Below are 139,039 nucleotides of genomic sequence, written 5' to 3'. Positions count from 1 at the left end.
GTGGAAATGGCAAGTAGATTGCATAGCAAGGAAAACACTATCTCTTATTCCGTCCTGGGAGAGATCAAAATGAAAATAAGACAGTACTGATTACTGAAAAAAATTTTCAACGAGGGTGGACAGATTATGTAAAACCTTTCATTTGGAAAAGCAAATTAACTTTGGTGGGGGTGAACACAATGGTAGGTATTCGTTTCTTTACATAACCACATGACAAGACTTAGTTTGTGTTAAATCTCTCATCTTTTCAAACTTTATTTTACACTTATTTCAAGTGGATTTTTCTCTAAAAACTTTCCTGCTCAAATGTGCAATTTATCTAAACAATGTATGCGTGTAGATGGAGAGAGGGAGAGTCAATCCTAATCTTACAGCGTGTGTGTTTTCCTGCCTTATCTACGTATGAAATTGTGCCACTTCTGACCATATAAAGGTCCTATACTGAAAGAAAAGACCACCTGGGAGAAAAGCACCTTATCCCCACAATTGTCTGACTATTGTGCAACAAGACAGATTGTATCAGTGGAAAAAAGAAAGTCATATCCCTGATAATACAGCATCAGAAACATGTACAGATCATGTCTCACTTCCTTTGTTGTTACTCATCTGCTTTCATTTTAAAACATGCCAGCATAGTGATGCTAATCTAAATCAGCTGCAGAAGCACTTTGATAGAAAGTTCAGAGAGGTATTGTTAATGCTCACAATACATCCTGATAGAGGACAGCAAAACAGGAAGCCCTTGTGTGCAGATCCTTCCTCACTATAATGGCAGGGTGGAAGGTGCCGTCTGTAATTTCATGCCATTATACTGAAAAGCGCTGGCTCCTCTAAACTTGATGCAGCAGCTGCTCCTGAAGGCTCAGCTTTGTCCTGAGCTGGCAGCTGCCTCTGCCACCACTGATGGGAACAGTTTTGTTTTCAGAGGGAGTTGAAAGTGAACTCAGAGGTCATCTGGTCCTTCCTCCAGCTGTTAGGCTGGATGGGCACTCTTGACAGATGTTCTCCCTGGCAGGCAGAGATCCTCGCTCAGAGAGACCAAAGCTACACTGCCTTCCCTAAATTAGGAGACCTCTTGTCTCTTAGTGCACGCAGTGGCAGTTTGATGCCCAGTTGTTTCTCAACTATTCAAGCAATACAATTTTGTGAAAATAGAAGATTTTACTTGAGGAATCCATTGTGAAGATGGTGGCTTGATCTTTTAGTAAGTTTGTGTCCTTTTCCTCTATTCTCCAGATTGCGCACACACTTCTCTGCTTAGCCCTTGGTAAGTCAAGCAACATGAACAAGATTCCTTGGCCATAGGACTGCAAAGCATTTGAGACTATTAAATAAGGCAGCCTGTACCTCTTCAGATCTACTGCAGGCTTCTTGTAAGGACTTATACACTGTGTTACACACAGTTAAGTTGAAACAATAATAGGATGACTGCCTACAAGTGAAAGAGTTTCATTGAGAGAATCAGAGAATGGGCATGGTGAATTGAGATCTCTGTTCCTGGAGAATAAAGCATCTGTACAAACTCCCTCCTAATTTGCAAAAGAAACTGCAGTGTAAATTTCCATAGCCAGCGCACTTTTAAGCAGACGCTCTTACAAATTAACATCTGTGATAATTGTGAGATATGCTTGGCCTCTCTAATACTGATTGATGTATTCTGTCTGTACACACCTGCATTTGAAAGCATAGAAAAGAGTTTCATTCTCTATAAGAAGTGAAAGCCTAGAACAGCTCTACATTTGCAACAGAAATAGGAAGGACTTTTTGAATGACTGGCTAGTGATAAGTAAGTGGTGAAGGGGAAAAAAGTCCTATTGCATAACCACATAAAGCACTGGAGACAAGACATATCTATTTACATATGAAAACTCAGACCTCAAGCAAATTCTACGGAAAAGGACATGAGACAGGATAAAAGAAATGCATAAACCAGAATTCCTTCTTCCCCACAGAGATTACCACAAATTTCTACCTCTCTCGTTTATCATTAAATTTTAATCCTTTATGTAAGCACTATGCGCAGTGACGGTCCCCAAGATACACTTGAGCTTTGTGCATAAATGTCTTTCCTCTTCTGAAAATACACACAAAGAGAGGTATAAATTATACAGCGAATAGGTACTACACATTCCATTTCTCTCTACAGGTTATATTGTATGATGCAAGGTATTTAAGGAAATGCTTCTCCAGTTTGAGCAACATGACTATCAGTCAGAAAGACCAAGGGTAATTTAAAGATGCAAGATAAGATTGTGCATGATTTGTATGATAGTAAACAGAAGAAAAAAAATTTTATCGAGACTCTTAGAATATAGATATGCTATGTACATACAGAATACAAAACAAATGGTAAAAGGACTTTGATATTCTAGTGCTATGAGAATTTTCACTCTGATTTGATTTTTCTTTTATCCAATTCTGATAAAATGCCCTTCCCCTATATCAAACAACTAGTTTAATATTTCAGTAGTTTACCTTTTGTGTAATGTAGCATATAAAAAATAATTTTACTCTATGATATGAACAGCCTATGACGTTATTTAATAGTAATGGAACAAGTTAGGAATGTGGTCCTGTTTAAGCTTGTTCTTTACCTGTTCAAAATTTTGCATCACTCCTTATTAATTCGCCTCTGCATGCCCTGCTTGAACTTTCCAGTATCTTAAGCAACCCTAAGGAAATTGTAGGCTGTAAGGGCTTTCAATTATTTGTTAATTGTTTTTGTTAAATTCCAGATTCAGTTAAACCAAAGACACTGTAAAGGGTTGAGTTGAGAGGAAACAAAACGTACTGTCCCTATCGCACTATCACTATCGTCTGGGTGCTTTCACAACTGGAGTAATGACCTTATTATGTTGCCTTTTAGTAAATTATTTAAAAGGTTCTGCTGTTTAATGAGTTTAAGCGAAGGCTGGTAGGGCTCAGACAGGCAACTTTATTGTTTGTGACAGTGCCTGGTATCCTGAGCCAAAACGAGCTCTCCAACACTTACTCATGAGTCTAGCCAGATAATCACAGGGATGTTTCTGACCCATGGAAGTTAGCACTGCAAGGAGGATTGAACTACTTTTGCTAACATGAATTTAAGGCAGTGGTTTGACACAGGATTGAACACCCTATGTACCAACAATTCTAAACAGTCTGCTTTGGTCTCATCTTTTAAAATTCTAATCCATGATTTGCATGGGATTTCTCCTCTCATTTTAAATTGAGGACTTCTCAAATATTACATTTTCTTGAAGACATTATCTTAATGTCTTAGCATGAATGCATTTAAAACCCATGGCAAAAGTTCAGTGGAGAGTTGAAATAGTCACAAACCTGGGTATTTCAATAGCAAATGGGTTTGTCTCTTAAAATTGCCTACCAATCTTATCTGAAAAATGTAAATTCTACCACTAAAAGCACATTCCTTTCAAATCAGATGTGGGCTTCATTACTCAGGGCTGGTTGTTTCCACATTCATCTAATGAATTTTCCTGAATAGAAAGGATGAAAGGGAACCAAAGAACGTAAGAGAAACAGACTTCCACAGTGAATATTCATCCCCTTCAAAGTTCCTGTCATTTAAAAACAAATGGTCAAACTCACTGCTGGTCACCTGGAGTAAGAATTTGCTAATCCTACTGCTTCCTTACAAGGCCTAATTGCCTCAGCTACAGTTTAACCCATGACATCTGCCCTGGAGCACATCTGGGCTGCCTCTGCTCTTCCACACAACCTCAGCTCCTCAGGAGAGTTTGGAACCGTGCACAGGCCTCATCCACACAGATCCCCCAGGTTCCTTGGGCCGTGGCAGAAGGTAGTCCTTGCAGCAGACCCTGCAGGTTTGCAAAGCTAATTGCAGAGTTGGAGTTGCCAGGATCAAGGAGGAGCCACTTAGGAAGCTTTAGCACGTAGTTTTAGGGAGCTTTGAAACTCCCAGAAAATGTCAAAATGAATATGACTTTGCAAATAAGATAAAGCTTTTAACTAGTTTGCTAAGAAAACAAATTAGTTATTTCCTCAGGTCATGCAGTGTTGTTTAGAGTTAAATTTAGTACGTTCAAATAAAACAAAGATAACAATGGATGGAAAAATGTACTTCTGATTAGCTGTTTTCTGAGAAAACGCACTTAGTATATGAAAAGGAATATTAACCCCAAACTGCTGTGATAATGTATCATCTACAGGCAGGCATCATGAAAACAGGAGAAAAGACCTGTTGATAGGGTTTCCTTTGGCACATACCTGATTAATCCTCCCATTTCACATTCCTCCCCAGCAATCAGCTGAACAACAGGGTGAGGGAATTAGTTAGCCTTGTCCTCAGAGCAACCTAATCCCTCAAGCAAAACCAATGGCTTTAGCTAGGCAGCAAGGCAAATAAAGCATGTTCTTTCCAGCTAAGCCAAACTCTGCACCTGCAACAAATGACTGTAACATTAAAAATGGAGGACAAGTAGCATACATGCAGACTCTGAAGCAGGTTGAAAAAGGACATGAAAAATCCCCCAAGCTGTCAGCAGCAGAACTGATCAAACATGGGATCTTAAACAACTTGTGTCTCAGGACCTCAGCATCTCCTTCCAAACTGCGTGCAGCTCCAGCCCCCAGAGGCTGTGACGTCCTTTGCCACAACACTCACACCTTCCAGCATCCAGTCCCAAAGGCAACACCTGGGCTCTTCCCCAGGCCCCTTGCTTTTCACCCTCACTTACCTGAAGATGTGCTGGAAACTCTCCCCTCCTTCACACCCCTCCTACTGGCATCCAGCCCCATGGAAGGCACAGCTTGTGTCTTGGCTGCTATAAGCTCTGCTGGCCACCCAGCTTTTGCTTTCTGGCTGGTGGATGGCCAAACAGCAATCAAAAGGTGAGTTTTACCCAAGATCCTGTCAGTGGAAGCCGCATTAAGTCTCTCACCTCCTCCACCTGCAAATTTTTACAAGGTTTGTAAAAACCAAGCAACTTTCCAACTTCTATCAGATGGGGTTTCTAGCAAACAGACTGACAGAAGATGTATGGACAGAGTCCTGGCATAAGTTTTGTTTCCTCAGGAATTAAGACTGTGAGGCAAAACCTTAGGTTTGCAAATAAGTACTAAGTGGATCAACTTTTTTTATAAAGATGCTGGGGGCTTTGCCACTCTCTTCGCTGCATTTAAAATTTTGCAAACTGTATTATTTATGAGAAAATTTAAACTTTTTTTTTTTAAAGCAACTTATTTTAGGTCATGCAAAACGATTTGATTACTACAATTAGGAATTAAGTTAATTACAAATATTATAATAAGCTTTGCACAATCCTTCTCCTAGTCTTCATGTGACTCCACTAAATTTTGTATTAAAAACTCAACTTTAGTGAGTATAATTTTGCCCCACCTTTATTGAAAAACTCTCTTTGAAGCAACACAAGTTATTCAAATGATCGCCTACTGTGTTTCACTGCATTACAAAGTAGTACCTTTGAAAACCTTTGTGGCATGTATTTGAATACCTCTTGTATCTTAGTAGAGATACCATGCCGTTCTTCCACAGTCTTGGAAGTTAAAGAGACCAAGCAGCAGTTCTGATTTCAGTAAAAAGATCCCTGCTTTGAACTTCATCCCAACTCAAATCAGTAGCTCTGACAGTGAATTCACCAAGACCTGAAGCTGAACCTGTTACAGCTGCCACATTTTTCTGTAACACCCGCTTTCTCCAGAGCAGAGAATTTCTTCCAGATTCTTTTTGTAGACTAAGAACATTTCCAAGGGACTAGACTGTAATGTAATTATGACATGACTGTATGACTCTGCAGTTGTCATAGCAATAAGGGTGGTAGGTTGTTAAAAAAATCTTCAAATATAGCTAGCACAGACCTAGTAATTCCGTATTTCTAACCGCTTTACCATATGTGTAGGCCCTTTGGAGAAAGGCCCATGGTAGATGGGTCTTCTGAACCGCTGTACTCACAGTTTTCCATCTCTGGGCAGCAGGAGCCCAACTCTCCTTGTTTCCTTGTAAACCTGTCTTCTCCTGGGCCTGCTCAGTACTGGCTAAGGTGGCTGCACTGTATAGGACTGAAAGTTGTGTAGTATTCACTGGAGAGGGAAGTTTAAGAGTTTTTCATTATACCCTTAAAAAATATCCTTAAAAGGTTATGTGTAATTCAAATTGGGGTTACAGAGTAAAAACGGGAAAGGGATTGTTGTCGGTATGTGGTTTGGACCAAGGGTAGCAAGGTTTTGTAGTAACACAGCTTGTTCTATCATGCACACAACCAAACTCTGACCTAAAGCTGCATGCAACTATCAACTCACTATTTAAGCTATAATTTCCCACCAAGCACCTCTCTTTCAAAGCCATTTCCCTACTTCATGCTGTTATAATGTGGTAAAGAGAAACAGCTCACAACTGGAACACCAGCCACAAAAATCTGCCTCTGGAACAACTGCTTGACTTAATAGCAAATTCACTGTTTTTAAAACCTTTGTCTGGCTAGTCAGCCTTCACAGTGTTTGAATTTGCCTTAGGAATATAGACTGTAACTTCCCTCCCATGCAAGAAGGTGTTATTAAAAGGAACAAGGTGCCGAAAACTTAACAAGTCCTAATAATCCATCTTTTTTTCTGTGCTGATAATGTTGTGGAGTGATGCTTTGAGACTTTCATGCTTCTCTTGGTATAAACATCAGCCAAAGATTCCATGTCCCCCACTCACAAGCATGAGCATTAAAGTTAGATGCATAAATGATTTTACTTTTTAGGTTTGATTTATATAAAAGAAAGTACTGTGAATTTTGCTCAAGTCCATTCTCACCAGCAGGACTATTAATCAATGACACTGTGTATGGATCTGTAAAACAGAATCTTTAATTCTGGTAGAGACAGGATTTTCTCTGTTGAATTCAAAAAGTAAAATACAATTAAGACAGAAGTTGGAAATTCCTATTCCAATTACAGGCAGGTAGAACCTTTTCCATTGTAATTTTAAAATTGTTTACTTCAGTCCAGGGGTGATGACTAGTCCTAGGTTTTTTTAAGGCAAAGTTTGGGAAAGGCAGAGGGTTTGGACTCACTGAAAAGGTAAATTAAAATACACACAACATTAAAAAGTTATGCTAAACATCATGCTTTTTATTTTTTGGGAAAGAGCAAGAAAATAGCAGTACTTCAACAGACTAGAAAAAGTCTCATCTAAATACCAAAAGCACAGCAAATTATATTCAAAGCTGATACATTCTGAAGTCAAAGCATAAATTTGTCAGTACATATGTGTGTATATATACTCATACATACATATGCACACAACTTTCAAAATATATATGTAGCCATTTGGATTATCTGTGTTTGCCTTATCATTCAATTTAGTTTTAGGTGAGTGTTTAGACCAGAATAACCATTAAAAAAAATCCAACCATTGCTACGGACTAGATTAAGAATTTATACACATACACAATTACAGCACAGTCTTTACTCATGGCCTTTAAATTCCACTAAAATATGCCGGTTTTAGAGGGAATGCACAAAAACTCCACCCTGGAAGGCTCTTGGCTTTTGTCACTGCAACATCCTAGCCTTTGCTAAGAATTAAGAGAGGAGCTACCCCAGAATGTGTTCTCCAATTCTTTCTGTAAACTGTATGCATGCCAGACATGAACCACGCGAAAACCCTTTGAGATTTAAGCCCTTAATTATTAGCTTGTGTCAAGATTCAGGCACTGTGCTTTACAGCAATCTTTAGAATTAAAGAAATTTAAATTGTGTTGGGAGCTGATTTTACTTTAGAATAGAGAAGGGTGAAGACTCAGATAGCTGGCGACTCTTATTTTCCAAGCTGATTAAGCATTACATGTACACACTATGAAATAATAAAAACTTAAACGAGTGCTTTAGTAAATTCTGAAAACAAAAATAAGTTATACTTCAAAGGACAAGTTAGTATAAAAAGTTTTAACATATGCAAAGTATGTGCTCAAAATACTTTTGCATTTTTAAAAAGAGCTGTAGTCCACCTTACAGAAACAAAGTTCACCCAGTATAAAATATTGCAATTTGTCCCACTGTGTCATATGAGAGGTTTCCTTATTCTTCATATGATCGAGAACACTTGCACAAGAGTTCATGTTATTCCAAGCCACATAGTGGCAGACAGACTATGTTTGAATCTGAGCTTTTACTATGCAATACAGTAAAAGCTAAGCAAGCCATTTCAGAACAGAGTTTAGCAGGTCAAAGAGCTACGTTGATGCAAGAAATCCAGACAATAGTATAAAAGTTAACGCCAAGTGGCAGTACCAAGAAAGTGAATTAGATCAACAGAAAAAAACCTGCTGATAACATTCACTATCACATGTACAGCTTGTAAGCTAGGAGTAAGGAAGAGTCAAAATTAGCTTAAGGAGAAAAAAAATTTAAACTGTGTAAACAATTCACCCAGTACAAAACTGGACGCAGCTGGTAAGAGCAGAACTAGCTTAGTAGAGCTGAGGATGTGTGTGCATCCAGATGCCTGTATCAATACCACTGACCAAAAAAAAAAAATCACCTATAGCTATTTACACCACAGTGGAGGCTTCCCTCCCCCCTTACAAAGTTATTACAACTCAGGAAGTCACTGCTGTTTTCTACAATTAAAATTCCAGTTATAAGCTACCAACATTTGTAAGTTGAAACACCCACCTTGCAAATTAAATTGAAAACTCTTGTCAAGCATGTCTGAGGACTCTTCAAAAGTTAAGAGTACAGCACTTTCCTCAAGTGGTATTTGCATGAGTAACTTGTACTGACAGCCTGTTAAAATAAGTGAATTTAACACAACTCGGGGTAGCTGGGTGTTCCTCCTCAGGAAGAGGGATCCATACAGATTCCAGTCGTTCTTGCTGAGGTGTGTTACAGGGAGAAGGACAAAAGAACCTCAGTCAGGTTCTGGAGGTGAATCTTCCAGCCTGGAGGTGAATCTTTCTGCTTCTAGAAGTATTCCTCCTCTTCATCAAAAAAACCATTTTCCAGAGCATACGTGCAGTCTGCGTTAGAGTCAGCTTGGCAGGCACCTTTGTATTCTTGAATCGATTCATACAGGGAGTACAGCTGACACAGTAGTGACATATCTAGCTGCCGAAGGCCAACCTGAGAGGAGAATAGTTCAGACAAACAAAAAACCCAAACAAACAGGATTACAACTTTGATTTTACTGGCAGTATAACGCTATATATCTTTTGTTGCTAAACAAATGGATCAAGCTTCTTTCCACCTTGAACAGTTATGAAATATGGAAGTATAATTAATTTTCTAAGGTGACAGACTCGCCACGGGATAAACTGAACAAAAGAACAAGGAACAACGTGATGCAATAGAGCAGAACATGATCAAAATGTTCAAGATTTTGTTGTATTACAATGCCTTGCTTAACCTCCAGTTAGCAGTTCACTCCCATCTGAAGCACTACAGATAAATTCATAAACCCTGTATTCTTATTATGCAAGAGACATTTTTCCAGCAACACTGTGTGTCTTTCAGCCATCCTTCTCACACAGTATCACAGGCTCTCTGTTTTTGCTTAAAATGGCCTGGATTGAAAGTTGGAAGTGGAGCTCTGGCTGGTTTTCCACTTCCTGGCTAAGCATCTTCTACTATAATTTTCTTTTCTGTATTGACATACCTATATCTCTCACAAGGCAAGGTATGTCTGGCATGATACAGCATGCTACTTGAAGGCAGCAAAACTAAAGCAGAAGCGAGATAAGGACATACATTGTAGCCTGCAAATCTTCATAATGTTTTCATGTGCTACTCAAGCATAGGCTCGATTTATAGTTAAGCGCCTAATATTTTGGTCCCCAAACTTCTAGAACATTAGTTGAGCAACATTTTAAGAAAAGGTTACCTTGTAGCCTGCCTCTTTATGCAGGTACAAAACCAGTGTATTGCACTGCAAAGCAAAATAAAGCTAGTCATTTAACTCAAAGCAGTTTCCCTCTCTGGCAACAAAATGGAAAGTCCATTTGATATTGTCACCTATCCAAGTCAGATCAAATTAAATCTAGATTTTGTCTCGCAGTAAAGTAAAACTACTATCCAATTAAACATCTTCAAGAGCAGCCATTTCTGCCTAAATTTTCAAATAAGTGTTAAGCTGACAGGCTGTTCCTAGTGAGCCTCACTTTCATCAAATACAATTTTTTGCTACAAGTCCTGTTCAAAGGAAATAAATAATAACGTTAGCAGCCTTTACTGCAGGCTGAATGCCAGCCTACATTTTACCCAGAATGAGAACTCTTACCTCAAAAAAACCCCTCTCCTTACATGTCTAAACTCTAAGAACAGTTACACTCAGCACACAAGAAAACCACAAGACGCTAGCATGAAGATCTTCCTTTGGCATTGCTGAACTATCCTACCAGCAACTTTTTCTGCAGATGGAAGCAGGAGGAAAAAAAAAGCATCATACACTGCAATGCCATTCCAACTCAAACAGGACACTGTGTCTTTCAGGACCAACACAAATTACTTAGTGAAGTCACGAAGCTGAGACATGATGCCATGTGCAGACTGAACATGAGGACTTTAGGACATGGGATGCTACCCTAGCTGCCAGGAGGTTACAGACAAGCCTTTCCACCACCTTGGATCTGTGCTGCTTTTCTTACCCATCTCCATTTTCCTCTGTAACAAACACAACAACTTTCTCTCCCGCTGTTTAAGCACTCACTCTGCAGGAAGCATACGCTACTACTCTTCCTTGCTCTCTATTCTGTAAGAGGGAACCAGTACTTGTGCAAATCTCCTTCTGCAAAAATTTGTAAAACAAAAACCAGCCAACCAAGACTACAGGTGGGAAAATAAAAGGGAGGTATCTGTAGCATATCCAGACCCCTCCATCTAACCCTGCTGAAGTAATTTCTTCAGACATTTCTTCAGTGTTAAGATAGTGACTGTTTACCTGCCCATGAATAAAGTCTGAAGATCAATCTTTGGAGGCGGCAGTCAATGAAGTTTGGCTTGCCCCACCTAAACAAACTGCTTGCCTCGGGTTAAGAAAGGATGCTGTGAAGCCAGACTTAATGCTATGACATGCGAACATAAGACCCACCAGGCAGACCTGCATCAGAGCTAAACGTCTGAAGGACAAGACTGTGGTGAAGAACTGTTCAAAGAGCGATTAGGAGTGGGTTGAGCCAGAAAACTCAACCTGGAGACAGACAACTGGTTCTTTGTCTCCTGAGGAAAGCAGGAGCATCTCCACCAGCAGTTCTCACATTTCAGCTCTGTAAAGTGCTTCAGCGCTTTCTCTGAAGATCAGTTCTATGCCAAGTGCAATCTCCAAGATAGAAATTGCTCAGCAGAACTAACTTAGCAGGCCTTAACACCAGTTACATTTAACACCTTATTTTTCTGCAGCTAAGACTAGTGTCAATCAAACAAGAACAATAAGTCTACTGCGAAAAATGCAGCCTCTAGCTCTTCACAGCTTTCAAGTATGATCCCCGAGGTAGCAAAAGCCTCAAGAGGTGTCCAAGCCTGCTAGCAGCAGCATTAAGTTTTTAATCGCAGACAACATGCATTCAACTCTATAAGTTTATCATAGCACCTATAATGCACAGTCCCACACAATCAACTGTTCTTCAGGATCACAGTTCTGAAGTGACCTCTCCTTTCATTCCTCCTCCTCCAAAGCATCTAAATCCATCACTTTCTCATCTTTAAAAACTTATATACATAGCACCTTGCTTGCTCATGCATAGAAAGATGCTGCATATTTCTTCCTCATTCACTACTGGAAATTTAAAGCAAACTTGCTACTCGATAGAAATGCTCCCTTTGCTGCAAGAAAGTGTTCAATATAAATAATAAAGTGTTATTATCTACTTGATGAAAGGCAGCCTATTAGTATGTAAGAGTCTCTCTTACTCGTACAGGCCACAAAAAAGTACACTTAGAACTGAGGAGACTGTTGCTTTAAAGTCTTTGATGTGTTTGGTGATAACGTATTTTTTTTCTTCAGAAATGTTTTATCAAATTATCATCAAGGATAACAGAGTATCAAAGGGGAAGTCTAGTTGTCAAATGACTTTAGCAAGCATCTAATTTGACTTTCCATTAGAGAAAATAAACTGCACTTTTATAAAGAGTTACCTTTGCTTTTTTGGAAAGGAGCAAGACAACTAAGATCCTATCCTTGCTTCCCCTTACAGCACTGTAGAAAAAAGCCCCAGCAGTCGATAGCCACTTGCGCTTCCCATGCGTCAGTGCAAACTGGTGATTCTAAAACACATTATTATGCGTATCTCAAACTACTTGAACTACCTGTTGAAACATCGGTGGCAGACTAAGATTTCAGGACACAACGTTGTCCTTCTAAATCCACAAAAAGGCCTTCAACAGAGTTCCTTGTGCTCAAACACCTTCTTACCATGAGAAAAAAAAGGCCTTAAAAATGGGCAGATTTTCAGCAATATCATATTTTATACGTTTCAGAACACTAAGCACACAACTCTTAGGTTGTTATTAGTCGTTACAACTGCAGCTGGCACCAGCAAAGCACCTACACCTTAAATTAGCGTTTAATCAAAGGTGCGCCGGGTCGCCCGGAGGAATTCCACTAATAACGCCGCGCTACAGAATCAAAACGAAGTCCTGAAGAAAACGATGTTTAATCGCACTTCACTTGAACTGCATGAATCAGTGCTGACGCTTTTTTTTTTTCTTTTTTAACCGACAGCCTTTTAAAATGGGTGTCAGGTTCAAATGGATGCCGCGGAGCAAGGCGCTCCTTAAACGGCTCCCAACCCGCAGGCTGCCGGCCCCCGCCACTGCGGCCGCAGCCCGGCGGAGCCGGGGGTCCCGACTCCGCTGCGTTTCCCGGTACCCGCACCCCGCAGCGGCTGCACGGAGCCGGGCCTGGGCCCGGGCCCGCGCCCCCCGTGCCGCCCGCTCCACCGCCGGGCCCGGGCCCGGTGCGCCCTTCCGGCCCCGGGGAGGCGGCCGGGCGGCGGCAGCGCCCCCCGCCGCCGCTCGCCACGTCCGCCGCCCCCGCCGAGGCCCGCCCCGCCCCGCTCACCATCTCCTTGCGGAGCAGGGCCAGCGCCGCGTCCAGGTTGGGAGGCTTGGGCGGCCGCGGCGAGCCCCGGCCGCCGCCGCTCAGCTCGTCCTGGATGCGGGACTTCTGCGCGTAGAGCCGCTCCAGGTCCCGCCAGCGCCCGCCCTGGCCACCGCCGCCGGAGGAGGAGGAGTTCAGCAGCCCGCTCAGGCTCTTGGGCAGCGGTGGCAGCCCCGCGCCGCCACCGGGCCCCAGCAGTCCCGGCCCGCTCATGCTGCAGCGGCGACCGACGGAAAGAGCTGCCTCGGCCCCGCTGCGGGAGGCGCCGCCCGGAGCCCGCCCCGCCTACGGGCCGGGGAGCCGGGGGGGGAGGCCCGGCGGGTGGGGTGGGGCGGGGCGGCAGGGAGGGGACCCGCGGCGGCGGAGGGGCCGGGCCGCAGGTGCCCGGGGCTGCGGGACGCGGCGGAGGCGGGCTCGGCCGCAGCGCCGCACCACGGCGGCTTTGTCTGAGGCGCGGCGCGGCGTCCCCTCGGGCAAGGCCCGGCTGGCGGCCGGCCGGCATCCCGCCTCAGCCGGGGCGGCTCGGCCCGGCGGGCCCGCGCTCCGCAGAAACACCCCCGCGGCAGCCGCCTGCCCCGGGGCTGGGAGGGGCGGAAGGTCGCGGAGAGGACGGGGCTGCGCCTCCGGGCTCGGGCCGGCATCATCCCGTGGGGGATGGGGGTGAAGCGCGGTGAAAGCACCGTGGAAGCTGATGCAATGCCGCAGGCGGAGGGCAGGCAGCTCTCCTGTGGCCCTGGTGGCTTTCAGTCACCTGGTACGTGAAAGCGCTCTCCCCTTCCACCGAGGGGTTTCCCTTCACATCTCCACAGCCCAGCTTCGTATCAACAGCCTTTCCAAGATTGGCAGCTAACCAGATTTAGGTGTATCTGCTCTGTGAATCAAACGCCGCAATCCGAAAGGTGTGGGATTTAGCTCCCTGGTTTTACTGCTCTGGCGTGCGGCAGCGCCCGCGCCATTCCGTGGGAGCGTGGTGGAAGGGGCGGCTGCGGGACGGGGCCTGGGCGCGGGAGGCCCTGACCCGGCGCGGCGGCCGCAGTCCTGCTATCGCAGGGATACAGCCTCGGCCTGCCAGCTCTGCGCCTTTTATTTTTTCCTCGTTTTCCTCGGCGTGTTTGTATCTCTGGAGTCTCTGCAATAAATTACGGCAATTCTGGATCATTCAAAATCCAAACTCAAGCAGGGTATAAAATTGGAGTTCTGGGAATGCGCTGCCCTTGCAAACCCGGGTTGTTTAAAGGCGCAGGCCTATTGCCGCAAGCCTGCTTGCGTTGTGACGTTTTCTCTTCAAGAAATAACCAGACACAGGGGTTTGAGTTAAGCCTCTACGTTATTTTCAGATTTGTTCCCAGACCTGCATACCTTTTTCATGGTTTGAATGTCATCTGACCCTGTGACAATTGTTTTAAAACTGCTTGTAGTGGAGGAAGCTTTTGCCGATCTTTATTCATGTTTACATGCTACTTTAGGGATTGATTTTTCAGGTGACCTGGTGTGCTTTTTAATGTTTTGTACACTGGAATCAAGAAGGTATTTTTTTCCCCCTTTGTCATGATGCCACTTCTGCCCAGGTCGATTGTGAAAAATAAAGTAGTACTGATAGCTTTTATGAAACTAAAGGCATTTAAAACCATACCTATTGTAGATTAAAAGCATCAACAAAAACTCCTAAGCCTTCCAGGCCAAGGATGCCTGTCAGCAAAAATATTGATTTGGTTTGCTAAGGATGTAGGCACTGTATTATCTTTCTGCTTATTAGCAAATACATTTATTTGTTTTCCTTTCAACTCACCCACTTTTTTTTTTTTTTTTTTTTTCCAGATGACAGCTATTTGGAAAAGCCTGTGAATATCTTATCTACACCAGTTTATCAATTATTTTTTTCAGTTTGCCCAATCTCATTAGATTCTAAGGGCATTTTCTTCACACTCAGGTCCTTTAGGCACCTTGTTGCCATATCTTTACTTTTTCAAAAATCTTTATGCTGTTTTACTGATCAACTTTGTGATCTGAAAAATTTAAAAAATGCTTTTTGGTTTGTCAGTGACCCTTCTCACAGTTGGCAACCTTATCTGGCCTTCATTCATATTAAATCAATAGCTATCCTTTAAAACCTAAATCTACTGCTTTATTTAGTCTGACCTAGTTATAACATGGTGATAATGGAAGCTGGAGTCTTTTGCAGTTATGTCTTTTGGTTACAGAGTAAGCTTTCATTAGCTGTATAAATTATGCCAGCTGTCTTTGTTGGTTCCTAGAATTGAACTACAGAAATGTGTTTCTCATCTAAAGTGTCTTGTGCTAAGGACGTTACCTAAAAAAACCCACATTAGAAATACATGTAGTTTATGTCATAAAGAATTAGGAAGTGCCAGAAGAGAGGTGTCCCATACAATTTCCTTATGCAAATATACTATGGTATATTTTAAATTTACATATTCATATGTGACGTTATTTCCTTTTCTCATGCATTAGGAGGATACACAATGCCCATTTATCATTTGTAAATCGTTTACTAACATACCTCTTTCCAAATGTGATCGATATGCATTATAGCGTGTCTTGAATTGATACATTAAGACTGTTTCCTACAGCCTTTTCTGTGATGCTTTCCCTTCTGACAACTGACATCTACAAATGTTAATGAATTCTTCTTTGTGACAACCCTGTGATAGAAGGCGGTATTGTTATCCACACTGGAACCCGGACACGGGAAGTTAAAGATAGGTCATGCTAAAAAACATCTACTGATTTTAAGCGCCTGGTTTGTGATTCCTAGGGATGATTTTCCACCCAACAGAATGACAGAAGGATGTGTGCTTCTGCCTCAAGCAACCCTGTGCAGAGCAGCACCTTTGCTCAAAGCCACCTTCATTAGAGATTTAAAGTAAGACTCCAGATTTTGCAGTGATGTGGCTAATGTCACATTTTGTCTGCTGTGCAGCAGGGCTATCTTAAAACTTGCCAGACAAGATGCACCAGAGCTCATCTGTCAGTGCCATCAGCCTTTTTAAGTCCTTTTTGTGTTTGCAAGATGTCTCTCACTGGGTTAACTTGCAATCAGGATTGCTTGTCAAGGACGGGTCAAGATCCAGATATCGCAAACTGGGCATATGCAAGACAAATTAATGATTAGTGACACATGCTTTGCTCTTCTATTTGCTCCTGTAGTCAGAGTGCCTCAACATCCTCTATTTCTCATGAGATCTATGGTTTTTATCACTTATGGGGAGGAACAGAAATCATGCTATTCTGTGGTGCTCTGGGAATGACATGAAATTCAGTTCTTTGGTTAAGGAGAATTTAGAAGATGCTGGGTATAATTGGCACCTGATATATGATGCCATATAGTGGCATATCCAAACACAAATTAGATTTTTAGCTAAAGACTATTCAATTCTTAGGCATCATTCTTCATCAGAGAAGTGGTTTTAAATAAAATGGTCAGGTCCTAATTTTGACACTTTTTTCCCAGGAATATTTCTATGTCTGTGTCTAAAAGGTGAAAACCCAAGTATATTCTAATGCACAGAATACCAGAGTGGCTTCCAGCTAGGTGCCTAGCAGAGCGGTATCCTTAGATCTAGAGCAGAGACCCTCCTATTTAAGCTACTTAAACAGGAGCAATAGTGTGCTGTTATCTTTTTTATAGGTATGCTACCACATAGATACCCAAGAAGGACACTTCTGCCTTTGTCTGCAGGTTTCAGAACTAACTGCTAGAAATAGAGAAATACAGAGATTTCGGGATCCAGACTTCAGTTTGAAGTTCTTGAAATGTATTCTTGTGGTTATAAACTCTTGTGCGTGCCACTTGCTCTCAGAGGTTACACAGGGGGACTGGTCTGTAGAGATCTCTTAAGTGTGTGTGACTAACAGTTCCTCCACTGCAGGCATCGTCCAGCCAGCAATAATGTGCATGTAGGGTTATTTTTTTTTTCCCTTTTTGTTTGCAAGGGGCAGCTACTCAAAGCAGAACTCTGTTTCCTCTCTCCTTTTCACAATGAGGATGGTATGGATTTTTGAACTAATTTATGCCCAGCATAAAGCAGTGAGAAGCAGTCTGGAAATCTGGAGTGTGTGTGCGTGTGGCAAATAGGCAGTTACATTTCTGCAGTGTCAAGGGGCCTCATTCCCCTGAACGTTTTTTTTACATTACGGTGTTACTGAGTGCTGCTGGTTTGTGTTGTGAAGGGGAGAAAAAAGATTCAAAGTTTGTACCTTTATATCAGAAATTCTGGTTTATAGGAAGGATTATAGGAAGGATCATGCTCAGGAGAAATAAGGACTTGATCTGATAGTGAAGTTGACTGAACTTACAGTTAAGGTAGCCAACTGTTTGTTTTCCCGATAATGCCAAAATCTGGCTTCTTGTTAATCTCTGTTTAACCTGTTAACCTGTTTACAGATCAAACTGTAAATCTCCACAGTACATCACTCAGTGCTCTGCAACATTGGTTTTAAAATCTCTTCACTGTCCTCTCACTTTATTAAATTAGAAGTAGTGGCATCAGTCTTTTTTTTCTGCCTCTCCAATTTCATAGATTCTTCCCCTGATGTGAACTCTAGCAGAAAAAGGAGTTGTCACTTAGACCACACCAAATTCATGTTCCTGCATTGTGTCCTTGTTTCCAGGATTTCTGTTGTAAATAAGAAAGCAAGACATTTTAGTATTTCGTATCAGCTGGTAAAAGCAAATCCCTCAAAATGAAATTAGAAACAACAGTAGGTTGTAGGAATTAATAATTTCAGTATTATGTGAAAATTCATAGCCATGAAAAAAACGAGCAGAATTTTGTGAGACAGTTATGTAATAAACTAGCCTCATGCCTACATCTCTTAATGGCTCTGAACCTCCCCTTCATCTCCTTTTACTGTGTCAAAAACATAAAAGAAAAGGACTTCAAAGTGCCTTTTGATATTTTTTCCCCCTCTTTCCTATGAATTCAGTATAGTTCTGATAGGCATTTGCCTCTTCAAAAAGACAGCTTGAGGGGGCATTTATTACTGCTGCTCTGCCGTGAGTTCAGTTTGTTAGCCTTACAACACTGCGCTTCTTACTCTTAACAGTACCAACTTGACGTACAGTAACAGCTTTCCAGAATCTGATTACTGAAAGCAGATAGCCGGGGGATCAGAGCTACAGGCTTTAAGGGTATTTGTCTTATTATCCTACTGTCACTGAGCAGACCCTTTCCTTTAGTGAGATCTGCATCGGGGTCAAATCTGGAGGATGCTGTCTAAGCTGGGCCAAGGTCGTCTGAGGTAAAAGTGATGGGAGTTCTAAATCTGCAGGCAAAACTGCACAGCAGAAAGTAAGCGCTGCTGAACAGGGATGGCTGCGGGTGTGCAGAAGAAGGATTTGTGCTTGCAGAGTGCAGAATACTGCAGATTCTCTAGCAGTTTTGATACCTGCCTTGAAGCGTTTTTGAATGAGGAGTAGTAGTCAATCATTTTTAAAAAATAATTATTTCTCTGAAAAATGGTCAGTTGTAAGCAGACATGGAAATTTCTATATACTATTATGTCCAACTCATGTTAATAAAGAGATCATATTTCTTACTTCTGTCTTCTGCATTCTCCCTTAGTAAATGTATATATGAGACTTCTTTCTAGGCTGAATGTGGAAATCTGTTAGATAACATATTTCCACAAGATAGATGTAGATTATGCTGCTCAGGAGATAAACACTTCTCTTCAGCGGTGAATGGCTATAATGCTTGCTGGGGGTGAATGGCTATAATGCTTGCTGGGGAGGGGGGCATAATTTTATACTCAGATGTACCTATGTTCTTGAAAAATGACCTTGTTATCCTACAATGCAAGTAGACAGATTCGTGCCTGAACTGAATTGCTGCATAATCAAATGCAAAACTGAGGCCATAATAAAACCAATTCATACCCTTCAGTTCAGCTGGGCCTAATGTTATTATCCCATACTGTTCTCTGCCTGTGCTCGAGTACTACCGGGTGCTGCAAACTGCCTGTGCTCCTGTACAAGCTCTCAGAAGGCGAGAGCGATGAGCAGATTTCAGTGGGGCCTCTGCGCTGCAGCAGCTGGGGTTGCATAGGATGTATAAGGCTACAGTGATGCCTGAGAATGCAGCATCTGGAGGCTGAACTGAGGCTGGGCCAAAGCTTGTGTGGAGCATCCTTGCATGGACCTGGATCTTTTTGTCTTGTGCTGAAATTGAGCCACCTCTGAGGTGGGACAAGGGCAATAATTTAACAGCGTGTAACATTATTTCTAAACAGTTTAGAGGAGAAAAGTACTCTCCGTAATTGAAAGTTCATTTAGGTAGAGAGAATGTAATTACCTGGCACAATTAGAGGAGCAAAGCTATTGTGAGTCTCTGATGAAAGCTGTCATCAGTTATTTAATGGCCAACAAGTGATTAGAATTTTTGTTTCATATTTCATACAAGAACGGCACATTCAGCAGCCTGGTGACTCCTAAATTCAGTGCAGGGGCACTCGGTAATTACTCACTCAGAGGCAGATGTTCTGCTAGCTGAACTATGATCATTGTTTCTTGCAGCATTTTAGTATGTGGCACCTGAACAGCAACAAGACTGAGCCTTATTTAGTACAGGCAGTCAACTTTTATAATGGTATAGCCAAAGGAATAACTTTAAAATTCTGTTAGGATTTAAAAATAAAATCTATTTCATGCAGCAAACGTAATGCTTGAAAATAACTTCTTGTGTAAGTACTTACGATGCCAGATTTTTACCTGACATGCACCTGTCAGAGAAATACTATCAAAGAAGTTCACATTTCAAATAAGGCAAAACTAATTTACCCATTTTCTTTCCCTCCTTTTCTATTAGAAATGCCTCTCCCGGGTCCTGAAAACTGAGTGGTAGTGTCTCTGACTCCTACCCAAGAACTGTAGCTGTGCTGAGCTCTTATGTGCTTCACAACAAAAACACCCTTCTCAGGTTATTGCAGCCAGACGTCATTGTCCCAGACAGATGCGTAGACCAAGAGAAACACAGCCAGAGCACAGGGGCCCAGTTCATCTTCCCTCTCTGAAGTCCCTCCAGCTTTTTTCAGAGCCATTCTTCCTTGGCAGCCTTCCCTCAGCCGCTGGAGAAGAGCTGTAATGCCAACAGCCATCGCTGCCAGGTAGGCACTCCATTGTGCTGGAGTGCAACGATTCCCATACATACCTTAGGCACCTGTTGTATCATTGGAGACACATATGGGCGGAATCAAACCATACAATAATCCAGCCATTTCTTTGCCATTTTGCAACTTGTTGCCGTCTGGAGCGTGGCACAGACCTAAACCAAAAAGCAATCTGCAGTATCTGTTAAGGTTGCAAAAGGAAACAAAAAAACCTAAGTAAAACCAAACAAAAGGCTAAAAGCCCTGCAGGGGGAAATGCGATAACAAATACCCACAAAGAGGGGAAGCTGCGAAAACCAAACATCTGTGCTGGAAAGATCAGATCAAGCCGATCACTACAGCTGTTATCAGTCGCTAACAGGAACAAACAGGTATACAAATGAGTTAGAAGGAAAGAACAGGGATTTCTGAAGTATTTTTGGCAAGTCTGGAAAAATAAGAATCATTCTGCCTGGGCAAATGAAAAAGAATTTTTTGTCTTTCTTTGCTAAATTGGCCAAGGAAGATGGAAGCCTACAGAGACTGCCTGAACAGGAACCATCAGAAATACGATTACTAACAAGTCCAACATTTACTATGAAAATGAATTTTTTATAACGTGACATTGTACAGGTTCATTGTTTCAGGATGGATACAAGGCCACAAAGCCCCTACAGTGTGAGAAATAAGATTTGGAGTGCAAGGAATACATGCTTTGAGTTCAACTTAGCATTTTTACATGGTCACTTTTTGCAGTACAATTGCTTTTTAATTAATCATGAGTTTTCAGAACTTTTGGAATATCAGTAACCTGAAATAACTTCAGGGTATCTCACAATTCTTGTCAATTTTCTACTGTAAGCAAAAAATAACAAGAACCAGCTTTTATGTTTCAATAATTATGAAAATTTTTAGAATAGAATCAACATAATTCTGTCAGTGCTCTGAAAATAGGTTACTTGCGTCCTGTGGCACTCACTCTTTTGATTATCCCATTTATACGTACCAACTTTATTGTTGTTGAGTCATTCTTTGCTCTGATATTTTATATCACTTTGGTGAACTGTCATAAATCAGAAGATAAACAAGTAATAATTTTAAAATGCCATGATTTTTTTGTCACTTCAGAACTTGAATACTTCTGCTGTCTCTGCTCAAGACTTGATTCTGAAAATTAATTACTTCTAATTCTCATCATTTAATGAAATATCAGGAAAGCCCCAACTAGTTAAAACTGAAAGAAGCATGCAATTTAAGATAATTTCCAAGATTTTCATAGGAAGATACTTCTTAATATGCTCTAGAGACCTCTGGCATTCATAAGACAAGCCTCATCAAGCCTGATCCAAATCTTAAGGAAGTCAGTGACAGTGTCCACTGACTTCAGCTGCAGAGGAAATTGAGTTAGGTCCTAGGACTGAAATAAGCTCCATATCGAAGGCCTGTGCATGTCCTGCTGATTCAGTAAGTGATCCTCAACCTCAAAGATGAGTCTGTTTTTAATGGAGGCAGGAGCTTGGTTGTCAAATGCATTCCACCAGCAGCAATGACTCTTACAGCTGTTTGTAATCTATAAATACAGCACAGCATAGAGCCAACTCAATGCATATGGGGGGTTTTTGAAGCACCAGATGAAACTGTATTGTCAAGGGAGGTGTGGCCTCTTCAGCTTTTCATCCTGTACATCCACACCTTCCTGAACTACAACTTGGACTGTTCTTGGCGAAAATGGGCTTTCTGGGACTAGCACAAACCTGTGACATAACAGCCTGAGATAGGTTCATATAGCCCTCCTGAATCAGTGCAGTGATGGTGTTTGTGGTTTCTTATTCACCTCTGGAAGAAACAAGGGTAGATTGAGCTGGAAGTGATCAGTCACCACAGATCATTGTGACCAACCACTTCTCTCTGCTCTTAAAAAGCAACCGGATGTCTGTGGTGTCTGAATATTCAGTGTTTCAGAAAAGAGCTGATGAACGAACTTGCTGTCACCCTTTTCCCTAGGGAAGCTACGTCCTTAGAGCAGCACTGATTTATCCAAAAGAGCTGGGAGGTGCGTAATCGTCACATAAACAAGGATCAAGAAAGATGGTGTCATTTGTAATACTAGCCTGTGTAAAGGACATCATCAAAGAGAAAATGTAGGGAATTTGAAGAAGGATTTCATTAAACTAAATATTAATAGGGTGTTTTATCACATTTCACAAATAGCTACTGAAATCTTTAATTTCTTTTAGCTGAGGGCAAGCACTTAATGTGTGATTTACAAATGCTGCTTCCCATGCTGGCAGTGATATGAGACGATCTGAAGGACTTCAAGTGGCCCTGCCCTGGATTGTTGGTGTACGATAACATCACTGTTTCACTGCCAAATGCCCAAGCTGTGCAGGTAATGTGTCTTTAGCCTCGTCCTGATTGGTTTTCATGCTATTACTTCTTGCTGATATGATTGAGTGTACTTCAGCCTTTCTGTTATAATACTCATCTTTCCTCAGGTTGTTTTGGGTTTTTTTAATTTTTATTTTCTTTTTAAATAGCCATATAGCAATACCTTTACCATTGCAGACTGAAAGGCCTGGTTTGATATAATCACTCCTTTTCCTCAAAACTTTTCCTAGAACTGCTAAGTGTACTGCCACATCCATTTGAGCCTCAACATAGCAGGACTACAGCAGAGCAGTTAGGTTGCATAATGCACTTCTCTAAATCAACTTGAGCAGATGGGAAGGGAAATAGCTTCAGCTAGCAAAGCGTAACTCCCCTTGGGCACTTTTCAGATGGCAGTGGAAGTGCAGCCTGGCAATGCCCTACTGTCTTAATTTTGTCCTCTCCGATCACAGACGCAGCCTAGCCTGAAAAAAGCCTTATTCCCCTCTGGCTCTTCCTCTCCTCCCAATTTACAGCATTGTACAACTACATACTTTTAAACATTGCTCATATGGTAATTTTTTCTCTATCATCGTGCATTGCTTCATTTCTACTGCTTTTTAGGCAAAAAATAAAATAATGCATAAATAAAAATTTAAATGCTCAAGTGAAATATAAACAAGAACAATGCAGCTTAAAAGATGACTAAAAATAGTGGTATTAGTAAGTCTTGGTTTATGCTCATCAGGTAGGGAGCCCACAGCTGTAAGAAGAAATTAGACCTTGTCAGTTTTCTAAAAACCCATGGTTAATTTAAAACAACTGGTTAATTTATCAATAACAGAAGGAAAGGAACACTGCCAAGCGAGGCTAAACACATCACTTAATTCAACTCCACTGAAGTCATTAAAGTCATACTGGCATAAATTTGTGTTTAGCTGGCATCATCTGTTCTCTGGTGTAGAAGCAAATAGTTATATAAAAACAGTGAAAAATTCAAGTCAAAGCTGACTGTTGCAATGGACCATTAGAGAAAACAAGCTACATTTTAAGACAGTTGAAGCGGACTCCACTGGTTTTGAGAAAAAGCTTAATCTGCAGAATTTGTTATGTATGCATACAAAATGAATTGTATACATGAGTGCCAGTGGTGGCATCATGGGTTTTGAAGTCCCGGGTCAACTAGTCAGTGGAAGAGGGACACATCCATGATCTGGCTGGAGGTGCTGCTTGTTCAGGCTGCCTCGGAAAGAGGAAGAGCTCAAGTCTTTATAACACCCTTGACCCACAGCGAGCCGTGGCTGTACCCAGGAACCTGCCCAAAGGACTACGAGAAGATCACAGACTTTTCTCATGTCCTTGATCTGATAAGAGAGAAGCAGTGCCTGCCCTCTTTTTCTTCTCATACTTCATCCAAAGATTCAGTTCATTTCCAGCCTGCTTTTCTCATATAATTTATTGATGTCAGTAGTTGGGAAATTGCTAACTACTTTAAGCTTTTATGATTTTCAAAAATACTGCAGCTCTGTGTGCAAAGATATTCCCTTACGTGTCCTCTGCAACTTAAATTGTGCTAGACCTAGTTTAGGATAACGGCAATATGGGACAAAGAACTGATAAGGATACAGAGGGTTTAGCATGTCAAAGAGCCTGGGGCAGCAAGGTGCTGAGACAGATTTAAGCTTTTCTAAGTCAACTTGTTCCTGATCGCCTATATATGCAACAGTTGGGTTAATTTAGCTTTGAATTTCCAGGCTCTAATTCGTCCCAATCTCCTTTTTTTCCTATGAAGTTTCCTAAGCTTTATACCACTCTGCTGTGTATCACCCTTGCATCTTAACCCAGGACTGTGTATTTCCTCCACATGTCTGAAACTCCTTTAAATGAGTCATTCTGCAACATTTTGCTGTGCTTCCTCATCTTGCAGAGGTTGAATATATTTATTCATACCTTTTTGAAGCTTCAGTGTAATGTGAAGCACCAGGAGAGCCCTTCTGGCTTTTATTTTCTCTGCAGGAATCCATGCTTAGTTTATCGTCTTTGCAGGATACCGTGTGAACAGCAGAGTTCATGATTGACACAGGAGGCTTGAAAGGGCTACTGCTATCAGTGCAGGTAGAGCCAATGCATATTTCATCACTTTGGCAGGGTTTTCTATGGGTCTTGTGATCTTCACAGGGATCCTTATGGGAAATTCAATGAGGAGAGTCTCAGGAGAGGTTGGAAGACAAGAAACATAGGGGCAGCTTTGAGGTGGTTGTGTTGGTGGTGGAAAAAGAGATAATGACATTGAAAAAGCAGCAGTAAAATAAGAAAAAGGTAAAGAGAGAAGAGCTTCTTGTGAGGTGAAGACCTCTGCAGGGAATAAGGACCTGAGTTCAAAGATCACTGGGGCTTTGTCTGGAGCAAAGATAATGGAGAGCAATAAGCAAATTTGAAGTGTGCATCTGGGAGATATCGCCCCAGCAGTAGGGTGAGGTGTGTAACCAGTGAGACAGTAAAGAAAGAAATAAAAAGAAGCATGTGGCAAAGGGAAAGAAAAGTTTGCTGGAAACAGTGCTGAGAAAAATGGCACCCTTAAAACAGTTATTAATATGGTCAGCAAGACAGAAAGGAGAAGCCAAAAGAAGAGGAAAAGGAAAAAACAAAAACAGTGGTGCTGAAATCCCTGCGGGGGAGAGGGGGCTCCAATTCTCCCATTTCTTCTCAAATTTCTGTTAACGTACATAGTGAAGAGCTCTTATTTTTCCATTTGCATCTCTGGACCATTGCATGTAACTTTTCTATGTCCACCCATATATATGTGACTTACAGATGAGGTTACCTCATTTTGCATCACCCCTGAGAGTTTTCAGAGAAGTTACAGCCTTAGCAGAACACAGCTGTCAAAACGGATGGTTTGCAGTGTGAGCATCCCTTGGGCAGTAACTGATGGACACTTCTGACACTCCATTTCTCAACAGTTGCAGGAGTTCCTTGTTTACTTCTGAATATACCTCAAGATTTGATTTTTGACTGCTAAAGAGTCAATTCTTTCATGAAGAGCTGTTGGGGGTTTACATGCCATGTGCCTAGGTCTAATGTGGCACAGCTATGCAACATTCCCAGCAAAGACCTCAGTGCCTTGTTCTAGTCAGGCAAGGACCTTTGAGTGGCTTTCAGGGAAAGGTTACCATTTCACCTCTTCCCCACGTCTTTGTCTGCACGAATATGGAAGGACTGGATAGATAGATGTGTTTATTCTAGGAAATACTGTCTCTTTTTCTGTCTCTGAGAAGGAATACATTTGGTGATATGTTATTGTTAAACTATGTATGTGCTCTCTAGAAAGTCTTCTACACAATGGACTGTATCGATCTGTAAGAGGAATAAATGGTACATGCCAATACAAAGCCAGGATCTGTAACAAGAGTTCAGCTCTTCATTGAAAGGAAAGTGCAAGTGACATTTGTACAGGATTCACAGCAGCTTCTCACACATTACACAGGTTGGGAAAAAAGTCAGTCCTTGAAGAAACAGATGAAGACGTGTTCCTCAGGGATTACTGTGTGACGAGACTTCAGGAGCAGGGTACAGCATTGGTAGCTAGTGTCCCAAGAGCAGTAACAGTCCTCTTGCCGAAGGCACTGCTGTCACAAATGGGCAGCCTGCCTCTGTAAAACTGGCAGCAGAGAGAGAGAGTTAAAGGCAAGCCTTGACATTTGGAAATTAGTCAGCCACTCTGTCTCACTCCTGCTTGCCTGCCTGTTTGTCAGTGGAGCAGGCTGATGGAAATGTTCCTCTAATCACAGACGGTTTGGAAGCAAACTGACAGACCTACAACTGGAGCATGTGTCAGCATTACCTTCAATCAAAATGCTTCACTAAAGGATTCGCTTTAGTATCACAAAAAATAAAGACTTGGCTTAATGTTTTGCCCCTCTTGTCCTTGTTTTACTCCTTCCCTTAGGGAACCTTATGCACACCCCAGTGAAGGGGAGGCAGTTTTAAACAAGCTTCTCGCAGAAGAGCCACACTCCCCTCACAGAACTTGTACTTGCCTCCACCCAGTTCAAGTCCCATCCCACAATTCTCCAAGGCACCCAACTGTTGTTCAGGATAAATCAGTTCCAATCCCAAAGTGTGTTTTATGTCCTCACATAGCCCAAACATGAACTTGAGACTCTTTCTTCTCCAGGTTGTTGCCCATCACTCTGTTAAATGCTGCCTTTGCAGAAATTCTCATGCTGGTTAATCACCTTTCTCTTCTCCCTCCCTGTCCCACTGATTTCTCTCTGCAGTACCACATGTGGCTCAGGCTCTTATTGTCAGCTCAGCCTCATTCCCCACAGAAGTCACAAGTTCTCGAGGTGGAAGAAGCTGTTGCTGAGAGCTGAGAAGGAGCCAAGAAGCAGTGAACCCTTTGCAAATGTGAGCTGGAGAGGGCTCTTCTCAGCTCTCTGCTTGCTCACAGATGTGCTTCTTGTCAGTCTCGCAGATCTTGGGAGAAAGTGGCAGAAGGTCTCAATTTGGCAGGCAACCAGTCAGGTAGGAAAGAGGGGTGCGTAGCCACAGATTAAGAAACAAATACCTGAAGTCACTGGAATAAAGTTGCACAAAGCCAGAGAGAGATTGTGACAGACAACTTTGCTCTATGATAACATTCACCATGTTAGAAAACAGATTTTGCCACATCGTAATAGAAGTGTTGGTTTTGACAAACATGTCTTTCAACTGCTTGTTTCTTCTTCCTCTAAGAGAGGTCTTTTTCAATAATTCAAATAAACTCTCCTTGGGAGTTGCATTTCTGTACTGGAATAAGTAAGATCTGAGATTATTCCCCTAAACTGTTAAGACAGTGTGGCATCAATCATGTCTGTCAGCGAGACTTACCTCTGACATATCAGCAGGAGTATTGGCTCAGCAGTGGTCTGTGAATGCAAGAGAAGCAACACAGGTAGGGAGACACAACACTTTTTATTAGACCAAACAATAGACCTGAAGAAAGGCCTTTGTATCAAAAGTTGCCCATTTTCTCCAATAGTGTGTGCTGGTCTAATAAAAGACAGGATTTATTCCTACTTGCCTTGTGTTGCTTACATTACCTGTGCTTTGATCAGGGTCTGCAGTTTGCTTCAAACACTTCCTCAGGATGCTTGCCTGTTTTAATCACCACTGGCTGTCTCTTTTGCTACCAAAGGAGCTCCTTTTGCTGGCTCTTAATATGGGGAATGCATTACCCTGTAATCAAAATGATGTTTAACTTGTCCCTGAGCATCTGGAAAGGATCGTTGAACAGCCATTACTGGCTAAATGTAAAATACATATTTATTAACAGCTGTTCAGGCTGAGGGAAGGTGCGTGTATATATATGTGTATAGTTTGTCATGCTGTATTTGTATTGCTGGAACGTGTAGGTGCTGCTTTTTTATATTCCAGATGCAAGGCATACTATCTTTATTTTTTAAACAGAGATGTAAAATAACAAAAAAAAAATGCACGGGGAAAAATAGTTTGAATTTCTTATAATACTGTTCCACTGAGTGTCTTAGAACATCACAAAACTACACTTTAGTCATTATCACTAGTGATCTTGTGATTATCACTGTAATTATTAGTAGTGGACTGACAAATGGCACAGTAAAAATATTTGAAATTTTAAATACTAAAGAGGAAGAAGCAAGTGAAAAATGAGCGCCCTTCTGGTCTCACTGGGGTCACCTCAGCAGCCTCTTCCAGAATTCCTGCAGACTTCATTCACCCCTGATTCCCATTCACCTTCTTTGGGTTGTGGTGGAACTATATAAAAGCAGGCTGAAATTACTCAGAGCTGGTGAACAGGTAGATCTTATGTACATATACTCACATAGAACATGTTTACATGCATGAAAAAAAAATTCTACTACTATTTTGAGACCTCTGTTGTCTGAAATAATGACTTCAACAATGATGCCACCACATGTGGGTCCAACCTGTGCATCACCTGAGTTTTAGCTTAGAATGTCTTTTGCCTGAGCAGATGTGCATCCGTGGCAGTTGCACCTTAGATTGAAATATAATTATGGCTTCTGCTGAAGAAATAATTGAACACATTGTCCTACCCAACAAGCCACGAAGTGAGCCAATCAGCATTTGTAACAATTCCTGAGAAGACAGGGAGGACCAGGGGAATGTCCTTCAGCACACACAAGAGGTAATAGCAGGGACCAGAGACCTCAGTGGGGCTGGGGCTGGACCAGCTCCATGGGTTGAGGAAGGCTGTATAGCCATGCAGCTGCTCCTGGCCACATGCCTGTGACAGTACCCATGGAGAACCCACAGTTTCATTGAACCCCTGAGCAAGATGATGACATGAGAGATGAAGGGCTCTCCAGACAAGGGTGCGTGGCCTACTTCAGTGTATTTATAGCATAGCCTTTCTTTGTTCTGCTCCGTGTCCTTGAGGGATGAGGGTCAATTAAGTCTCAATGTCAGAGCTAGCATTGCTACCCACAGTCATCGTACGAGCAGAAACTGCTGTCAGCAAGGCCAGAAATAACCCAATGCCCAGAAGCAGGCGGGATAGTGAGAAGAGTGGGGATCTGTTGTACAGACAGGCATTTTGCTAAAAGAATGATGCCCCCTTCTCCTCCTGTGTTTGTGCCTACAGCACCTCTCCAGCTCCTAGCCAAAGGTGCTGCTGTCACTTTAGCAGGCAAAGTCCTCTGGAGACAGCATTTCCCTCATCCAGCTTGAGCCACCTGAAGGTCTGACCTCGCCAGCTGCCTGGAGCGGCACAAGGGGGGCGGCAGGCGGCTGGTCCCCATGGCGGGATGTGCCATGCTCTCAGGGTGAAATGGATCCCACCCTCCACCTCTTGCTTGCAGATCTGTGCTGTGCGCACATCACGAAGGGAGGCTCAGTTTTACCAAAGCAGACAAACCCCCCAACCCAGCAGCATTGAAATTGGAGCTGTTCCAATTATTAGGAGCAAATAGAAATCACTGCACTCTCCTCGTGCAAAACATTTGTGGTGCTGCTAAAGCAGTCGCTGCAAATGTTGTAATGTTCCACTGATTTTTCGTTACTCAGCAACTACTGTGGTGGCAGTGAACAGGCTAAACAGAGTTTTCCTAGCAGAAAAACAATGAAAGAAAATGGAAAGCTCGAGATGTAGAAAGGAACTGATGACATTGGTGGCATGGCAGGAGACAAATGAGGAGCAAATGGAAGTTTGGAGTCTGGAAAGGTTAGGTTGCAGGCAGAGCTCCTGGAAAGGGATCAGGGGGTCACCATCCTATTAGGAGATCAAGGGAAGGCAAGTTGTGAAGCCAAATGGATTAATTCAATAGAAGGCTGGTGAGAGGGAAACATGAGGACAGCACAGCATACTAGTAGGGCAGAGATCTCCCTGGATTGGGACAACAGAGTTTTGTAGGACTGTTTTAATCTTTACATTAACTGAACAATTACAGAAAATGCCAACACATGCTCTGAAGATACATGATTTCTGCTTCCAGGTAAAACTGGTTGAATCTTAGGGGGAATATCTCAAGTTAAAAAAAAAAAAAAAAAAAAAAAAAAAAAGCAAATGGTTGGCCACATCCCTGCTGCTCTGCCTCTGCAGGCAAGAAAGCTGATCCCCATCGCTGCCATCAGGTGAGGGAGCACTCATGCACAGCCAAGAGCTCTGCCCCCTGCAAGCACCGCTTCTGCTTGCAGCTGCCTCGCTAGAAATCCATGTGTACTCATCCATGGGAGTAAAGCCTTGCGTGCACTGATATGGTACATATGCAGCTGTCTACAAAACTAAGGGAATTATTTTAGTTCCTCCACCTGCCTTAACCCGTTTTTCCTCTTCCTCAAATTCTCCTTCGCATTTTTTTCGCCTTTTGTTCTGTTGCACTCCTATTTTGTAGTCTTCCCTCAGTATCCATAACTAGCTGCTGTCAAATACAAGGTGGACCAGGTTCATCGCTAAGCTGATGTGATATGGCCTTTTTTTTGTGTTCTTCCTTGGGTAACAGCTTGCTAAAAATTACGTCATCTAGTAAAAGAACAAATTAAGTAATCAACTGGGGTTCTTTTTTCCTTGGGTAACATAACAGCATGTATGTTACATTTCATCTGAATTAAGGCTATAATCATATACACATTGTTGAAACTATTATGTTTCATAAAGTGTCCTTATTAACTTTTTGCCTATTTTTCTTTGTATGTGGAATTTTTTCTTTCTATTAAATTGCATATCCATGGAGGATTTGGGGGCACTCAGCCAGTCAATCCAATTTGGAGTTGGATGGTGGTTGTAGTGGGCTAAGTCCCTTATCTGTCCCCTTCAGCTGTTTTACTTCTCTGCTATTGATGAAAACATAAAATTAAAAGTGGAATCAACTCAGAGGCAAGAGCCCAGCAAGAGACTTAGGAGGGGAAAGTTGAGGGGGGAGATTCTGACTAATCGCTCTGCAGCTGGGATAAGGTGCTGACAGATTCAGTTTTAAATATGCATGCAGTAGATTGGATATTTCACAAATATTGCCATTTCATTTATCTTTGTGGGTATCAAAGCAATTATAAGAAGGAAACTGACATCAGATTGATAATGGTTGGGTTTTTCTGGCAAGGTGGGTTTTATGGAATTCTGGTTTCCCACATGGTGTGTACTGGGAAATGATGAAGCTCGAGGAATGAACAGGAGGCCTGAAAGTGGATTAGCCATTTCTACAGGATGATAGCAGAAGCATAAAGAAGAACTAGTCAGTGAATATACTTGATTCTGTGCATACTTCATGATATGTACACACTATGGTGAGAACCAGCTCATGCTATGGAAATCAGTAGTTACAAGGGTGCAAAAGCAACATAAATAAGAATTTGAAGCTGATGGACCAGACTGTCTGGTGTGCTTTGTAGGATTCATAGTTGTCTTTGTTCCTTCTGATTCTGCACCAGAGAAAACCTTGCATTTCTTCTAGGTTAGTACTTCCCAGTAGGCTAAATGGTGACAGCTTCCCACATCCCTCGATGACCCAGATTGCTGGAGATGCACAGCAGTCTGGTGATGCTGCTTTCTTTGTGCAAACCTCTCCTGTTTGCTGTGCTTCTGTGTGGGGAGTGGCATTAGGCAATGCACACTGATGAACAAAATCTCTTATGTGAGGGGTTCTCCCCAGGGAGGATCCTCTGCCTCTTGTATCACAGTGATGTGAACAAGAAAACCTCATGGTCAGCACTGTACCCCATCAGCTGGCTGGTGCCCTGCAGTGAGGGCAGGAGAAGGGTGATCCTTTAGTGCACGAGGGACAGGCAGGCAAATCTTCCTTCACTTGAATGAGGGTTTCTTGCCATAGCCAGTACAGAGGACTGACGGGATAAACCTCACCTCTTTGTATAGGAATCATGTTCTGCAGATCGCTTCCCTCTTGTCCATGGGGGAGACAAAGGTGCACCTGGGGCTGGGCTTGGTGTAAGGTGGGGAACCAGCAGAGTATTGGAAGGAGGAGGTGTCTGTCTGTGAGACGACTGGCAGAAAGACTGTAATGGGTGTCAGCAGGGGAGGGTGAAGGAGCAAGGGAGTTTCTCTGCAACAAGGAGAGAGTGAAGAGTAGTGAAGGAAAGCAACATAAGGAAGAGGGAAGCAGAATCTCTGTACTTATTAAGAACACTGAAAGATACTATCATAGATGAAAGAAAAACAGCAAAGGGAAAGAGAGGACAATGGCAGAAATAAGTGTTTTTCAAATCTGAAAATGTAATGCTAAACAAAGCAATAAGGTACATAGCTGGTGTGAATGTGATTGATATGGCTGACATCTATTTTCTCCCTCCTACTGGGCAGCTCAACGAGCCACTGAAGAGAGGGGCGCATAAATCTTGGGTAGGTGAGGTGTTGCGTTGATGAAAAAAGGTATATAAAGCTTACCATCTTGTGGACTTGTCTCCCCACCTGATTGATGCTGATGTCTCAGGCCACAGACATTGCTCTTCGGATCTGGTACAAATTCTCAGTGGTGTTGCAAGGGGCCACTCCTCCCCAGTCCTGGCCTTGTGTAGTCATGGGCATCTCTGAATCAAGATACTGATGCGGGAAACTAACTGTCCTGGGCTGGATTAATTCTTGTGGCTGTGTGAAAGCTTCTGTGAGCGCAGGAGAGGTGATGAGAATGGGCAGCTAGGGATGGTGGCAGGAAGGACCTCCCTTTACAGCGGTGACACAGATTTATGCCAGGTTACAGAGCTTGTCTCATCACCAACTGGAAGGACACAAGCTCCCACGATGCCTCTCCTGTCTTGATTCTCTGGTGTGTTACAATGTAGGAGTTCTTGTTTACTCAAACCAAGCTGAAGAGAGAAGGGGAAGCCCAAGGCAGCCCCAGTGTCTGTGACTTGTCAATCTGGCCTCGTTTGCAGTTATCATCTCCTACACTTCTCTCCAGTGGCCCTGTTTTCTTGGCTCCTACCCCTTGTTTCTCTTTGCAGCTTCCAAGTCTCTTGATTTTCGGTGTTCCTGGGTGACACTGCAATAAATAGAGGTGGTTTTGGTCAAACTCACGAGAACTCCATGTAAATTTTATCCCAGCAACTACAGCCAAGGCTGGTTTCACAGGTCTCCTGGTCTTTTAAATACGCATTCAGGGCACAGTTTCTGGAGACCTTGTGGGATGTTCTGATCTCCATCTGCTTACGGAATAGAAAAGCAAAGCCCGTCTCCTTAGGGTATTTATAGCTCCTTCATGGCTCAGGGAAATTGTGTCACTAGCTGTCTTTTGCTAAACAACGATAGCACTTCGATAGCACTTTTTATCTTATGTATAGTGAAGCTGTAGAAAAGCTACTTGAGCCTCCTTTCTTGATAAAGGACCCATCTCAGTGAGTCACAAATGGATCAGCTCCCCAGCCCGGTTCACAGGATACTGCCTGCCCTTTCAGGGACAAAAATTCACTACCCCCTTTATGTAAGGAATTTCTTTACATGTGGAGAGATTGCCACATGGTGGCAATTTACCTCCACTTTACAACTGTATATAGAGGTACCTGACCCAGTCTAGCTTATTTTCCAAATGTCTGTTTTCTTTCAGCACATTCTGTGCTCTCAGGAAACACTGGCACTTCCATGTTAAGATTACTTGCTCTTCCATTGTTTTTCTTGGGGTTGTTTGTCCCTCTCCTCTCTTCCCTCCCACCCCCCAATGCTTAGAATGCCCTTAATTTTTCTCACCCCCTTCCAGTCTTACCACCAAAAGAGAATATTGGAACAGGTTTGGATTTTATATAATCCTTGGCTAGTTTCTTAAAAAAAACATATAAATTTCTTTTCCTTACAGGCATGAATGGGATGACCACGGGGACAGCTGGGGATAGCAGGGAACCATGGCAGGACAGGTGCAGAGGGTTCAGACAGACTACAAGTCCATGCTTCCTACATGCCCTTCCAGGACAGCTTCCTACCACTCTCTCCTCAGGTAGGCACAGGAAACAAAATGAGGAGCTGTAACCCAATCTCGGCCATAATACCACTGAAACCAAATCAGCTCTATGAGAAGTTTACACACTTACTTTAAAGAAAGGGCAGCAAATGTGACAAGAGCTCTCTATAACAATCGTACTGTGAAGACATTAACTGTGATCCCACTGTCCACGGTGTTCTGAAATGGCTCCAAAGCAGGGCACAATTTCCTGTTTTCCTTTATGCGCAGCTGCCCAGGGTCCAGCACTCTTGCCTCTCAAAAGAGCAAGCACCCTTCTGAGGATGCTGCCTGCAGGCTGAACTGTAGCAGCAAAGGAAAGGATCTCACTCCACTGCAGGAAAGCATCAAAGAGAGGGCTCCTTGCACAGCAGAAAAGCGAAGATGTCCCTGGAATAATTCCTGAAGCTTGCAGGCCAACGTCACAGAAACATGACATCTTATTTTTCAAGTGTCCTGATTGTAGGTTAGTGCCTTTTGTGCTTTCTTTTCCGTACAAATTTGTTAAGAAGTGTTGAAACCAACCTCTTAGGGAAATTTGTCTGTGCCAACCTACCACTTTTTGTTGGCATATATTTTAAAATAACATATTAAGGCATATATGTTTTCCTCTGTATCAAATTTAATTAATAAATTGTGGAAATAGATTTAGAAGTGTATTTGTCAAGCAGTGTTTAGGATCAAGCATCGTTTTTTTGCCATTTAACCATCATAACAAGCATATACTCAGCAGACAGTCTGAATAAAATTCTGTTCTATAGAATTGTCCTCTGTTGTGAATTATATTTTTTATGGCAGATTTACTCCTCTGACAGAGAAAATTCAATACGTAGCTGCATTTCTTTTACAGATACAGTCTTCTGCTAGCCAACAGATAAGCTTTTTATCAGCAGCCACGCTTCTGTGGCAGTCTTCTGGGCTCCTGCCAAGCTCTGTCTTCTTTCCTTTCACAAACAGATCAATGTGCAAACATTTGAAAACTCTAAATAACATAATGGCTACTTGAATGCATGCTCAGAAACCCCCCTGGAACCAAACTGATTTAAAAACTGTTACACCTGTATAATGTACCTAATGCAAATCTACAAAATCAGGGAAAGAAGAGGAAGGGGTAGTACACAGCTACCATTTCCAAAGCTGTCCTGCCTCCCAGACCATATATATCAGCTTTTCCTCTAAGGCACAGGGGAAGCCTACCCTCCCATGCCTCTTTGCCATATCATTCCTCAAACAACATGCAACACCAGCATCAGCTAGAGCTGGTAATATTGGGAAGAAGAGTCTGGGTAAAGAACATGATGGAGAACAAGCAGAGAGGAGAGGTTACTGTGTGGTGTCATGTCTGTTATGTGTAAAAACAATGCCAAGGTGTGTGTCGGTTGTGTATCAAAACACTCAGCCACTGGTTAGTACTCCAGGCTAAAATTCAGACATGACCAACAGCTGCAGCTGCATTGCCTGCAGTGGTTGCTGAGGGCATCCTCCACTGCTAATTGAGCACTGTGCATTTATAATGAGGCAGTGAGACTCTTCACCTTACACTGCCACACACGCTGCTATCATTAGCTCAGGTGCATCTTGTCTTCTCTGATCTTGTGAACTCTGTCCTCCTTTCTGCAATGGAATAAGCACTGTGGAGATAAGATTTTTTTTTTTCCTGTTACCCTTCAAAAGAGAGGATGAGTGCTTGGAGTGGTACCCATTAGCAGAAGTGATGCTGGAATACTAGAATCAAAAAGTTCCCCATGGGGAAATAGCAGTGGCAAAAAAAAGAAAAATTAGGAAAGTTTTGTCCACTTTGGTGGACAGCTACTGACGGAAAAAAATGAGAAAAGAAAAAAGGAAAACTAATTGGAAAGGAGTTCATGTGTGAGGGCAATATAAAACATAAAAAGGTATAAGAAAATGGGAAAACAAACACCACCACCACCCCACCACCCCCACTAAACAGAAGGGGAAGGCATAAGCATAAGCAATAAAAAAAGAGAGGCAAAAAGATTAATAAAATCTCTCTCCTTACTGAGGGGTTGTACTGCAACCTGCCTTTTTTTTTTAATATAAATTTATAAATAAACTTCATTAGCTTTTTTCCTTTTAGGGCAGATACAAAAGATGCTAATAAGTTCTACAGAAGGTAAATAGTTTAAGGGGATGATAGTAGTGATACTGAAGTATTAAAATAAAGATCAAAGCCAGGACTGCCAGTATAGGGTTTCTAGGTTATCCATACACCATTACAGCTCTAACAAATTAAAGACTCATTTGAACATAAAAAGATGAAAATCATAGGGATCATCTCCATTATAAAAATGGCTTGATTACAAAACATAGTAAAGGCCCGATTCTATCAGGCTCAGACTGAACAGTGCTTTATGAATAGTTCCATTAAAATTGGTAGGATTGACTCAGTGTGATCTGTTCCTCAGCAAGAGTCAGGGTGTCCAAAGTCAGTCTGCTCAAGCTTGGTGGCATTTTTCAACACTTAGATCGGTTTCTGTTCTGGCCCCTGGAGCATTAAGGATGACAGCGGTGCTTTGACTCTTCATCTCCATCACCAGTAGCACCCTTACAGTTCTTAGATAAATATTTGTCATAAGGAGGAAAATCCGTGCTCTGCAACCTAAACCCATCATAGCATTGAGTATCATTACAGTAGGTGCTACTTCCATCAGCAGTCTCTGGTGCCATGGGGATGAAGGTTTCTGCATTTAAACTCTACAATTCCTTGGAAACAAGAGCTGTTCTGGGATCAGCAGGATAAATAAATGGGTGCACCAGACCACACAGCTCTGCCTTCTCTCAAAGCTGTAACTCTCCTGGGCATAAATGCTTCAGACAAACTTCTAAAGTAGGTGGAAAAAGATAGTGAATGAAGTACAAGTACAGAGAATATCAGATCACTTCTTCATCTCCATTTTGAATGCCATCTCTTATGGAAATATGCTCTAAGGCCAGCTAAGGTTTGTGGAAATGTGAAGTAAACTTCAGTGTGAAAGAGAGTGGTTGTAATTCAGAGGTGTTTTCTTTCTTGCCATTTCCCTCTGTAGTCAAGCACAAGCAATCCCAGGATTTTACATAAACTCTAGAGTAATGGTCAAAATGGAAATGTAAAATTCACTGTATAAGAACCGTGGAAGTCCCAGGTAAAAGGCAGCTATAAAGGGGAGCTGGACGGATTTGGTATTCAAAGCTTTTAATTTCCACCACTTCTTGTCTGCTATGTCCAGTTTTGCTTAGATGTCTCAGACCCAATATGTCCATTACATACGTTATGATCACTGTCATCTTACACACAACACATGTAAAGAAAGAAAGCAAAAGTCCAGGAAAAAAGCCACTGTGCATTCCTAATTACCTTTAGGATTATGGCTTCCAACATAGACTTGAAATCTGTGCCATAGATTCACCTATAGACCTGAAAGAAATCTTTAGCATACATCCACTCCTGCTGCTGACAGATGGTAGAGCAGAGAACAGAGACTATGAAGATAACAGCATTTCACCCACAGCTTTTTCCCTGTGATACGGTAACATAAGGTGGCTGTGAAATCAATGGTGTTTCAGAACACTCCTTGCACTGCTGAGGTTTCTGGCTGGAGGCAGCCCAAACACACAGTCTGTAAACTCTCAATCTCAGCACAGAGGTCACATGAGAGAAAAAGATACCTAGCCAGAAGACAGGCAGGTTTATGTGGGTCAGTGCTGTTTTTTTTATGTGCCAGAGGACAAACCTGTCCCTTTCCACCTTGAACTGGGGAACTCCAAAGCTTTAAACCCCTCAGGAATATTTTTCCCCCTCAGGTTGACATGAGAACAGCTAGGCAAGATGCAAGAAGGAAGACGGCAGAGGGAAGACTGAAAAGAAAAATGGAACCTTTGATATATTCCCGCTCTCTGTCCCCATTCCTCCTTTTCTATGCATCAACAGCTTTAATAATCTGGCAAAAGCAAAACCTGAAACTAGAAAATCTTTTCCTACCCCGTGTCAAAAATGCTCATCATGTCCTAAGAAATATTATGCTGAGGGGGATGCATTTAATATTTTCTCTCTCTTTTTTTTTTTTTACTTGACACCAGTTAGTTCTGCATTTTTAAAATAGCTGCTCTGAAACAACCAGCTCGCATTTTTAAAAGAAAGAAAGAAACAAACAATTAGGATCTGCTTATGGACCTGAAGTTAATACGGATGTGGCTTTTTAAAAAGATAGGATAATAATAATAATAATAATAATAATAATAATAATAATAATAATAATAACAACAATAGTAATAATAATAATAACAATAACAATGGTAATAATAAAGCAGTGAAATCCCTCTTATGTATAATCTCTTCACTATGAAAATAAACCACTGCTACATCCACGCTAAGCATATGTAGAGTAAACAAAACAGATGGGGGATTTCCCAGTGCTGGTTTCTTTCTTCTAAGGATAGTTATTTTCAGTTCACAAACTCTCAGCTGTCATCCCTGATTTATCTTCGCAGCCAATTTCTGCTGGGGTTACGCGGCTACGAGCCCGGGCGCTGCGGCACCTCTCCCCGCTCGCTACACTCTTCCCTCCCAGCCACAGCGTTTGTAACCGGGTTTCTCGTTTCTCTTTTAACCCTTTTTTCATTCTTCCCTCGAACAGTGCCTGACATCCGGAGCACCCCGGCCGTGCTCGGGCACGGCGAGGTCTGTACGAAGGAGAGGCACAGGCTCGGTTTGTTGGAAAGCGCCCTCCTTGCCTCGGGGAGTGGGGAAAGGGCTCCTAGGGATAACGGAACCCCGCCTGCGTTCAATCCGCTACCCAAACAATGGCTTTATTTAAACATATAAAGACACCGCTGTACAGAGATCCTTTAAAAAATGTTTTCGCCGTCCCCAGCCGTCGAGAGAGCGACCACTTATTCGCTGGAAAGGGCTCCTCCCGCCCCTTCCTACCCCTGCCCTCCCTCCTCCCCCCGCCTCCCTTGCCCGTATATTATTCCTCTATGCCACCAACGTTAAAGCAGCCCCACCGCGCTCCCTGCCCGAGCCGCGGGCGGGAGGGAGCCTTTCCCTCGCCCCAGGCAGCCTCCAGCCGCCGGCCGGCTCCTCCTCCTCCTCCTCCTCCTCCTCCGGCCCTGGCCCCGGCCCCGGCCCCGGCCCCGGCCCCGGCCCGGCGCTGTCTCTCCCCGGCGGGTGCTGAACCGCCCGGCGGGGAGCGGGGGCCGGACCCCCCGGCCTCCCCCCGGCGCCGTAGGCGGCGGACGGCGCCGCGGGGGATGGGGGAAGCCGGCGGCGACCCCGCGCCGCTCGCCTGAGCCCGGCCGAGCCCCGCGCACAAAGCCGCGCCGCGGCCATGGAAGAGGAGCTGAAGTGCCCGGTGTGCGGCTCGCTCTTCCGGGAGCCCATCATCCTGCCCTGCTCGCACAACGTCTGCCTGCCCTGCGCCCGCACCATCGCCGTGCAGACCCCGGAGAGCGAGCAGCACCTGCCGCCCCTGCTCCACCCGCGGGGCCCCGCGCCGCCGCCCAGCGCCGCCGCCGCCGCGGGGCCGGGGCCGGGAGCGGCCGCGGGCTCCGCCGCCTGCCTGGACTCGGAGTGCGCGGCGGGCGGCGGCGGCGGCGGCGGGGACCACGCGGACAAGCTGAGCCTGCACAGCGAGACCGACAGCGGCTACGGCTCCTACACCCCCAGCCTCAAGTCCCCCAACGGCGTGCGGGTGCTGCCGCTGGTGCCGGCGCCCCCGGGAGCGGCGGCGGCGGCTCCGCGGGGCGCCGGCCCCGCCAGCTCCTCCCTCACCTGCCCGCAGTGCCACCGGAGCGCCTCGCTGGACCAGCGCGGCCTCCGCGGCTTCCAGCGCAACCGGCTGCTGGAGGCCATCGTGCAGCGGTACCAGCAGGGCCGCGCCGCCGCCGCCGCCAAGTGCCAGCTGTGCGACCGCAGCCCGCCCGAGCCGGCCGCCGTGCTGTGCGAGCAGTGCGAGGTGCTGTACTGCGGGCCCTGCCAGCTCCGCTGCCACCCGGCCCGCGGGCCCTTCGCCAAGCACCGCCTGGCGCCGCCGCCCGCACCCCCGGGCGCCCCCGGCGGCGGCGGGAAGGGGGCGGGCGGCGGCCGCAGGCTGCCGACGTGCGCCGAGCACGACCTGGAGAACTACAGCATGTACTGCGTGAGCTGCCGCAGCCCCGTCTGCTACCGGTGCCTGGAGGAAGGCCAGCACGGCAAGCACGACGTGAAGGCCCTGGGCGCCATGTGGAAGCAGCACAAGGTGAGTCCCGGCGGCCGGCCGGGAGCAGCTGGGGCGATGATTTCCTCCCTCCCGATGCCCCGATGTCGGGTTGCACTCTGTGGGACATGAGGCTACTTCACGTCCATCGTCCTCCGAGACTTTTTTCCCCTGCGCTCTTAGGTCTCCCGTCCCTCCTGACTGCCCAGTGACCCCACAGCCCCGGCTCAGGGTGAGAACACCCACAGGCTCCCCAACACGTTGGCCTCGCCTCAGTCAGCAAATTTCAGGCTCAACCACGCCTCAGGCAGACACCTGGGGTTAGCCAGTCCGTTTCACTAACTTGTTTGCCTTCCACAGGGCCCTTGGCCATCCCGTCCTCTTGTGGGTGGCAGCAGCTGCCCGTGAGGAGACGGGATGGTTATTCCTGCCTTTCACTACCTCCCTTTCACCCAGGACTCTGTGCAAATTGCCACAACCATGTCTCACCACACGTCAGTGAGGAAGAGTCGCCCAGAGTCACTCGAATATTTTAGACAGGAAAGAGTGATAAGGAGGAACGTGGGACACTGTGTTCTCTCCTGGGCCTCAAAGAGGTCTCCCTTCCCATTCAGTTCCCAAAGGGGCCAGGAGGAATGACTAGTGGGACCTTCATGACACAAAGATGAGCGATGAATTGTAGGATGGATGGGGTCTGGGGACAAGTAAAGATTTTCCTGAATCACGGTAATGCAATGGTCTGAAAGGGATGCGCCTTAGACCTCCCTGGAGCCCCCTGGGGGACGGGGTTCACTTGGCCATGCACTTCTTGGTAAAAATAAGACTTTGCAACCATCAGAATAAAGAGCAAGACATGACCGTACAAGTTGAAAGAATGTACGAAGTTAGCTCGTTCTTGCTAAGAACGGTGGACCCTGGGAAAATGATTAGTGAATACATATCAATGTACAGAGGGGACTTTAATGCCTGAGTGCTGAGAGCAGACCTTTGGAGCTTCCCGCTGTACTGGGGGGAAAGAACTTCCCCCACAGCTGTGCAAAGAGCACTTGGCCAGCTGTGCTGTCTGCAGGATTCCCTTCTTCTCGCTCTCTGCTGCAGCTAGTAGTAAAGGAAGTACAGAGGGATCCTTTCAGACACTGCAGGAGAGGACAAATCAAGACTGGTTTCATCATCCTTCAGCCACGGAGGGGATGAGCACAAGCTAGGCTAAGACATTTGGCAAGGCAAAAAATTGTCTTGATTTTAAGATTCAAAAAAGATGCCCCTCGGGGTGATTGATATGCATAGTTTGTCCATCTGAGAAAGACAAACTTCTTCAGTACTTGTTTCAGTTTGAATGCCCTGCCAAGGGCTCAGCCATCTCCTCCCTAACAGGACGGGTATTTGTGCAGAGGAGAAGTTCTCTTGGCCCAGAAGGAGCTGATTACAAATTTGCAGCTATTGCTGCTTATGCCAGTGGCAGAATCCACTTCTGAGCAGAATTATTTTAGTGAGCAAGGACAAGAGTTCACTGTTCAAGTATGGCTGATGTTTTGGAGAGTGTGAGAGACAAGCTTGTGCTGTATTGTGGTCTACCTTGAGTTTAAACTGTTTGATGCCTTTTTGAACAATGTGATAAACTCCGGTGTAATCAAAATTCAGTCAGTCATTTTTTCTCTTTCGTACTGTCAAATGTTGTCAGAAGAGTGAACAATACCCTGGTGGTTTATATTTTTACTGCATTTTTTTTCTGCATCTAAGGTATCACAGAATGTGATTTTTCTCTTGATTTACAGACTCAATCAATGTGAAAATTCTAGTGGTAGAAAAAAAATACTCAAATTTAACTAAATTGGGGACTCCGAAATTGTGGTCTTGTGAATATTGATTTTCTCAGAACAATGTGCTTGGCAGAAAATAAATATAATGGAACCATATAGCCAGACAGCCTAAATCATCAGCTCACATTCATTCAGATAAATCGTTTTGGAATTAGATACTTCTGCTTAGAAATAGTTCTCAGATACAGCAATTTCTACAAGTTTATTACCTGTAGTTACTTTAGCCAAACCATAAATTACTTACATTGAGTGGTATATGAAACGTAATTCAGGTTTTATGTGTTCTCTCCAGATGCTCCAGGTGTAGCTGGTAGAGGCAGCTGGAAGGGCTTGTCCATGAGTGTTCTTAGCCCAGTAATTTTGACAGACTGGCAGTTGTTCACCGTCAGCTGATAAGCACCTGCTTATCTCCTTTCTAAGGCCAGTGGCTGGTAGAGGGCTGCCAGATCAATTTCCCCACCTCTCAGGACACAGTTTCATCCCACAACAGCAAATTTCAAACATTTTTTCTATTGACTGCAAAATTGATTTTCCAGAGGCTCTGACCACCTTCAGCTTTAGGATCCATTTCCATCCCACTTCCGTATTAGCCTTTTGTTCAAAGTGTTTGACTTATTTGTCTGTGCCGTATGTAGTGATCTAGTGGCAAGCTACAGAGTTTATCCCTACAGTGCTACAGACCATGCATTGAAACGTGCATTTACCCTCAGCTATACTGCCACTGGTTGGCCCCTGTTAATGGTGCAGGTTCCCTATTACACTGCCGTATGTAACTTCTCCTACAGAGAAATTAGAAATGGTGTAAAATAACAACAGGGCCCCAATGACATAAATCTGTGAAAATCCACTGACTTAGCTGGGCTTTATTGTATTCTCTTTCATGAAAAGTGCATATGGACCAGCAGCTTGAGGTTGTTAAGTAAAACTGTAAGTCTTCTGCCAGAGTTAAGTCCTTTTATGTCTTCTTAGCAAGAACAGTGACACTGTTGTCAGATTTAAGTTGGTAGGCCTTTTTACCTGCCAGTATGAGGAGTGATGGACACATTTCAGCTCTGCCCATTCTAAATGGTTATATGTGTGTATATAAATATATATATATATATACCGAAATGCTAAAAAAAGCCACAGTTGGATAGGTCTGTGAATGAAAGGATGGCAGGCAGTTGAAGACAAGTGTTGGAGTCCAAATGCCTGCTTTTATTTGCTGGCCTAAAGAGTTGTGTTCCCAAAACCACGTGGGCTGTTTCAGCATTCAGCACCAGGACAAGCTTAGCTAATCAATAGTTAATCTGCTGCTAAAGAGAGATAGAGGGAAAACAAGTTAAATGAGATGAACTGTTTGGTTGAAAAAAGGATGTGGGCATGATCTCGTTCATTTTCTAAAATTGAAGGAAACATCAGTCTTCCATGCCCATCAGGGTTTAATTACTCACCCTTATTATCTCTCTGTTACTGTATTTGATTGAAGTAGAAACTTGCTATCCATCTCCAGCACCCACATTATTTGTTGCAAGACCAGGCATTAAAGTAAAGATAACACCAGGTAGAATACTGTTTGTCAGGAGTTATTAAGTGTCACAGTCAGTGGAGCTTGTAACATTCAGTTTGGATTCTAGTAAGTATTTCTGCATCATGAAAGATTGCTCTGAGTGTATAGGGCATTTTTTATGGCTTGGTTGGTTTAGTGAGGGCTTAGTCATGTAGCTCCATTTGATTTTAATGGGAAATGCATGACTAAATTCCACTGCTTTGTAAGGTATCTTTTACAAATGCCTGGAAAAACAAGGCTATTATCTCTAAGTGGGTTTCACAAATGGAGATCTGGTCTTCTCCTCGGCTTCACGCTGCAGTTGCGTTAATGCAACCACAGGTTTTAATGAACGCAGCAATTCGCTTACGAGCCATTTCAACAGTGACGTTGTTGAGTTTCTATTGCAGGTCTTTGCGATGGGAGCATGGCAGGAGCCAGGAGTGACTGTGCTAATTGCCGTTGGTACATATGCTGTATGCTGGTTACAATTCATCTGCAGTGATTCAGTTTTCTGTGGCTACTGAGATGCCCGCATATAGCTTTTGGCTCTTCTCGTTTGGTTAAATGCACTTTGCGATGATTTGAGAGCTAGAGCAGATGTTGGAAAAGTAGAAGTTTTACTTTTGTTGGAACCAATCACTGGTTTTGATTTGAAAGAAAGGAGCCCTTGCCTCCCTGGGACAATTTGGTTGGGCCAGTCAGTGGCAGAGGATACCATGCTTTTGCCACCTATTTCTTTCTCGGTTCCTCCTCACCTGCTTAGTTGTATGCTGCTTCTACCTTGTCCTGCATCAGCTTGACAAACCAAAGGCTTGTGGATGGAGAAGAAAGTGCAATCAAAAAGGGTGGGCTTTAAACTCTGGCAACTGTGATCAGCATGTGGAGAGCTGATCTGAAGTCCTGATTGTCTGATCTGGCAGAAAACAGGGACCCTTTCAAGGACCTGGAGTTTGCTTTTGTGACCTCAAGTAGCATTCATATCAAACATCATCGCTTTAAATTTTTCTGCAGCGACAAGAGTTTGTAAAAGAGAGTGCTGAATATTCAAATACTGAGAAACATACACAGTAATGTGTCTTCCCACTACCTTTGTTACAAATGAGTTGAGGTAAAGCACATTATATTTTCAAATTTTGCGCTAATATAATAGCTACAACTGGGCTAAAAGGAAAAAGTTTGTGTGAATATGAGGAAAAAAACCCTAGTCTGGTTTCTTTCTCTATAATTCAGTCCCAGCTCCAAGTCAGGGTTTGTACGCACTCCCTGCAGCGCCATGTGGGGTGAGGCAGTGGCTCTGCCCGGGTAAGGCTGCCTGCCCCGGAGCTGGGCTGTGAGGTGCCCACAGGGAACTGCCAGGGTCTGCTCTTTGCTGTCCTGTGAGAGTGAGCAAACACAAGTGGAGCATGTTTGTGCAGGTGGGAGGTAAACTCAAGACTTTGACAGCCTGAAGAAGTGAGCTGTGCCCTTTTCAGGGGTGGAGTAATTTACTTCCCTCTAGGAGCAAGAGGGAAGCAGAGAATGAGTCGTGACTTACTGAATTTCAATTAGGTCTCATGTTAGGGGCACATAACTTTTGTGCCTCCTGGACATACAAGGCTCTGTCTCAAGGCACACTGTAGTCCTAAGGAAACAAGAGATGGCAACCTTCTGAAAACCTGACTTTAGCAAAGATACTTCATCTTCCATTTCCTGTTGGAAATGTTGTTGTGTCTCTTTGGTGAGGATAATTAACCGGGCATTGGCATTCTGGTAGATGCCAAGTCTGCCTGAGGGGTAGACCCGTGAAGAGAATATCTAACCTGCAGGACACTCACGATGGGACCTATCCAGTCACTCTGCATGATGTCTGCACAGAGCAGTAATGCTGGATCCGGGATTACCATGGGCTGACAAGCAGAGCAATACAGTTTCTGTAATCCCAGCCAGGCTTCCAGGGAAGCTGCGCCAGGGCTGCTCTGGTCAGAAGATGGCAGAACTGCCATTTCTTTCCCATCGTGGAAGTCCATCAAGAAGCCTCCAGTTTGATTCAGAGATCTCAGGTGGCAGCTGAGAAGAGGGGAATTTAGGTCTTCAGTGTGGACTTGCAAAAGACATATTCCATATGTCTCACCAGTCAAAAATTTAGAAGGGTTTTTTCCAACTTTTCCAGAAATACTCTTCTGTTGGGTTGGAGAACGAAAAACTGAAGCCCCAAAGGGACATTACTGTGAAGTCTGAAAATGCAGACTTGTCTTTGGTCCTAGTGTATCTCAGGTTTGGTAGGATCTACCACATTTATAAAGAATTCAGGCTTTGATTTTAAAAAAAGTGGCATTTTGGAAAGCACTTGGGGATTTTTCGGCATGACAGATGCTACTGTCTAAGGCTATTATCTCCTTATATATGTGGGTAGCTGTCTTATAAAAAGGTATTTTGACTTACCCAGTCACTGCAATTAAGTGGTATGTGCAGACACAATACTTGACTGCCCCCACATGCATATTTCACCTTTATTAAATCTTATTACAATTAAAGTCTTAACTGTTCTTTTCTAGTAAAAACACTCTGTCCTTGTAAGAATACATGCAATGGCAAGTAAGCCTTTTAGAACGTTATTAATCATCAAACCCAAGGATTAGTAAGAAAGACATTTGCATTTTATCTCTAATTTTTCCTTTTTTTTCCCCCACCTTTTTTTTTTTTTTTTCTTGCAGGCACAGCTGTCTCAGGCTTTAAACGGTGTTTCAGATAAAGCAAAGGAAGCTAAAGAATTTTTGGTTCAGCTGAAAAATTTATTGCAGCAGATCCAGGTAACTGTAGAATATTAGCTGTTTTGATAATACAGTAATCAATAGAACTGAGTGAATAATTTATTTGATGACTTGTCTGCTGCGCTATTTTCATCTTTCCCAGAATCATCTAACCTTCCTTGAATGGATTTGCTAGGCAAAATTATTCATCCAATAATGCCTGCAAGCCCCTCTTAGCTTCTAGATTGTTTGCTGTTCATTGCAAGAAGCTGATACTCAATACCGGACATCTGAGCTGTGTTGATTAGTATTTGATTGAATCCATCAGTCATGCTGCTGGGCTCCTTCCTGACTGCAATTGCTTGAATTGGGCATTTAGGATAAATTCTCATGTTAACACATTCAAAACATGCTACTTGTTTTTCACCTTACATTTTCTAAAAATATACTAGTTTCTGGACAAAATCCAGTCAACCTGTTTATTAGAGTATTTGTAGGAAATCAAAATAAAGAAGAAGCAAATGTTGCTAAATCAATGTGTCTGTTTATTGAAGCAGAAGATATTTTCATGCCTATAATTAACCAGTTTAATAGTCAGAAAAGGGCTCATGGTGGGTACAGTAATTGAGGGCACAAACCGAAAATGAAACAAGTCCTATTTTCAACTAAATTTAGGTTCATCACTGCTGGAGGTCAGATGATCCTCAAGGCCCTTCTTACCCTGCAGAGTGTGGCTGGAAACATGCTGCCTTAGTTTAAGCTTCACAGTGCCCAGGAGGAGATGCTTGCTATCTGCAGCAGCAGTGCTCTGCGGTGGTGGGTTTTCTGTGGGATGGATATACATCATCTTCTCTACAGTATGCCCGCTCTGCTACTTGCTTATCTTCCATCAACAACCAAGTCCTGTGCATGTTAGTAACAGACAGCCCAAGCAGAAGTTCAAATAGCTGTATTTAGTTTAGAATTTAATCATTAAGATATTCCACTGAACACTCCAGATGATGAATTCGTACCGCAAAGGCTGCCCAAGCTCTCAGGTTGCCACAGGACAGCTTAGCTACCCACCCTCACGGTCTTTCACCACAAGGGGAAGGGAACAAACCAAGACCAAGGAACTGGCAAAAAAACACCACATCTAACTGAAAGTAACCAGTGCAAGGGCACCAACTGGCATCTGTCACATGCCATGTTTTGAACACAATGTGAGGTTTCTCTCAGCTGACCTTACCTATTTAAAAGTTATGTAGCTCATCTAATTTAGCCATTTAGGCTTCTTTCATTGTCCAAGGAGAAGGACAGGCACCTCAAGAAAGCAGTTCTTCATACAGATATGAACAGCTATTTTAGAATGGGATAACTCATCCAAAACAGTAGTTTATCACCAGTCTTTTCTTGAGTCACCTACCTCCATTAGAAATGTATTTTTCCCTCCTGAAACCTAAACCTGGACTATTACGACTATTTATGACTATGCTGTAAAATTCTTCAGTGGATTTCAATAGAATCACTGCCAAATTGCTCTGCATAAGGGAGCTGCTACAATTACATCAAAAGACCTAGCCATTTATTTGATGCTGCTCTTTGCTTAAAGTGCTAGAGGAGAACTCAGAGGACGAAACTGTATCCAGCAGTTACCCTGTAACATTTAGGCATGTCTGGGCACAAAGCTGGATCTGACCCTCACACGTTGTGCTAGTCTCTATTTTGAGTCTGAGTGAGGACATCAAATTTCAGCAAATCTAAAGAGGAGGGCTAATCAGCCCTGTATTTAATATATGTATATAGCCCTGTATATAATGTATTTCTAAGTAAAACAAGGCGAGGGCTCAGCTCTGAGATGATCACCCACACACTTTAACCCTTAACGAGCTCCCAGGGATGGTTTTCTCCCATGAGAAATGGCAATCTTCCCAGGTGATGCTCAAGCAGCATTTGATGATAGCACGTACCAAGGAATACTCCTGGTAGGCAGGTTTGGTACAGCCACACTATTTAAGGTGAAAGGGTTTAGATGTGTCATGAGCTGATCTGTGCCTTTTGGTATCTGGACCGAAAAAACAGATCTTGGACTGTTATTTGGGGAGGAATAGATGTAGCCTTTGTACATAGATTTATACCCAGAACCATGTATCTCAGAGCAGGTTATTTCTAATAGGAGTATTATGATGGCTGTCACACACACGTACCAACATTTACCCCTCAGCAAAAATGTCTTTAAAATGTATGTTTACACAAAGGAGTGTAAACAATATGTACATTTTATTATCCTGTCTCAATGCATGGCAGACCAGACAGCCACCTGCACTCTTCCTCTCCTCTCTGAGTTTGCCAGAGCTCCCAGGAGCTGTATTTCTATCTTGCTTGGGGTAGCTTGCAAATATATATTTTTCTTTTCCCTGCTTTGCAGATTGATTGTTTCCCCCTCTTTTTTCCTTTCCTTCTCCTTTCTGAGGTCACTTTTAAATCTCTTGGTCTCTTCTTTCCAGAAACTGCCTGTTCCTCATTGCCCCTGTTGCTTCCTTGCTCCTCCTTGTTGCTGTCATTAATCTGATTTTCAGATTTTCCCATCTGCTGTAACAATTTCATCCTTTCTCACTTGAAAGAGGCATATTGCCAAACACCCTGTTTGATGTGTGAACAGAAAATGAGGAGAGAAATGATGCACTGCAGTCATCGGCTGATTCAGGCTCTGTATACAGACCAGCACTTCAAGAATAGCTGGATGGAAATGGGCTTAAGGAGGAGTTGGGTGTGATATAAGCCGAGGAGGGAGAGATGCAAACAGGAAGAGTCTAAGACAAACCTGTGAACAGTAACTGAGCCGTCTGGTGTCTCTGCCCCCACCCATCTTGCTGGCAGGTCTAGGATTGCGGCAGGGGCCTCTCAGAAAAGAGTGACCCTGTGTCCCTGAGCTGGAGGACAGGATGCATGGGTTGCAGTAAGGGAAGGCAATACAGTCCTGAAAATTTTGCTCTCAAAAGAATGAAGACAGAGCAAATGAACAGAAGAGAAAAACATGTAACGAGTAATGAGTTAGGGGCGTGTGATGGCTTGCCACAGAGATGCTTCTTCAGCACGTGTTTAAAATCTTTTCACATTTAATGCTTGCTTTTTTTTTTTTTTTTTTTTTTCATTTGGGTATTTGGGAGGAAAGCGGATAGGGTAACTGAACAACTCCTTGAAAGAGGATCTTGAAAGCTGTCTCATGAGCAGAGGAAGCAAGGGAGAGTCTCCCTTTTAGTGGGTGCTGTAGCATTGTTCACAGCCAGAGAAAGCCATCCCTGGGAGGAGGGGCAGCTCAGGACCTTGTAGTACCATCTACTCAGATTTGTACCTCTGCATGGGATTCTGTGGTAGCATGGTTGGTTCCCCATTGAGAGCACAGGGTTTATGTAACACTGAATGATACCCAGGACCTACTCAAGGCTCAGTGTTGTGTTCCTCAGATGCTGGCCTCTGCCTAGCAGAGAGTTTTACCACAACGTGAATGAAAACTGACCATGTTTGTTGGGGCTTTTTAAGCTAATCAAATACATGTCTCCACTTCCAACTGCTAGCTATTTTTTAAAAAGGAATTGAAACAATACACAAATCTCAGGGCTTTGTACCTGATTAATTTCCTTGTAATAAGCCTGTAGACCAGATTCAGGTCCATAATTCTGTTTGAATTGCCATGGTGTAGAGCCAGTGATTTCAAAGTTGCTACATTGGAATAATTAAAACAGGATGGAGCAGAATCGTTTTATGTATATGTATGCACTGTGTATGTTAGGTTTAGCTTTTACATTATGTTGTACTACATCTGTTATCCGGAAAGTGCCCGTAAGTCGAAGTTTTAAATAAGCCCATTTGTGGCATAGCATTTTAGTGTTTGTTTTATAGCATGCAGCTATTGCTGATACAGCTATAATGAAATCAGAAGGGCAACAGAAATGCTGAGGTCTTGAAAAGAATTCTTTCCTGAATAGAAAAACAGGTAAGAATGAGCAATAGCTTAAGACGTAAAATATCATTTCTTTGATGAATATGACTCTCACCTTCTTCTAGGAGAACGGGTTGGATTATGAAGCCTGTCTTGTCGCTCAGTGTGATGCCTTGGTTGATGCATTAACACGACAAAAGGCAAAACTGCTCACAAAGGTGACCAAAGAACGTGAGCACAAGCTGAAGGTGAGCACAACTCTCATCAGCTGAGCACAGCTGCTGATACCTGGTGTTACTGTGCATTTCATCAAGTCCCCAGCCCTTTACACCATGAAAATTCCTAGTGACCAAATCCTAAAGTCCTTTAGCAGGTTCTAGTTCAGTGGTTTAGTGGAACTGTGCTTATACACTTAAAATGAGGCATATGCTTCAGTAGTTTGTTGAATCAGGCCATCAGTCTTTATCTATCTGATGGTTTGGGACTATCTTTTGAGAGGTGCTTACCAGTGAAACCTGTGTGTGGTTTGAATTCTGGAACCTTCTGCCCAAGTAAAATGTTGGGATTTTGGTGTCTCTTCAAACCTTTGAAATTCAGGCAAGTCACCTCCAGAAATCCCTGTGCCACTGAAAAGATATTAAAGAAATGCAGTAAAGGGGGGTGGGGAGAGGAAAGCTATAAATGGTTGAACAAATGTTTAAATAGACACATTTCTTGAAATGTTGTATTGCATATATGATTTTGAGGTATTGTACTGCCAGTAACATTAATAGCATCTAAGATAGAAGAAAAAATGGAAGTGAAATATCTAAGATGGCAAAGAATTAATAAAATCTACCTGAGATCAGCATTTAAAAACCCCCATGCTTAACAAGAACCAACACTTAGGACATACTGCTAAGAGCACAGCTAATCCTGCAGTTTACTCCTGTTAGGCTGTTGTACCGTGGGAGTTGTGCTATCGAGCACGGTGCAATTAGGCCTAGTCTACAGCAATGTGGCAGCAGAATCCAGTTCAAAATCTGGAAAAATGAGATGCAGCTTTTTTATTTCTTAATCACAGAAATGCATTCTTAAACAGAGCAGGATCAATGGTGAATTTTGAAGAGAACGGTAGAGTATAATCTGCAAAAAAACACTCCTGCAGTTATCCTCTGTAATAGTTGCCTTTTAAGTGAACGATTTTTTAAAAGCTCAGATTTTAGTGGAAGTGTGATTGTACATGTGAATACTGCAAATGTAGAAACATGTTCCTCAAGCCTGATCTTTGAGCAATTAATCTGCTCTGAAAATTGAGATCCCCTGTGCACAACATTTTGCCAGGCTAATTATCGGTATTTGCAATACAGCGTAAGTGAGTGTAGCTGATGGAGATATGGCAATGGCCATATGGCAGCTAAATTAAGCACAGCTTTAACACACTCTTCCGTTCGTTGTTTCTTCTGAAATAATCTTATACAATTCACTGTCAGCTGAGGCAGTCATCAGAACTGTACTGATGCTTGTTTTCCAGGTTGTTTGGGACCAGATAAATCACTGTACACTCAAGCTACGCCAGTCAACAGGGCTTATGGAGTACTGCCTAGAAGTTATCAAAGAAAATGATCCCTCTGGGTTTTTACAGGTATTTTTCTTTCCAATGTTCGGGGGAAAAAAAAAAAAAAAGACAAGACATTAAAATTAAATGTAAAAATGGTCAGTTTTACTAATTAGGGTCTTCCACCTCTGAGGCAGGTTCATCTTAACTCTTGTTATCATTGTCTAAAAGCTCAGATAGCCTGGTGGCTGCATGAATGGCCCAGGGAAGGGATGGCTTTGAACAGCTGTACCCTGACTGAGATGTGGAGTTAGTGGTCATGCCACTTCCCTGACTGCTGACATCTTTCCTCTTGCCAGCCCTTCCTTCTGAGCCGGAAGACAGATACTATGCAGTTAATAATGACTTTCTACAAGATATTATTTTATTCTCATCTGAGAAACCCAACACAGGGACTCACAGACCTCTCTGATCAATTTGGAAAGGTCTATGACTCAGCAGAGTAGTACTTCTCCCCTTTTTGCTTTTCCCTTTTGCATTACTTTTTCTCCCATGAAAGAGTCCTTTTGATATCTCCCCTGTGAGAAAATCCAGCCTTAAGAGCTTGCGTGTAGCTTTACTTCACCGGGATTGTTGCACCTCACTGGGCTACAAGACCTGTCTTGTAGCTGGAGGATCCAGGTAACCCCTCTTTGCAAAATATGGCCTCACTAACAATTGCCTTAATTTGCAGAATATTGTTTCTTAGGTGCAAGCAGTGAAAGTATCTGTTGATGAGACAAAACATAACAGTTTTATTAACCAATTAATTATTTTGCCCAATTAATTCTGCTATTTTTATTAATTATTTTATTTTGCTGTGTTAGTTCTGTTGCCTTATTAATTGCCTAAGAAAGGCACATCAAACAAAATGATCTGCACGTGGCTGTCAGCTGAACAGGGCACCCTGCACACGTGAATACATGAGTGTCAGGGGACTGTCACAGCATCCCTAAAAAACACAATGACAATTAGCCACCTTAAACCTATTAACACTCCAGATTGATTGTTACAGTCATGTCAGGTCTCAAGCAAGAGTGTGGAATATGTAGTGTACGTTAATCTCAAGACTACACAGATTTTAGCAGGCTGTCTGTTGGATACTGCAGGACAAATTAAAGGTCTTTAGGTCTTATCTGTGTGCTAGCAAGATACATGCTTCGTTTTCATTTCAGCTTACTTTTCCTGTAACCTTTGTGGCTTCATTCTTTCTAGTCATCTTTTATTAAAAAATACTTTTGTTTTCACCTTTTCCTGGTTTATCTAACGATGCTTTCAAGGCAGCCGGCAAGCACTGAGGCACTGCATTACTTAGAGCAGCTACTTTTGCAGCCAGGACATTGAAACACAGCTGAGGGATCCAGCATCGCAGTAAGTCACTGCAAAGTTGTAGGAAGGCTATGAGATGCTCCTCTACTTACTGCACAGGCTGATTAGGAGCTGTTGATGCAGGGGCTCAGGCAGGAGTGTCTTCCAGTAACAGTAATGAAGAAATGTACCTGAACTCCTGCAGTAAAGAAAAACTCTCTCTGACCTATCTAGAAGAAAATTCTGCTCCTTGTGACTTACAGGAAGCTCACTGGGAGGGACTCCAGATATACAAGTGGCAGCTTCACTGAACTCAAGGACAGTTGAATTAATTGATTTCCATAGAATCAGGATTTCACTTTCAGAAGAGTCCGCTGCAATCATCTTAGTCTGACTTTTGGCCTAATTGTCTGTGGGCTGAGCTAGAGCAAAGCTTTAAAAATGAAATTCAGTTTTGATGTAATGATAGAAAATTCATCATATTCTTTGAAAAATCTGACAACTTAGCACCCACACTGTGAGAAATACATACCTCCCTTTCCATCTGATTTTTTTATTCTTTTTTTGCTTTCATCCGCTGAATCAGCTCTGCTGAATGGAGAGATCCTCTAACATTTAAGCCTCTCTTTGTGCAACTGCTTTTTAAACAGGAGAGCAAAACTAGATTGTGTAGATCAGAGAACAGAGTGCAGAAGTGTATGTGGCATTCAGAGGCATGATACGTAACATAATCTTAACAGGCTTTATAAATGCGATTTTTACTTCCCTACCCTAAGATGAGATTTGTTTTGAAAAGGCAAGATGAAAGGATGCAACATAAATGGACCTCACCCCAAAACAACCAGATCTCATCTCAGCTGTTGTGCTGTCATATTCCTGCTTTCTTTGTGCTGTATCTCACAGGCATTCTGTCACTTTCAATGTGTGCATTTGCCGTTTCATTATAAGCCTCATACTCTCTTTCAGATTTCGGATGCTTTAATCAAGCGTGTTCAGGTATCTCAGGAACAGTGGGTCAAAGGAGCCTTGGAGCCAAAAGTGTCTGCTGAGTTTGACTTGACTTTGGATAGTGAACCTTTACTGCAGTCGATTCACCAGCTGGATTTTATTCAGATGAAATGTAGGGGTGAGCTTTTATGATTTTCTTTTTTTTTTTGTGCATGTTTTGAAACAGTGCTGGGAGGGACAGGGACACAGAGAGAGGAAAGAGGAATGACTTGAAACTGCTGAATAGTTTTAAAAGGTTTTCAAGCAAATTCAGATTACTCTGCGTTTCCTATAAAGGTGGGGCTCACCTCACATGCAGTGACCTGAACAAGCTCAGACAGAGATACCAGGTACAGTTAAAAATTTGAAAAGATAAATTCTTCAGAGTAGGGCTATCTTATATTAAAAAGACATTAGTTGCATGAAACTTTATGCCATTTTACAGCATTCCTAGATTTAACATGGTTAATTCAAAATACCAGTTACCCCTCTCTTGTCAAGAGCAGCTAAAGTAGAAAATAAATATTCCCCTCCCCCCCATATTCTTGAAGAGGGAAAAAAACCCCTTTGACTTGTATCTGGACTGTGCTGCAAACAGTGCCCAGCTTAAAAAAAAAATTGTGAGGCAGAGATTCACAAGGGGAAAGTAGCTCCATAACTATACCCTTCCTTGTTTCCAGGTGTCTGAATAATTCCGAGGGACACGCTAAAGGGAAAGGAGGCTGAAAAAAGTATTTAAAAGCAGAAGCTGATGAACAGTTGATGCCGTTGGCAAAAAAAATAATTAACATCATGCGCTTGCAATGAGCTTGATTTATATGGAGCAGGATGAGAACTGCATCAGAATTAGATAGATCCATAGACCAGCTAGATTTGAAGGCCATTGTGGTCCCTGGGAATGATGCCATTAGCTTCCCTCACTGGCGATTCAAGCCTTAATTATACATGTGCGTGACAGGATGGAGGCTGCCAGAAGTCAGTGAATGAGTTAAGGATAATCGTGTTGTGATGTCGGATGTGCTTTTTTTTGACTCCAAGCAAGCATAAAGATTTCTGTTCGGTTTATCTGTTCTCTCTGGGCCTAATTCTGAACCTAAGAGACCCAAGATGAAGTAATTAGGGTGGATAATTTGGCAGATAAATATGTGGAGAAACAATGGATAAACAGATAAAGGCCAAAATCTGCTCCCTAGGAATGGTTTGCATCTTGGCATAATCGGGCTATCTTAAAGTTACTAAAAAAACACCTGTGAACTGCTCATTTGAAATGTTGACAGCCAGGAAAGCAGTCAAGGGAGAAAGAGTATCACTAATAAAACTTCTCCACTTCTGCACTTGTCTTTTAAAATCAGTTTATATTTAATGCTGGCCATATTTATTCTTAAATATCCTTAATACTAATCTTCCACCACTCTCCTTCCCAAACATATAAAAAAATTTAGCTAAACTATCCACTTAGATTGTTAATTAAGGTCACTTGAGGTTAGAGCAGCTTAGGTATTTGGCTTTTGAATGTTCATCTGGCTTTAAGCTTGAAGACTTATGAGACTTTAATTGAGCCAGATTCACTGGAGCTTTATGAAAAATAGTCCTGTCTGCTACGCTCTCACTTACCATACTATCACAGCAAAGCTCTGGTACTGAGCTAGACACAGCCTGAGGAGCAGAGAAGAGGACAGGACTGCTTCTGCCCAAGCCTGCACAGGGCTTATGAACACCCTCGGGCCTTGCTCCCCAGAGGCACCTTAACAGTTAGCCCTCGGGAAAGGCTCTTCCTTGAGCTGTCTTGGCCTTGACCAGGAACTGCCTCTTGCATGTCCCATCAGGTTGGTCAGCACAGCTAGCATGACCATATGCACACAATGCAAGGAATGGTGGAAATGGTGTTAACCTGGCCACCATTCCTGAAGGTGCATATGGAATGGCATTATTCCCTCTTGTGCCTTGTTTTGCCAATGATTAGGCCTAGCATAAAGGACACAGCCAGCATAAAGATGAACCAATAACCAAATTGTATTTGATACAAAAGGGTCAGTACATGGGTGAGCACTGGGGGTACGAACAAGTCAGTCAGATTATACATAATCGACATCAATCCCACTGACCCCAACAATGACACCACACGACCAACAATGGGTGGAATAAATGGTGAAATGCAGTCTCCCGTAGAAGGGACCAGAGACAATTGAGTCAGCAAGCCAAATACATAAGACCAAGGAAGCCACATACTGAATCTCTACACAGCCCATGTTTACAAAAGCCAGACCTGACTGGAGCCCAGTTCCAGGGAGGCGGGAGGAGGTCCTTCGCCAACAGGGAACTCTGCAAAGTGCATCCACCTCACAGACAGACACTGCCCCTGCCTGCAAGTGGTCCCAGCTTTTATCCCTCAGTGGGACACCTGACCCTTGGTTACTTAATGCAGACACCCGGGGCTCATTTACCCGGTGGCTCTCCCTGCCAGGCCGCTGCACCCTGGAGGGAAGCCTAAAGGCAAACTCACCCCCCCTTGGTGAAGGGATGTGGGAATCACCCATATGTCAACCTTAATTTGGGGCTTGGGGTTGAAACCCCAGCATTTCATGCCTCTGTGTGCCCAAGCAGAACAAGCCACTGACTGGTCCCCAGCTAATATTCATAGGTATTGAGGATTGTTTAGTATATAGAGGTATACTTATATTTTTCAGTTTATGACAGCAAATCTATCTGCATTTGAACTGCTCACTCTGACACTTTGGCGCTTTTTTTTTCTGAAATTTTACCTCTACAACCTCAACCAGCTCTGCATTATCTTCTCATGCATAATGGTCTTGCATCTAGAAATACAGGTACCACAGAGTAAGCATCTCAGCCTTTCAGCTGCAAGCACCCAGACTTACTGGGAACATCACTTTGCTGACTGTGAGGAGAAGCTGGTGTTGCAGGGTGATGTTTTGCTCTTTATCACCATCAGAATTTGTATATTTCTGAGCCTCCAATCTCACAAAGAAAGATCTACATGTCTCTTCACATCTGCTCTTCTCCAATTCTACCTACCCCAGCACACCAAGTCATCAATCTTTGCCAGATGTCATTGTTGAAGGGAGTGTTAGTAAGTCACTATATTGGTTGATCTGACAAGTGTAGGTGCATTAAAGACATCAGAGACAATCTGTAAAGGGAGTTTTGGGGAAACCTAGGAGAATAGGGCCAGTGTGGCTTTTCCAACTGCAAGTTGTTTTGTTGCAAAAGCTTTGCTATGTAAGGTCTGTACTATTGTTATCGATGCTTAGTGCATGACTGAATTTCTATTTTTTTTTTCAAACTCTGGCCTCATTCAACCTCAGTGAGCTTGCATGGGTCATTTAGAGTGAAAGCACGCTTGTAAGTAAACATTGATTCACTGTGTTAGACAAAGAAGAATGAAAATGAGAACAAATCACATTACAATTGCTTTCATGACTCGTTCATGTACCTTACTGGTGGACTCTCTGTAAGCCCCTATCTAAACCTCAACTCAAGAAATAAAGATCAGGGGTTGTTTTTTCTTTTTGCAGAAAGAAAAAGCAATTTGGTAACAAATGAAATGTGCAGAAATGTGATAGGTGCAGAAGTAATGCTTAAACATTCATGTTGATCAAAGGATCTCACTGATAGCCCTTTGGCAAGAGTCCCATGTCCCCAGGCTAGCTGACCTGCTGAGACACACGCAGAGCTCTAGTAATTGCTGGAGTTTTGAGCTTTCCCAGATCCCTTTCTTCTGTTCACATTTTCTTCTCTCTGTTGCTTTTTCTGAGTGCCTCAGTACAAAATTCCTGTCCTCTTTGATGACTGGCTCAATGTGTACATCACATTTTCTCAGTTCAAACTGTGGGCACAGGCAAATAGGTTTTCTAGGTTTGTTTTGTTCAATCAGCTGGAACTGTCATGTGATCTTGGTTTGTTGTAAAATGGACACTTGGTACAAAAAAAGGAAAGACTATAGCTACTCTCTACTTTTCTGTACCACCTCCAAATACTCATATGCCCCTTCTCATTGTGAGGAGTGACTCCTTCCCTCTCCTGCAAACCCATACATGAAGATTCCCCAGACACATCTCCTGCCACAAATCTCTGCTTCTCCAGCCATGAGCTGCACAGCCCTGATAATGAAAGAGCATTGTAGGCTTTGTCCCTGGTTCTGTCTACTCTGTATCATGGACCCAGGTCTTTGCTTGTGGTCTTTCCTTCTCTCTTGAAAAGACTGTAGGGCACTTGCTACAGCAGTGACTCAGGCTATTACAGGGCCATACTGCAGTTTTGGAGGAGGTCAAAGTTTTCATGTTTCTGAGGGTCCCATTCTTTCACTGCATTTAGTCCTTTAAAAATTAATCTGGGAAGGTGGAGGGCATCATTGCACAACTTGCTTGTCAAGAGGATAAATAACAGACAGCATGTTAGATCAGCTCTACTCTACTCTGAGAGGAGATCAGCTGTGAGATACATTGAGCAATGCATTCTTGAAACTGCTGAGTTGACATGAGATATTAGTATCACATTTTTCAGCTTAGTGTGACCAGCATGGAGCACTTTAAAAATAGCAGGACATCATTCAGACTCATTAATAGATCTTGCAGTGCCAATGCAGTATCATTTCTCCTTTTATATTTTTAATCTTTTCCTTTAAAAACTCTCTAGAGGCCTTTAAGTTGAACAAGAAGTGGGACAACACTGTAATTTGACATCTGAATCTTCTTTTTTTTTTCCTGACACAGCCTATATTTTTCTTTTCTTAGTCCTGTCCCATTGCTCTTCACTATGAAGTAATCCCAGTGCCCTGATTATTCAACTCGGTTCACACTTTCCTATGACTTTTACAACCAGTGTTCACCTTTTCTGCTCCCAGAGGGAATCTGAGATTAAGGCAGATCTCTGCCTGTGTCCAGAGGAGGAGGGCAGGAACAGTCAGCGTCATCCAGCAGAGTTGCACATCTGCTTGGTGGGAGCTTCTTACCTCTCCTTCAGCTACTGTAGTTTGTGCAGTTCAAGCCACAGGCTGGCCCAAAGGGAGGTGGAGGCTGATAAGGATTACTCACAAAAACTTAAATGTCCTGTGTCACAGGACAGTAAAGAAGCCCAGGCACTTCCCCATAGTATGTGTGACTCTCACATGTAGGGCCAGAATTCATACTGCCCCTATGAAGTGGAAGCAACAGCACTTTACTGTATGAAAACATATTCTAATCACAGATGGCCTTCTTGTCTACATAATTAGTAAGGACTTTTAAACCACTTACCCTCCCCCAAAAAGTCCACTCTTTTTTTCCACACTGCGTTATGTGAACAGTCCCTGAAAGCCTCCTGTCAGTGTTCCTGGATTTTTGCAGGGGGTTGGAGAGGTCAGTGGTGAGTGGGTGTTGTCTATTTTGCACTTTATAAACTTCAGGATTTAGGACTTCATCCAGTTTTGCCAGGGAAAGTCTCAGAAGTGGGGAGGACCTAGTGAATGCCTCCTGGAGGGCTAACCGTTTAGCTAGAGTGGCAGGAGTGTGGATGACTGATACAGCCCTATCTTCTCCCAGGCTCATCAATCACTGGAAATACACAGGCTAACAAATGCTGACAAAACCCTAAACTTAAAATGTTTCACTTAAAACATCCCATTATCCCTGAATTACTCGTTTTCAGGTTTTTGACTCTTGTTCACATTTCTGTTACTTCTCCAGACACAGTGTCTCCCAGAGAAAAGTCTGAACTTTCCGTGTGAAAAAACAAGAAGGTTTTTATTTATGACACCCTCTGAATCATTCTTAAATATCAAGGAATAGGAACAAGGCTTTTTCTTCTCTTTTCACAGAAAAACCTTCAAGAGCTAATTTATAAAGCTCTTTTGTTTTAGACCACAGTCATTCTTCTGGGCTACCAACCATCTGTGTTCACTGCGGTGATGGATAATGCCAGCAGAAAGCCATGGTAGCTTCTGCACCGTTTATCACAAGTGCGATGTTGACTTTCATGTCACTTCCAAAGTGGGGGTGAAGCCTTAGACCCGTTACACAGTAGTGTCCATTTTCCCACAGACTGCTTGGTACACAAAACGCAAACAGTCCTTTTTTATCTGGAGAGGTAAAATAGGACGAAAGGAACAGCTCAAGGGCTTAGCTCTCACGCAGACAGAGGGAGGAAAATAAACTAGAGGCTCAAAGCATAGTAGATAAAAGAAGAGCAAACTGACAGTGTTAAGAGCTAAGTCAATGAATTCTCAGAGCACTCAGCTCCTTGTAAGACACAGTCGAGCTCTGCAGAAATGATCCTGAATGGTGAAATTCAGCCTTGGGCAGAAGACCAGGCAGGGTTTTTGCATCACTTACATCCCACTTAAACTGTGTGATTTCAACAGTGCGTAAGATATGTGCCAGATCTCTGCAGAAGACCGAATTTTCACTTCATAATTTCCAGCAAAGAATGAACGGGGGGAATTTAGTTGTGTTTAGCAGAGAAGATGTGCTGGAGGCTTCTTTCTCACAGAGGCATGGCTGAATGTTTTATTCGGTTTATTTTTATTTTTAAGATGCTGGTCTGTTCAACAGTCTCTTGATGTTTCTCCTGAGTGAGTCACTAAAAAGGCATGTTGGTAGGTAACTTCCCACCTGTAATTTCTGGGAGGAGAGAGCCACAAGCAGTCTCCTGTGGTGCAGAAGTTCCTTTTGCTACCTCAACCAAATGATTTACATAAAATTTTCAAATGGAACAATTTTTCTTCAACAGTTTATTCTAATTATGGCTGCCATAAAGATCACATATCCAAGGTGGTTTTGATGAAAAATGGTGGGGGTGTGTTAGATTAGATATAAAAAAACCACCAACCCTATTGTGAAGAAATGTTTTCCTGTTGTTGGTGGAGTTCAGGCTCTATCTCACTGCTTTTCTGGGAGGAGTGGCTGCGCTGCTGGTTAATAACCCAATTCTTCGTCAGTGAGCTGGTTTTCCCGGCAGCACTGCATCTGCCATGCCACCCTGTGGCCCGAAACACCCTCTGCCACTGCTTCTCCCTCTCTTCTTTTGGGGACAACGGGGTCAAAGTGCTCTAACTTGAGAAAAAACTCCTCTAGCCAGTGACCCCTGAGAAGGAAACCAGACGTGAGGTCTCCAGACTGTAGTTCTTATGAGGCACCAGAAGCATGTCCAGATATGTTGCTGTTTATGTATTTCAGCCAAATGATTTGTCTAACCAAATAATGACATTTTGTTATAACATTTTTATTGCCTTTTGTTTCAAGGAAGGAATGGGCCCTTTTCCTAACGGATATTGACTCCCCTGCAAGGGGAAGGAGTTGAGAGGTCCCCATACTGCTCGCGGCACAGACTAATGGGGTAGGGCAGAGTTACACTAATCTGTACCCAGTTCCTGTTACAGTGCCACCCGTCCCATTACTGCAGCTGGAGAAGTGTTGCACCAGAAACAACAGTGTGACATTGGCCTGGAGGATGCCGCCTTTGAGCCACAACCCAGTGGAGGGTTATATCTTGGAACTTGATGATGGAGATGGTGGCCAATTCCGAGTGAGAATTTCATTCAGCATTTATTTGTGTTTCTTTGTATGTGAGTTTCCTCAAGATATGGATTTGCGTCTGTCCAAGGGTGGGAAGAGGGGGTAGGGAAGATACGGCTTGTCAAAACATCCCTGCTTCCATAGCATGGCTGTAGAAGACAGTGCAATGCTGCTTAGTAGAAGGACCCCCAGCTTGGGTATGAAGTTTGGCTGAGGTTATTCTTAGGGCTCTGGCAAAGAAGGCCTTGGCGTCCCCCTGGAGTGTACCAGAGCAGAAAATCCTATACTAGCCTACAGGAGCTGAAAGTGGTTCATTCCACAAAACAGAGATTTCTTTTAAGCCCCTACTTTCATCTGTCCATAGCACCTGGTTTCAACAGCTGAGATTCTTGGTCCAGAAATGAAACTCATTTTTTTCTGTTTTTCTGAGTAAAAATGGGATCCTACATAAAAATACGGGATTTCTAGATCTTTTCTCTGGCAGTGGATGAGACCAGGTTAGTGGAAGCTTTCTGCAGACACACTGCAGTGGGGCTGGTAAGTATGGGAAGGTGTCCCAAGTGCTGTCCTTGCAGACCCACAGGGCGATGCCACAACTGCTTGCTCCTGGCTCCAGGTGCAGGATACTTATAGACTCCCATCCCTTTTCTTCATATCCCAATAAACAAACTACAGAAATAATTCAGTCAGCTTTCTGCCAGCCATGTCCTGCGGGAAGCTGTGTCCCTTCCTCCTCGGGCAGGCTTTATGCTCCCGTCGCTCCAGGACCAGGCTGGCCCGGTACATTTCTAGGGACTAGTGCCTCAAAAGCATCTGGAGATCATTGTGGAGTACAGCTGCTCTCTTCAAAAATGGGGAATTTTGCCAAAAACATGTGACGGCATTTCTTCAGGAGCTGCAAACTGGCTTCTCACTGGAAACCTAAAGGTTTCTCAAGCTGAAAATGGCCTGGCACAGTTCCACCTAACGAACTGCCTCCCTTTGCCAAACTGCTACACCCATAGCCAGAAAAGGCACCTGATTTGGATGCCCCTTGTTAGAAGAGACAGTGATATTGGCAGGGCATTTTGAAGGGGACACTGTGTTTCTGGAAGGTCTCCTCAGTTCCTTGGTCCAAGTACCATTTCACATGGGTTTGAAGAGGCTGGTCTCCACTACTGAAAGTGTGAAAAGCAGCTTTGTGAGCAGCAGCTGGGAGGTGCCAATATAGTTAATATTAGAATTTTATCAGTGTGTGATGAATGAAGAGTTAGGAGCAAGGTGTTTATGAATCCCAGTGTCTTGGATAAACCTTTTCAAGTGCTTTTCACATCTAAATAAATACTTGTGAATAAGCAAAATTTCAGATGGTGTATATCCAAGCCCATTTGTGTGTGGAGGTTTGTAACTGGCAAAGGTTTTAGGACTGCCAGTACTGCCATATCAAGATTTTAGATTGAAAAAGTTACAAAACAGTCTAAAACCTTAAAAATCTATGGTGACAGCTCCTCAGGGGAACACTTTTCTTGCTGTGGTAGAAATGCCCTCAGTTTTACTCACTGAAAGATAAACTGCAGGCTCTTCAGCAATGCCATTTCAGTAAGAGTTTTCTGACCCTTTTCATGAATAATTATGTATCTGAAAGCAATAACACTGATTACACTTTATCAGTATTTGATGGGTGGATTTAAAGAATGTTTTTTGTCTCCCATCATAGCAGAGAGCATCAATCTGAATAAACACAAGCAGTGAACAGTGGTAAAAATATTAAATGGATTAAAAAATGTGAAAGTTGTTCTACGAATACAACTTTTTGCATGACAGCATATGTTATAACATGGAGATAAATTAAGCTATTCTATTAAAACTCTTCTTTCTCTTCATGAAAGATCATCAGCTAACTCAGGACCCAAGAGATTTTGTTATTTGTGGCAGCTGCCATGGTAGCGAAGTGGACAAATACATGACCTGCTGTAACTTTAAGGAATCCATTTCTTATTCATCACATACTTAATTCACTTTAGGTTCATATCAAAGAGCCTTAATGAACAGGGCTACTCTTAGGCATATACTGAAGTCTTAACTGAACTGGGGCCTGAGTGGGCTGCTTAGTTACATCCTTAAGCTCTCTGGGGCCTTTGCTACCACAGATCTATGGATTTCACAGAATCAGAGAAGTCGGAGGTGGAAAGCAATTGTGGCTTTCAACCTGCTGCCAAGACAGGATTTTTTTCCTTTTCTGTCATTTTCTGTTCAGTTTTCCAACAAACATGAGTTTCTAGGTTTCTCTCAGTTCATCACAGACTGTATAATCTGATCCTTTTCATTAGTCTGCCTGGATGTTCCTCCTGCTGAAATATTTCACATTACACAAGTGCTTGTTGTTTAATAAAACTTTGCAGACTTTTATGATGTCTCTGTTATCTAGTTGCTGTTTCATAATACGATGCATGCGAGTCTAATCTTTAGGAGATCAGTTTCTTCTGGCTCTATATTTGCAGGTTTCAAAATTATATTTTCACACAGGCATGAGACAATCTTTCCAACAGAATAAAACTGTGTTTACTTGGGTTTTTTATTCTTTCTCATCCCCTTTTTTGATCCTACATAAATGGCCATGAGAATGGCTGTGGTGGGTCAGACATTGGGACTACTATCCAAAATAGTGTTTTGGAGTAGATGTTTAAGAAAAGAGGATAAAAATTAAGATCTTTCTGTGTTGCCCTTTATTGCTGTACTCTTCCAGTTTCATCTTCATCTTAGTATCTCCACTGCTAACCATCCCTGATGTCTCCACTGCTGTAGCTGTCTGTGTTATAAGAGCGTAACTTCTACATCCCTGGGAAGCAATGAGAAGCTGTTGCTTGTAGCTTACATTTAGAAGTCTTAACGTGATCACAAGGCACAGAGATACAGTTAAACTATGTCCCTCTTTCTCTCCTTTTTATTTTTTGTAATGTTTAGGAAGTATATGTTGGCAAGGAAACTCTCTGCACCATCGATGGCCTTCATTTCAACAGTACCTATAATGCAAGAGTCAAAGCTTTCAACTCATCGGGAGTTGGTCCTTACAGCAAGACAGTTATTTTACAGACATCAGATGGTGAGTTGGGTTTTTGACAGTTTCTAAGAGAAAAGCTGCAGGTCTCAGTGGCAGGGCACTTGCATCCCTTTATACCCACTAATATCTTTGGCACTTACTGGCACAGACATTTTAGACCAGCTTCATGGAGAGGCCAGGAACTGAGTGTGCACAGGGACTGAGCTCTCCTTCTAGCATTTTGGGGGGGTTTCCATTATCAGTAACACTTCAGGTTACAAATCATGCAATTTTATTTGTCTGTAGAAGTCTGAGGTCTAACTGAGATTCTTATTTGCTTTAGCATACAAAAGCAGTTATGCAACACATGGGATATTTTTGTGCCACTGTGTCTCCACTTCTCCATATATCTTTGGAATTTGCCTTTTTCTTCACTACTGCTTCAATTTCACAGCAAGGTTTGATAATACAGAGATGGGAATTCATGCTTGTTCCTCTGTAATTATACTTGACATCTGTATGGGCATTACAAGAAGTTCATCTTTCTTAATGACACTGTAATGAATCAAGATGTGCATGCTATTATTGCTTACACTTTTATGCTGTGTTGCCAAAATAGGCCAGTATACAATATTTATACTTTAAGAGCTTTTTCTGGTTTTTTTTTTCCTTTGTTTTTTCTCCCTTTGATAAAGTAGTGAAGTCAGTCCTAACCATCATGGACACAGTGGAACTCCATTTCCATTAAGGGCGAACCTGAACCAGTTCACCTATGTGAGCAGTTTCCACATCATGGAGAAGCCTTTGTCTTGTCAGTGACTTTCTTGTTACTGTGCAAGAACAGAAAGTCGCTGCCCATAGCAGCTTATGTTCAGAGGAGCAAGCACAGATAATGTAACACACTTTGGAGCTGAGAAACAGCAGGGCACCAGCTCAAAGCAATCATGTGTAGCTGCCTACAGTAACGAGGAAAGATTGTATTTATTACCTGAAGGTGTAGTGGGGTCTTTAGGAAGGCAGACTTTCATTCTCCCAACTGAAGTAAAGCAGATGATACTTGAATACAGCCCATTCTGCCATATTCCTGCCTTTCCTTTTCCCCTTCCACAGTGGCGTGGTTCACCTTTGACCCCTCCTCAGCTCACAGAGACATAGTGCTGTCGAATGACAACCAGACTGCCACCTGCAACAGCTACGATGACCGAGTTGTTCTAGGCACAGCAGCCTTCTCCAAGGGCATTCATTACTGGGAACTGCATGTGGACCGGTATGACAACCATCCAGATCCAGCCTTTGGTATTGCCAGGATTAACGTTGTCAAGGACATGATGCTAGGCAAGGACGACAAGGCATGGGCCATGTACGTTGACAACAACCGCAGCTGGTTCATGCATTGCAATTCTCACACCAATCGGTAAGCGCCGCTTGCATGCTTTTCTCATTACTGATTGTTTTTTCTGCTTTGCATCAGAGGAAGGGTTCTCAGCAAGCCACTGGTCATCTTCCTGATAAATGCAGTTGTTTTATTCCTTCTTAAAAATCACTAGTGGCAGTGATTGCACCTTAGCAATCTGTGTTGGTGTTTGTTATCCTCACTGTTAGCATTTTTTTCCTGAGATTCAGCCTAAATCCACCCTGATGTGATTTAAGACTGTTATTGCACGTCCCACCCACAGTGTCAGCAGAGAGGAGTGCAGCACACTAGAATGCAGGATTTCTCTCTCATTGCTGGAGGAGTACAGGGAGAAAGGTAGTTGATTCTCTTTCTTAGGAGGAATCTTGACTGCAGAGTTGCACAGTAATTAGGCAAAGCACTGGTGATTGCCTGTACAAAATGCAGGTGTTTATTGCCAGTCCTGAAGGCTGATTAAAGGTAATGCTGTAGGTCACACCTCGGGTGATCTGGACATAAGGGGCTTTTTGGCAGTGGGGGCTAAGTGACAGCTTCCATCCAACTGAGCCCTTGTACTGAAGAGCTTTGAAAAATGTCTCAACCAGTTTACAACCAACTTGCACAAAGGAGGATTTCAGAATGCCCCTGAGCCATCATTACCAAACCCCTCTTTCTCCCACCACTCAGAGGCTCTGTGTGCTCTGTACAACAGAGCGGTGGGGAGACGTGTTCTAACTGAATCTACCTCCAAGGATGGATCGCACGGAGACAATGTGTATCAGCATAGTTCCAGTGTTGTGCTGACACGGTTGTGTGGCTTTCAGCGCTGGTGATGGTTACCTCTGCCTAGTGCTGGCTGTTTCCTTGATGTGATGCTGGACTGTGTAGGGGACACCTGGTCAACTTCACTTGAAGCTTCCTGGGGTATCACCAGAGCAGAACTGCACTGCTCTCCCTCCATGTCCCGTGAGAGGGTCAGCCCTAGCTGAAAGTCAGCTGGGTACTACAGGAGAAGATCTCCACTAGAGAGTGTGATTTAGGATCATAAATCCCTTGCTTATTTTAAAAAATGGTGTATTTGTATAACTATCATGATGAGAGATTGATATATGAATGAAGTGACTGACCAAATCACTATAGCGGGTCTGTGGCAGAGCAGGAATCCATTTTGATTCAGTTTTCTACTGACAGTCACAGTAGGTCTTCCACACTCACTAGCTCAGGTGTTGTTTTTGTTATACCAAACGATCAAAAGAAAGGCTTGCAGTGATTTTTAAAATGCTGAAATGCAGGTATTATCTCCTTAAAGACTTAAGTTCATGCCAACATACACTGTATCCTAAAGCTGGTTGTTATGTGTCCTGTTGAATAGTCATTTATATTCTAAAGCATACTTGTGTTTTAAGTAAGTATACTGCAATTTCTGGGAATTTTTGTTTGAAGCATAGTTTGATATTGCAGTTCCTTACAGACAGATGGAGGAATCTTGCAGCTGGATCAAAAGCTATCTGAAGTCAATTGGAATAATTTCCATGGCTCCGAAGACCTTAGATCATGTCCTAAGACATGTAGAGTAAAATAAGATCAGTATAATAAATATATCAGAATGTTCTCTGTCCCTTTAACATCTTGATTCAATTTGGGCAGAAGTAATGTTAAGCTATATTAATTTTAATGCTCTGTGAAACAGCTTATGTTTTCTGGAAAAAAGCTGGCAACCATTCTGTGTACTACTGTCCCAGAAACCTATTTTATGAATTTGGTCCTCAGCATGCTTCTCCCAACAAGCATCACAGGAACTAAGCAAAAGCTTTTTTTTCTGGGAAGCACAAACAATGGAAGCACTTTGGATTTCCAATCATCCTGCTTAAACAGGGGAACAAAGTGCTTTCTGTTGGTGATAGTTTCCCAGGTTTTACTAGATAACACACAAAGGCTTTGCAGGCACAACCAAGGCATGGATAGATCCCATGGAATGTCTGCTCAAGTGAAATACACCCATAAATGACGTGTAGTTCTATGAAATCATACGCGCTTCAATGAAATTAGGTCTAAGCATTATATTTTTAACTGTCACAGTCAAATAGGTCAGTTTTTTAACTCATTAGCTTAATAGTCTTGTGGAAACAGTTACTGCTGCCTAGTTGTTTTTCCCCACTGGAAACAAGTGCATGGCAGCACAGTATCACAGTCCAAAGGAAATTCATTGTCAGCTTTTAGCCTCTTGGATGTTATTGTGGTGTTATCTTAGTAATCATTTAATGCTTCATAATCTTCATGAGAATAAATTGGGACAATAAATAAATAAATTGCTAGCTTCAAGGATAAGATGAGGTGGAGCTTGGAGGACCTATTCATGGGACCTGTCACGTTTAGAGTACTTCCCTGTTCCTTTCACTCACAGCACGCAAAATTGGACCTGTCTACATCCTTGAAAACTACCATGACTTCTGTAATGCTAGAAGAAAAGGCATGAACAGAAGACTCTAAAGCTATCAAAACCAGAGGGAACCTTTGAGAATCGGTTGAGCAAACTGGTTAAGAAAACACTTTAGGGCAGGGATATAGCTTTGTGAGGTAGCTTTCAGCCTTGTTCCTGGAAATAATCAGTTCACACCAGAGATGTATGCCTGTTGCTAAGAGGCACTGGCATTCATTGCAATAGATCTGTTCCTTGGCAAAGTTCCCAAGAACAGGGGATTCTAGTGCTGTAGGCAGTACTCTAGCCACTACATGGTTATGTAAAGAAAGAGACACACTGAAATGTTTTCTGCTAAAAGATAGTGGGAAGTCAAAATCAAGGGAATTTGAAGTGTAGTCTTAAAGACCCTTGTGATCGGGGGAGACTCTTCCCTGACTTCAGAGATCTCAAGACCAGGTTTTCGTCTCAGAAAAATGTTATAATTGACTGAAAAATACTGTCCTTGACAATAGACATTTGTTAAGTTACTGTAAAGCTCATTATTAAAATACGGTTAATGGAGAGTAAAACACATTCTTCAGTTTATTGAAGTGTTCGTAACTTGTCAAGCTTTATTTTTCAATAAGTGGAGCTTACTACTGTTCTTAATTTCTCAAGCCAATCCATACAGTCCTATTCTGCATATTGTCCAAGCTGCTGCTGAAAACATCTTAGAATAACAGAATAACACAGGTAGTGACATTTTTCATAGTAGCCAAACTCCCCTATGTGTACTCTGACCTTCCAGGCTTCCACACAGCACTTCTACACTCAGGACTTACTGCTGCATGTGAATATAAAAAGGTGCAGGACTGTGAGAAAAGAGGTGTGAGAAGTGTGATTTACTTGAAATAAAGAAAGAGTGGTGCATATATTCAAAGGTGGATTATCATTTAATGAAAGCTAAGTATTTGTTGAAGAAGTATTGCAACAAATAGTTGTCTTTTCCTTTTACATGGCCTGCAGATTACTCAGGGCCTCTGGTATAATTGTCATTAAATAGTTTAAAAAATGCATTACAGGAAAGCAGCAGCTTTTTTACATGCTGCCACACAAGCGTACCAGGAGAGAGCAACATCAATTTGAGTCTCTTGAGCTAGCTGGCTTCTTCTATTGCAACTAAGACATTTGTTAGAAAAATTATCCCATAATACTGCCTAAATGATGTACAGAAGAGTGAGGAAATGTCTCGCATAAGTTTGCTCATGAAACTTGGACTCTCACACCTCTTCTCCTAAAGGAAGCGACTATGAAAGTAGTCCAAAAAAGCTCTGGAGTCCTCAGGGTACTGTTCCCAATGAAATCATGGGATGCTAGGGAAGAGCAGCTGTTCAGCCTCAGAAAAAGTCCAGCCTCCCTGGTAGCAGCCCAGCAAGGTGCTCCTGCTTGCCTCTGACCTGGCTTTGTCCTGCCAGGGCTGGTTGCTTACTGTGGGGAGGTGGTGGCTGAAGAATGGGGCAATCTACCTGCTGGAGTCCTGCACGACTTGTGGCAGGAAGGAAGGGTGAGGTCCCCATCCCTTTGCTCTGCCCCCGTGCCCCTGTGGCTCCTGGAGAAGCCTCAGATGGGTCCTGCACTCACCTCGGCAGGGCTCTGCAGGTAGCAGCCCTCTCCTCTTCAGCAGGGCTGTCCCTGGGGGCTGCAGAGGAGTCACTCAATGTCACTGTGCAGCACACAGCTAATTAGCCCACAAGAAGCAAATTAGCTTATCCTATAGGAAAGACTAATAATCTCAAAAAGGCAAAGTTGCTGTTTCTGTTTCCCTAAGAGAATCAATGTCATTTAAAAGGATGTCATAAAATCTATTTTAAAACACTGCAGGATATAAACCATGGTGCCCTACAATCAAAGCTGTTCCTAAACAGAGAAAAAAGTTAATGTAATCTATTTGTAAATAGCTCTAGATCATAGTACTCTTGCTTCCCACAACTTCATCATGAGTTTTATGATTGAGTGCTTTTAATAAAAACAGACTAGATATTTAGATACTGAGGATAGGTCAACATTGTAACTTTTGTTGGAAAGTAATTTACTTCATGGTTTTGGATAAGAGCTCAAAGAGAACCCTATAAATGCTTACAGGACCAGAAAGAAAATAAAAGGAACCTGAGAATGGTAAAGTTTGAAATCTAACACATCTCAGAGACAATTCATGATTCTCAGCCATACTGTTATTGAAGAGTTTAAGATGGAGAAGTCAGAATAGTATTCTACACTATTATGTCACAGATTAAACTCCCTTTACCTTCAGAGGAAATGCCGTCTTCTGCATTTAATCTAAAGGAAACCAGTTTATGACACCTAGTGGACAAGATCAAAATTTCTTACCCTGCACTATATTCTTCCTAATCATATTTGATTCCACCCCCCTCCCCACCCACCCTTTGATGTTTTGCCTACCTATTGTGATAAATTTTATGTTAAAATTGCATTAATCTTCTGAATGTTGTGTGCCTGAGGAGAGTGCGTGGGACAAGACAGCTGCTTCCTTTCCTACTGCAAATTATTTGAAATCTGATTTACCCTGAACAAATTGTGTCAGGCTGCAAATCCATCGCAGAGTCCCCATGATATTAGCACAGTAGCAGTGCCTGTGGCCAATCTGCATATCTAGCAGATTTTTTTGCTTAGTGCTCTTTAAAGTAATACTGGGTTTGACTAACCCCCAAATCAATGTGCATTAATGTCAAATCACTCAAGCATGTAATGACTGGCTAAGTCTGTCCTGCCAAGCTCTGATACCACGGTAGCTCTCAGCAGCTGCTCCTGACACAACCAATTATCGCTGGTATTAATAACCATGCCTGCACACTTGAGACAACTCCGAGTCTTATATCTGAGCATCTTGTCAGTCAGGTAGCTGTGCTTGTTCCTGACCAGCCCCACCTTCCCTTCCTCCCCCAAACCAGTGTCTGTTGTACCTCTGCTGGTTCCCTGGTCTCTGGAAAGCTGGGTCCCCTTAGGGGATGCCAAGGTGAGTACTCAAACTGGCAATCTTAAGTTTTGAGCTGTTAGCAGGCATAATGATTAGAAACAAATGCCTAGGAAACCAGCTTTCTGCTTTTTCATTCCCTGCTGTGCATCACTTCACTGTAGTAGGGATGATCTTAGGAGCGATGTCTCCAGGACTCCTCTCCCACATGCTCAGTACTGACCTGACCTGCTCACCTCCCCATCTGTCCTCAGCCAAGGAGACCTGTTAGCTCTGGAACCCCTTTTCAGCTCTTAGATTGCAGCTGGAGTAGGCATGGACCTAATTTCTCTTTAGGTTCCCCCATTAAGCTCCCCTGAATGTGGTACATATGTTTCAGTTAAAGGTGTGGATCAGTCATTGTGGAATGCTGCAGGGATAATCATTCCATAGTGCTTCTCCGCTCTCCTTTTGCTTAGTAAGACTGCCTTGTCCTAGAGAGAGCAGCGGTGGTGTAGCACCCTGCCTTCACCAACAGTGTGGTCCCTTTGTACCTTAGGACTGAAGGAGGAGTTTCTAAAGGTGCCACCGTTGGTGTTCTCCTGGATCTGAACAAGCACAACCTGACCTTTTACATAAATGGGCAGCAGCAAGGGCCCCCTGCATTTGAAAACATTGAAGGTGTCTTCATGCCTGCACTGAGCCTCAATCGAAACGTCCAGGTAGGTCTGCAGTTCAGTCCCACTTACCCTTCTCATCTAAAGGAGAATGTATCCTACCAGGCATTGCTGCTGGGGCTGCTAATGTCATCTGTAGGTAGTCACTATGGATAGTAGCTCTTTCCTTCTTGGACAGATACGTAGGCTACTAACACTTTTTGGAAAACTGCATCTGACCTTCTGCCTTGCCTCACAGATGTGAGGAGTAATGCCATAAAACCAAGTGAAAGTACCTACATGCACTAATTCCTACACCTATTTTTCTGCAACAATCCCCTTGGAAAGGTGCTAAAGCTTCCTCTGCCAGTTAGACTAAAAAACATGAGTATCCTAATTCCTCCTTAGATCTTATGTTTGGAGATTATTAACTTTGGCAAGAGACAGAAATGTGAGCAGCACAGTGGTAAGGAGAGCAAAGACAACATAGGTCAGAGAATTTGTGCAACAGAGGAGACCCAGTCAGTTCATCACTCTGGCTCTTTCTGAATTTTGGAGATTGCTCTCTGACCGCAAGAGGATCTTCTCTTGGAGGAGTCCTCTTTAAATATAATGCATTTTTACTTCAAGACAAATGCATATGGCTAGAAACAGGATGTAGTATAAGGGAGAACCTATGGAAACACAAGAGCCTGAGGACTGAAGGAGGTCAGCTTAGGTCAAGCAGGACCAATGCAGTCAGGGTGGAACACTCCTCATTTAAAACACCCAGACTGAAACCAGAAACCTTGTATGGCCTTACCAGTACATGAACATTTAGCATTCATTACTGGTGGCATCCAAATCTTTCAAGAATGTTTCATAGCTTTATTGTATTTGGTGCACCAACGTGAAAGATGCAGGCACTTCTCTGGGCACCTCACTTCTATATTCAACACAGATTTTTACTCACAAATTACCTTCTTACCACAAATGAATTAAGGCAGACCGTTGCCAACAAGGAAGCAGGGGGATACTCTGAGACTAAGCTTGTGTTTGCTGTTGAATGGTGCTCTGGTACATCTGTGTGGGAACCTTGACCTTGTAGAAATGTCAGGTTATACAAGAAGCACTAAAATGTCCTGCGTTCTGTCCTGCCAGGACAGCAAAGGTAAAAGGATTTGCTTATATTTAGTATATGGGCTCCACTGTGTGATCCCTGTCCTGAAGTACCTCAGGGTTCCTCACATGATGGCGCCATCCACCTTGTATCTAGCAAGCAGCACTGCTGGAGACCTACAACTGCTGTCTGGATTTGGGAAGAGATATGGACACATGGCTTCTAGACCCCAAGATGTTTGGAGGGGTGAGGGGGAAGGAGTCTTGGTTATTTCTGATATATCATCTCCACTAATACTCTTGATGACTTAAACCTGGACCCAAAGTCCCACGGCCCTTCCCCTGTCATTTACTTGCTCTTGGCCTTCACAGATGCTTTCTGCTGAGGATGTTCCAGTTCTGAATCTACATGTTATTTCTTCTTTGTGCAGGTGACCCTGCACACGGGACTGGAGGTGCCACAATGTGTAAAACAGCCCAAGTTGCCCAACAACTAATGAAGCCCCTGCCCAACCCTGTGCTGGATTCTGTAAGATTTCTCAGTGTGATTTGGCACTTTTCAGTAAGTCAGTAACAAAGCATTCTCTTCCCTGACTTAAAACATTGTACAGCATGTTGATCACCAAATAGTCTGCTGGTTACAACAAGGCCACTCCATTTTTTATTTAACAGTCATAGCAAGCATACCCACTGAACTGGCACTCAACTGCAGATGGGTGCCTGAACATATCTACACTGAATTTCATACATATGTACACACATGTACACACACACGTACATTTATAAAGCAAAAGGTTAAATGGGTGTATTTTCTCTCTCATGTCTGGATTTGTGCTTAAAAGATATTATGGATGCCAGAAAAAAATGGGTAAGATTAAGACTGAAGGACGATGGCTGTTGGAGCAATTTACCAGTAGCTGAACTGGTTTTCCTTGCCAAAGTCCTTACATCAAGAAAGCATATGTTTTGACAGCTGAAGTGGAGGTTGTGTGCTCAAGAATTCCTGGTTGTCCATTACATTCAGGAGCTCAAATGATCATTAATTATTCCTTCTGGCTCTAGACTGCAGTAAGCTATGGGATAATGTTCCCCTAGAATTCAATGGCAGAATTTATCTTGTTATCGTCAATGAGAGTAAGATTGGTTTCCAAATACTGCCATGTAATAGTTGCACTCATTTTAGCTAACACTGTGATACATGCAGAATTCAGATATGGAAAGCAGAGAGAAAAATACCCTTGATACATTTTAGTGTTTGTTATTTAGGTGTGATATGAGGACTGTCACATACAGAAGATCTGATTGTGGTTATCAGCACAATTTTTGAAAAATGGCGCAGGAAAGACCCCTTTGAATTGAACTGATAAGTGTTTTATTTAAATATGGCACATGCAGAGTATCCCATTTCTAGCTTTGATCCTGATAAACCCTGGGTAGTTGTAGTTCCAATGTAGCTTTGAGATCAGAAGCCTTAATTTTCTATTAGATTAGATGAAGCACTTGAGCGAAAGAGATTCATAGCATTAATGTGAAATCCATCTCTAAGAATTTTTCTGGATTGGGCCATAAATCTTTTCCAAGACTTACCTGTGTCTGGTGTCTCCCATGGAAAAAAGCAGCTGTTTCAGGTGCTGCCCATGACAACTGGAATCTGACAGGGGACTTTTCCCACAGCCGTGGCACTGTCACTGGTGTGCTGTTGTCAGAAAACACATTGATTGGTGTATGTGTGCTTCTTTTTCTCTGAACCCAGTTAACGTATGCAAGTGTGTGTGTACAGTGACAATGTGTAAGGACAAGATGCAGCAGACTGTGTGAGCCCATGACATCTCAGACTCTGTCACGTAATCCTGCATAAGCGTGGTGCTATAAAACAAGAAAAACATAAACCCCATTTACTTCCTTTTTTAAATCCTGCTGCTTATACAAATTTTCCTTTCCAAGCATACGTATACACACACGCATATTGTTATCAGATGTGCAATTATTAAACGTGAAAACAAATATTCTAACCAAAATCCAGTTTACTGCCTTGCATTAAACCACAGCCACAGGACAAACAGCCCAGACCTGCCTTTGGGCAGCCTGCTAGCCCTCAAGCATCCTGCTGCAGGTCCACTTCTGGTCTCTGGCCAGAGCACATCACTCAGGTAGTGCTGAGTGCTGGCAAGACTTCCCTGTGGCAGAGTGGCCAGGGTCCTCCCTGGGGTCATCCCATCTCACAGCTGTTGTGGGGAGGGGGAGGCAGCCCAGAATGAAACGGTCCTGGTGTATTGCACAGACAAAAAGCAGTCTGCCGTCACGCTGACTGTAACAAACCAGCCCTCCTGTAGCCCACCTCACTTGCACAACAGTAGTGACTTTTCAGTGATGTCAGGACTGAAATAGGAAATAAAACTGTGGATGGGGAAAAAATAATGTAAGCTTTTAAGTGGGAAAGCAACAGTACTTTCTTCAAAGTCTGGAATGGATTGTATTAGTAAACTTGTAGACATTGGAATAACTGTGATATGCTTGTCTTGGTTTCTTAAAGAATAGCAGAGACCTACTGTGTTATATTTTTCAGTTTTGTTTAATACCATATGAACTCATGCAGGATTTTCTAATTAGTGGGTCTGTTTTAACCTACCTCAGCTAAAATGCTACCAGATCCCTAATTTCCTCTTGAGTGTGCTCTTCTACAAACCTAACAGTTGTAATCATAGCACTGGCTTTGAGTATTGCCAGTCAGAGCAGTGTATGGGAATACTGTGTATGTACATAAGTTGCACATAGTTTTTTATATTGGGAAACATCCTGTGATAATTTTAATAGAGAAGGCACTCCACTTTCACTTGTTGCATTAAAAACAAAAGGGTGTTGTTTGTTTTGGGACTGAACCTTTGTCTTTACTCCCAGCTTCTGTGAAGGAAACTCAAATGAATTTACATCTTTCCAATCTTCAACTATTGCCAGGTATTTAAAATTAATTCTGAATGGGTTTTAGAAGTGTTTGCAGTACTTGGTTTTGGTTTTCGTAGTTGCTTTGGTATCAGTTCCTGGTGTGTTATACCGTGGGGAGAACACAGTGAGTGATACAGGTTACTAATTTCTAATGGAAATACTGACAGTAGGTAAGGACATACATGAGCTGTAGAGAAGCTCATTTGTTGTCCTCTACACATTATAACATTCATAAAAGTAGGGTAGAGACTAGCTACCATTACAGTCTTCTTTTAACCTAGCAGAAATGCAAATAAAATAAAAGGAATACAGTTAGAAGTAGGTAACCTGCATTAGTAAGACTAATTTAAACTAGGTCAAAAACTAAACAAAGTGGTTGTATATATTGATTGTGTACACATTAAAGGTCTTGCCTTTGTCATGACTCACAGCAGTAAAACAATTACCCCAACAGAGTGTAGTCTCATGACTTCAACTGGATTACACTTTGACGGTTTGATTAACATAAATAATGCTTAAGGAGTTAGAATTATGCTAGGAAACTACCTACTCCACATGTCAATATTTATGCAGAGCATCCAGATGGCAGTGGCCATCTGAACATAGAGCAGAATTTTCCCTTCGCAAAACAGAACCAGGTGGGAAGAAGTGGGGCACTTCCATCCTGAGAGTGGTGAAGGTAGTTTGCTTCTCTGCAGGTAACTCCCACAAGGTCTGTCTCATAAACCCAGCAGTTTGCATGTTCTTCATCTACAGCATCACTTCTGTCAGATTTTGTTTCCTCCAAATCCCTTCTTTAGGAGGGAGTCAGCCTTTAGTACTATGGTCCTTGCAGAAACTGTTGCTGACTGTCCAGGGAGAACCTGGGGGGCTGATGAGTAGCATAGATAACCAAGGGGACCACTTTGGACGCTCTTGCTTCCTTCTGATTCCTTGGGGTATTTGAACAGCTCTCTGGGATGAAAAGCATCTCTGGCACCTGGACCCACACAGAGTTGCCTTTCATGGGATTTTTCTGCTCCTAGAGGCCATGCTGCTCCTTATAAGCAGGAGAGCAGAAACTTTTGCACGGGGATGAGTCCCATCTGCTATGGTACAGAGACCACACAAGGTAGCTGTAAATTGACTTAATATTTAAAAAACAACAAAAAAACCCCAACCCACAAACAAGCAAGCCCTCCTGTAATAAACTTCTGCACACACCAATCTGGAACCTCTGCACAGCTGCTAAATAAATACAGCAGGCAAACTTTCTGTTCTGCAGAGCAACAAGGGAGTCTTAGTTTTGGCCTACCCTTGTGAACCCCAGCCTTAGCCTTTGTGAACCTTCTTCCTGGCTCTTTGCTCTGCAGATTGCCCTGCTAAGTTTAGTGGGAACAAACAGAAGCAGTGCCATCAGGAGCACTGTCAGACTTCTGAAGGCGTGCAATGCTACAAAATTTCCCCTCCCTTCTTTTCCCCATCAACTCAAAAAAAAGCTCACAAGAAAGTCTCTTACTAAGACAATGTCAATATGAGCACAGGCCTAGTTGACAATCCCTTAGTACTTCTGTTGTGGAAAGGTATGTGCTATAAAATAAATGTCAGTAAGGACAGTAGGATACTGTGATGTATCATGAATTTGAAAAGCAATTTGGCTTCTAAAAACATAGAAAAGATAGGCAAATAGTACTGTCACCTCCTATACTTGCCTATTCGGTTAAGATACATAAAGGAAAATATATTGGACTGAACAAAATAAATAAAATTTTAAAAGCATAAGCTTACATATATCAGAGTTTAAGAGAAGTATTAAAATGTAATTTACTATATGCATAATGTTCCATCATGTTGTAAATAATGCCATGATAGTCTATTGTTGTAGTTTGTTCTTGGCTGGTGATAGAGTTCTGTCATAGTGCTGCGTAAGCTTTTATTTTATTTTTCACCCAAAGTGTAGTTAGTAAAGATGGCAGAGAGCACCCAATACTCTGGTCTCCAAGTTGTTCTAAAGCAAGAAGAAATGCGAGGTGCAGCTTTTCTTTCTTTCTTTCTTACATAATAACATTACTTAAATGTTAAGGTAAGAGAGAGATGAGATCGAGGCTAAGCTGCCACTACATGGAAAACACTGTGTTTGCAACTGCCAACAAGAGGTGGTGCATTTCTGGACCACAATTCAATTACCCATTCCTGGGAGAAAGGATGCAAACCTGGTAACAGTAGCTTTCTGGTGCCATCTGGTACATCCTTTGCTCACAAACAGAAAGATGAGGAAAGAGAGTTGTTAGACCTCATCTCAGGCCTTATCACCTTTACAGCATTCTGCTTAAATAGCAAAGTCAACAATTCAACTTTGAACCATGCAAGATAATATGGAAACCCCAAGAATCTTGGCTAGATCAACTTTGGAAAGGAGATTACACTTTCAAGTCCTTCAACAGGTTATGGTAACAAATCAGCCACATTGCAAACATAATGGGCACTTGTCACTGAAAATTACCAAACAAAGGTGGAGAGTCTTTTTTTTAAAAATTATTATTCTTAAAAAAAAACCCTGAGCTGCTTCTGGTTTTTACTGACAATATTTCTGGCAGTTTCTCCACCCAGCATTACTGAATGCTGCACCCACACAACCAACTGGAGTGGCAGCCTGAAGCACAAATCCATCTTACATGCAGAAGTCCATATGCAAGCAACAGAGACAAAATGTGTGGGGCTTCTGCACCTTTGCACAAGAGACAGACATGCGTTTTACTGGCAGAGGCACTCAGCAGCATTTTCCCCTTCTGTTAAGCAACCTTTTTGTTACATTTGTTATTGCAAACAGATCCGAGCAGAATTAATTACAAAATTATTTTTTATGTTAATTGGAAGATTTATTAACATCTTCTCATGAAGCACTAGATTGAAATATTCCTGGATCCCAACTTCATTCCTTCATCCTCCACCTCCTGTAAATGTTGTCAGTAAAAACACTAACCTTTCTAGGTAGCATGGTGAGAAGACATTATGTGATGAATATTAAAAATAAATGCATGAGGTAAACCTGCTATTATTTCTGATTGTTATATGAAGCATGAATAATACTAATTTAAATGTTGGCAACGAAAAAAGTGCAAAGGAATAAGATAACAGTGTTCACTTCTGGTTAAATGAAAGATGAGATGTTGTTTCTGTGTTTTCTTCTTAACCACGACATTTTTTTCTTTATTGCCATTTCCCATAGCTTATATGGATTTGAAGCTGGTGAAATATACATCTCTGCTGTATGTGTCTGTCAGCAGGTCAAGAGGAAAATACAAACTTTTTATAATTTTGTACCTGTAGCAAATGTTTGTATTTTTTGAATTGGAAACAAACTGCTTTTTGTCTTTTGGTCCAACTAAAACTTTGTGTATTATTATTATTGCCCTTTTGGAAAACCGGACATATGAGTTTATGCTGTTTTACAGTTTCTAAATAAATTCTTAAAACATTGCCAACAAATTCAGCATCAGTACCCTATTTATTATTACAGATTATTTAAAAAAAAAATTATTTCATAATGTAATGCGGTCATGCAGGATGCATGCTGAACTCTCAGCTGTTGATACCTGCTTCATTACCACAGCCAAGAATAATCTGGTAGCTGGAGAAAGCCAAGAGTCCTCCATTGGAGCAACCATCTGTGCCTCAACCTCATATATATAGCCTGGATTCAGTGGTATGAAACACCTCTCTCTCTCAGCACCATGCCATTAGCTCCAGTTCGTGTTGGTCATAAAGTACCTGAGAATGTGTTATTAGCTCCAATCCACCTTAGACACTTTGAGTGATTTCACAGTCTCCAGAAGATTCTGACAGTCAGGTAAGCAGAGCCTGGAAATTATTGCAACACCAGTAGGATTCTGATTGGAAAGGCCTTTGCGTAAGTGTAAAAGTCAGACTGGGCAGAAAGCATGTCAGGGCAAGAAAGATAAAACTTTGAAAGATGTTTTAAAATTACATTCAAGTGGCATTTAAAATATAATCTTGTAGCTGCACACCTCCATAAAGCAGATGCCTTGTGAGGGACTGAGCAATGCTACAGAGGCAGCACACTCAGCCCCTGCAAAAAGGCACTTATTGAAGCTAAGAGACATTCATAAATGTCTGTTAATAAAGCAGAATAAAGCATGCCAACACACTAACAGCAGCACCAGAGTAAGAAACAGAAACCCATGCAATCAGGAAACAATCAGGAGTAAGTATGGACAAGTGTGGAGACACCATCCATCAAGGCCTTTTTTCCCCCCCCCCCCTCTAAGAGACAACAACTTGGCATCAACTCCTTCATGGCAAAGGGTTTGACTGAGAGGAAAGATAATCACAGTGGTTTTAGCATATGAGGAAACAGCAATAAAGCTGTCACAGAAAAAAGGCATGTGAAAGAGAGCAGATAAGGAGAAATCCTTGCATTCTTCCTTTATCCCTCATTCCTCTATTCAGCTGCAGATAGAGGGCAAAATAAGACGGTCCCTGCTCTTCCTTGCCCATAATCTATCAGTTACTCAGTCAACACTGGCTTTTGTGTATCAACACATGCTCCAACAGCAACACAGCCTGCTGCCTGAACATACGCTTATATACTCTGTTAATTACTAACATACACCAGTCCTGCGATACACCAGGTGAATAACAGGTCCTCAACAGTTTTTTTGCCAAGTGTCAGTTGTTACCATTTTTGTTAATGCAGCTAGTAACAACATAGGACTGAATGTACCGTGTTTACCCGAGAACAGCATCCTACAAGGATGTAGCATGACCAGCTCGAATTACCTTGGTGGTTTGATATAAAAAAAGCAATCTACTATCACCATACAACAGAAACCCTTCATAATGTATACACACCAATGTTCAATGAGTGAGAAAATGCAAAATTTTAAATAAGCTTTTATTTTTGTGGGGCTGTTTGTTTGTTTGTTGTTTTTTTCTCCCTAAGTCAGCTTGGCATTTTGGTTTTCAACTTTTTAAGAACTGAATTTTCAAATTTCCTTCAACTCTTCTTTAACAGAGCTTGAGACCAGAACTGCAAAAATTAGACACTCTATTCTGACCATGTTTCACTCCTAAATAGTTTTTGGGAACTGTGAAGGTGGAAAGTGAACCCTTTAACTTACCAAAGCTGATTGAGGACAGACTCCCACAACTTATTATACCCAAAGTCAGCTGAACAAATCTTTGTCTAGAAGTGAACAGTGAAAAACTGAGCTCAAGGATTAACCAGGAATTAAAAGATACAGGTTAAGCCACAACATCCAAAACCCATCAGTTGCCTCAACAAGTCTTGATGCACTGTACTAAATTCTGCTTTGTGATTACACCTTCACATGCAATCGTGATTTGATATTTCTCTAAGTCTGTAACCAGATAGCATCATCAATTCCAATTTGAATCAACAACCAGTACTGAATAAGCAGAAATTGAATCACGCAATCATGAAACACGATGACAGTATTTAGCAATCCAACTCTGCACACACCTCTTCCTAAATGGCTCCAGAAACACCCCCTTTTTACCTGCCTCATTCCCTCTGGGACCTCATCCTCCTCTTAGTCCTCTGACAGGGCACTTCTTAAGGATCTGAAAGTAAGGTGGGAGGTGTGGGGGAAGGAGCACACCAGAAAGCATCCCTTTTCTGTGGTGTGGCTCTCCCTACTCCAGCATACTTTCCTATCCTGTGGAGGGGGCAGCCTCTGATACTGCTGTTTGGCAAGAGGACTATGCTGCTGCTCTTGTTACTAGCTGCAAGCTGACACAGACCTCATTGCTCATTTGGGCTTAGATATCACCTTACTCAGGCTCCCAGGTGGCAGCCAGCTTTTCTTCTCCTGCTCACAGGGGTATGCTGAATTTCACCAATACACCTGGAAGAACTTTCTCCAGTAAGGGCTGTTTTCCTTCTCATACATACCTGCTTCACTGCCAGAGGTGTTATCACATCCCACTCAGATGAGAGAGACAAGTGACTTAGATGAGTAAATCCCCAATGGAGTGGACAACGGTGACAGTCTCGAAGTCCAGACATTTGACTTGCCACAATGTAATAACTTGATACATGACAATTGGGTAAATATGTAACCAGATAGGGTAATAGATACAGTATGCCTTGTGTCACTTAATGGTAGTGAGGGTAAAGGGATAAAAAAAAAGGAAAAAAAAAAGGAGGGAGATGGAGAGAGAACAGAGAAATAGCAAACACCAGCCTGGGTTCCTGCGTTGGTCCTATCTGAGTTTGTCAGGGATGCATCCATCTTCCTCACTTCTTCATGTCTTCTTTTCTTTCCTTCATTGCACTCCTCACCCTGCCCTCAATTTACACACACTTTCCTTGGGTCTGTACCCTTGGTTGACCCACATACCTATGTATCCCTTGTATGGAGAGGGGTAGGGTGCTTCATGGGATCATGTAATTAGCACGATCCTGTTAATCTTTATTAGCATATTCAGAGGTGTCAACTTTAATATGCATTTCCTGGATTATGAAGCAAAGGTCATTCACTGAACAGATGGCCCTTGAAACTTTACAAGATGCAGCAGAGCAGAATCATCCTACCTTCACAGAGTTCCCTCCTCCAGCTGCATCCCTGTGCTGTCCAGGCAGCCTTATCAGATCCAACTCTACACTATCCACCCCATGACTACAGTTTCACTACTTGCAACTGCTTGAGACATTCCTCGGCTCAGAGGTCCTCTGCTACCCCCCATCCCTTACCTCTCTCAGGCTGTTTTTTCTTGCAGGCCTGTTTCTCTCAGGGCCTGTTTTTGGGGAGTTACAAGTCATCTCTCACAGGTGTTCAAAACAAGCTCCAGATAACCTTGCCTATAAACAACACAACATGAACTTTTTTGTCTGTCATTTAACAGTTAACCTTATTTTTGCTTCCCCCTAAAATATCTGAAGTTTCTTTATCTTGAGGTAGAAGGGAGAATACATTTTGGAGGGTTAGTAACACAACTTTAAAATCAAACAAGTATTTAGCTACAGAGGACAAAACTGTTCTTTCAGAAACACCAAATTACTGAAATCCAAATAGCACTGAAACTTCAGCTTTGACAAAGATTTCATAGAAAAGCCTTATGAGACATGAGAACACTGATCAAAATAAACATGAGTTAAGCATGAAAAACCAGTAGTTAGAGTGTCTATGCCTCATTTGGCTCAGTCTTACATGGTTTCATTTTCAAAAACCAATCAATCAAGCCACCAAACCACCATTTGAAACAGTGCTTATTTGGAGATCTCTGCAGAGATATATAAATTGAGTCTGTAACTCAATTTGGGAAAAAACTTCAGAGGATCTCATTTTCATTCCAAAGCAGATAATTTTGAAACGTTAAGAGGTTTGCCTGGACAGGAACACTGTTCTGCACTTCCACAATCCACTAACAATTCATAAAGATACAGAGATAGATGATGCATGATAAATGTTTGAGAATACCTACTTCAGCTTCAGAGCAAGTAAGGTATTTTTTCCATATTCCTTCCAGATGAAAGCAAAGAGCTGTATATTTTAATTCATTAATTATGGATTAAATGAATGAATGATTAAATGAATATTTTACTTATAGCCAATAAACTGATTCCAGAAAGTTAAATGCTTTCTTTAGCATATATTGACTAATAAAAATAGCCTGTGTAACATTCTTAATAAAGAGTCTTATTTTTATTTATAAAATGGTAAATTCTCATATTTTTCCCAAGGCAGAATGGAACACAGAAATCCTGCAACAAAAAATAAGGTAAAAAAATGAGGATATGGCGGGAAGGTGAGAGGCTCTGTAAGTCTGTGTTGGTAGCAACATGAATTCTATCTTACACATATTGTCCATTTCACTCTATCATAAGTTCATTTGATAACTCTAGACGATTTAATTTTCTTTATGTCATAGCTTTGCAGAATCAAGGTCCCATCTCTGAATTTTCCAACTTGTCCTGCAGGCCAAATGCTAGGCACTGATTTCTTCCTTTTGGCCTTCCTGAAATAGGAAGAGGAAAAAAGAAAAAAAATAAAAGAGAAGCAACAGAAACTCATGAAAATGCTTAATATGATGAAAAATGTCACTTATTTGTGCAATCAGTGTTTGTTATTATGGAATATGAAATCATAGCATGTAATGACCCCAGAATATTTATTATCTGCATAGCCATTCAAAATTTGCAGCAGATTCATCACAGAATGATTTACATTTCAAAAAATTTAGAAACACAAAGACTTCTGGATAGGGAAAGAAGATAAAGAGTACATTTCAGTGAACCTGCTAAGAATGTCACTAAGAATGCCACTTCATCTTTCATGCCTCTCTATACTCTTAAGCACGTGGCATATTCTGGGTCCGCACACAGGGACTTCCATCCATCTCACCTCCACCTGCAGTGTTAAGACATGCTGGGGCAGAACTGATGTATTTTCAGTTAAGCTGCGTAACTAAAGCCTCTTGAAACTGCTAGACACAGAGCAACGTCATCATTTTGTGATGAAGTTCTTCTGCAATTGGAGAATTTCCTTCCACTGTGATCTGCATGATTTCTGGTATAAGACTGTGTATAGTTACACAGGGGAAATACCCTGGGAAGGGTATACAAAAGCAAGTTAATTTTAACTATGTTAAAAACAGCTCACCTCTCCTTCTGTTCTTTCTTCTTCTTCTTCTTCTTGAGAGAATCACCTTTATGTTCCTGCTTTTAAAGATACATATTTCAATGGAAAAGGAACAGTGCATCTTGACTAAACAACCATCTGCACACAAAACCTGAGGTATCCTTTGCTTCACAGAGCGGCAGACATTTAAAGCAGGTTGGGAGACCTCCTGACAGGCCAAGTGATGCAACACATTATGGAGGCACTGCTAGGAGTGCCCAGAACCCTTCCTGTCACCTTACGGAAAGTACAGCCCTCTCACGACTACTGTGCTGCCCCTGCCACATGAGGAGGCACAAATCTGGAGGCACAAATCCAGGCGCACGAGGAGAGAAGCTTGCTTCTTAGGCACGTGACAGATCCTGGGGTCAAAATACGAACTTGCTACCTAGGCAGGCGTGCCTACTCGCCTGACTGAGTGTACCTGTCAAATAACAGGGTTCAGCCGTGCCTGGTCATGCATTGGATGCACTTTGAGCCACATGACAGAGGAGAAAAAGTAGGTCCCCTGGGAAAGAGGGGGGCAGGAAAAAGGCTGACAGAGCAATTACCCGCCCTACAGCCTGCTCCCACCTACATGAGAAGACTCTATGGGGAGACAGGGAGTAGGCTCGGAGCCAGATGAGCTGTGCTAGAGGATGGATGCAACAAAAACCTCACCCTTGCTTTAAATAATGAGTAAGATCCTAGACGGAATTGTGCTGATATAAAACCAGCTGAAGATCTGGCTCTCTGCGGTTACACAACATGCAACAAACTTTAATTGAAGGCCATTTTTTTCCTTTTAAGAGGTAAGAAAAATAAACCTGCTGATTTTGTGTCATCAGTCTATCAGCCTCAAAGGATGAGGCAGTAAAACCCACCAGAACACAAGCCTAACTCTATGACCTTCAGACTGCACACAACCAGCTTTTACCAATGAGATGAGTCCTGCTGGAGCCAGGAACCCATTCCATGGGGAGCAGCAGGTGTCAAGCTCAGGCACTCCTGCTGTGCCCGAGGTGTTATCCGTCAGGCTCTTGGACTAGCTCTTACATGCTGCCTTTTAATACAGAAAATGTCATACAAACCTTTCCCTTATCATCCTCCTTTGCTGCTTTTTTCTCTTTCATTTTCTCTTGGTAAGTCTTGTAGTTCACATGTTCCTTTTTGGGGGGCTGCAATAAAGATTGGGAGGGATACCACTGATGAAATTTTCAAATAGGTTCAAAAAATATTCACACACTTGCAAGGACAGTATTTTAGAAATAGTTTATCTCCTCTTGGGTGAGAGGAAGGGACTTAAGGGATGCAAGGTAAACACACAGAAACCGTATCTTTCTTGGTGGAGAGAGCAGAGAGGGAGTGTTTATGCTCTATCAGTCCTACAAGGTTTCTACATTCTCTGAGCTAGAAAGGAAACCCATACCCCTCCTCATGCACCAAAAAAGACCTACAAAATTATTCTTTTCTTTTACACTACTGATGATAAATGTAACTGAAAAGTTTTCTCCCTCTAACTCACTGGGAGAGTGAAGCTTTAAAAAGCAAATCCTTCAATTTAGTTTTGAATAGCCTGATTAAAAATTAGTAAATGTTGTTTTCCATGCCAATCAGTCGTATTTCATCTATACAACTTCTCTAATAACACAACCATACTAATTTTTCAAACTTCTACAGAAAACAGACAAGACAGAATAGAAAATGTAAAAGTAAGGATAAAGTGGGAGAAGAGTGAGGGTAGGGAATCTTGTCTTTTAAAGAAGTAGTGCCAAAACCTCCCTGGTGTTTTTTACCACTTTCCTGCACTGTTAACAGCTGGGTGATTGCACAGCACAAACCAAGTGACAATTACCTTGGCTCCCAGCATGATAGCACGCTCCTGTTCCCATATGCGTTGTTCCTGCTTCTTGTAGCCAGTGATTCCAAACTTGTGCACTTCCAGACGAGCCTAGAACATTACAGAAAATTGCAATTATTTAATAATATGTCCAGCCTGTTATAACTCTTGACAGACCACAACAAAGTTGTACTCCCAAAGAAACCCTCCCTAATACCTGAAATCAGCATGCTATAAAACTAACTGAGTTTGGAGTCATACTGCAGAACAGTTAACTGCTGTCCATCTAAGCTCTGGATGGTGAGGACTGTCAGGGGGACAGTTTTTGATTCTCCTCATTTCATATAAAACAACAGATGGAATGGATCTCCACCACATAAAAATGAATCATGTTGTGCTGCACAAAGAACAATGAAATGTGCTACCCACAGCACCCAATATTTACAGAGCGTCCTCATTCCTTGGCTGCAGATCACTTAACCGGTTGAAAAACACAGATGGGCAGACAGTTTGACTACACACATACACATAGTTGACACTATACAAGAATACTGTGGCAAAACCTGTGGTGAGTTGATAATCTTTTTAAAGTCTGTGGTTAAATCCCCACTGTTCTCAGCAGTACGAAGCTCCATGCAGAATCTCTAGTGAAAGATTTCACTGGATCACAGAATGTCCCTGACCAAATACCAGGCATATAAAACCTGCTTGCACAGATCTGTAAATTAAACTATCTAAGAAGGTCAATGCTAGTTATGCTCATATAAGAGCAGATGAGAATAATAAGACAAATGGAAACAAGCAATCTGCTGTTTCAAAATTAGATGCCAATATACTTTTTTTCCCCCTCCCATCTGAGATCAGAAATCCAAGATTAACACCATGGGCCTGAAAGAGCTATGCTAAACACTATGGGTACTCACAAAGCTTCACACAGCTAACATACAGTGATCCCTTCAAATTCTCACTGAAAGAAAGATCAGAAAGAAAGGCTGCAGAGTTGCCACATGCCTCTCTTCACACAAAGCAGTTGACAATAGCCAGCATGTTCCTCCTTTGGCCTGGCATGCAGTCAAAATTACCTGTTAGGAAATCCTCACCTACAAGATAACCTTTCCTGGAAGCGTTTCCCTTGGTCCCACTGCAGCTTTCCCAAGGATATAAATACACATACCTGCACACTAAAATGGTGAGATTAGATAGGTCCTGTTGACTTACTTTTTCAAAGTTAAATTCTTGTTCATTTGCATATTTCTCTTCATCCACTATTTTGGTCTATAAACAAAATAAAACGTTTTAAATTAATATAACAAGGAACACCAGTTTAAATGCTGATTATGATAGCTTTTTGGAAAGCAGTGAAATGTAGAAAGAGTTGTAGAGAAGAGCATACAGCTTTCCAGCAGTATATTTTTCTATCCGTATTACCTGGATTTATGAAGAGACTCTCAACAGCATTTTTAATATGTAGATATTATAGGGCCTTACTGGAACAACCTTGCACAATTTATAGGATACCATTATAGCACAGTGCATATAGCTTTGTCCTGCACTTTCTTGCCTGGATCATCTGCTAAAATATTAACAGCTGCAATTAATTTTTATACTTTCAAGAATAAATTAAAATTTTATAAAGTAAAACCTGCCATGTGAGCGACATGTCACGCATATTTCCATTTCTAAATCTGTACCAAACTGCTAATGTAGGACAGGACATGAACTTTAAGTCATTTTGTTTGAGACAGAGAGGGCAGTGGTAACAGTGCAGTGGTAATAGCACATGTACCAACAGCTGGTGGCAACACGCAGAAGCTTAATTCGCAACTGCATGGACATACATTAGTGCACATATCCAGCTTAACTAATGCAAGAGAAACAGCTCCAGAGGATGCACTGTCACAAAACGGCAGATCCCACTTAATGCTGTCTAAGGAAACCACTTGCTCAAAACGAGATCAGTGAAAACTACATCTTTTCTATTCATGATTTACACTGAGACCTTTCATCAGCAGTTCTCAGTTTGGAGGAATTCTCCAGGGGAGGACAGATCATATCCTAGGAAGAAAAAGAAGTGCAAAATCCCCAGAGAGAGCTCCACGCCTGCTCGCTACGGAAGTGTCCCAGATAGGATGCTTCAGAGCAGTAACAAATCTCCTAAGGTTATTTTAGCCTGTGTCCAACTCCTGATTTCAGGAAGGACATGCTGAACCAACCTGAGTGGATGCTTTGCCGCTCCCAATTGTGCTGATGCAGGCAGACAACTGCAGTATGTTCAAGAGTAGCATTTGCTTTTTCGTCCTTCCCTGTTTGCTCTCAAGGGCGCTATCGCCTCTAAGGAAGCAGGAGTACTACAGATGTATTAAAACTGAACCTGAATGCTTTTAATGCATTTCCTTTTTACTCTCCAGGACGTTAAGTCACACTGAGCCACAGGTTCAGGTCCCAGGGTACATCAGGGCTTCCCTCTGCATCTACAAAAGCCAAACCCAAACATCTCTCAACTCTGAAACAGCTTCTATATAAAACTGTCCATTTCGACCACAAATAAACCTGGTTATTTGCAGAGCATTTTACTAACAAGCACACCAGTCTTTTCAGGCAGAAAAACTTAAGTTATAAAAAGTGTAAGAAAATAAATATCTAGGGCAATTTTTAGAGGAAAACATGCCCGAAAAAGCACAAAAGTTTATGGATTCAACCAGCTGCTTGGTCAGTCTCTTGAACTTCCCAATTCCAAGCAAACCCCAGATATCAGTAAGTGTTCCTGAATTCAAGACAGCCATGTGTTGGTCCATATGGACTTTAGAATTGGGCTTCTGATGATCTTATGACCATAAACATGACTTAAAGAAAACTAACAGAGAAGCTATAAGATCTGGAGACCAATCAACAAGCAAGGGACCCTCTGCTTGGCACAGAAGGCAGCTCAGCTTAGAGCCAAGCCTATCCAGGCCTCTCTGTTGAAGCAACTCAGCTACAGTTTTTGGTAGCATGAGGGAATTTAGCACCAACAAACCAAACCAGAGGACTGAGATCTAATGCTGTCATGCCTGCCCCATTGACCACCCAACACTGATCCTCCAAGACGCATGTTGCTTGTGAACAGCCGAGTGTTGCTGTGATGCCAGAGAAGAGAAGGAAGCTTTGGCACCTCACACCCACACCTATGAACAAGAATAGAGCAGCACACAAAACACTTAGGCACAGAAGTAGCCAAGGGGCTTTGCTTCCCGTTTCATTCACTTCTTGCTGTATCTGCAGTCCTATCTGCAGGTCAATTTATTTTGCTGGATATATCTATTTCAAATACAGGATACTTCTCCAGGGATCTCCTAAAATTGGAAAAAAAAAAAGTCTTCAAGTCCTGCCCCTATTCCTTGCTTCAGCCTGCCCCTGCCAGCAGCCCGGCTGGCAATCAGCCAGACTGGACGCCATCAAGCTGAGCGCACAGAGCGCCAAAAGATCCCGGATTTCCCCAGGCAGCTGTGTTAGCAAGAGGGAAGACTAGGCACGGGAGGGGGAATTAATGGAAGGTATCTCACAATTTACGGTGGCAGACTGGGGAGACAGGAAAAAAAAAAAAAAAAAAAAAGGCACCAAACATGTAAAGAGTTTTGTAACTGTCACCGTAAGCGGGCAGCCCAGTCCAGTACCTGCTCAGTGTCAAGTCTCCGGCGTGGCTTTAAAGAACCAGCAAGATACTCAGCGGTACCGGTGCCGTGCCCAAGGAGCGCACCCCGTTACAAGGCGGCCCCTGCTCGGGGCCAGCAGCACGCTGCAGGGAAGGGTCCCACGCGCGCCCCCGCTCACCGCCAGGCCCTACCTGGGCACCGCCGGTGGGTGCTGCCGAGGGGCTGGGCCGCCCCTTCCTCTTCCTCCCACGGAACACCACAACCTCCACGGCCGGGGGTGCGGCGGGTGGCGGCGGGACGGCGACGGCTTCCAACTCGGCCCGCAGCTCCCCAAAAAACTCGCGGGCTCCGCGCCGCCCGCCCGCCGCCCCGCCGGCGCTACCCGCCGCCGGCTGCGGTCCCCGGCTCTCCTGCTCCGCCGCCGGCGGCCCTGCGCTCGCCGCGCTGTGCTCCGCGGCACCCCGAGGGCTGGGCTCCTCACCTACAGTGCCGAACAGATGCCCCGGGTCAGCTGTGCGCGGCAGCCATCACTCCGCTTCAGAGTGAACACGCCCGGTCTCCTCCCTTCCCCGGCCCCCAGGGGAGGCCGCAGTGCTGCCGGCCTCGGCACAGTGCCCAGCCCCACTCCGCACCGCTGAGCGGTCCGCGGCGCGGCCCCGCTCTCTCACCCACCCAGGTCGTAGAGGGCGCCGAGCACCGCCTCCAGCCGGCGGCATGGCTCCCGCGACCCCATGGCTGCCGCGGGGCGGCGGGCGGAAGGACGTTTGATCCCCAGCGGCTCCCGTCGCCCCCAAGATGGCGCCGCCCATCGCGCCGTCTCCCCGCCCTCTCCCGCGCCTGCCGCAGCGCACCGGGCAGCCGGGCCGGGGCGGCGCGGGGCTATGGGCGCCGCGGGCGGCGGCTGCGGGCGGGAGGCTACCGCGACGGGGTAGGGCGGGTGAGCGGGGCGCGGGGCGGCGCAGCGGAGCTCGCAGGACCATGGCGGCGGCGGCGGCGGCGGCGGGAGCAGCAGCGCCCGGGCGGGCGCGGCGAGGGGCGCCCATGTACTCGGTAGGCAGCGGCGACGCGGGGGAAGGGGGCCGCCCGCCTCACCCTCGCGCCGCGTCGGTCCGTTCACTCTGGAGCAGCGTGACGGCACTTGGCGCGACCTCCCGCCCACCCGCTTTGGGGCTCCAGAGGGGGGGGGGTTCTAGGGTTTCTGCTGGGCGCGGGTGTGTCGCGTACAGCCTCCCAGGCCCTACCCCTGTCGTGGGGTGGGGGCAGGCGGCGGCGGCGCGGCCCTGGAGCGGGGGCTGCGCTCTGCCGCACTCGGGAGGGGACGAGGCCAGTCCCAGGCCCCGGCGGGGCCAGGTCGCGGCCAAGCGGGAAGCGGACGTTTCCCCTCAGAAGCTCACCTTCCCCAGCCGCTGCGGGCCCCAAGCCAGCCTAGCCTCCACAGTACCAGTTCTGTCAGTCGCGACAGTCACAGCTCCGGATCCCGAGTGCCGGTTTTCCCCTCAGATACGCTGTGAAACGCCACCTGGCCTAGAAAATGTTGGAAGCGTCTGGGACTCTTTAGAGAGATTTTGTCCAGCAGTGCTGGGACCAGGCCTGGCAGAGAGGCTGGGTGGGCAGCAGGTGCCTGAGCACTGGGCGCTTCGCCAGGCTGCCCCGCGGCTGCCCCAGAACCTGCCAGCGACAACGAATTCAGCACTAGTAAACTGTCACGGAGATGGAGTGGCCAAAGAGGGTTTTCCTGCATTACACAGTGGAAATTACTTCACTGACCTTGTTTTTCCTCTGTGGCTCCTATGCCAGCCTCAGACAAGGAGATTTGGGCGTGGGGTGCTAACCCCTCCTCTCTGCTTGCACTGGGGAAGAGGGGGAAACAGCTCCTGGTTTTGGCGGAGATTCCCACACTCCTCTCCTGTGTCTCCTTGGCTGTACGTTGGTATCCCAAGTGCATCATGAGCACCCTTGTTTTATTGCTATGAAAGGTTATGTGGAAGGAGAGGAGTTCCAGGCTCCTGCTGTTTTGCTTTTGTACTTCACCGATGTTGCAGTAACACTGCACGTAACTGAATTTTCTGATGTCAGGGTTTCCAACAGTGTATTTTCTAAATGTGCTTTCAATCAGGCAATTGAATCTGGAGGAACAGTTTGGCCATAATGTGCAAAAGCAGCATTCTTCTTCTTAAGCGATTGGTAAAGTGGGTGTTTTGGCTCCCTCAGCACTACTTCAGTACGGGGCGTGAAAATAACTATTGCCACAGAGAGAAATCAGTTGCATGTCAAATCCGGAGACATCAAATGGGGAGCAGTAGTGGAGAGGTGACTTTTCAATTGACCGCGGCCTTTACAAAACTGGTTGCCAGAGTTGTGTTGGGGAATGGCTGTAGCAGCACGGTGCTTGCTGATGTGGCTGATGATATCCGAGCTGATTGCTGGGGTTTTTTGTCTGGGTTTCATGTAGTTGCACATTGCAGGATTTAAACTTTGCTAATTGACATAAATGTTGCTTATATTTTCTGAGCAATGACTTGTTGCATACTGATCTAAGTAGGTGTATATTTAGAGACAACTAATAATTTCTGATGCTATTCTGAGCTCTCTTTTTTGCTATTACAGAGCATAAAGGATTTTTTTTCTGTTTTATTTTTAATCGAGGGGGTTGATATAAGGTATCAATGACAACAGATGGTTAATACAAAGTATTTCCAGTCCTCTTAACAGTTCTTAGCTTACTTGGCTCTTGCAAAACATCAACTAGTTGAATGCTGTGGAAGAGGAAAGATTGAAAACTGTAATGCTAAAGTATACAGGAAAAAAACCCTAAAAGTTTTAAATTAATATGGGCCTGGGTTTGATACCTTGTATAGGATTTTTTAAAAGTCCCTGGAGAGTTCATTCTGTGGTTACTGTGGGACAATTCTCTAAATTACGGTAGTGCGAAGAAAAGTTAGATGACCTACTGTAGTAGAAGGATGGTATCCAAATTTGACTATACTGTGTGGGGAAAAGAATATGAGAAGGTCAAACATCATAGCAGGATTTGTGTTCTCTGAAAAAATGAAATTGGCTTTTGATACAGTTGAGGCTTTGAAGGATTGTTTTTGTGGCTCTTAAGTGGAGATATTCCTGTTTTGAGGTTTTTTTGTTTGTTTTGCCACATTATCTTGTCTCGATGAATGGACAGGAACTAAATGTTTATTCTCTACTTTAAATGTCAAATGCTTTGAGAGTGTTGCTGATGTGGCTGTGGTCAGCTGGCAGTGAAACCTGACTCCCTCTCCCAAGGTTGAAAACCCAGCCGCCACTGCTGGGCATTTTCCTTATCTCTTCCTGGTGTTCTGTATGTTTGCTGGCCAGACTTACCTCTCAACACCAGAAGAGGTTACTGAAAGAGCTCAGGAAACAACATGTTTTACCCTTCCATTATCAGACTGGTTCTGCACAGATTGTATATAGGGAGAGGAGGAAGAATGAATGGAAGGGATGCCTGTGCTACCCTTCAAGGGATGCTATAGAGGAAGTCATAAACATTTTTATTTTTAGCATCTTCTTCTAATAAATATGCTTGATCATAACCAATACTTTCCTATTTGTGTTTCACAGAGGCTTGCTCCAGTTGCCTTGCTTGTCTGGTGGCTATTGCTGATATTTTGAAGTTTAGAGTAATACATTTTCAGTTTTGGAAAGACTGAGGGATCATTCATACAAACTGTGGTGTTCTAGAAGATAATAGGAGACATCTCTCTCCAGCACAGGGGATACCTACTGACTTAAGGGGAAGAGTTTTGTCACTGATACTTCTGCAGCAGGACAGATCCACAATTAGTTCTTGATGTACCTTTTGTTTTCCTGCTTAGCAGTAGTGTTGGTTACTCAGAGGCTATACTCTCTTTTTACCTCTGTGTGTACTATATTGCATTTCGATCTTCACATGGCTGATTATGTGGGGTTTTTTGTCTGTTCCTGCCTGTGTTTTATGTACCTTATATCCAGGCTTGGTGAAAGCCAGCACAAATCACTAAAGTCCCAGATGCAACTGAAAGTAGCAGGGATTATTTTTTTATGTGTTAATGATTGTTTTTATAATGTCATTATGGCATTGTCTTCATGCAGCTGTGAGAGTCAGAATCAGAGGTATTTTAGTTAATACCTATTAATCACAGAGAGGCTGGAGGCAAGGCACTTTAGCTTTCAAAGCCCAGGCGTTTTCTCAACTTCTTCCTCTTGGGCAGAATTAAGTAACGTGGCATAGGGTGATTTGAGGATCTTTGCAGTTGGAAAGGGTTGAGGTTTTGTTTTGTTTTTTTTTTCCCCTTTTCTTTTTAGTTTCTTTCTGCAGCACTGTTCCAAACGGGTAGTATTTGTTCATGCACTCAGAGTGTGGAATGCAAACAGTATAGAAAGCTAAAAATAAACCCCAAAGATTGCAAAAGTATTGCGTGCCGTTATTTTGGTACTGTAGCCAAGCAGACCACTGAATGGCTAGAGACAGTGTCTCATTCTTTATTTGTATGTTCCCAGCAGAAAGAGCTCATGTCAAAGAAAAGAGATGAGTTTGAAGATATCTTGGAGGAAAGACGATTGTCCAGTGACTTGAGATACGCGATGAAATGTTATACTCCTGTGATCTACAAGGGACTTTCACCTTGCAAGCCAAACGCTATTAAAAGTGCTGTTCTCCAGTCAGAGCAAGTTCAATATGTTATCAAGCAGGTGAGTCTGGAGATTGAGCTGTAAGACAACATGCATTGAACACAGACGAGCTTTGTGTGGCAGCAGGAAAAAAAGGTGATTATTTCTGACCTCGTCAAATATGACAGCTGTAGTTTGAAAGATAGTCCAATAAATTAGTAACATTAGAAACTGAAGCATGATAGGGCTGAGGTTCTTCAGCCAAGTCTTAAAATCTAACCCAAATGCACTTCAGAGATTTACGTTGTGAATATCCCTGCAAACACAAGTTTCATTTTACTAGTCAAAATTGCACACAGCCTTCTTCAGATTAGTAATATAAGAAATGTTCTTTGAATTTAAATCTCATCTGAGGATGCTAGAGGTTAAAACATTCAGATGGGGTGTTTGGGGGGGGGAAAATTGTTGCACACTCTTCTCCCCCCCACCATTGACATTTAAGCTTATTCTTGATTTTGAACAGGTTTAACTTGGCTTTCTCTTGTTGGCTGACACCAAAGAGATTCTGTATGATTAGGTGCATGTCTATCACATAAAATAAAATCTGGACTGCTGCAGTAGTTCTGGCATAATTGTTGTGGCACATAGAACGGTGTGCGTGGGCAGAGAGAAGGGAACAACATCTGACTGCTATTTTGTTTTGTTTCTCTTTTTAGTTAGCAAAAGAGATGGGAGAATCACCTGATATTATTCAAGAAGAAGCCACGGAAATCCTGGATGAGATGGGCCACAGTATGCAATTAGGAGCTGTCAGATTTTTTGCATTTACATTGAGCAAAATATTTAAACAGCTTTTCCAGAGAGTTTGTGTGAATGAAGAAGGAATGCAGAGAGTGAGTACTGGTGGGGGGAAAAAAAAAGTTACAGTATTTTCAAATACCAGTCCCTTGGACAAAGGATCTAATCTTTGCTCCAAGTAACAAATATGAAAAATACCTTTTGAAAAAAAAAAAAAGACTGCACTTGTGTTTGTTACTTCATTTCTTAATAAGCGTGAGGGGAAAGACAGATGATATGTAAGTATTTTAGAGGCAAACTGTCAGCAGGACTTTTTGTACATTTTCTAAATGCTTCCTATGGTAAGGAATACCATGTGTTAGCAATTTTGTTAGATCAGCCACTGTGAGAGTTTTTCTATCTGATACTGTGCATTTAATAATGCATTTAGCTGAATTTGGGGTGAAAACCTAATGTTATGTGGCTGAGTGGGTTGGCTGTTCTGCATAACCTTCATACAGCCAAGAATGGTGAAACATTGTGCCCCTCTGAGGCAGGAAATGCTTTAAATTTGCCTCAGTTGCCTGGGGAGCTGTTGTCCCCCTGTTTCATTGCAGGATGCTGCTGTTCTGGAGGGTGCAGTACATTCCTTGGAAGACAGTGATGTCAGACCTGACAACCCCTTTTGGGTTTCCCATCCCCATCAAAAGGGATTTGAATTAGACTATCAAGCCCTGGCTTTTGAGTCCTGTAATGCTTGTGAACCACAGGTTGCTAGTCTGGAAACAACTGCTCCAAATTTCCTGTGGTTCCATGCTGAAAAAGGTATAGCGTATGTGGTCAGAGAAACCACCCTCAAACAAATCAGCTTCTGTTTGCCTTAAGCCCTGTGAAGTTCTGTACTGCAAATTTCAACAGTCAGTCTGTAAATACTGGAACAATATTGTTTGTGCTGGTATTTTTTTTTAGTTGCAACACGCCATTCAGGAGCATCCAGTTGTACTGCTGCCCAGTCACCGAAGCTACGTAGACTTTTTGATGCTGTCTTATTTGCTATATACGTATGACTTGGCTTTGCCTGTTATTGCTGCAGGAATAGGCAAGTATGTTCTTTTAACAATATTTTCAGGATTCAGAGAATTGGTAGCAAGGAGTCTGGTAACTGCTACTATAAGTAGGTGTGTTTAACTTCTATTCCAAATATGTCTTGTTAAAACCTCTTTGGGTGAGATGCTCACAGCATCTGAAAGCTTCCCATTGCTGCTGAGTCCAATTAAAGGTGAATTTTTTTCGTAGCAAATTCACCCAGAAGTCTGTAGACCCAAAGTTGGGGCAAAGACAGGTGTTTTGAAGAAGATTTCTATGTTGCTTTTTCAGCCTGGGAACAGGTGAAAAGTTGCCCAAGAGCTAGTGTGTATGCAGAACCCTTTGTGATACTTTGTACAGTTTTAAGTGCAGTCATAGTAGCCAGATATGAAGTGCCAGCCACCTTGGGCTTGTTGATGATGTGACTGATACCCCTGAAGGATTGGCAGAACTCTGTTGTGTGAAGTGCTGAGAACTGAGCTAGCTGGGAAATGAAATTTCACATCAGAGGTCATGATTTTGGACATACTTAATTCTAAAGCAGATGAAGCCAGTATATTTGCAGGAAACAATTTTTGAAGACTTTAACAGTGAATATCTTCTAAGTTAATGTGCTTTTTGGAAATCCAAACCCTGACAGCACTTAACAGAGAAACCTAATCTTGGAAGTTTCAGGTATAAACCAGGTCTTCTAAGCAGTCAGACAACAACCTCAGGTCTGGTGCAGTGCTGTAATGTGCACAAGAAAGCTAGAAGAGATCTGGAACCTACTACTCTACTGTAGTCTACTTTTCCAGTCAGGAGGTTAGGAAAACCAGTATATAATCAACAGAAGCTGGGAGAATGTGCTTTCCAGGGAAGATGAGATTCTGCTGATCTTCTTTAGTTAGTGGTACCTTGCCTCTGGGTGATGCATGTTAGATTCTGGTGAATTCAGAAGTTGGAGTCTCATAGCTGCCTTGATCAAGGTGTTGCAGCTGCTCACCTGTCATGTATTGTTCAGAATCTGTGCACATGCTGACGTAGGTATCAGTGTAATCTTTTGCTGACTTTTGGATTAGAGCCTTTTTTGAGTTTGGAGCCTCAAAATCAGTATCTTGAGATACTATTTGCTTAGCTTAGAGGGATTTTTTTAGTAATTAGCATTTTTTAAAGTGTTTCGGGGTCAAAGTTCTTCAGAATTAGAGGCTTGCCGCTTGATTGTACTGCTGCATGTGTGTATTAAATTTCTCTGGAGAAAACACAGTTCTTTATGGTTCTAGTTGTATCTACTGCATGTTGTGTTAGATGTTCACAAGATTCGGTTTACAAATTCACTCTCAAAGTGGTACTTAATGCTGACTGCAGAGATGCTTTCCTGATGTAGATGGTAAGTGCCCCTAATTTATTAGTTATCACTTGGTTTCAAGCAACATATGGAAAGACCTATGGGGATTAGCTAAGGGAAGGTAAATAGTTGCAAGTAACATCAGAGTACATGCTCATACAGTACATTAGCAGGAATCTAGCTGGTGCTGGGGTCATGTTTCTGTCTCAGGTCTTGGGAGCAAGTCAGATTAGAGGCTGTTGTGGTTTGAGCCCAGAGGGAAACTGCACACTGTGCAGCCGCTTGCTCACTCCTTCTCCCTCAGAAACGGGAAGGAGAAAAATACAACAAAAGGCTCGGCAATCGAGATAAGGACAGGGAAGGATGCCTCACCCATTATGGGCACAGGCAAAAGACAGACTTGTTAGGGGAAGAAAAAGAACATCAATTTAATTCAAACACCAACACCAACACTTAACGAACAGAGCAGGACAGTGAGAGGCTTTACCACATCTTAAAAACACCTTCCCCCCACCCCTCCCTTCTTCCCTGGCTGAGTTTTGCTCCTGATTTCTCTACCTCCTCCTCCTGCAGTAGCGCAGGGGGCATGGAATGGGGGTTGCAGTCAGTCCTTCATACATTGTTTCTGCCACTCCTTCTTCCTCAGCAGATGACTCCTCATACTCTTTCCCTGCTTCAGCATGGTGTCCCTCTCACAGGAGACAGTATTCCATGAACTTTCTCAAACATAAGTCCTTCTCATGGGTTGCAGCTGATCCGAGCTGTTCCAGTGTGGGTCCCTCCCATGTGTTGCAGTCTTGCCAGCACTGAACTACAACAATGCAGACTTCCCACAGAGTCCTGGGCTTCTTTGGGCACAGTCACCTTCTCTGGCATTGCATCCTCCATGGGCTGCAAGGGGGCTCTGCCTTGGCGTACCTCCCGCCCTTCCTCCCCCTCCTTTATTCCACTGACCTCAGTGTTTGCCTGAGTGTCTCCCTCAGAACTCCTCCTCCCAGATTTCCCTTAAATACGTTATCAGAGAGACACGGCCACCATAGCTAATTGGCTTGGCCTTGGCACAGAGGTGGGTCCAACTTGGAGCTGGGGGAGCTGTAGCCACTTCCCTCAGTACCAAACCTCCGCTGCACACACCCCCCCAACACATTGGCACAGAGCTGGTGAGGTGGTGTGGGCTTGAGGTATGTGAAAAGATGTGTTTTGGTCCCAGTTTGTGTAGTAGCAGCGTGGTGGGAAGAGGCACTGTGCATGCAGCCAGCATCCTGATTGGGAGGTTGAGTACACAGCAGGAGAGTGGAAGTAAGAGAGGCGACAGAGTCTATGTTGTGGTGAGAGGAAGGCTAGTAGGAGGGTAAAGGAAAGAGATAGACTTCTGCACATGGGAAGCTCTGACAGCTGCTATTGCTGCCCAGGGTCCTGTAGCCAATTTCTTTTACTCTATTTTTTTCTTATATATATATGTCACATATATGTGTGTGTGAAACATTATATGACATCTTCAAAGCAATCATTGACTGCGTTGCAGCTGGAAACAGCACATGGCCAACTGCTGCATAGACTTATTTTAAATGCTTCCCTAATAAATTTGTAATGTTGTTTCCTTGGTTTTGACAAGTTAAACATTGACCATAGTTGCTTAAAACTAGAAAACTATAAAAAATTTTAGCTGGTTTGGTGTACACCTCCCAAAGTGATGAGTCAGGATCACAAATGGTGTAATATAGTGTAATTGGTCAGTTAATTTCAGTGTCTTCTAGGATACATTCAGTGGTAACTGATCTTTCTGAAGATGAGTGAGACAACATACTTCAAAAACTTAGTCTTTATTATAGTTGAAATCTGACCATCTAAATTACAAAAATAAATTGCTCTAAGTGAATGCTGCTAACAAAAAAAAATCAAAAGCCTATTATAATATGCCGTTTATGTCTATGTAAGTCTTGCTAGACAATTTGGAAGCAAATAAAGGTATTTGCAGCAACAGGATCCTTGAAAGAGATCTTCCTTGCTCTGATCATTGAATCAGTATATTAAAGAAAGTGTTTGATTCTGCTGGTTGATATTAACCTGTAAGTTCTGTGTATGTGGTTTTGTCTTTGTTTGATTACTTTTCAGATTTCCTAGGAATGAAAATAGTTGGTGAGCTGCTACGAAGGGCAGGTGCCTTTTTTATGCGACGTTCCTTTGGTGGGAACAGACTCTACTGGGCCGTGTTTGCTGAATATGTAAAAACCATGTTAAGGGTAAATAAATTAGTGAACTCTCAAAATATATGCTTAAGAAATACTTTGTTGGAATGATTCATGTGCAGTGTGCACAATGTTATAGCTATGTGACTAGAAGTTTTCACTGTGATCTGATTAAATGCGTCTTACCGAAGAATTGCTGTAAGTGAAGGGCATGTGTGCACTCCGTTATTATAGTTCGGCAGTAGATGGTAAACAAATTGCTGCTCATCGGTTGCTTTGGATCATGTGCCCATATCTCATGACAGACACAATATTTTTGCTAATATGACTATATGGTGTGGCAAATACAGTGGATGAATATAAGTTTAGAGATGACTGAAGGTAGACATGCATGGCGTTCAGTAAAAAAAGCTTAGGTACATTTTAATTACTTAAAACTATTTGTGGGCAATAAAGAAGAAATGTTTTTATTTTTCTGACCAGCTTTTTTGTTTGTTTTACTTTTGAAGAGTGGCTATGCCCCAATTGAATTTTTTCTTGAAGGGACTAGAAGCCGCACCGCCAAGACTTTGACTCCAAAGTTTGGTAGGTTTATTGAAAACTTGCCACTTTTCATTATTATTAGTGTTTTCATTAGTGGCTTTGTGCTTTGTAAGTTCTTCAGACAGGAAGGGATGTTAAAGTGGTGAAAAATTGGTGAGGTCTTTCAGAATAGCGGAAAACACTATGGTTGGGGTTCCAAGGCCATACGAAGAATGGCAATAACAGTCTCTTGCACTCTACTGCTTTCTCTCCCTTTGCCCTGTTGTGTGCTTAATTGCATAACTCTTCACCTTTTCTTTATAGAAAATAGGCATCCCCTGACTAGCAGAGAAATATTGTAAGCTAACTGTAAAAGTAATGGGGAATCTTTAGAAAGAAGATGCTGTGTGAGTGCCGGGCAGTGCTGCTGAAAAGAGCACAAATAGCTGGCCAAATGCATTGCTTACATTTGTTTTAAAGCTTGGGCAATGTCTTGTGCTTCTGCTTGCTTGAAGAGAGAAAAGGTACATTGCACACCTATTAGCAGTTTTTAAAATTTGAAGATATATTTTTCAAAGTTAAATTGCATTTGCCTTTCCCTTCTCGAAAAAGATAAGTGATTCACTTTTTTTTTTCTTTTTTTTTTTTCAATTTGCAGGTCTTCTCAGCATCGTGATGGAACCATTTTTTAAACGTGAAGTCTTTGACACGTACCTTGTTCCCATCAGCATCAGCTATGAGAGAATATTAGAAGAATCTCTCTATGCATATGAACTTCTAGGAGTCCCAAAGCCCAAAGAATCTACATCTGTATGTAAATTCCTTAAGAACAAAGCATAGGTGGATGCATACACACCCTGTAGCACCAAAATTTGAGTTTTGTTCTTCCCGTTTTTGTAGGGGTTGTTAAAAGCCAGAAGAATACTCAGTGACAATTTTGGTACCATACATATCTACGTTGGACAGCCGGTATCACTTAGAACCTTGGCATCTGGTAGAATCAATCGGTGCCCATACAATTTGGTTCCCAGGTATCACATCTTTCCATGGTATATGCATAGGAAAAGCATTTGTTTAGTCCTCACCTATGTAAAATAATTAAGATGTTCTCTTATACTTTGTTTTCAACTTCTCTCACCTCCCCTCCATTGGGCTATTTAGACTGCTGAACCCATTTTGTCTAAGCAGAAGCTTACCATGCTTGTAATTGGGTGTCTCTGAAACAGGTTGTTACTTGTGTAACTTTGTACTGTGTCAGGAAGATGCCATTTTAAACTGTAATGATGATGTGTGAGCCAAGCAAAGCTCTGTTTTCTGAGAATTTGGTGATTTTGACATTTAAAAATTATGCCTTTGTCTCCATTCTTGCTCTGTTACTGCAAACTGTTTTGTGATCATCTGCCTGGGAGCTGTAGCTATATAAAACAATGCTTTTGAATTTTTTTTTAAGATAGCAAGTATACAGCATCAACACAGAGATTTGTGTTTCAAATGCTGTCATGAAGCTACTAATGTTTTGCTCTGTACTTCTGCTCTACATGGCACATTATTAGAATCACTCCCCAGCTGTTAGGTGCTGTAAAGTAGTTATGGATCTGGGAGCAATATGGAAGAAGTCAGGAAAGGTGTGATTTATATTTCAGTTTTTGGAGCTCTTTACCTTGAACTGCATTGTTTTCTTCAGGCATCTTCCCCAAAAGCCATCTGAGGATATCCAAGAATTTGTCAGTGATGTAGCTTATAAAATGGAACTCCTGCAAATAGAAAACATGGTTTTGAGCCCGTGGGTGCTAGTTGCTGCTGTCCTGCTCCAGAATTTGCCAGCCATGGATTTTGAACTTCTAATAGAAAAGACCCTGTGGCTTAAAGGCTTAACACAGACTTTTGGAGGATTCATTGAATGGCCTGGTACGCGGAGAAAGTGTTATTTCTATTCCTTTTGTTGCTTATGAAGGATAAAATCTGTTTCTGTGGAAGCAGTGTATAGTGACAACTTTACAGAACGTTTTCCTCAGAGTTGTAAATGGATTTTAGGATAGGCTAAAAATAATGCTAAGACCTGACAGGTTTTGACTTAGCCTGTAGAAGATAATACTTTGAAAAACAGTTAGGTGGAAGCAGAACAGGTATTTTACTGTTATATCTTGAAGTGTGGAGCGAGGGGGACATTATAGGGTACATATTAGAGTACTGAGATTTGCCTAGTGTCTTTCTGAACCCTATGTAAGTCACAGGCAATTACCACATCTGCAGCAGTCAACCTGGTGTAATGCTATCTTTATTGCTTGATACTGACTGTAGTGTAAGTTGTTACTGTGACAGAGAACTAGCAGAAACAAATGGGTGAGAGAAAATCAAAACTATAAGTTGTCTGTTTATTTTTAAATTTCATTTTATCCCCAGAAACAGTGATGACTTTTGATGCGAAGGCTTCTTTGGTGGTTTTACTTATATATTTCTACACACACACTCTCTCTTTTTAATATACATAATGTATATGTATATATTGTATGCTGAAAGGTTGACTCTCCTTCAAAATTTTCTGAACAATTGTTTTAAACTTCTCTTGGTGAGCCAAGGTGACACAAGTAATTAATTTTAGAGCTTTAGGATGTAAGTGGTAAAGCTAGCAAAGGAAAATAATGTTATGCAAGGGCATTTACCTTTTCACTGTAGGCAGATTTAAACAATGGATCTTTGCTTTTGTAGTCATGCGTATAATCAAGGATCTCTCTCACTACTTCAGTAAAGAAATAGGAGCAGGGTACAGTTATAACAGAACTCTATCATATCTGGAAGAAAACTACTTCTTTCAAGGATTTGCACTGCAGTGAATGTGGAAAGGTCTGCCTCTGCCAGCCTGGTAAAAGGAAGAGTTTCGTGGCAATATTTAAATATAATTTAGAATCTTATGGCTCAGTAAACTGAAAAACGTACCACATTCAGGTTTGCTTAGGTATTTTGTTTATTTTCTTACCAACAATGAATAAACTTCTGCTTTAGTAGAGTTGTAACATAGTCAGGGAATAGCAAATAGCCATGGTCATGAAATAGAGGAATGATAACAACTGAGGAGATTTTGTTGGAGTGTGCTGGCCCTCCTCTAGGTATCAGCTGCATAGAAACAGGGTTTGTTGTTTTGTTCTGGCTTTTCAATAATTTGAAAGAACAAATACACTTTAAAGGCAATGTCACAAAATCAGCCACTACAGGTACCCTGTACATTCTTCTATCACCAAACAGCTAGTTGTTTCTGCCTTTGTCATGCTGGTTGATTGTTACAGGCAGAACATTTGCTTGGCTGTTAGAAATTTTATATTAAAAACAGGAACTGCAAAATTACTCAGACTTCTGCTTCTTACTGCATTGAGAAACTTGGGAGCTTTAGCAAAAATTGGAACAAAGTAGGCTGAAGGAGCAGATTAGATGCAAGGAGATTCTACATGAAATCTATGTTAAGGGGAAAGGATATGATTTTCTGTTTTCTGTCAGAGGCTATATTGATTTGATATGCTTGTGGTGCTGTGAATGGGTAAAATATATTTTAACATTCAATAAGAGGTTTTTATTGCTTCTTTCCTTGCTTGCCACAGAGTTCACATTTAATGCAGGGAATGTTTTGGTACCATTTAAAGTGCAAGGTACTCTGAAGAAGTAAGTGTATTTTTAAGACCTGAGATGCTGTTCTTTATCTGAGTAAAGATTGCAGTGTGTCACAACGAGAAAAAAGCTTGACCAAAGCCCACAGGTTTGTGAAACGTATGCCTGCCTTCAAAGAACTTTGTTTAAAAAAACCCCAATAAAACCACACACTTCCTTGCTTTAGGCATTTTAAAAGGATTGTCTTATGAAACAAGAAGAGATTTGGGGTTAAGTACAGTCTGGTTTCTCTTTGAGCAGGTATATGATGTAATGATACTTATGTTAGGATTTCTTTGAGCATAATTTGGGATGAGGCCTTCCTTGTATATGACAGTTAAGGAAAAACATTATAAAGATCTATGCATTTGGTTCAAAGCTTGTAGTGCCAGAAATGCCTAAACAAAGGTATTGTCTCCATTTCCTTACTGATGAATGTATCCATCAAACAGATATATCCTCTTTTATTTGGAGGCTCAGAATACTTGTCCCAGAGACAAAGAAAGTATTTGTCATCGATAGCAAGTAGAAGAATTTAAAGTGCTTTAATTACAGAAATGTCTGAAATTTGTTCTCTCCATCTCATATTATGCCTAGGCTGCCAATTCCTCGTATGGATTATTTTAGAACATCTCTCTAACTGAACGTTTGGTGTAATAATTGGCCTTTGGTGATAAAACTTCATGAAATACTGGTGCATTTTAGGCTGTTTCAATAGAGTTATGTTCCCTTTTGCATTTTCCCGAGTGTTGTGTTTTCCTGCTAGATAACCTGTGTGCCAAAAAAGCAGTTGTGTCTGGCCTTGCTCTGCATTCCAACATTGCTCGACTTGTTGATGGCCATGTGGTCCTAAATGACAAAGGAGTGGAAGATGGAGCTGTAGGGGAAATCGTCTTTAAGCGTGCTCTGGCCATCCTCATGTGTGCCACGTACAGAAACCAGCTGCTGAACGTGTTTGTGCGTCCGTCTCTGGTGGCAGTTGCCTTGCAGATGACGCGCACCTTCAGAAAAGGTACGTCTGGGGAGCTCTGAGAGTCTGCTGGCTTTTCCCCTTGCGTTGTCACTGCACTGCCAGGTTCCTGCGACTGCTAATGGGAGCTGAGACCATTATCTGGAAAAGGTCCCATGACATAAGGTGGATGTGCTGGGAGGGGATGGGGGTATTTTGCTTGCCTTTTTTGTTTGTTTACTCTTTGATACTTTTGAAAGTTAGTATATTCTGCTGAGAGGGATGAGTTGATCCCAGTTCCTAAGTCTTATTTTGTTGGTGTTCAGCAGACCAGCTTTTTAGTTTACAAATTATACATAGCTCATTATGCAATTACACTTGCATACAGTGCAGCCAGTTCTCAGTTTTTCTTCTCTTCCTACTACTGTTTCCAAAGCATTTCAATGTTTTCCAGTACTTGGCTCTTAAAGAAACTTTTCAGAATATGTACCTTAGTTTTGTGCAGCAGCTGATTATGTGGTATTTAATGCATGTTCTGAGAAGCTACAACCCCCTGCTCTTTCCTTCTGGTAACAACTGAGTCAAGTGCTTTGAGTATTTGCTGTTCTGTTGTGGTAGTTTCTGCTGTATATGTATGTGTGCTTTTAATGTCAAGTCCATATTTTGTTTGAAGTAGGTACTCTCTCTAAATGGCTTTTCACTGGGATATTTTAAATTAAGTTTTTAAACAGCAGTACCATATGTTTTTTCAGAGGAAGTCTATAACTGCTTCAGCTTCCTGAGAGATGTTTTTTCTGATGAGTTCATCTTCTTTCCTGGCATTTCACTGAAGGTAAATACATCCTTTATATAAAAATACTGATGGTAATACAACAACTAAAATAGCATCTGATTTCAGGGCTCTGCTGAACAAGTGCTTTGTGATAAACACCTGCAGTGATACCAACTTGATCTGTAAGTGGGAGGAAGAACTTTAAAATGGGGCCATTTGGTTAGTTGCAAATCATTGTCTGAGTCCACAAGGTTGCATATGCAATCTTCTCCCCCCCACTCCAGTAAAAAACTAAAAATCCTGAAATTGCCCAATTCTGAACTATTAAAATGAACTGTAGCAGAAGTTTGGCTTTTTTTGTGTAAAGCTAACAGTCTTCCAGCATAAATATAAAAAATATTTGTAAAGTAGTCTTTTAAATGAAGTATAAATGCTGTCTTCTTGCTCTGCAGTTATGAAAGAGACCTTAGGCTGTGAAGAAAAATGGGGTTAGATTTAATTGAATTCTGTCACAGAGTGGATATGTTCTGTCAGCTCAGAAACAAACAGGAATTCTCATTGAGGGTACACCAGGATAATTTTTCCCAGAAACTCTTGCAGACTGTGTAGCAGAGGGGCACTGCTGCTCTTTCAGGAAGTTAAACTATAGGTATTGTACCAATTAATGATCAACCATTGTATACCTTTGTTATCTTTGACAAATAGAGTATGCAGTTCTAAATTTAAGTACCTATTGTCCTCTGGTTGCTTATATTCCTTCTAGTGCAGCTGTGATCAGTTGTTTTGTGTAGGTCTATGTGTGTGGTCTGTGATGGCAGGGCTACCAGAGGACTATGCAAACACCCAGTGCCTTGTCTCTTAAAGTACAGCTCTGTACCCACCGCTCCTTGACTGCACAGCATGGCAGCATCTACTCTGTAGTGTTTATACAGTGGTGTTTATAATGTTCCTCTTAAAACACCTCTTACAGTGGTGTTTATAATACAGTAGTGTTTATAATGTTCCTCTTATACCTTGAACTCTGAATGTTTTGATGTTCCTGTGTGTTAGTAAATGTTAATATTTTGATGGTTCATGATTGAGCCCTTTTAGATTTTTATTACTGGTATTTACCTCGTGTAGATTCAGATAGTACATTGTGAGCACTATGTGGGAAGTGCTTATAGTAAAACCTGATTTAAATTTTTGCAGCCAAGATCTTCTACAGAGTTGAGGCAATGCAGCCTGTGAAGGTTTCTGAAGTGAGAACTTTCTTAATGGCGTAACAGTGTCCCTTGTAGAGTCTTATGGAAGCTCTAGTTGCATCCTATTTGCTTGAAGAGTTTTCCCTCGTTTCACCCCCCGCCCCATACAACCATTACTTGGACAAAGCCAGTATTGTTCCTGGTACTGCCTTAGTACAGGGCTCAGTATGTCTTTGTGCTCTCCTAATGCAGCTGGACAGGCACAAGCTGTGAAAACTGTGGGCAGCGCTTTGCTTCCTGTGGCACTTGATGTGTCAGTTTACATACATCTGCTGGGTTGGAGCTGGCTCTAGTCCAGCCAGCTTGAAATGTAGGTGAGCATAAATTCATTAGTAGAAAAAATGTCTCATACCCACTCAGTATAAACTGACAAATCCACATGTAGATTTCATTTGGATTTAAAACTGATCAAATGTGATTTTTATCAGTGCTAAGGCCAGATAATGGATGGTGATATTTGTGATCTTTCCTGAATTAAAAAAAGAGATAAGTATAATTTTTATAAGAATAGTCAAGACTTGCAACTCTATTAAAATATCATAGATTTTTATATGGAGGAGAATTGGGCCTTTTTTCAAAGGCTGATTGGCACTGTTATGTTTAGTTTTTATTGTTAGCAATTGTTGACTCTTGCAGGTTTTTTAAGTACTGAAACCAAGTAGGGAACATGAAGATGACTGGCTATGACTGACTTCACTGGAGTCAGATGAGAAGAGTTGCTATAATGTTAAGGGATCTCTTCACAACCTGCCCCTCTAGTCGTCCATGTGTCTGTCATGTCTGTGTACCATCCCCTCGTCTTCTGTGTGTGTGTGTCTGTTCTGTGCCCCCTCCTCCTTATACTGATATTGGCAGTAAAATGGTTTTGTCGTTGACATTTCCATAATTTGTAACTTTGGGCCATCTTTTGTAGCGGGCAGGTCAGTGAACTGTATTACCATTTATTTCAAACAGTGGACATAAGATAAAGGCAAACCCTGACTTTAAAAATAAATAAGTAACACCCACAGAAAAAAAATCTAAACCAGGGAACCTGACCCTATTCTCACGAAATCCCGAGGGAGCTCAAGCTGGCTGTTATAATAGCAGCCACAGCTGATTTCTTTGCTTCTAGGCGTGTTGCAGATTGAGATACTGCTGTGTTTAAGAACATGTTCCAGCTGCCTTTTTATAAGGGTATTATTTCTGGTATGTAGGAAAGTTTTGGGTTGAGTCTCTTGAGAACTGAATTCAGAAATGGAAGTGGTGTTGTGTTGTTTTTGTTGTTGACTTTGTGGGGAAAGGTAGCTGCACTTTTACTGTAGATGTTAAAATTTCAGTTACGCTTCTCTCTCCCAGGATTTTGAAGAAGGATGTTTTCTACTCACAAAATGTGATGCCATTCAAACAAGTCAACAGGAAATCTACCCTACTGACAAAGGAAGTGTTATAGTATCTTTCTTGTCAACTATGTTCAGACCTTTTGTGGAAGGTTATCAGGTATGCAGTTCTTTAGAAAATTGTCTTTTTTGTCCTGTGTTTTATAGGGAAACTAGGAGAGCTGTGATGCTTCTGCAGTACAAATAGATACTTTTCATGGTTGGGGAGTGCAAGAGTTGCAAAATAGCAGTAATAAGTATCTTAAACACCACCCTTGCCCCAGGATCCCTGTGATGGGCCACTGTGGGTGTATAAGCTTCATGGGGAGTGTGCTGCTACCAGTTTGATTGTTCTTTCTTACAAGGAGCTCTTGCTTAATTCATTTTACGTGGGCTGTCCTGCCAGGTGCGGAAATGAGTTTGCATCTCGTATCTGATAGCTTTTTTGGGGAGTCATTAACTGCATCCATATCTCTTCAAAGTCTTTTGGTTTTCCAAGGTTTTAATAAGACTGAACACTTACATTCCTGTAATAAGCAATGTATGTGAAAAGAGGAGGCTAAAATCTTGGGTATGTCAGCATAATATTGGTACGACTGTAGACATCTGAACCTAGTGGAATCTGTTCATGATCTGCTGTATGACTTGGGATGAACTGTACTGATTTGCCCTGTTTTTCCCATCTCTAAAACAGATATTGCTTTAAGAAAAATATACTGCTTTGATTGTGAGAACAGGAATGTTAAATTAATGTCTAAGGTAACTATTATAGTAATACTGAATCACATTTTAATATTAGGATTCTCATGCCTGTTAAACAGTAATAAAAATTTCAGATGCTTTATGTAATGATACCTTTTGAATTCCTCTCCTACACTTCTCAAAGTGTAACAGCATTACTTATGAGGACACGTCTGTAATTCATAACAAGCTGATGATCAAAAGAAAAGAAGTGCTAATTTAAAAAAAAATTTTAGTTAATTTTCAGATACCTCTCAAAGGAAACAAAAGAAGTCTTTACTGAGAAGCAGTTTATACCTGGAGTCCGCAACTTTGTTTTTCAACTTCTTGAGAAGGGTGTGTACAGTCATTATGCAATATGATTTTACAAGTGTAGCCTGTTAATGGACAGTGATAAAACTTTTAATTGTGTTTCTCTGTAGGGAATACGCAGTGTTATGAAGCACTGTCTTCTGACATGCAGAAAAATGCCTTAGCAGCTCTTGTGCAACTAGGTGCAGTGAAGAAGAAGAAAATGTAAGTAGCATTGGATTTTTGGTGTGCAGAAGTCAGTGTGTGGTCTTACTGGCAATTCTTAATGACTGAGCTATTAGTATGAAGCAGAACAGCCTGAGATCAGTCAGATGAATGTTGTTTGGATTTACCTGAGTCGTGGTGAAGACACAGGTAGTTCCTTTCTGTACATGTTGTAGAAGATGAATGGCACCCCCTCATAGTGAAAACACTCCTGTAGGACCCAGCAACAAAATTCATTAATTTGCCAGTAGGCTGCTTCTGACTCGGTTTACCTTTTGGATTTCAAAATTTCCTCCAAGGCTTTGATAAGCAAAGAGAACAGTCCTGCTTATTTTTAAAAGAAGAGTTACTCTGTGTATTAAAACAAGCCTCATGAGGCAATGTAAGAAATAATCGGGAATGCTACTAATTTTTAGAGGGTTTCTAAATGAAAGTTTAGTCAATAAAGTCTTTTTATGTAGTTCATATCTTATAGGCCCGAGATTAAAACCCAACTATTGTTATACAAAAATAGTGACATGCATTTCTTGTTATCAAATTAATCTGTGTTGTGGTGCTTCTCACTGTATTTAAAAGTATAACCGTGGAAGTCCCTGATACAACAAGTCCCCACATTGTCTTGAGTGTTTCACAGAACTTAGTTGGCAGCTGATGGCCCTGAGCTACTTTCTTATGCCTCTGTTCAGGAAATGAATTGGTTAAGGTTTTTAATGCTCTTGGAAAGTGCACAGAGTACTGCCACATCACTGTGCTGAATAGTTGTCTATAGCTAAATTGCCCTTTCAAGTAAAAGGAATAAATTAGTGCAACAGAATTTGACATCAACTGAAGATTCGGTTCAGTTTCAGAAAGACAGTCTTGAAAATGATATGGTTGAAAACAAACATTTTCTTCCTGCAGTTGTCCCTAATAAAAAACAAGGAAAAAGAGATTCATGGGGACTGTGACCAAGGGGAAGGATAAGAAACCATAACTTCCTAAAATACAATCTGCTTAGAAGTCTGTCATGTCCTTAATATGTATGCTGTCAGGATGAAAAATATGATGTAATTATGAAAATGTTGTTTATTTGTATAAAAATGTCTGGAATAGGAAATAGTCATTGAAGAAACAGGTTTTTTTTCTTTTAACTGCAGGTCCAATGGATTCACTTACAATGTAAATCAAGAGGCTGTTAGTAAAATCCTGGACATGTTTGGTAAGTGTTCTCTAATGAATTTGAAAAGGGGTTCTCAAGTTGTAAATTAACTTTGGACAATGCATATATGTTAGATGTAGTGTATTTTCCTTAGTAGTTCCTTAGATTTTTCTGTATAAGAAACCTAATGCTTTTTTAACAATACTTTTTCTGATGTCATTCACTGCAGCTTTGAATCTCCTTTATTTGAAATGCTGTGCAACCCAATGACCAAGGAAAATGAAGCAAAACAAGTAGTTTAACAGTGTTATTTACAGCATTTTGATGATAATATTTTTTTCCCCGTGTTAGATGCCAGGATACCTGTACAGAAACCTGTGGCTGCACGACTCTGAGTGGCTCCTGATGCTGTGAGTGGATGTAAGCACCTGCTGAGAGCACCCACCGGCACCCAGCAGAGCCGGGCCGGGAGCTGGCCGGGTTCCCCTCTCACCCGCCATGGCCAGCCTGAGAGGCTGAGGGGTCTCCCTCAGCAGGGTGGCACGCCATTACCGCTTAGAAACTGTTGCTGCCAAGGGTTAGAGTTGTATCCTCACTGTGTTTTGTTTTTTAAAACAGATTAAACATAGTCTTTTTTTTTTTATATATTTAAAGAGACGTGTGCAGTAATGGCTACTTAAATACATTTTTCTAGACTTGTAACAAGGAATGTGATTGGTTTCAAATATTTCATGGATGTGAAAATGTAAAAGAGAATTAAAAGAATTGCTATTAAAATTAATATTTAGAAAAATAAGTTGCTGGCTGGGTAAATGTAAGATAAGGCCCTAGGAATGAAGAGCACAAATCAGATCTTGGGCCATAACCAGAAACGTTAATTGTGTTGGGTTTGGTTTTGGCATTATTTTAATTACATTCATGAATGTTCTATTTAAAAATGGTATTAAAGCAGCGTCGTTCCCGTGTTGGAGGCCTGCCCGCTGCTGACTGCGGCCTCCCCTCGGGCCTTCCGCCCTTCCCGCCTCCGCTCCGCTACAGCAGCCACAGCGGAGACCAGCGCCGGAAGAGGGTGAGGCGGGGGGCGGGCGCTTCCGGCGCGAGGCAGGCCCGGCGCCTTTCCGGTGGCAAGATGGCGGCCGGCGTGGAGCTGGGCTTCGCGGCGGCGGCGGAGGGGCCGGCCGGCGCCTGGCGGCTGCGCAGCGCCTACTTCCCCAGCAAGGTCGGGGGGCGGCCGGCGTGGCTGGGCGAGGTCGGGCTGCCGGGCCCCGCCGCCCTGCGCTGCGGCCGCTGCCAGCAGCCCTGCGCCTTCCTGCTCCAGCTGTACGCGCCGCTGCCCGACCGCCCCGCCGCCTTCCACCGCACCCTCTTCGTCTTCGCCTGCCGCGGCGCCGCCTGCTACCGCCTGCCGGGCCCGCGGGGGCCCCTCTGCGGTGAGGCGGGAGCGGGCTGCGTGGGGAGGGGGCGAGGGCCCGGCCGGCCGCCGCCGCCCCGCTGACGGCCGCCTCTCTCCCGCAGTGTTCCGGAACCAGCTGCCGCGGCGGAACAACACCTACCCCGAGGAGCCGCCGCCCGAGGAGCCGCCGCCGGGCCCTGCCGCCGCACCCCCCCCGCGCCTCCGCTGCGGCGCCGCGCTCTGCCGCGTCTGCGGCTGCCTGGGACCCCGCGCCTGCGGGCGCTGCCGTCGCGCCGCCTACTGCGGCCCTGAGCACCAGGCGCTAGACTGGCGGCGGGGGCACCGGCGGTCCTGCGCGCAGCACGCCGCCGCCGGAGGTGGGTCTCGGCCGGGGGCCGGGCCGGGGCGGGAGGGGGGCCGGGACCGGGGCCGGGCGGCAGGTCGGCCGTTGGCCTCGCCTCTTCCCCGCTGGGTGGCGGGGGGCTCGCCGGGAAACGCTGCCGCTGCAGAACCGGCGGTCCTGCCGGCGGGGAAGGGGCCTGCAGAGGCGAGAGAAAAGGGAGGCCGTGTCTTTTGCGTTGCTTTGTGATTTGTAGGGAAAACATCAGTAATTCCTTCGTGTGCTTTTCTTCCTCTTAGATGTTTACTTAATCTGACATAAGCACGTGGGACCTTTGTTGTTCCTGGGAGCCTTATAAATTAAAGGCGTAACTGCTGGTCTCTTTCAAAGACCTTTTTCTGTCTGCCTTATGTCATAAAAAGCTGAAAAGAAGTAGACCAACTTTTTCCCTTTGCAGGCTACTTTTAAGATGGCTTATTCATACTTTTAAAGGAACATACGGAGGTGATGCCCTCACAGGATATTGTGAGGGTCAGTAGATGAAAAGAGTAGTTCCCATGAGTGTGCCATTTTAGAGACCCTTTTCTTAAACCATCCCCTCTCCTGCTCTCTTGTCTCATTCATATGCTCGTTAGTTTGCAGGTTGTTAAAGGGACAGAGCATTTAAAGTATTTTTTTCATCCTCAGAAGTATCACATTAATAATGGGGCAGTGAAACTTGGTGTGTGCAATTTATCTCCCATCATTCATTGTAGGATACTAGTCCCAACAACTTTTTAGGAAGTGGAAATAAGCAGAACACAAGAAGTTGATTTGTGCAAATCAAGTTATGGGTCAGGCATATGAAATATTTAATTGAAACAGCAGAAACCTGCAACATGTACTAGCATGTTGGTAATACTGTTGTTATGGAAGGTCTACTCGATGCATTTGTGGAAACTCTGCTTACTCAATATGCAGCAGAAAAGTAAGAAAAATGGTATGGCCTTAGGGCACCTGATGCATGCTTGACTTTTCTGCATATGCTGGTTAGAGATGTGCACAGAGCTGTCAGACTGCAGGTTTTGGTTTTTAAAATGCAACTGCTAATACTGTCTTCCATGTCTCTTGGATTTACAGAGATTCAAAGCAACATGTCACCTGTTGTGGTTTTCTACCCTCCTTAATATAAAAATCTTTCTTCTATTTAAATCAGGCCTAGCTGTGATGTAAATCGTTATTGTTCATGCAGTGTTTGTGCTGTATTTTTGCTATGTAGCTTTTGGGGAGAAGGATGTGAAATATGAGATGACATTGTGAGGTTATCTCTTCTATTTTGTAGCTGATTCAGCGGATTCGATTCCAGAGCATAATGAATTCCTTTTCCCAGAATATGAAATTTTGATAGAACCTGAGGAACCAGAATTTCCTGCTGACAGCAGTGTAGATCCTGATGATGAACAAGGAGCTGCAGATACATCAAAGGACCCAAAAGAACAAGAGGAACTCAGAGCTACAGGCAGTGCAGGTAAGAAATAAGATGCTGTCTGTAATTCTTCCTAATGAAGCCTGTCTCACATCTTTAAGATATAAAACACTGTGATTTTAAGTGTTCATTGTAAACTACTGGTGGCAAAAGGCTAAATCCACAGTTATTTGTGATACAAGTTTTTTGTAGCTATCCCATAATATAAGTTGCTTCTAGGGGAGAGACTTATTAACCCCAGCCTCAGCAGCTGTTGAAGCTGCTGTTGCTGCAGTGAAGCTGCAGGTAGCTGCGAGTTACAGTGTCCCTGGGTACTTCCCGAGGGTAAGAAACAGCTGGAGTTTGAAAAACAGAGCCCAGAGCACCTGCTGCTGGACACTGTTGGAATCAGGGGATTGAGTTAGATGGTCTTGGCTTGACTTGGTTCAATTTGTCTTAATTTACGGAAAATACTTTAAAGAATCTCCTTGTCTGTGCTAGAAGAAAGCTCTTTTGAGGCTGTTCTAATTGATCTTGAATTAAGCAGTTGAAGTGCAGGCCCCTTCCCCCCTGCTCCCCACCAGTTCATGAGGGGTTTGCAGCTCACCACACCAGCTCTGCACATGCCCAGGGTGGAGAGACTGTGGTGTTACAGGAGAGGACCGTTAGGTTCCCAGCTGTCCCTTACTGTGGTCTGAAGCTGTCTTGAGACTGCTTGATGCCTCCTGTTGATGTGAACGTTGGAGTGTAACACTTGTCAGACCTAGAAGCTGAAGTGTGGCACACGCATGGCATGGGTGGCCTTTTCCAGATGTCACATTCTGAAGGTTCAGCAGTCTCAGTGATACCCACTGGGAGCCATAAACATTGGTAGATGAACTCCTTTCCCTTTCCAGCATTCCAGTACCAACATCTATTTTTAAAATGCAGCTAAGGCTAGTAAATGGATCCATGTGTGACTGAATCTTAATATGTCACAAAACGAAAAAAAAAAAAGGCTCAGAGTTATTTACGCCAGGAATGATACTTGAGAGCAAAATGCACTTAGAGGTGCAATATTTGTTTTAAGTTTTGGCTGTCTTGCATTAGCCTGTATGTGAGCCGGCACAGGCAGGACACAGAAACAACCACAAACGACAGATGAAATGCAAAAAGTAAATTTATTCCCATTACTTTGTGACTCAAGGGATCTCTGCAGCAACACCTGAGCTGAGGCACACAAGTGGGGATGCAGACACTGCAGAGCTCGATCCTTGATACAAGGAGAAGGGAAAAAGAAAAAGAAGAACCCCGGCCTGCTGCTTTTTCCTGTATATATCCATGATTTTTGCAGGTGTGTTTTTCCACTGTGCTTTGATCTTTCCCACAGCAGGGCAGGAATCTCAAGGATATTGGATAAGGTGCCTCTGAGTCTCTCACAGGCCTGTTTTATCTAAGTGCAGACATTCTAGCCATCAAGCACACAGGGCTAAGCAACAATCGGTGTATTATAGGTGTTTTTCAGCACTGCAGCTGCAAGTCACTTGAGTGTGTTTACAGTCCTCCTCACCAATCTTCATGATATTCCCACAAATGTTTGCTTTCTTTTTTTTCTTGTTTAGGTGAAGCATTTCAATCCTTAGATGAAGAGACATTGGAAGCAATGGCAAAACATGAGACTGAAGATGACAGGATCTTCCAAATGTTTAAAGAACGAGTAGCTGCTGAACCAGAGCAGGTCAGAAGATGGGGCAGCCTTAGAACTTGCAGGTTCTGGCACAGCATCCTGCCGTGCCTGCAAAATGTTTCACTGCTTTTTGTATGTATGGTTAGAAATGGCGACGGGGATGCCTCCTCATCCTCCACACACCTTAACCAGCATACTCCAGTGTTTCTTATGTGCAGAACTTGATTTATGCTGAAGTAAGAAGTTAGCACCTGCTCATCTATCTCAAGCAGAAATTAGTCAGGATGAGAAGGCACAGGGGTGCTGAAGCCGACATAGTGAGGGGAGGACCTGCCATCCTGTGAAGTAGTTCTGACCAAGGGAGGTGGTGAACCATTGCACTCTTCCCCAGGCCTTGGTCCTGTCAGCTTTCCTTCTCAGCAGAACCCTAACTGCAGAGAGGAGCTCTGTCACTGTCACCAGTTGCACAGGGGGGTTGATTTGCCTTTTTTTAGGGTTGAAGAAATTAGTGATGGCTTTAAAATTTCAACTGTTTAAAAGAGAAATTTCCTCCCATGCTATTTACTGCTAACACAAGAGGCTGAAAAAAGCCACATTATCAAACAAAAACATGGTTCCTGGTTCCATTCAGAGGAAACACAGGCCTTAAATCCATGAAAGCGGTGGAGGAAGAAGAAATTCTTTCCATGTTTTACCTGGTAGCTGAGGGGTTAAGCTGTACTCCCAGAAAGTAGAGACTTTGAGTCTGTTCCCTTCTCTGCTTGGGGTAGGTGCATCACTTCCCTCTCTACCACCCCCATACTGACTGACCTGCCTTAGTGTGCTCTTGTTGATAATGCCTGATTTGCTATATAAATATTTAGATAGTAACAGCATAACAAAGGATATGAATGTCTGAAAACACTTCCTTCTTGGATGGTAGGACAGGCCCCTTCCATTTAGATGCAGAACTGCAATAGAAAGAGCATTCCTGATTTTCTGTACGCGTCCCTGTGCTAATTAGCAGTCTGCTCTTCCTCTGTCTCAAGACTACAAAATACATGACCTAGCATTTCTGGGTCCTTTAATTAGAGAACTACAAATCATTGCAATTTATCCCTGGATCATTAAAAAAAAAAGTTGTATGAATACTTGCATGATTCAAATAGTTAAGAAAATTTATATAAAGAACCTGTCTGTCTTAGATACCGTATTTGCAACTGATAGACTTTGCCGTATTCCTTAAAGGAACTGTCCTTTTTCTGCACTATCTTACACTTTTGTCATACCAAGATGAAAAGAAAGTCTCGAGAACTTAAACTTCTGCTGTATTTCAGATTATTAGATACTGCAGAGGAGGAGAAGGCCCAATCTGGGTATCAGGTGAAAATATTCCTGAAGAAAAAGATATCCCAAATTGTTTATGTGGTGCCAGAAGGGTTTTTGAATTCCAGGTATGTAAATGCATTTAAAAATAATACAAGGTAATGTAGTTCAGACTTAACAGAATCTAATTGTATAGGTGTTGGCTTGTAGTTAGAGCAAGAAGTTGCTCAAACTGTGCTAAATTGTACGGAGCCCTTACTGTTGTAAATGCTCTTTCCCATAAGACTTTCACATATAGAAGGTAGGTTCCCATCTGATAATTTGCACCATGCATAAAATGGTGCACTTGTGGATATGGAATCATCTCTTTAAGTAATTGGAGTCTGGTACTGTATATTTTTTTTAAAAAGCCTCCATGATGTGAAGTGGAAATACGTCTGGCTGGTAGTATTCAGCTGTGGAATTTTGAACGCTAGAAGCCTATGTACGCTTTATACACTTAATGTCATGCAAAGGCAAAACATAGTTTTGAAGGTCATTTCAAATGGAAGTAGGCTTACAAATCAGGCAACACTAAGTCAAATAAAACTTATGTAGGTAAAATAAGTGGGGCTGTCTACTACACTGCTTTGGGAATCCCAGATTTGTTTTATTTGAGCTGGTGTGTTACTTAGCTTTGATTTGGGCTTTTGATGCAAGAGAACATAAATGAGGGCAGGACCCTTCATCAGGGAGAGGGTAGAGAGCTGTGACCTGCCTCTAAAGCCTTGTTTTTCCTTGAAGATCATGCCACAGCTTCTGAACCACCTTCAGGTTGACAGCCTTGGAGAGAGCATTGACTGGGGGACGCTGGTAGTGTACACTTGTGCTGACAACTGCGGTGAGGGAAATGAATACCTGGAAGAGTTCATATGGAAACAAGACTTCTCTGCAGGATCTGTTTAACTTCCATCAAGTTCCTGAGTTGTCTAAATAGAATACTTGCCTTGTTTAGTGCATCTCTGCACTTTGCAAACATAATAGAACTGAAGTCACTGGTAACTCTTACAACAGTGATAAAACTACTAAAAGTAGACCTTGACAGCCTCTCTTGTGCTCCACAGGAGCTTTTACTTCAAGCTGGTAATGAAGCCAGATGCATTTGTTCAGTGAATTTCACTTCAAGTCTCAATTCTGAATGTTTAAATAAAGATGAAATATTTTTGGGTTGGTCAAAGTATCTTTTGTTGGTAACTGAACTTCAAGAACTTAGCTTATTACCTGTCATGATTTTCTTTGTGCTACTCAAAAATTAACAATCATTCACAGAGAAAAGCAGACTGTTGTAAGGTCACTTGAGTGCTTATGCTCAGGAGGTGTACAGATGTCATACCTAAGACAAAGCTGCAGAGCCTTTCACTGTGGAATTTAAATCCGCTTCTCACTTGGCAGCTGTTACACTTTCATTCAAGATAGAATGCACAAAAAAATGTTTTAACTGAATTAAACTATTTCTGCATGGGACTGTTTGGTCTAGAAGCAGTTTAAACAAATCCAGCCATACCAGAACACATTTGTATTGTTACTTAGATGAATTGTACCTTAAGTCTGCCATCTTTGGTGAAGTTTAAATGTAAGTGCCCTCTGCAGGGATTCTTCTGCTATTTCAGTGCCATATAGCTGAGGCAAGAGAAAAGGGAAACCATAATGCTAAAATTTGTTGTGGTAGTTGCTTAACTACTCCTGTGGCTGTAGCTACGTTTGCAGAAAAGAAAGGCACTTTTGTGTGTGTATTTGTGTCTCAATATAGAACTTAGTTCCTTACTCCCTCAAACTATTCATGTCTACTTACTGGTGATTGTGAAGGTGATTTTATGAAAGCCCTAGGCCCACTGTTGCAGTTCTTTTGTATTAATTTAGGTTGGGAATGAATAAGCAGGCAGGAAATGCTTTATATAGAAACTGTTTCGTCAGAACTTAATTTCTAAAAGGGTCATTTTAAGCCTTGGTACATGTTCTGGAACAGCAAACAGTCTCTTAAGTCACTATAGTACAGCTTGACTGATTTTTATTGAAAATCATTCCACAGTTACTTAAGGCTCCAAGTTCTCCCGCCAAGTTAAAGAGTTTTGCAGCTAAGTTGGTAATAGTTCAGGGTCCTGCAAAAGCACCGACAGTCATATGGTTGTGTTCAAGAGCACTTGGGAGCGCTCACTAGCTCACAGCACAGAGTGGCACAGCCCTGAAGGCAATGTGGTGTTTGGGTTTCTTGAACAGATCCTGGCAAAGCTGCGTTGTTAAACAGCAGCTTTCTGCTAAGATCCATGAAACCAATTATTAAAAGGCCTGGAGGAACACCAGCATAGGCCACTGTGGAGGGAGTCAATATGGAAAGGTCACTCAGCATTTGCAAAGGGGGCAGTAGCAATGCCAGCCAAAACTAAACTTCATTTTGTCTGCAATGACAAATAATGAGACCATGGTTACAGTTGGGTTAGTTTTAGATAAAAGCTGTTTGAAAGAATGTGCAAGTCATAGAAAGGAGGTTACTATTACTGGAAAAAAAAAGTTTATTTTTAGTTCTCAGCCCATTAAGCTTCAAGCACAGTTCAGAGGGAAGATTATGTACATACTGACTCCAGTCGGAAGGACCTTGACACTTTACAGGAACACTAATATAGTGAGACTGTCATAGTTGGTAAAATACAAAAGTAGTAATTTGAAGAAATTCTAGAAGCTAAGCAGGGATCTTTTGTTCCAATTCAGCCCAGTGTAGCTATTTAAGACTTGCATAAATCCCATCTGTTGGACATAAGGCAACACACACTTCAACACAAACTTCTTTAACCAGTCACCTCTTTCGCTTTAACGTAATAGAAATAGTCAAGCTAGATGTTGCCAAGGATGTGACTGCTGGTAAGCAAGTCAGAGCATTGTTAAGATTTCTCTCAAAATGACAAGTCACAGTAGTGCATGTGCTATTGAAAAATCGAGATTAAATTAAAAAAAAAAATATTTCAATGTATTTCACTCTACCAGCTGGGTAATTTTAAAATTCATTAAGACAGTTCCCATAATTGTACAAAGAGGGTTTATTGTACATGTGGAGCTGAAAGAGGAAAGAGAAGGAAGGTATATATTATATATATGTACAGTGAGCCATTTTCATTAATAAATTTATTCTGTCTTGCTTAATACTGGAAAGAGGGAATGTGTCTGGCACCAAAGAAATTTAAAATTGAAAAAATTTAAAAGCTTAAGTTCTGAAAATTATAAAAACTATGGTCATATGGAAGGAAGTTAAAACATATATACATGGCAATTTAAGTGGTTTATACACTGAGTGACACAGTTGCGTTTGTTTTTTAAACCAACTTACGGATTTTCTATTAATAGAACTGGCATTAAAACTATTCAAAAGCTAGAATATAAATAAAACTTGGGAGGGACTGCTCCAGGAACAGCCCAGTAAAGCAACTCACAGTAACTCAGTAGACATAATCAAGAATACAGCTCCCCTCGAGCATCAGGGAAGTAGGCACTAACTGGGAAATAGTCCAAGTCCTGGTGTTGCAGCTTCACTGGAAGTCCATCTCTTGTTACTGCTGTGCCATACGCAATACCTTTTAAAATATACCCCTGATTTCTCCAAAAGATGTAGAAACTGTTACGTTGTCTTCCTGAATCCCTTTAAAATGGGGTAGATGTTTTCGAATGCTTCATAGATTTCTGCTCGTACTTTAGCACCTAGAAAAAGAGGGAATAAAGTTAGTTTGTACCTTTCACCACATACTTAATTTTAGCTTTTAGAATGTTTATTAGAATGCAACTCTACATAAAAACCTATGCATATCCATAAATCCCTGTTTTTATGCATCCATAAATCCCCTTTTTTTCCTCCAATACACGTTTCATACAGAGCACACATTACCAGCCTTCTCACTGTTTATTCTGATAACTGGTAAAAACTCTCCTTAGCATCTTCATGCTTACACTATACTTGCAAACGGCATTTTCCTAGACATAATTTCCACAGGAGACCCAACTCCGAAGTGCAGCCCCATAGGATGTGTCTGCTGAAAGGTCTAACTGGTGGAGCTTTTTTTTGAGTGTGACCCTCGTGGGGAGCAAGCTCTGGCAGCAGAGGCCTGCCACTTGCCATACTGCAGGGACACGCTCCTGCTCCTCCTCTTGTCTGCGATACTCCTGGGTCTTTTTCTCCACAGCAAGACTCAGCACGAGGGCAAAAGGAAGGGTGCCTGAGGCTGAGGAGGTTCTAGAGCCCAGGTATCTCCCCTTCTTTGGCTGCTGTATCAAAGGAGAAAGGCAGCAGCCTCCAGGCAAGCTGTCAAAGAACAGTTAGCTCAGTTAGACACACCCAGCACACACAGACTCACTCAGATTTTGCCAGAAACGTTACCTGCGTTCTTAGAGCTTTTTGGGCACCTGCGTACTTAACTAGGATTCATGATCATTGCTTATGTGGATTTAGCCAAATGTGGGGTTTGCTTTGTGCATTCTCATCACAGAATATTGTACTATCTGTTCTTTGTCAGTACTGACGCCTCTAAAGAAAGTATGTAGCAGCTTTCATTCCTCTGGTCTCATTGCATGTTCTCTGTAATGCAGCCTAAATCTAACCTATGGGAGTGAGATACTGTTTGCACTTACCAGTTAAAACCACTTTTCCAGAAACAAAAATAAGCAGAACAATGCGCGGCTTGATCATTCTGTAGATTAAGCCAGGAAACAATTCAGGCTCGTAGCTGTAAGAGAAGGGAGTGAGTGTTTATATGTGCTTGCAGACACATGTTCCAGTTTTTCACCGGCAGGACTGCAAGAAGGGGCAGAGCAGATGCAGACTTCACTGAAACTTGAGAAAGTAGCAGGGAAGATCATTCTGATGGGTTCCTACTGGGCAACCTCTGTTAAACCCGAGGCAGAGCAGCAGTGGGAACAAAGATGCAGGTTTCCTTCTGATGCAAGGGAATAATCTCATGAGACAGCACTCTCTAAGCTAGGAAGAATGAAATATAAGCAAGCCTTTTTTTTTTTTTTTTTTTTTTTTTTACCTGCTGAACTGCTGGTGTGTGAGTACCAATCCTTCTAATCTGATGGGAAATTTCACATCACAGCTGCCCACCATGTTCTGAATTTTAAAATCCAAAAATTTTGCAGGAAAACCCAGTTTCTGAACAACTCTTGCATACTTCCTTGCTGCCAATCTGGATTGCTCCTCACTGAAGTGAGAAAAGGATACCCATATTATTTCCTAAGTTAAATACTACTTCAAGCAAATAGCATTAAACCACAAATACGTAACTAGGACAAAAAAATGTGTGTTGTGGGGGAGGGGAAGGTCACATGCAAAATTCTTACATTCAAAATTGACAACTAGCACTGGTTTGCATGCTAATTTTGGTACTAGGATCTTTAACACCATTAATGGTGTACTCACTGTTCACGAGGCAGAAAACAGTAAATTATAAATCCACATATTTCACTCTTAAAAATATCAACTCAAGACCCTCTAATAAGACGTGAAAACTGTTACTTAAGTTTTCAGTATAGAACAACTCTGAACTACTACTGCTAGAAAGTGCATCCTTCTATAAAATATCCGTAAACTGCCCAAATCCCCTGCTCGATTCAACCCAGGCATTCAAACCTGGCTTTAACACAACTGCACAGCCTTATGCACTGCTGCAGAACTCTGTTTGCTTCAGTTTTGTAAACAGTTGAGGATCTGGTTGTTCTTAATGCAGCGTAAGACAACTTGAACTTCAAGCATCACCAGGCAGAGAAAGTGTTTCCTGTACAGCTCTACTCATTCATCTCTGCTCATTAGCTTATTCCTTCTGAATTCTTAACAGACTTCTTTAGAGCAGAGTTTCTCTCCTGCCCACTGGAGTTAAGGTTATGTTTAGTTTTCAATTCTCATGCTTCAGTGAACATGTTAAGAACAGATCAGACTACAGGGACCAGAGACGTGGAGCTCTTGGCCTGTGATGAATGAAACTACTCAAATATAAAAATCACTCTTCCTCTGCCACCGCCCCTACCATTTAAGTAGTTCCAGTGTAAAGTCATTGAAATTTTTAAATTATTAGGAAAAAAGATAATTGCAAAGCCAAAAAGTGAATGTAACAGCCTCCACAAACAAGTTTATCAGACTGTATGAAAGAGCTTCAGAAACAAAACTATTTCCCCTTTCATAGGGAAGTACTTTCAGTCATGAGGACATTTTGTGTAGAAACGTATATTAGTTTATTTGAAATAACTGGGGAGCAAGCTTGGTTGTACAACTTTGTTGTATATATACAAATACCATATACAAATAATAGTATTTCTAAAGCACGATGGTACGAAAGAAGACAGCCTGAATTAGTTTGCTAAACATACCTTTTTGCTCCTGTGCATACCATTTTTCCAGAGCTGAATATAAGTGCAGTAGTACGTGGTTCTCTTATTCTCATAATAACAGCAGCAAAACGCTGAAATATGAGCATTGAGACTGTTAGTGATATATTGCTGTAATCATTACATTAAAACCAAACTTGCATAATCTAAGTATCAAGTTACACTGTATTGCAAAGAAATACAAAGTTCAAATATAGATCACTCAAAATTTCCTTGAAATGCTTAAATCATAAGTATCTTCAAACACACACACTGAAAGGTAAAGTCACACAGGAAGCATATTTACCATTGCATTCCTAATTTACTAAGCTCATCTCTCATTACTGTATATACAACATATAAGTAATGCTAACATTTGCAGCTGAGCAGTAGAGAAAATCTTAAAAATAAATAAAAAATAATTGCCTCAACACATCTTGAAATTTTATCTATTATAGGCAGGATGGAAGACTACCTGCAAATATTTTAGGATCTGTCTTGTTTCCATGTCTTAAAAAATTGTACAGCATTAGAATACCAACAAACAGAACAGCTGGAGATCAAAGTTCTGTGTAAACGGAAGTCATCTCCACTACCACAGCAGAACACAGCAGCCTGGACAGTGCCAGCTTTTATATTCTAAGTACTGTAACATCTCTGCCTGCATTTCCAAATATTCTTAAACTCTCTGAAACAAGAGATACTGGAAACTGATGTGGGCATACACACACACAAAACCCTGTTTACCTGTTATGTTTAACTTGGATCAGCTCAACACGCAGTCCTGTAAACTGTTCGGCTGACATAACCAAGGTGGTAGCATGGATTACCTGACAGCACTTTTGTCAAAATATGGCTTGAATAATACAGCCAAGCAACTTCTTCCTTTGATAGATGAATGTACTGACTAAAAGTCAGGAGTGTGTTACATAACCCTTCTTTCTCTCTGCTGTGGAAACAGCATTTCGTATTGATTATTCTAGCTGCAAGTTTTACACAGCCACCTACCCCCACCTTAAAAATTACCACGGCAATGCTCAAATTTTTGCTGCACTAATATCTTACATGCAGTTAGTTATGTAACAGCATCACTGATAAAAACTTACAGTAACAGAGTTATTTATCACATATGCGTGCTTTAATCTTTGAGAGCAGAGTTCAGGTAAACCGCAGCAAAATACCAAATACTAAAAAAACCCCCAAAACGCTCTCCAGGAGAACTGAAGCCTTCCCAAGGCAAGTCAATTCAACTACACAACATCTAAACTTTTATTATGAAGACTGTCCAACTACTGTGGTTGCAAAGGTAACATTTCCAAGAGAGCCACCCGAAAGAGAAGTGACATGAATTTGATTCAATGCTCCAGGTCCTCTGCTGTTGTTTGAAGTTTCTCCGAGCTAAAAGAACCCCACAGTTTAACAGACTGCTATTTAGAAGCAGCAGGCAACTTAGAAGTCAGCATGCAAAAAAATCAATTTCATTTTGCTGTTCCACCAAACCTAACCATCAGGAGCAAGGAACAGAGCTCAGAGGGGAGGCAGGATGGTAAAAACTAAGTGACTGCGCTGTGACCCCAAGAATTCCAGGGGACCAGCCAGGTGAAGGAAGCTACAGCATATACAGAACAACTGTCACTCTGGCAGGAGCCCAGGAGTTGAATTCTTCCTTCCTTTCACCTTGCTGGGAGACAGGGAACAAGTCGTAATCATCAGAGATTTCACAGTAATATGAAAAAGGAACTTTCTGAGCCCTGTGAGCAAACATGCCCATATGAATAGTAGCAGAGACCAGCTCTACAACAAACAGTTAAGCCAGTGTATGACACTGTTGGTTAGGTTCCTCCTAAATGTGCTGTGTTCTTTCTAAATCTACCAAATTACAACCTCATGCAAAACATGGCTAAATCAGCATAAAAACGCTTTTTATTAATTTGACAGAATGTCCTGAGCTTAGTTAAAAAAGAAATCTTCAATAAAGTACAAAACAGCATCTATAGCAGGAAGGTTTTCCAATCTATCACAGCAAATACACCCACAACCTTGTGCCTTTGACATATCTGTTATAAGATGAACTCTAACACACTTCTCTTACCTTGGGATTATATTCAGCATTTCGGGCACGGAGCGCAATAGTTTTCAGGTCAAGTTTGCAACCAAGATTCACCGTGGACACGATATTCCTGAAGACAGTTCAGAGAAATACATTAAAAAGACAATAAATAACTCATGTGTCTTCCTCATTTTTAACCAAGCTTGATTTTTTTTTTTTTAAATTTGTTTCTCCAAGTGAGTTTGAGTGACATCTTTCCTACCGACAGGAGCACTGAACAGTGATTTGGCTCAGGAACCTCCTTTTGTGGGGCAGTAGCTCCTAAGGCATGATTGCGATTCCTCCTTATCTGCCAGCTATTATGAAAAGCGTCTCATGAGAAGAATCTCTATTTCAGTTTGGCAGGAAAAATTCTTGATGCTGAGAGCCCCCACCACAATCAGAGAAGCTGCTGGAAACAGGAGAAAATGAGGCAGAAATAGTACCATCTGAAATTTTCCTTGGTATGGCCTTCAAGGAGGAAGAAGAGGCACAGGACTAAGTGGGAATGACCTGGGAGGTAAACCCATTGCCAGGTGAAAGGATAGCTGGTCTCTAGAAAATTTAAGAGAAGTTCCTAGGTGCAAAATTTCCTTGGAAACTTGTTTTCTGGGAAGCTCCTGAAATCTCAAAGATCCTCAGTGGAAAAAAAGAAATTCAAGGGATTGCTCTTTCAGTGCTAAAGTCACATTATCAACCATTTCTCTTCGGGCTGTCTGTAAATTGCTGTAAAAGTCTCTAAAACTCAAGTTCAGTGAAGATACTTTCATACTTAAACCTTCAATTAGTTCTAGGTTGTCTTCCCTTAAACTCAGCTGTAGCCATGAACTAGAAAATGGAACATGGAATATTAAGTACAACTCAGCTCTAGCTCCTAGACTAGCAACTCGTTTCTTCCCCTCTGCCCTTCTAATCCCCGTCCAGCTGTGACCGTCCCTGTATTCTTCTTTAGTGTCTCACTAACAAAGTTCTATGCACAGTAAAGTGGATTTATTTGCTTTTTTGTGAACAGGTCACAAATATCCAGTAAATTACAAAGGAGAGCATGTTTCCAGGTACATATATTTTGAAGTACAGATTATCAACCCAGATTACTTTATAGCTAAAGCACGATGAACTCCCAAAGTACATAGATTTAAAGGTTACAGTGGTGCTAAATGAAGACATATGTAACATCCTCCACTGGTATGCTTGAAATACGTATGGCTGACAAATCGCTAAGAAACTGTTTATATTACTAAGTGGTTTAGTAACGAAACCAAGCTAAAAATAAAAGCAAAAATTACTCATATTGCTAGAGAAGACCCATAAATCCTCAGGACCTCCCTTCCCACCAAAATGCACTGCTCAGACCCTGATGTGGCTTTCATCCTAGGTCTTTAAATAAAGCTCCATCTGAGAAAGTGCATGCTGCACTAACACAGGGGACACTCACTGTAGCTGTGGCACTATCCCAGAGCTCTCGGATGCCGGTGTTGCAGGAGTTATTGGAGTCATCGGAGTCATTGGAGAGGGGTACAGAGGTGTGGTTCCCGGTAAAGGGGCTGTGGTAAGAGTCTGTGAGTGGAAGAGCTGGGGAGTTTGACCAGACGTTCCCTGTGTCGCTTGCTGTGATGTAGATTGCTGTGCTGCTTGTTGCTGCTGCTGCTGCCGCTGCTGTTCCTCTAGGATGGACAGACTATTGGTGCTCTGGACAGGCTGTGGTGTCAGTCCTGTGCCATATGGCATCATCGGGCTAAAAATTGGAATTCCTGGAGTCATTGCACCCTGCAGAAGAAAGCATGAAACAGAAACCACAGATCCTGTTGACTCCATTTTGTTTTTAAGAGAAAAAGTTTTCAAGAGGAATCTAAAAATATATCAACGTGATTGTACCAAACCTGAGGCATATAGCAGTAACTCACTAAAACCAGAAAACCTTTGGAAATACAGTTCTACAGAATAAAATATTACCTCTAGGGATCTGTCCACTCCCCCATGGTTCACCTCCAGCCAGGGATGCTGACAGACTTCTCACGCTACCTCGCAAGCATGTCTCAACTTGGACCCACAACTTAACTTGCAATTGTTTGAACAGACTGTGTCCATCGTACCAGATGCATTCATAACACAGTGACAGTTCATTAGGTATGACAAAGGGCAACCACCAAAATTAAATTAGTATTTCCAACTTGTCAGTCATGTTTCAGCTTAAAGGAACCCCATAGATCTTCATATTTCTTATACGTCTAGATATACAAAATGACAGTTTTAAAATTCTGCTTTATACTAGTATTATTCAATACCTAGCAGAATTTTTCAGATCTGCAAACAAAAAACCTAAAGTTACATGCAAGAAACAGAAAACACTTTCACAAAAAAATTCAGATCACAGTTGCATATTAAATAATTTGTTTTTACCTGAGGGGAGGCTAAGCCTTGAGCGTAGGGTGGCAAGCTGTTGTTCTGATCCATGATTCCAGTTATTTCTTTGGTGAGGCCAGAAGTATTTCCTTCAATTAATTTAAATTAACTTCAAATCCTAGCGGGTTTTTAACCCTTTAAAACATTCCAGCAAAGTAGCTTTTTAAGCCAAGCTGAAAGTGTTAGGAAAACATCAGCTCCAGAGAAATGTGTGTTATAAGTCTAAAATACTAATCAAAGCCTGAAAAAAAGAAAAAGTAGTATCTTGAGAACAATATCTAAACACAAAACCAAAAACAAACCCATCAGCTGCTGAGTTAGATAAGAGACACCCACGTACAAATAGATAGAAGAACATTCACACACACGTGCACACACACACGCACAATCCATAAAAATAACCTTTTTCAGACACACACTGTAGAAACTTTACAGCACGTTTCTGCTGAAGTCCCTGGCAAGTAACATGACTCACATGAGCAAGCCCCTGTCTAACCGAATGCTCCTTCACAAACATCTCAAGCTGTTAATGGTCCTTCTACTCCAAGCTTTGCTTTAGCTGGAAAAGCACTCATATTTTTAGAATTTAATTCCCCTGACTACTAACCGACAAGTTTACTGACACATTGCTTGTAAGTCTCTTCCTGGCGACTTTAAGGCTTGGGCTTCCAAAAATACTGTTTCTTCTATGGGAAAAGCATCGCTGGTCAAATCAAAACTAGGAAACCCTCTTCCATCCACTTCCATAAAATAAAGCACTATCAGATTTCAAACAAGAATGATATGTGCTTTATGAGAAAAAAAAGAAATATGTGAAAGCCAATTTCTGGTACACAAGTGAAACGTATGCATGACTTTTTTTTTTTTTTTTACTATACCTCCGTTGTTGTGTTATGAAAACGTACAGCACAAGTGGAGAATTTAAACATTACATCTTGATATCAAATATTTTCTTACTAATATATAGTTTTCTTAACTAGATACCTATTGGTCAGAAATACTGAAGGTCATTTTTAGGCCAAAGGCAGACCACTTCAAAATCTGAAGAAAGCCTATTCAGTCTTTTTTTTTTTTTTTTTTTAAAGATATTAGAGCTCAGAATTACATTAATATTTATACTGCAACTGAAAAGGCATGCTTTTTTTCCCCCCATGAATGTAAGATATTACCATCTATTACCCTCAGCGAAGGTATCAAACAGAGCATGCAGGCATTACAACCTGGAGACGGGTAAATTCGAAGCCTAAACATTACCCTAGAAGAAATAAAGCCAACTCCTCGACAGCCCAGCTGTTTAGTAAGAACTCTAGATGCCAGGCACGCCAGGGCCCGCAGCGAGGACACCACCTACGCAGAGGTCCATCTTGCAACCACCTTGCAACCACCTAATCGTGGCTTACTCGCGCCTTCACTACAAACGCTAGGGAACATTTTTGTCGAGGTAAGAGCGCGGAGGCAGAGGACGCCTCCAACAGGCCCCGACCCACCCCCGAGTCCCCTTCCAGGATCTCTCCCCTAGCACACGGCAGCGCTCGGGCAGAGCCGTTCCGGCATGAGGCGACCCCTTTCGCCTCTCCGCGCCATCCAGGCCCCCCACCTGCCCGAAGACCGGCCCCAGCAGCGCGCAGCCCACCCCGCCGGCACGTCCGCGCCACCGCCACGACCCCCACCCGGCCGCCCTCCCTCCCCTGAGGAAGGCGGTGACCGCGGCCATCCCGCCTCCGGCACCAACGGCTGCCGCTCACCCCCGAGCCGCGCTGGAGCCCCATGAAGGGGCGGCGGCCGCCACCTCCCCACCGCACCCCGCGGCTCAGGCCGGCCCCGGAGGACTCCGGCCCGGCGGGGAGGTGCGGAGCGAGCCCGGCCCCGCGCACCGCCCCCGCCCTCCAGGCCCGGCCCGGCCCGCGCCATGGCGGCCCCGCTGGCGCCGGCAGCCGTCGCCGCCTCCGCGGGCTGCGGGGCGTGCAGCGGCCCAGCGGAGGAGCGGGGGGGTGGGGGGAGGCGGTCGCGGCGCGCACGGTACCTGCCGCTCCCGGCGCCACCCCGCCGCACAGCGCCCGCAGGAGCCGAGCTGCGCCCCGCGCCCGCGCCACCGGCGCGTCCAGAACGCGTCACTTCCGCCGCGCGCCCACACCGCCCTCCCCGCCGCCATCTTCACTGAGGGCGAGGGTAGGCGGGCGGCGCCAGGCCTTCCAGCCCGGGGAGCGGCGCCGGGCAGCGCCGTGCCCCGGCGAGCCGGGGCCCTTGTTCCACGGCAGCGCTCAGCGTTGGCGCGCGTGGCTCCGGTGCCACAATGCGTCCCCGGCATCTCCCCGCCCGCCTGCCCCGGCACCTCTTCGCGCTTCTACCCCCGCTCTTGCCGCTTGTTTCAAGTCGTGCTATGGTGCCCGGCGCCGCACTCCGCGACCCACCTCAAGGACCTTGTGTGCCTCCAGACCCTTAATCTTTACAGTGTTTCTCCTTTTCCAGGGCAGGAGCCACCCTGCTCCCCATCTGCCCGAACACAAGGGACTCTTGGATCACCTCCCCCCAGCTGCCATCAGCTTGCTCGCTTCCATGACCAGAAGGCAGGGGCTGACCGGGCAAGGGCCGGGGCCGGGGCCGCGCGCCGTGCCTGAGGGACCCCGCCAAGCCCAGGCTGGGAAAGGCCCTCCGGCGACAGGCACACACGGAGCCCGCAGGCTGCCCGCCGGCGAGGAACGGGCCGGTGACAGCGAGGCACCGGCCAGCACCGCGCCAGCGCCCCCCACCGCCTGCCTAGCGCGGGGTTGCGCGTCCTCCAGAGCAGACGAGAGGAGGTGCCGCCGCCATCCTAGAGCGGTGGGTCATTACTTCCGGCTCCGGTGCCGCCATTTTGCCGTGAGACAGCACGGAGCTGCGCCCTAGAGATGTTGTCCACCGCCGGTTATGCGGACTCTGGGCCTGAGATGGGCTACGAGCTCGGCGCGCCCGTGCAGTACCGCTTCTCGCCCTACACCTTTAACGGAGGGTGAGGAGTCGCAGCAGGGTGTGGGGCGGGCTGAGGCGCACCCTCTTGCCGGAGGAGAGTGGTGGTGGTGCTGACTCTCTCTAGTCTTATTCTTGTCTCCCCCCGGCACTTTGTGAGGGTTTGTTTCCCCTTGCTAGCGCCTCTTTAGAGAAAGGGGGACAGTACGGGTGAGAGCTGGTCTCGGCCTTGCCCTGGGCTCAGCGTGCCGCGGATCCGTGCAGCTCTTCTAGGTGTTCTTGCGTGTTCGTGTGGATTTTGGCACACTCGGGCTCCCAGAACTTTTACGGGTTAAAATAAGCTGCTTCCTTTCTCCGTAGGGTTGTTTCTTTATAGTTGCTCAGAAAAACCCCTGTAATGGTCGTATTACCTGCTTTTAAACCTGTAACGGGGTTGAAAGCTATCTTGTCTTAACTGTTAAAGGTAGGCGATGTTTTAGACGCTTGTCCTGAGTTGGTGACAGGATCTGTCCAGGATAGTGTTATTTCGATTGTTATTATTTTTTTAATAATGCATAACTGTTTTTAAAAGTACATCTGTTTGTTATTTAATAGTAGCACACATGTGGCAATCACAAAACTAGTTATTTATAAGTAAATAACATGGGATAGCATTAGATTTAAAAAGTGATGATAACTTAAATGTAGTGATAGTGATGCTTAGTACTTTGATGGACTACTGTTTTTGCTTGGAGAGCCAAGCTTTTTTAGAAGGCTCTTTCATTAGCAGGCATCTAAAATTGCTAGTCCATTGAGCATGGTTCTTGAATTGAATAGAAATTCCGTTTTACTAAGTTTCCATACAGTTTGTAGTCAAAATAGAGAATCATTTACATACATTTTTTTCAGTGTATCTAGTATCTTCCAGTATTGAGTCACATGTAGGGATGTGCATAGTTGGAAACATAGCAAGGAATCTAAGATGCTTGACAAAACGTGAGTCTGGATATAGAACTAATATCTAGTCTGTCCCTCTGTTGATAAAGAAAATATTTGTTTTAAAGGTAATGATTATGTGAATACTCTTCTTTAAGGACTGTATTGGCGATTGCTGGAGAAGACTTTTCTATTGTGGCTTCTGACACACGACTGAGTGAAGGTTATGCAATTCACTGCCGGGACAGTCCAAAATGCTACAAACTGTAAGTCCAGATCTTGTAAGAACTGAACCAGATGAAAGATCTTTTGTATTGCTGAGCGTGTCACCTGCCTGGAATGATCTATCACTTTAAGCAGAATTCTCAGAAAAATTATGCTATCAAAATTGATTTTGGAGTCATGGTGACTATTGCGGTAATGCCAGATGTGATGTTTTGTATACAGCCAGATTTCTTGTTGCATGCTCTGGAAGGTAGCTGATAACAGGATGTTTTTTAGCATGATACAAGGCTTAATGTAAGTTAGGTGTTTTTTTGGCTGGATAATCAGAAGAACTTTTGTCTTAACTGTAGCAAAACTTAATCCGGTAGTAACTTGGGTGTTGGTAGGCAAGTGTGCCCGCTACTGCCAGTTGTACCGTGTCTCTCTAGTGAACCATCTGACACTTTGGAGAGATGTTTGTTTTAGGAGAGGTAAACCTCTCACTTGTTCCATTATTGAACTTTTTATGCTCATTTTCTGCTTATCTTGACTCACTTAGGTAGCATTCCTTGGTTTAAAAATACATACTGTTTACAGTCTTTTGACTGTAGCAGGTGCTTAGTGAGTATGCTGCTATTACCTGTGTATAGATTTTTTAAACATTTTTTTTTAATTGATGACACAAGGTCATATGAACTTATGTTTCTCCTGGCTAACTCCTTACTGTATCTTTGACTCTCTGATCAAAGAGAAAGAAATTGAAATTACTGTGGTACAGTCTGCATACTGCATGTGATGGATTTGTGTAATTCTAGTGACAGGCTGAGAGAAGATCTTCAGTTTAAACTGTTTTCTGAATGACTGCTTTGTGTTAGTCTGGAAGTGCATGTGAATATTTGTAGACTCAACCATTTTACTAGAATTTGAATTTCAAACATGCATTCATGTACTTAGTGTTCATAAAACATTTTGAAACTGAGCGAATCGCTAACCTACAGTGCACCCGCAGCCAGGTAACAACCGCTGTCATGCTGACACAGAAAACCACCTGCAGGGTACATAAATGTTACATAACCATCCTACAATATTAAGGCAGCCCTCTGGCCAGAGGGCGTAGCACTGGCCTGAGTGATATGATGTAACAGGCTCCCCATCTCAAAACAGATCCTCTAGCAAGACTGAATTATAATAGCTAGAGTTAGGGGTACATGAGGAAATTAAGAATTTCTTTTTGGTTTTGCTGTGGAAGTCAGTGGATTGAAGAAAGACATCTGTGTGGTCTTGCACTTAATGAGTCCTCTCCAAGATGAAGGTTACAGTTACCTTTTATACACCAGATATCTGTTACTACATTTTAGACAACTGTTCTTGATTGCATTAAGGACACTGAAAATACATTTTATGTTTGCATAATAATATACTGTGTAACAAAGTTGTATAGTTCATACTAAATCTAAAATCACAACAAAATTTTACAGAACAGAACAAACGGTCATTGGATGCAGTGGTTTCCATGGTGACTGCCTTACCCTTACTAAAATTATTGAAGCAAGATTGAAGGTAGCTAACTGTCTTACTGTATTTGTAAACTTTTATTATCACATTTGAGACCAATAATATGATATGTTTTAAGTATAATTTTTGCTGGTTTTCTTCAAGTGTTTTTATCATAGTTGTATTGCTAGTAAAAGACCAGCCAAGGGAAGTTGATGCCGTGTTCTTACTAAGTGTAACATAACAAATTTAAAGAATGAAAGAGTTGGAGAAGATAATGTTAATGAGGTAACATCTATAAAGAGGCAAAACTTTGGAGAAATGTTAATTTTTGGCCTGTAAGAAGGCTTTACTTTTAGACCAGTGTGTTTTCAGTTGTCGTGGTAGTTAATAATCTTGTTTAGCATCAGATTGTTCTGTAGTGAGGTACAGAAAATGTAATACGGATGGAATGTAAAATTTAGTGTTCGACTTTCTTTTTGGATGTGCTGTACCACTTGCAGATGTACAAGCATTCCAATAACAAGACCATGACGACTGGGGCTATCGCAGCAATGCTGTCTACAATTCTGTATTCTCGACGTTTCTTTCCTTACTATGTTTACAACATAATTGGTGGACTTGATGAAGAAGGTAAGACTTCAAACAAAAAAGAAAAAAAGAGGGTCTAAATTTCTGTGGGTGAATAGGTCTAAATTTCTGTGGGTGGATAGCTATCCTTTTACATCTCAGGTGTACTGATGGAATTAACAAAGTTTGTGTTCCTATTCCTAACACCTACCTTTAGGCATTACGGTACTTACACAGGTCAAATGCCTATTATGCATCTGATTTGTTTCCCAGTTGCCACTGCTAACTTGATTTTCTATTGCTGAAGATCTGAAAGTCTAAAAACTGTGTTACAATTATTTGATTTCAAGTGAAATCTGCTAACATTGCTTACCTCTCACTTTACTCTAGATTGGAACACTTCATAACAACTTTGCTGGATTTCTTAATTGTGTCTTTAAAGATGTTAGAAGTAAAATTGTATATATTTTACTTTGGTCTGTGAGTGTGGTAGAGGTTATTAAATACGGAGATTTACTCCAGAGACAGGTTTGTACAAAGGTACTTGTAAATGTTAACTCTAACGAAAATCGTGACTTCTACACAGAAGCTGTAGTTTAACATACAGCCCTTCCAGGACTTACTGGGCTCTTGCTCAATGATTTGTTTGAGTTGCTAAAATACAGTGTTCTCTGGCTTTGAGCGGGAGCTCAGAGGTGGTCTTGTTGGGATGATTTCAGCTGTTCCCCAGTTTGTTGTTACCATTAAGTTACACTGCCTTTTGAAGACATGGCTGTATATATGGAATCTGAAAAGGGATTAGTTGGCCCCGCGTAATGGTAAATCTCAAGATTATGAGGGTTCTGTAGCAACTGGTAAGAATCAGAGTGCAAGTTTGCGTTCATGGGCTTAATTTGTGTCCATCAAGATTGATTTGGTTTGATTTAGTGTTACTTTCTGGATCTCTGCTAGCTTTCTCAGGGCTGATCTGTGCAGTGTTGCCAAGTGCACTGGCCCATTTATTAAATCAGGTGCAGCCTGTCTGAGCAGAAAGGCTGAGCTTGGCCAGTTGCTGTGTCTTGGTTAGCGTGTCTTCCTCAAGAGGAAGGAGATGCCTCAGAGCATCTACATCTCTGATGGCGGTGCAAGCTTGTAAGCTTTGCAGAACCTGGCCTGACTCCAGCAGGAAGTGTGTAAGAGACCAGAGCATCATCCCAGGTTCTGGGAAGGCGATGCAGAGGCATCCAAGCACGCTCTCAGGAGATAATTCAAGAACTGTATCGTTCAGGAACAATGGCTAAACTGCCTCTTTGTGCTAGCTTTAGAACCAGCACAGCTCTTTGTGCAGCACTGCACTCTAGCAAATCTTCTGCTTTGATTGTTCTGCATCAGCACTTTTTCTGTGGTAAGTACTGTAGGGAATGTCTGTTAGAGCATGGTTATAGCTTAAATATTGGAAATAGCCTTACATATAGTACCGGGCCACAACCATAGCGAGCCTACTGTCGAAAGCATCGTCTGAACATACCGCAGTATTACTTGGTTAAAGCTTGCCGGGATCTGCGGTAATTCAGAGACTGCTTTTGGAGAGAGCTAGGTTGGATGTAAATGCTTATCAGTATCAAGAGTCTCTGGATTGTGATTACATACTTTTCTTTTTTTAGGGAAAGGAGCAGTATATAGCTTTGACCCAGTGGGCTCATACCAGAGAGATTCTTTCAAAGCAGGTGGATCAGCAAGTGCCATGCTGCAACCGTTGCTTGATAACCAGGTAAAATAGTTCTCTCTCTTTTTTTTTTTTTTTTTTTTTTGTGTCCTTCTTTTTATTATCTCAGTAAATATTTGTGATGTTCAAATTAATGTAGCTTTATTTTGGGGGAATATTACTTTTGAGAGAACTTTTAAATGTATTACAGGTAGGACTGTTAATCCATACATTTATAAATTGTGTGGCTTTACCTTCTTAGGAGAAATCAAAGTTTTGCTTTAGAATCTGTTCAGGTTTTTAATGTGCCACAAGCGGTGGACTGCCTGTTTAAAATACAGGTAAATGTTTTAATTGGGGAATTATGTTTCCCGTAGAAGTGGTTTGGGTGTGTTTTCTCTTGTTTTTTTCTTTTTTCTTCCCCTAGCTGATGCCATAAATATGTCTGTTACTTTGGATGAAATAATACTAAAATAAGAAGACAGAATTAGTAGGTGTATATAATACATTTTATCACTTAACATACACTTGTTTAAAAGTCTTAAGTTTTGTACAGCTCGGACAGCATTTTCTAAGAATGTTCTTGCATGAAACTGCTGGAAACTTACTCAGTTAAATCTGTCTTAAAAACACTAGAAGAATATTTTCATATTTAATTGAAGCTGTTAATTGTTGAATGACAGAAATGCCAAAGCATGTTTTACTCATTTCATTCTCTGACATTGGTGTTGGTATTTAGTCAGTTGAGCCTGATGTCAACGTGACTTCTGTGCTTAAAAAAATCAGTAAGTGCTCTTTGTTCTTATCAGCTGAGAAAGGAATAGAATATTTCCTTTTTTTTTTTTTCTTTAAACAGCTCCAGATTCTCAGCTTTGACTTAGTTTTGAACTTTGTTAACTGAAGAAAAAAAAAATCTTCTGCAGAAACAAAGTTGTCATAAGTAGCTTTTTATCGTTTACAGGTTTGAGGCAAAGTGAGTGACTTTTCCCCTCCTTTTCCTGTTCTGATGCTTAAGTTTAACAGCTAAAATGTACTATTTAATACAACTGGTTATACTCCAACATAGGCTGCTATTTTTGAATTCTAGGTATGTTGAGGAATATTTGCTTTTATGAAATGTTCCTGACAGCAAACGGCTGGAGAAAAGGCATGTGTGCAGTTCTGATACTGCTAACCCAGTGAGAAGTTTCTGAAGAATTAGATCAGCTCCGATCTGAATGTTCCTTGTGATCTTGTATATGCTGAATGAGTGGGGGAGCTGTGCTGGCTGTACACTGGATCTGCTTCTAGTTACTTTGAGGAGTATCAGCACTGGCATAGTTCTGATCAGGCATCTGTAAACTGTATGGAAGAATACTATTGCCAGCTTTGGGTTTCCAGAACAGACCAACCATTTCTTCTTTTTGTCTAAATCTGCCCATTCTAACGCAGAGACTATGACACAGCTTTCATGCTAGATGGATCATACTTCCTTTAAAATGTATTTTCATCTTTTCTTAGATTGGCTTCAAGAACATGCAAAATGTGGAACATGTACCTCTGACCCTGGAAAAGGCTTTGCAGCTGGTTAAAGATGTCTTTATTTCTGCTGCCGAGAGAGATGTGTACACTGGGGATGCACTTAAGATTTGCATTGTCACAAAAGATGGAATTAAAGAGGAAACTGTCCAATTACGAAAAGACTAATTCAGTTCACTTATAAACATGTAATCTACGATGTACAATTTACCTGTATTATGAAGGCATTTGTCTCATTAAATTTTTTCAAGAAGTTCAACTACTGTAATGCTGAATATTTTATATCTTTGTTAGAAGTAATAGGGTTTTTTAGAAACCAGAGCAATTCATGGTAAGGCAGTGGCTAAGAGTTACAAGTCAGTTTCATTCATCTGATCTTTATCTATTGATCTGTCTAATTCCAATGTCAGTTTAATCCCCTTCTCGCAATCCCTTATGCTACAATATGGGGGAGTTTAAATTTACTAAAATTTAGGTTCACAGACTTTTCTGATAATGCTTTCAGTTCAGCATTGGTTTAGTGAGAAAAGCATTTGTTCTATTCGTGCTGTTTTTTCTGCACTTCATAGCTTGCTTTTCCTATCTTCTGCCTTATCTCTCTGACGTGCTGTCCTGACATTTGACCTCTCTGTTTATTTATAGAGACTATAAATATGAGTCACCTCACCTGAAACCAATTTCTCTGTGTAAGAGGGAAGAATGTTAAATGGAATCTTTCAGAGTTTAGTCCTGGTCTTTGTATTTGGGCTCACCTCTACGTGTTTCTGTTCAGTTAATGCCCCAAATCTCAGAAGCATCATCCTTTTCTGGCTACTGATGGAAAACAACATAGTATGGAGATTCCTGAATGCCTCTTAATGTCTGGGGGCTTTGTTAGCCCTGCCACTGCCTTTGATTCTTGGGAGACTGCATCATGTGTAGACTTTGTCTGATGTGCTGTATCACACTCCTAGAAATCAGCTTGAGTACTAGGACCTTCAGAAAAGCAGAGCTGCATCATCAAGGGCAAAATAATCCTCTCTTGCCCAGGAATCCTTTCACAGTCTGTAGCTATTCAAAAAAGGACATATAAAACACCTTGTTGCCTGAAGTGTCATGCTTGTGTTTTAAAAGAACAGTTTTGCTGTGGTGTTTGACCTTAACAGTAGCCTGGTCTCCTGTTTGGACGTGCCTCGCTGCCTTCTGTGCAGCTTTTCAGGTACTGTGCATTCTTCCTAGCTCTGGCTAGTCTTCACCAGCGGTGGTAGTCTCAGGCTTTCTAGACAGCTTAAATAGTGGGTAGTATTTTGAACCTCAATAGCCAAACAGTGCATTTAAACCGCCTACCTGTGTTCAGGAAATCCAGTGGGTGGGAACTTGGGAGCAGCAGCTGTTTCCCAGTGTTCATGAAAACACTTGACCACTGGGTGCCACTGTTGGGCTGAGTAAGGGGGGAACACCGCACCCCTGGGTGGCTGCACAACTAGAAAGGCCCACAGCGTGGCAGTCTGAGTAACACCGGGGCTGAAGTCACCTGCTCACACAGAACTGCCAGACACATTCAGGTAACTTAACGGGATGTTCAACCTTAATTGCAAAAGTCATCATCTTAACTGAACAAGGTTAGCTGTATAAATGGCTGTGTAGCTGTATGCTGTTCTGTTCACATGGTGCGATGGTTCTAAGAGCAGGCTTGTGTCTATTTGAAGGACAAATTGGCA

At 42.6% G+C, this 139,039-nt stretch overlaps 7 protein-coding genes across 25 annotated transcripts; 4 read left to right on the top strand and 3 right to left on the bottom strand.

Annotated features, from left to right (window-relative positions):
• Window positions 1–7,077: 7,077 nt before the first annotated feature.
• FAM89A (family with sequence similarity 89 member A) lies at window positions 7,078–13,377 on the bottom strand. The gene is made up of 2 exons (XM_074896716.1): window positions 13,022–13,377; window positions 7,078–9,090 (listed from the first exon to the last, which is right to left on the bottom strand). Exons 1-2 carry the CDS (start codon window positions 13,271–13,273, stop codon window positions 8,932–8,934), a joined length of 411 nt encoding a protein of 136 aa, XP_074752817.1. The 5' UTR covers window positions 13,274–13,377; the 3' UTR covers window positions 7,078–8,931.
• Window positions 13,378–38,958: 25,581 nt separating this feature from the next.
• On the top strand, window positions 38,959–79,473 carry TRIM67 (tripartite motif containing 67). Of its 16 annotated transcripts, XR_012632877.1 has the most exons (12): window positions 39,106–40,193; window positions 46,196–46,291; window positions 50,279–50,401; window positions 51,667–51,777; window positions 54,004–54,163; window positions 61,388–61,545; window positions 64,479–64,617; window positions 65,665–65,968; window positions 71,879–72,041; window positions 73,505–73,635; window positions 75,972–76,028; window positions 79,225–79,473. XR_012632877.1 is itself a non-coding variant. In XM_074896706.1 (11 exons), the coding sequence occupies exons 1-11, from the start codon at window positions 39,285–39,287 to the stop codon at window positions 73,568–73,570; spliced, it is 2,136 nt and encodes a 711-aa protein (XP_074752807.1). In that variant the 5' UTR covers window positions 38,959–39,284; the 3' UTR covers window positions 73,571–79,473. The 16 variants fall into 16 exon arrangements, 13 of the variants coding, with proteins under 13 accessions (XP_074752807.1, XP_074752811.1, XP_074752810.1 ...); XM_074896706.1 differs by having other exon boundaries at window positions 38,959–39,407; window positions 39,489–40,193; window positions 61,400–61,545; window positions 73,505–79,473; XM_074896710.1 differs by having other exon boundaries at window positions 38,959–39,435; window positions 39,529–40,193; window positions 50,282–50,401; window positions 54,004–54,157; window positions 73,505–79,473.
• Window positions 79,474–80,959: 1,486 nt separating this feature from the next.
• On the bottom strand, window positions 80,960–90,873 carry FSAF1 (40S small subunit processome assembly factor 1). The gene is made up of 7 exons (XM_074896701.1): window positions 90,782–90,873; window positions 90,301–90,590; window positions 87,696–87,752; window positions 86,493–86,588; window positions 85,729–85,815; window positions 84,641–84,696; window positions 80,960–83,996 (listed from the first exon to the last, which is right to left on the bottom strand). Exons 1-7 carry the CDS (start codon window positions 90,840–90,842, stop codon window positions 83,867–83,869), a joined length of 777 nt encoding a protein of 258 aa, XP_074752802.1. The 5' UTR covers window positions 90,843–90,873; the 3' UTR covers window positions 80,960–83,866.
• A 16-nt stretch (window positions 90,874–90,889) lies between these two features.
• On the top strand, window positions 90,890–111,786 carry GNPAT (glyceronephosphate O-acyltransferase). Of its 2 annotated transcripts, none has more exons than XM_074896700.1 (16): window positions 90,890–91,159; window positions 94,625–94,813; window positions 95,449–95,625; window positions 96,479–96,608; window positions 100,038–100,165; window positions 100,621–100,696; window positions 101,292–101,443; window positions 101,534–101,664; window positions 102,318–102,541; window positions 105,039–105,284; window positions 105,974–106,053; window positions 108,576–108,716; window positions 109,573–109,672; window positions 109,759–109,852; window positions 110,989–111,050; window positions 111,342–111,786. In XM_074896700.1, the coding sequence occupies exons 1-16, from the start codon at window positions 90,905–90,907 to the stop codon at window positions 111,383–111,385; spliced, it is 2,229 nt and encodes a 742-aa protein (XP_074752801.1). In that variant the 5' UTR covers window positions 90,890–90,904; the 3' UTR covers window positions 111,386–111,786. The 2 variants fall into 2 exon arrangements, with proteins under 2 accessions (XP_074752801.1, XP_074752800.1); XM_074896699.1 differs by having other exon boundaries at window positions 94,622–94,813.
• A 316-nt stretch (window positions 111,787–112,102) lies between these two features.
• Window positions 112,103–118,354, top strand: PDCD2 (programmed cell death 2). Its single transcript, XM_074925160.1, has 6 exons — window positions 112,103–112,420; window positions 112,506–112,760; window positions 114,045–114,230; window positions 115,769–115,884; window positions 117,150–117,266; window positions 117,922–118,354. Exons 1-6 carry the CDS (start codon window positions 112,120–112,122, stop codon window positions 118,081–118,083), a joined length of 1,137 nt encoding a protein of 378 aa, XP_074781261.1. The 5' UTR covers window positions 112,103–112,119; the 3' UTR covers window positions 118,084–118,354.
• Window positions 118,355–119,669: 1,315 nt separating this feature from the next.
• TBP (TATA-box binding protein) lies at window positions 119,670–130,811 on the bottom strand. 3 transcript variants are annotated; one of them, XM_074896694.1, is made up of 8 exons: window positions 130,420–130,811; window positions 128,006–128,249; window positions 127,041–127,372; window positions 125,609–125,696; window positions 123,520–123,611; window positions 122,190–122,357; window positions 121,789–121,883; window positions 119,670–120,864 (listed from the first exon to the last, which is right to left on the bottom strand). In XM_074896694.1, the coding sequence occupies exons 2-8, from the start codon at window positions 128,057–128,059 to the stop codon at window positions 120,785–120,787; spliced, it is 909 nt and encodes a 302-aa protein (XP_074752795.1). In that variant the 5' UTR covers window positions 128,060–128,249; window positions 130,420–130,811; the 3' UTR covers window positions 119,670–120,784. The 3 variants fall into 3 exon arrangements, with proteins under 3 accessions (XP_074752795.1, XP_074752794.1, XP_074752798.1); XM_074896693.1 differs by lacking the exon at window positions 130,420–130,811 and adding an exon at window positions 130,032–130,093; XM_074896697.1 differs by lacking the exon at window positions 130,420–130,811 and having other exon boundaries at window positions 128,006–128,995.
• Window positions 130,812–130,836: 25 nt separating this feature from the next.
• Window positions 130,837–137,598, top strand: PSMB1 (proteasome 20S subunit beta 1). The gene is made up of 6 exons (XM_074896698.1): window positions 130,837–130,997; window positions 132,028–132,135; window positions 133,552–133,633; window positions 134,071–134,200; window positions 135,781–135,887; window positions 137,322–137,598. Exons 1-6 carry the CDS (start codon window positions 130,897–130,899, stop codon window positions 137,505–137,507), a joined length of 714 nt encoding a protein of 237 aa, XP_074752799.1. The 5' UTR covers window positions 130,837–130,896; the 3' UTR covers window positions 137,508–137,598.
• The last annotated feature ends 1,441 nt before the right edge of the window (window positions 137,599–139,039 follow it).

This window comes from Athene noctua, chromosome 1, assembly GCF_965140245.1.
Source record: "Athene noctua chromosome 1, bAthNoc1.hap1.1, whole genome shotgun sequence".
Lineage (NCBI taxonomy): Eukaryota > Metazoa > Chordata > Aves > Strigiformes > Strigidae > Athene > Athene noctua.
This window is presented reverse-complemented; position numbering and strand designations above follow the sequence as displayed.

What these genes read in the sequence shown, in the direction of transcription:
- FSAF1 (XM_074896701.1), bottom strand. Translation starts at nt 90,842, where the DNA reads ATGGGGTCGCGGGAGCCATGCCGCCGGCTGGAGGCGGTGCTCGGCGCC. An exon ending in CTATCATGCTGGGAGCCAAG is followed by an intron (nt 85,816 to 86,492) that starts GTAATTGTCACT and finishes TCTTTATTGCAG; the next exon opens with CCCCCCAAAAAGGAACATGT. An exon ending in AAGAAAGAACAGAAGGAGAG is followed by an intron (nt 83,997 to 84,640) that starts GTGAGCTGTTTT and finishes TTCCTATTTCAG; the next exon opens with GAAGGCCAAAAGGAAGAAAT.
- PSMB1 (XM_074896698.1), top strand. Translation starts at nt 130,897, where the DNA reads ATGTTGTCCACCGCCGGTTATGCGGACTCTGGGCCTGAGATGGGCTAC. An exon ending in AGTCCAAAATGCTACAAACT is followed by an intron (nt 132,136 to 133,551) that starts GTAAGTCCAGAT and finishes AAAATTTTACAG; the next exon opens with AACAGAACAAACGGTCATTG. An exon ending in TGGTGGACTTGATGAAGAAG is followed by an intron (nt 134,201 to 135,780) that starts GTAAGACTTCAA and finishes TTCTTTTTTTAG; the next exon opens with GGAAAGGAGCAGTATATAGC.
- TRIM67 (XM_074896702.1), top strand. Translation starts at nt 39,285, where the DNA reads ATGGAAGAGGAGCTGAAGTGCCCGGTGTGCGGCTCGCTCTTCCGGGAG. An exon ending in ATCCCTCTGGGTTTTTACAG is followed by an intron (nt 51,778 to 54,003) that starts GTATTTTTCTTT and finishes ACTCTCTTTCAG; the next exon opens with ATTTCGGATGCTTTAATCAA. An exon ending in TATTCAGATGAAATGTAGGG is followed by an intron (nt 54,164 to 61,387) that starts GTGAGCTTTTAT and finishes ATCTGTACCCAG; the next exon opens with TTCCTGTTACAGTGCCACCC.
- TBP (XM_074896694.1), bottom strand. Translation starts at nt 128,059, where the DNA reads ATGGATCAGAACAACAGCTTGCCACCCTACGCTCAAGGCTTAGCCTCC. An exon ending in ATGCTGAATATAATCCCAAG is followed by an intron (nt 123,612 to 125,608) that starts GTAAGAGAAGTG and finishes CTCATATTTCAG; the next exon opens with CGTTTTGCTGCTGTTATTAT. An exon ending in GTATGCACAGGAGCAAAAAG is followed by an intron (nt 122,358 to 123,519) that starts GTATGTTTAGCA and finishes TTCTCACTTCAG; the next exon opens with TGAGGAGCAATCCAGATTGG.
- FAM89A (XM_074896716.1), bottom strand. Translation starts at nt 13,273, where the DNA reads ATGAGCGGGCCGGGACTGCTGGGGCCCGGTGGCGGCGCGGGGCTGCCA. An exon ending in CCCTGCTCCGCAAGGAGATG is followed by an intron (nt 9,091 to 13,021) that starts GTGAGCGGGGCG and finishes TTCTCCTCTCAG; the next exon opens with GTTGGCCTTCGGCAGCTAGA.
- GNPAT (XM_074896699.1), top strand. Translation starts at nt 90,905, where the DNA reads ATGGCGCCGCCCATCGCGCCGTCTCCCCGCCCTCTCCCGCGCCTGCCG. An exon ending in ATGAAGAAGGAATGCAGAGA is followed by an intron (nt 95,626 to 96,478) that starts GTGAGTACTGGT and finishes ATTTTTTTTTAG; the next exon opens with TTGCAACACGCCATTCAGGA. An exon ending in TTTTCAACTTCTTGAGAAGG is followed by an intron (nt 109,673 to 109,758) that starts GTGTGTACAGTC and finishes GTTTCTCTGTAG; the next exon opens with GGAATACGCAGTGTTATGAA.
- PDCD2 (XM_074925160.1), top strand. Translation starts at nt 112,120, where the DNA reads ATGGCGGCCGGCGTGGAGCTGGGCTTCGCGGCGGCGGCGGAGGGGCCG. An exon ending in GCAGCACGCCGCCGCCGGAG is followed by an intron (nt 112,761 to 114,044) that starts GTGGGTCTCGGC and finishes TCTATTTTGTAG; the next exon opens with CTGATTCAGCGGATTCGATT. An exon ending in CAGAGCTACAGGCAGTGCAG is followed by an intron (nt 114,231 to 115,768) that starts GTAAGAAATAAG and finishes TTTCTTGTTTAG; the next exon opens with GTGAAGCATTTCAATCCTTA.